At 33.4% G+C, this 116,157-nt stretch overlaps 14 protein-coding genes across 18 annotated transcripts; 6 read left to right on the top strand and 8 right to left on the bottom strand.

The window, feature by feature from the left end:
• Nucleotides 1–211: 211 nt before the first annotated feature.
• On the bottom strand, nt 212–30,150 carry LOC130644412 (glutathione S-transferase D2-like). 3 transcript variants are annotated; one of them, XM_057450005.1, is made up of 5 exons: nt 11,852–11,927; nt 5,879–5,958; nt 4,437–4,552; nt 2,591–2,710; nt 999–1,724 (listed from the first exon to the last, which is right to left on the bottom strand). In XM_057450005.1, the coding sequence occupies exons 1-5, from the start codon at nt 11,910–11,912 to the stop codon at nt 1,421–1,423; spliced, it is 681 nt and encodes a 226-aa protein (XP_057305988.1). In that variant the 5' UTR covers nt 11,913–11,927; the 3' UTR covers nt 999–1,420. The 3 variants fall into 3 exon arrangements, with proteins under 3 accessions (XP_057305990.1, XP_057305988.1, XP_057305989.1); XM_057450006.1 differs by lacking the exon at nt 11,852–11,927 and adding an exon at nt 30,141–30,150 and having other exon boundaries at nt 1,002–1,724; nt 5,879–5,960; XM_057450007.1 differs by lacking the exon at nt 2,591–2,710 and having other exon boundaries at nt 212–1,724.
• On the top strand, nt 12,095–16,889 carry LOC130644403 (rho GTPase-activating protein gacU-like). Its single transcript, XM_057449992.1, has 3 exons — nt 12,095–12,237; nt 13,064–13,162; nt 14,995–16,889. The coding sequence occupies exons 1-3, from the start codon at nt 12,157–12,159 to the stop codon at nt 16,591–16,593; spliced, it is 1,779 nt and encodes a 592-aa protein (XP_057305975.1). The 5' UTR covers nt 12,095–12,156; the 3' UTR covers nt 16,594–16,889.
• LOC130644404 (monocarboxylate transporter 10-like) lies at nt 18,437–23,169 on the bottom strand. Of its 2 annotated transcripts, XM_057449994.1 has the most exons (5): nt 23,077–23,169; nt 21,972–22,117; nt 20,619–21,370; nt 19,648–20,023; nt 18,437–18,766 (listed from the first exon to the last, which is right to left on the bottom strand). In XM_057449994.1, the coding sequence occupies exons 2-5, from the start codon at nt 22,105–22,107 to the stop codon at nt 18,486–18,488; spliced, it is 1,545 nt and encodes a 514-aa protein (XP_057305977.1). In that variant the 5' UTR covers nt 22,108–22,117; nt 23,077–23,169; the 3' UTR covers nt 18,437–18,485. The 2 variants fall into 2 exon arrangements, with proteins under 2 accessions (XP_057305977.1, XP_057305978.1); XM_057449995.1 differs by lacking the exon at nt 23,077–23,169 and having other exon boundaries at nt 21,972–22,131.
• On the bottom strand, nt 25,779–26,913 carry LOC130644411 (homeobox protein 12-like). The gene has a single exon (XM_057450004.1). The coding sequence runs from the start codon at nt 26,770–26,772 to the stop codon at nt 25,909–25,911; it is 864 nt and encodes a 287-aa protein (XP_057305987.1). The 5' UTR covers nt 26,773–26,913; the 3' UTR covers nt 25,779–25,908.
• On the top strand, nt 26,993–30,534 carry LOC130644414 (60S ribosomal protein L24-like). Its single transcript, XM_057450010.1, has 5 exons — nt 26,993–27,131; nt 27,318–27,393; nt 28,340–28,587; nt 29,965–30,016; nt 30,399–30,534. The coding sequence occupies exons 1-5, from the start codon at nt 27,127–27,129 to the stop codon at nt 30,486–30,488; spliced, it is 471 nt and encodes a 156-aa protein (XP_057305993.1). The 5' UTR covers nt 26,993–27,126; the 3' UTR covers nt 30,489–30,534.
• A 2,200-nt stretch (nt 30,535–32,734) lies between these two features.
• Nucleotides 32,735–40,488, bottom strand: LOC130644402 (baculoviral IAP repeat-containing protein 3-like). Its single transcript, XM_057449991.1, has 4 exons — nt 40,180–40,488; nt 36,897–37,374; nt 36,009–36,215; nt 32,735–35,654 (listed from the first exon to the last, which is right to left on the bottom strand). The coding sequence occupies exons 2-4, from the start codon at nt 37,367–37,369 to the stop codon at nt 34,064–34,066; spliced, it is 2,271 nt and encodes a 756-aa protein (XP_057305974.1). The 5' UTR covers nt 37,370–37,374; nt 40,180–40,488; the 3' UTR covers nt 32,735–34,063.
• A 1,769-nt stretch (nt 40,489–42,257) lies between these two features.
• Nucleotides 42,258–43,630, top strand: LOC130645925 (uncharacterized). Its single transcript, XM_057452051.1, has 3 exons — nt 42,258–42,604; nt 42,740–42,848; nt 43,307–43,630. The coding sequence occupies exons 1-3, from the start codon at nt 42,348–42,350 to the stop codon at nt 43,613–43,615; spliced, it is 675 nt and encodes a 224-aa protein (XP_057308034.1). The 5' UTR covers nt 42,258–42,347; the 3' UTR covers nt 43,616–43,630.
• A 4,821-nt stretch (nt 43,631–48,451) lies between these two features.
• On the top strand, nt 48,452–53,702 carry LOC130644410 (probable alpha-ketoglutarate-dependent hypophosphite dioxygenase). Its single transcript, XM_057450003.1, has 5 exons — nt 48,452–48,782; nt 50,139–50,230; nt 50,815–50,974; nt 51,571–51,733; nt 52,136–53,702. The coding sequence occupies exons 1-5, from the start codon at nt 48,690–48,692 to the stop codon at nt 52,570–52,572; spliced, it is 945 nt and encodes a 314-aa protein (XP_057305986.1). The 5' UTR covers nt 48,452–48,689; the 3' UTR covers nt 52,573–53,702.
• Nucleotides 53,703–55,235: 1,533 nt separating this feature from the next.
• Nucleotides 55,236–56,911, top strand: LOC130644413 (uncharacterized). The gene is made up of 5 exons (XM_057450008.1): nt 55,236–55,354; nt 55,747–55,991; nt 56,104–56,201; nt 56,437–56,486; nt 56,728–56,911. Exons 2-5 carry the CDS (start codon nt 55,754–55,756, stop codon nt 56,891–56,893), a joined length of 552 nt encoding a protein of 183 aa, XP_057305991.1. The 5' UTR covers nt 55,236–55,354; nt 55,747–55,753; the 3' UTR covers nt 56,894–56,911.
• Nucleotides 56,912–57,586: 675 nt separating this feature from the next.
• Nucleotides 57,587–63,528, bottom strand: LOC130644405 (uncharacterized). 2 transcript variants are annotated; one of them, XM_057449997.1, is made up of 15 exons: nt 63,169–63,528; nt 62,828–62,872; nt 62,626–62,657; nt 62,476–62,542; nt 61,860–62,194; nt 61,592–61,674; nt 60,869–61,112; nt 60,579–60,610; nt 60,384–60,458; nt 60,199–60,237; nt 59,834–59,953; nt 59,492–59,621; nt 58,867–58,946; nt 58,716–58,786; nt 57,587–58,008 (listed from the first exon to the last, which is right to left on the bottom strand). In XM_057449997.1, exons 1-15 carry the CDS (start codon nt 63,189–63,191, stop codon nt 57,927–57,929), a joined length of 1,458 nt encoding a protein of 485 aa, XP_057305980.1. In that variant the 5' UTR covers nt 63,192–63,528; the 3' UTR covers nt 57,587–57,926. The 2 variants fall into 2 exon arrangements, with proteins under 2 accessions (XP_057305980.1, XP_057305979.1); XM_057449996.1 differs by having other exon boundaries at nt 62,626–62,654; nt 62,822–62,872; nt 63,169–63,526.
• Nucleotides 63,529–63,834: 306 nt separating this feature from the next.
• On the bottom strand, nt 63,835–69,306 carry LOC130644409 (centrosomal protein 43-like). The gene is made up of 13 exons (XM_057450002.1): nt 69,187–69,306; nt 68,975–69,028; nt 68,651–68,702; nt 68,239–68,327; nt 67,977–68,075; nt 67,796–67,828; nt 67,634–67,719; nt 67,393–67,521; nt 66,402–66,538; nt 66,263–66,328; nt 66,011–66,101; nt 65,177–65,255; nt 63,835–64,637 (listed from the first exon to the last, which is right to left on the bottom strand). The coding sequence occupies exons 1-13, from the start codon at nt 69,265–69,267 to the stop codon at nt 64,551–64,553; spliced, it is 1,083 nt and encodes a 360-aa protein (XP_057305985.1). The 5' UTR covers nt 69,268–69,306; the 3' UTR covers nt 63,835–64,550.
• Nucleotides 69,307–69,755: 449 nt separating this feature from the next.
• Nucleotides 69,756–76,126, bottom strand: LOC130644408 (zinc finger protein 845-like). The gene is made up of 4 exons (XM_057450000.1): nt 75,500–76,126; nt 74,832–74,990; nt 71,466–71,652; nt 69,756–71,327 (listed from the first exon to the last, which is right to left on the bottom strand). The coding sequence occupies exons 1-4, from the start codon at nt 75,563–75,565 to the stop codon at nt 70,429–70,431; spliced, it is 1,311 nt and encodes a 436-aa protein (XP_057305983.1). The 5' UTR covers nt 75,566–76,126; the 3' UTR covers nt 69,756–70,428.
• Nucleotides 76,127–93,314: 17,188 nt separating this feature from the next.
• LOC130645924 (adenosine receptor A3-like) lies at nt 93,315–94,298 on the top strand. The gene has a single exon (XM_057452050.1). It carries the CDS (start codon nt 93,315–93,317, stop codon nt 94,296–94,298), a length of 984 nt encoding a protein of 327 aa, XP_057308033.1.
• Nucleotides 94,299–101,883: 7,585 nt separating this feature from the next.
• Nucleotides 101,884–114,144, bottom strand: LOC130644406 (glycerol-3-phosphate acyltransferase 3-like). The gene is made up of 15 exons (XM_057449998.1): nt 113,890–114,144; nt 113,079–113,130; nt 112,883–113,004; nt 111,677–111,719; nt 111,362–111,416; nt 111,215–111,280; nt 108,137–108,211; nt 107,956–108,045; nt 107,566–107,659; nt 107,115–107,230; nt 106,791–106,846; nt 105,637–105,722; nt 105,312–105,440; nt 103,876–103,955; nt 101,884–102,297 (listed from the first exon to the last, which is right to left on the bottom strand). The coding sequence occupies exons 1-15, from the start codon at nt 114,127–114,129 to the stop codon at nt 102,210–102,212; spliced, it is 1,392 nt and encodes a 463-aa protein (XP_057305981.1). The 5' UTR covers nt 114,130–114,144; the 3' UTR covers nt 101,884–102,209.
• Between the last annotated feature and the right edge of the window lie 2,013 nt (nt 114,145–116,157).

Below are 116,157 nucleotides of genomic sequence, written 5' to 3'. Positions count from 1 at the left end.
GCAGTGGCGAGTAAAATTCAACAACTAGTGGCAAGTTTGTTTTAGAAAAAGATAGAACCTAATTACCTGGTTGTACATATTCTTGCGTTGGGGTTAGTTTCAATATTATGATTATGCGGCTTCCAATCAGATTCACCAATGTGTTTACCACCTAACTGTGACATGTTTAATTCATATTTGTTTTTGTTATTTTGTCTAGTAGAGTGTAGGTGTATTACATCACATATCTCAACCCATTGCTTATATAAAGTATACATTTGATTTATTTCAACCTAGTTGCTCAAGGGCAAAATTTGATTTTAGACTTAAAGATGCATATATAAACTTTAAAAGTAATTTCCTTGATTACCCATGGTAGTATATGTTTATAGTTGTTTATGTTTAAAAATATATTTTGAAGAACAGTTTTGTAGTTTACTTGATGGATTGTCAAGGTATAAGCCTCAGTTGCCTAAAGGGAAATAAAATGATGTTAACAAGTCTTTTTAAATATCTTAAAAAGTTCCTTTCGTTCTCAAGATATTCACATTTAAAGAATTTCAAATTTAATTGTGCTACATAATTTATGATGTCATATTTACGTTATAGCAAATTTTGACATTTTCTGTCATCAGTAATTTTCTACCAGTTAAGGGATGTGAGTTAGGGTTAAATGTAAATTGACTAAGATAAACTTTTTTGCCAAAATGACACTTGTTTGCTTGTCCTAGGCCTCTTAATTTTTTGCCAATGACCCAATAACTTCGGAATATGCAACTTGGTATGCAATAAAATTTTGTGGGCAAGCTTATATAAGCCCTATATGCTTACTCACAAAATTTCATTGCAAACCCTTAAGTTGTAACCAGAATCATAGTCAAAATCCTTAGCAACTTGGTTGTTTATAAAAAGTGTATTTGTAGTTTAACATTTTCTCTCGTTTGTTTAGTTATGAACTAACAGAAAAGCTAAAAATGCAATTCAAAACACAAAAAGAAAAACAACAAAAATATCAAGAGCATTTTTTTTTATACAACTATTATAAGAACATTATTATATTAAAATTTTATTATAACTATTTCATATACTCTTTAAGATATCTCTACATACAAATTTATATACAATTTTACACAAATATATACTATAAACATTCAGGGGTAAATTGCTTGGTATTTATCCATTAATTTTTTTTATATATATAGTAAGTTTCACAATCAATGTATTTGCTTATTAGGTAATAATATAAAAACAATTTTTAGCAACAGAACATAATATAAGCACACTATATTTCTTAAATAAACACACACTTAGCTTGGTTATGGTACACTGAAAAGTTAAGTTATTCATTAGACTCTTGTATGTTTCTCTAAGGAGTCAGTTATATCTCACTTAGATAAGACTTTTAATCTTGTAAAACCTATCTGAAGAAAAGAACAAACATTTATGGCATTGCAACTATAACTTTTTGACTCATTTCATGAAACCACTTCTCAGTTTTTGGCCATTTTGAAAAATCAAATTTGAATCTTTCCAACTCCATAAGAATATTGCAAATGTAAAAATCTGCAATTGTTTCAGCGTCTCCATGCACGTATTTCTTTTTTGTGAAATATTGTTTTTCTAATGTGTCTAAATGGTCTGTTATATTCTTTTTCCCATGTTGTATGAGCAACTGGTTGTCATTTCCTGGTAATTTATAGAAAGGTTCACTTTGTTGTGGACGTACAAAGTTAGTAATTGCAGATCTAAAACGTAAAGCTTGACAGTAAGTTCCATCACATTAAAAATCACATTACATTTTGGTTTTACATGAAATTTAACATGACTGTCGAACAGGTGTAAAAAAAAAAAAATAGAAATAATTTAAATCCCCTACAAAACCAGACAAACCAGAATGTTATATTACATAAGCCATGGTAAAGCTAGACTTAATGTAATTTTAAGAAGATGGTGGCTGGAGAAGGTAGGATGATGAGTGGGATGGTGGGTGAAGAATGTGGGATAGTGGGATGAGGGTGAAGAAGGTGGGATGGTGACAAAGAAGATGGGATGGTGATGAAGGTGACGAAGAATGTGTGAAGGTGACGAAAAGGGTGGGATGGTAACAAAGAGGGTGGGATTGTGGGTGAAGAGAGGGTGGGATGGTGGGTGAAGAGAGGGTGGGATGGTGGGTGAAGAGAGGGTGGGATGGTGGGTGAAGAGAGGGTGGGATGGTGGGTGAAGAGAGGGTGGGATGGTGGGTGAAGAGAGGGTGGGATGGTGGGTGAAGAGAGGGTGGGATGGTGAGTGAAGAGAGGGTGGGATGGTGAGTGAAGAGAGGGTGTGATGGTGGGTGAAGAGGGTGGGATGGTGGGTCAAGAAGGTGGGATGTTGGGTAAAGAAGGTGGGATGTTGGGTAAAGAAGGTGGGATGTTGGGTGAAGTTGGGTGAAGAAGGTCTTTCTTAAAAGTTGTTATAGACACTATGTTAATTTTCTTTGTATTAATTTTGTGATCGTTAATTTTGTGCCTCATTAATTTCATGGAATAAGGGAGCTTGCATTTCAACGTTTGCTTACTTTCACAACCAAAACATTTCAAAAATTACAAGATCAAAATTACAATGATATCACCTGTAAAATGGTCCACCAGTCCAGTAAAGAATAGAATTTATTTTTGCCTTTTCATCAGCATTTTGCCCATGATACAAATTATTTCCAAACTTTTGTGTAAGATAAAGCAATACTGCAACTCTAAATATTTAAAGAAGCTTACTATTGTATGGCCAAAACAAATAAGGTAGCAACTTTATGTTCATATAAGCTTTTTGGGCATTTAGAGTATGTCTAATCAGATAAAGTGTCCTTCTTGTAAAATAAGCTTTAAATTCATTTTTAGAATTACTTATTCTGACTCACGCATGGAATTTCCTTATAAACTGCGTCAAAACATATTCAACCTTTTCAAGTTATATGGTAAAGGAATATATTAAAAAAGGTCAAGTATTTTCCAATATTGATTCTGAAAATTTAGGAAAATAATTATTATTACATATCCAACATGTTTTCACTATTTAAATAATTTTGTACAATTTTATGTATAATGGGCTGTGCATCATAAATAAAGAGTTCAATGACAGTTTATGTAACAAGGACCATTAGTCGGAAGCAAATAAACTGTAACTGAAGTACAATAACTGAAGTACAATAACTAAAACAGCCATTATTTTTTATTACTTACATGAAATAATCAAGTAAGATCTGCTAAAACACCTGCAGTGCTGCAATTCAAAGTTTTAAGAAATAAACAGATAAAACTACAGAGACAGCATAATAACTAAAACATGTAACCATCAGTCTCTGCAGAACTACCACAGAACCAGCAGAGAACCACCAGTCTCCGTAGAACGACCAGAGAATCAGCAGTGAACCAGCAGTACTATCACAGAACCACCAATGAATAAATATTTGGCGCTGTAGCTTAGTAGTTACAACTACCATACTTTGTGCGGGAGATCGGGGTTGGATTCCTCTTGGCTGCGTTTAATGTGGGCATGTGAAATGTTACCATGGTCCCAGGTTAACCCAAGCCATGTGAGGGAAATTGGGAAGACAGGACAATGTGTAGGCCGTTGGATGTAGCATGAAGTTGTCTGGTAGAGCGTGGACCTAAAAAGGACTCCCCATCTAACCCATGACCTTTCCAGGAAATAATAGACAGGGTATATTCCTTGATATTTGTGAGGCTAGCCATGTAAAACAGCACATCATCATCTATTTCCAATAAACTCCCGCGCCAAAGTCAGCGCAACAAAGCAAATTAAAACACAGCAATTGAAGACCCCACTTTTCACTGGCTATTTTGAGTCCCTCGTACATGAACTTGTAAAAATGAATTTTAAAAACAACTCCCAGAGTGGTTATAAACTTCATTCTACGTAAAAAAATCATTAAAATACAAAAAGTCATCTTCTTTATTCATTTCCTAAAAATTCACGATTTAAATTAGCAAGAAAAGTGTTGTTTGGCTGGGGGGTAATGTATTTTAGATACTCGTTAAAGTAAACACTTCACACTCTTCTGAATTCCATGTTCTAGCTAGCTCTGTTGGTTTGTTATTTACTGCGTTGAAGAAACAGAATGACTTGATTTTTTAATTCCGGAACAATATAATTTGGATGTTATTTCACCAAATATAGTGTATACTACTAAGTTATTCTCGGAAATTCCTGGAAATAAGGCACAGGATAGGTAATTCTACAGAAATTTTGCAGTTTTTCTTTTTATTAAGGCATGTAGTGTTGTGTATTTATAGGAATCGCTATTCTGATGATTGACGGGTCAAATATTGTTTTGTCTCATCAACATTTTCTGTTGGCTCGCTTTTCAATTACCAAATTATGAACATCTCGAAACCCTGGTTACTTTATTTAGATACAGGAAGCTTGCTTATAAAGCACAGAAATATAAAAATACTCACGTTCCCCAAATTTTAACATCTTCATCAAGCAAAAATGGTAATATTTTTGCTGGATTCATTAGCGTGTGCTGTGTATCGCCTGGTTTAAATATAACAATGTCAACTGGAGATTTTGTCTAAAAATATGATTGCATTAGGTTAATTTATGATTGAGTGGAAAACCCATTTTAAGATGGTATTCTATAGCCAGACATGATCCTAACAAATTTAAACATGTTCATGTTTTAGAAGGTAAAATATTTTGTAATGTTAAAAAACCTTTAAATTTTTTCAACAATTGTTTATACTATTTACAAATCCACTTTGGTGTAAGACCAATAAATCCATCCAGATGATGTAAGCAATAACCCGTCAATACACAATTTTTTTCAAAAATTTGTTTGGCTGTTGCCTCTATTGTGTAGAGCTTGAATTGGTGACCAAGAAAAGGTATGGGATCATGGTCTTTCGATGAACGGTTAAAGGGATGTCGAGGTTTAAACAGGCAATAAACATAAAAGTGCAATGCAATGGCTTCGTTAATTAAAAACAATGCTGATGAAGATGGAGACATCAAAGTCAGTGAATTCAAACACTGGGGGCAGAATATGCCATATATTTTGTAAGATTTAATCTTAACAACAATGATAGTTGTATCTTTTATTTCATGTACAGTTATAGTTTTATGTTTAGTAGGTCAATTTAATATGCAAAAAAAGAAAATGATTTCCAAATCCTGATTTGCGATCCACTAATTTGAATGCTGTATTAGTTAGGATACCACACATGTAGCAGCCTTCACATTTTTGAAACACTTGTTTCAGCAAAGGATTGCCAAAGTATAGTACCATAATCTAAAAAATATACTTTAGTAGGCTTTGGCATTATCCTCAACACTATTTTAGGTTTAAAAAAATTACAAGACAAGCCCTAGTGAACATTGTACATAAAAGTTGCACAATGGCAACCACCACTAAATAAATTCCTTTATTTGTGTTTTTCCCTTGCATCGTATCCTATTATTAACCATAGTCACTTTTTAAACTATGGACTTACTACTAGGCCAAGGTTTCTTGTTAAAAATCATCACAAATTTCACATAGGATCAAGCAAATATATACACAGTCTTTTTTCTGTTTTAGTCACAATAAAAGAAAATAATACAACAATGTTTTTGTATTCTTCGTTGGTATTTTGTATTCTTTGTGGGTCAACATAAATATTACAGAATTATGGAGCGATTGGGTTTATATTTCTAGAATTTTTTTTAAAGTGAATCTTTTGTAATTGCTCACACTCAAAAAGATGTGCAAATAATGGAACCCCAGCAAATAACATCAACATTCTGACAGTCCTTGAACTTTAAAAAAATTAAGTAAACAAACATGTCATTAGTAAACCGTGAAAGTTATAAAAATTGAATCCCTCTGTATCGCAAAATATACAGTTTAGTTTCTACTTACCAAGATGATGTACAGCCATGGTAATTTACTGTCCACATCATATTCCTTAACATAAAGCTTTGCCATTGTTTTGTACTTACCTAAAATGTGAAAATTCTAATGCATCAAGGAACCTTATTTCACACAACAAGAATAGCACCTTTAGAAAAATAACATTTCCATATTTCAATCGTAACAAATTCAATTTTGTTACAATCATCCAAAAAAACTATTGTGTCCCCACCTGTCTGTTCAGCAGGTATAACATTCCATCACAAAAAGAAAAGTATTCAGTATAATTACTTTATTCTGGTTGGAAAAAGGAGTTAGGGACCGTCTCCACAATCATTTCACATTTTCTAAATGTGAAATGATGGTACAAATCTATATCAATATGATTCAAAATATACAGCTGATTCCTTAACAAGTGGAAAACTTGCTTTCCAAAGTTTTTTTGTGTGCACTGTTTCCATTTCCCCACCAATTCTGTTTTTTATTTCACTTTATTTCTAACTTTTGAAATAAAAATCTTTGCTTTCACATTTAAATTGCTCAAATTTTTCATATTCCTTATATGTATGATGCTTTACATCATTAAGAAATATTTTGTTTAATTTGTTAGTAAGTTTTGCAATCCCATCTTTCACTTATAAATCTTAAAAAACAACTTGTAAGCAGGCCTATCAATAAGGGGAGAGCAATTGCTCTTGCTCACGCAAAGGCTCGCCCAATTCTGAGAAATGAGAAACTAGCTCAGCCAATATATAATTGCTCCTCCAATTCCTCTGGCTGAGCAATATCACTTCATCTCACATGGAAATCAATGTTCTCTTTCCAGGCCTGGTCAGGAAAATTTACCCCTGCAAGCGCTAAATCACTCATGTAAATTAATCTGCGTGAGCGAACCATGTGCGATCACAAAAAATTGTGCAAATTAGTTTGCATGAGTGGTCAATGAAACAAAAAGTTACGAAATGCACATGCTTGATCTGAAAATTAAACTAATTAAACTAAAAATAATCCAGTTGTCGCTGATCAAAAATATCAACGAAAATACTCAATCGAGAGCCCTTAAAATTAGAATTTTTTTACATCGGCAATAAAACAACCTGAGATTTATTTCAACTGATTTGCGTTGGCATTGTGTCGGCAATATTTTTTTGTAGTGAAATTGTTCAGCTGGTAATATCTTTCGTCATTCACCTTTTATTAGGGCTAGACCTCTCATAGATTCGATGCACTGATCTCTTAAGACGATGACAAATGGAAATGGAGAGCAAGTCTTTTTGACATACCTTCTGGATGGTGACATCATTCAGTAAGAGACACATCATTCAGTAAGAGACAGAGTAGGCTGATAACATATGAGCCAGGTGGTTGTAAGACACAGATAGATTACTTCCTGGTTAGAAAGTCAGACAAGAAAGTGGTGAAGGACGTGAAAGTTATATCGGGGGAAGAGTGTGTTTCCCAGCATAGGTTGCTGGTTTGTGATATTATCTTGAAGAGTGTTAAAGAAGCCAAGGGAAAGTACAGGCCCCGCCGAAAAGTCTGGAAGCTGAAGGAAGAGATTGTAGCAAGACAATTTAGTGCAAAAGTTCAGCAGTTAGCCTACAATAGTCAATGTGATAGTGACAATGTTGAAAGTACTTGGACTACTTTGAAGAATTGTCTTCTAGAAGCTTCTGATGATACCTGTGGGTGGACGAAAGGACCAGCTAGACATAGACAGACCTGGTGGTGGAATAATCAGGTTGACCAGTGTATAAAGGAAAAGAGGAAACTTTGGAAAGAGTGGAAGTCAGATGGTAGTAAAAATATTTACTTAGAAGCTAAGCGTCGCGCTCGTACAGCAGTGTAAAAGGCAAAATCAGAAGCAGAGAGAAACAGATTTCCAGATGTGTTAAGAAGGGAAGACCAGCGTATGAAGAAGACTTATCAAAATGTCGTAGGTGAGAAGTGTATACGTAATGATGAAGGTGTTTTGGCTAGCACAGAGGAGGAGAAAAGGGTAGCTTGGAAGAATCATTATCAGAGGTTGCTTAACACTGAGTTTGATTGGGACGAGGATAATTTGTCTGATGATAATTTGTAGAAGGGCCAGCTATGCAGATCAAGGCAGAATGGGTAGTGGAGGCTATTAGGAAATTGAAGATTGGCAAGGCTGCAAGAGTATCAGGTATTGTTGCAGAGATGGTAAAAGCATCTGGATATATTGGAGTTGAGCTTATTACAAGTCTTGCTAACCAGATTATAAAGGATGGTGCTATTCCGAGTGAGTGGCAGTCGAGTGTAATAGTGAATTGTTTCAAGGGCAAGGGTGATGCATTAGAAAGGGGTAACTATAGAGGTTTGAAGTTGGTTGATCAAGTAATGAAAGTTATTGAAAGAGTGATTGATAAGTTACTTAGAGAAAGAATTGATATAGATAAGATGCAATTTGGTTTTGTTCCAGGGCGTGGTACTACAGATGCAATATTTTTACTCAGACAGCTTCAGGAAAAGTATTTAGGAAAGAGAAAAAATCTCTATTTTGCCTTTGTAGATTTAGAGAAAGCTTTTGATAGAGTGCCACGTAAAGTTATTTGGTGGGCTATGAGAAAATTAGGCGTGGATGAGTGGCTAGTTACGATGGTACAGTCTATGTACAGCAATGCTAGAAGTCGTGTCAGGATTAATGATTCACTTAGTGATGAATTTAGTGTAAATGTTGGTGTACATCAGGGTTCTGTACTTAGTCCTTTGTTGTTTATTCTAGTCTTAGAAGCGTTGCCGATGGAGTTCAGAACAGGTTGTCCATGGGAGTTATTGTATGCAGATGATTTGGTTCTCATAGCAGAGTCGATGGAAGAATTAGTTAAAAAGTTTGAGAAGTGGAAGAAAGGACTAGAAGAGAAAGGGCTAAAGGTAAACACAGCAAAGTCTAAAGTCATGATTAGTAGCATTGCAGCCAAGTGTGACCTTGTAGTTGGAAAGTGGCCTTGTGGAGTTTGCAGGAAAGGGGTTGGTAGTAACTCAATTTTTTGTCAGACTTGCAAGCATTGGGTACATAAGAAGTGCAGTAGTATTAGTGGAAGGTTAAGAGCTGAGATACAGTTTGTATGCAAGCGTTGCAAAGGTGAGATTATAGAGAATGAAGTATTTCCAGCTTTAATGATGTACAACAGTGGCTCGTTAGAGATAGTTGAGAACTTCTGTTACTTAGGTGATATGTTGGGCAGTGAAGGGGGTGTTGGAAGAAGTGTTACTTGCAGGATAGGTTCTGCTTGGAAAAAGTTCAGAGAGTTACTATCTTTGTTGACTAGCAGAGTCCTGTCAATTGAGGTAAAAGGTAGGTTGTATGAGGCCTGTGTAAGAAGTGTTATGTTGTACGGTAGTGAGACATGGGCAGTGAAGCAGGAAGATCCTGACCGTTTAGAAAGGAATGATATGAGAATGGTTAGGTGGATGTTTAACGCCAGTCTGAGAGACAGAAAGAGTTCAGATGAGCTAAGAAGCAGGCTAAGTCTCCATAGAATTAAAGATGTTATCCAGATAAGAAGAATGAACTGGCTGGGGCACTTGGAAAGAATGGAGGAGGATAATTGGGTAAGAAAGTGTAGAGACTTGATAGTTCCTGGGGCAAAGCCCAGAGGCAGACCGAGAAAGACTTGGCAGGAGGTTATAAGGACAGACTTGATACAGAGGAAGTTGATGTTAGATCTAACACAGTCTAGACCAGATTGGAAGAGGGTCATTAATATACCCCGTCCAACCCATGCTAGCATGGAAAACAGACGTTAAGCCGAGAATGATGATGATGATGATGATGATGGTGAACTTCGTGAGGTTAATAGTTCACTACCAACTGGCTTTTTATGTTTCTAGATGAGCTTATTAGGTTAGGGCATCATCAGGTTGTATATTGCAGAAGCCGCCAGTGACATTAAAAATGCTTGTCACAGGCACAGTTTAACATGAAGTAAAACTGCAGAGTTTTCGCAGAACATCTCTCCTCATAAAACCGAGGGTAGGGCTGACTTATTGCCTGCTGTGTTGTGTGGGAGAAAGTACTTCTGGACCTTTCCTTAATACAATATACAATTTTTTTGATTATTATTACAAATCGAATAGCACCACAGTATTTCTGTAGCCTGAATTATTTTAGTTAGTGATAAGGCTGGATTTGAAATATTTGTGTTTGCTGTCTGGATTGAAATAAATTTTTTTAGGTCACTGTTACACAATTTTTTTTCTGCAGATGCAGGAATGCCAGCCTTAAAACGAAACCCAATAAAAATGATTTTTGGAAAATGTATTAACCACAAGTGCAAAGTTGAACGTGATGATGTTTTGGCAGATTTGCTATAATTTTAAAACTTTATTTAACATGTTTTTTCTTTGGTATTACATCACGAGAAGATTCGTCCGAAAGCTGTATTAAGGTACAGGGCAAGCCTTCCGTCTTTCGTTCGAGTCTCAGTGAATGCACCAGCCGAGCATAAGAGTGTCAGCATGAAGGAAAGGGGCCGACCTTAAAACATGAGGTCTCTTTACCTCATGTTTTTTATAATAACCTGATCGTTCTTCATAAGCTTTAGCAGATTCTCTTAAAATGTTCTAAATAAGTTTAACTATAAAATTATAAATATCTGCATTTTTTTCACGAAAGATCGCTGTACACCGTTTAAAAACAGTAAAAACAGGATCATATAAAGGTAAAAAATTGCCATAGATTGTTGAAAAACACAAAAATGGGATTGTAGAAAGCAAAAAGTTTGTTAAAGATTGTTTAGAAACAGTCAAAATAGGATCGTTGAAAGCAAAAATAACGCCTTATATTAAAAACTATAAATACACAATTTTGGTAATCCTTTCAAAAAAACGAACCTGTGTAAATTTTTGGGACATCTATGGAAGGAAGAAAAGAAAGACTACAAATTTTTTTTAGTAATAAAGTTATTATATACGTTTTGCTTTTCTAATTCCTTTGGGAAAACAATTTATGTCAGAATTCGTTTTGTGATTTGTTTTAAATTTTGTTTCTAGATTTGTTTTAAAAAGTTTAGGATGAGCAAAATAACTTGTGTAAATTCTACTGTGCGCTAAACATAGCAAACCATCATTGTGCTAATAAGTTCTCTTGGTATTTTATTTTGTGTATTTCATTCGTTTTATGTTTACTTTTAAAAAACTTCTTTGAAGCTAGTATTTGGTGAAGAGAGGTCTTTTCCTTTGTTTTTTTTTTCTCACAGAAATATTGATTGAGCTTTTAAACCATTATTGAGTGTAGAGTCTTCTGATTTATTTATATTTGAATTCAGTGACAAGTGGTTATAGCTCTCGTACTCTGTGCGGGAGATCGGGGTTTGATTCCTCTTGACGGCGATTCAACATGGGCGAGTGAATGTCACCATAGCCCCGGGTTAACCCAAGCCATGTGAGGGAATATTGGTAAGATGGCACATTGTGTGGGCCGTTGGATGTTGCCGGGAGTTGTCTAGTAGAGCGCGGGCTCTAATTGGGTCTGCGTAGCTCAAAATGAGCATTAAATACTCTAGGACTCTCCATCTACGCCATGGCCCCTCCTGGAAATAATAGACAGGGTATATCCCTCGATATTTGTGAGGCTAGCCATGTAAAATATGCACATCTATCTATCTATCTACTTTGCTTCACCTAGAGCACTTTTCTTTTTTTTTTTGCCATGCAAATGTCAGAGAAAAAAGAGCTTTCCACTGATCTATCTATTTATCTCTTATTAAGTCTGCAATGACCAGTTGGTTTTACAAGTTTATGTGATGATAAAACAAAGAGTGATTTGCTGTAAAAACTATTTTAGCCTAATTAATAGCCCAATAAGGAGATATATATATATAGGATAAGAGCTAAATCTAGCAGTAGTGGCCACCCTTATATTGGAGAGTGAGGGTAGGCCAAAGAATTATGTACTGGCCCTTTCTAAGTAGCTACAAATAAAGAGAGAAAGATTAGCCTGCTAAGAGTGTTACCTACGGTGTAAATTATAGATACAGAACTTCTGCTCGTGGCCAATGCGCAGTAGTTGCCAAAACATAACACTGTCTCGTTAGAAATTGTATATTTAGGAAATTCATTTCAAAGCTAACTGGGCAGGCAAGACCGTCATTGAGATCAAGTTGGGAGTAATACTAAACGTCACTTATTTAACTAATGTATATTTTAGTATAGCGGTCGAGCTTTGCGCAAGCAGAAAGTTAGAGGCCGTACGTAATACAAACAACAAATTATTGAGCAAATTCGTGTTGTCGTCGTTGGTCGTCGTAAAACGAGAAACGAAAATGAAAGAACTTTTTTGCGCTTCCGATAAAAAATTAAGTCAACCAGAAGTGGCTGGTATTCTGGACACTGCAATAAATAAGGTAGAAATAAATTCTTGAATAATACATTAGTTTTCCTAACGTAAATATTTTACCACAAATTTAAGTTTATGTTTTAACCCTGAATTTTTTTTATCATAAGTGTATTTTTTTTTTAATTCAAGGCGGTAACTTTGTTTTAAGTTGGTTGTCGGTTTATTCTTTTAAACAGTCGGCATCTTTTATAATTTGCAATCCAATAGAAAAAAGAAATGTTTTAAATAACTGATAGGTTATAACCGTTTAGAATACAGTAGAGCTTTGGTCGAGTACAAAGCCTGCGGTATGATTAACTAGACTTTTAAAAAGTGCCGTCTCTTTTAAGTGAACTTGCGAAGATTCCTTTTACTCATAAGTGAAATTTTAACAACTTTTTTCCTCTATTAGATTTTATTCGTAATAATATTGAAACGAATTCCCATAAAAAGGGAATTATTATTATAAATTCTTCCTAACATAACCATCATATCAGAGGAGAGAAGAAGCATAAAATCCTGTTCTTTTTAAAGCAACTTCTATGTGAGTCTAACATACTTCTTTATAAGCAGTTTCTCTAATTGTAGCAATTGCTCGTTTTTGTTATATTTGATGAATGTGGAATATAAACGACCTAACCTTATGCTTGCCCCAGTGCTATAGGAAGTGGGAGAAAAGAGAGGGAAGAAATACAATATGTCTCATTCATAAAAAACGATCTCAGATTGTGTAGTAGTGGTGTTTCATTATTCCTCTCTTATTGACATTATAATTGACTCGATATATATTTTCCCTGGCCATGATAAAAAGAATTTACTCCTTCTTTCGATTTTAATTACAATTTGTTTCTTAGAGTGGTGAAAGAATGTTTCGTGTGAGGTGGAAAGATACGTGGGAATACGAAGATTTGTTGAAGGATTACAAATCCAAAATTCAAGAGTATTGGAAAAAGGTATGTTTCTTTTGCTTAATGAGAATAATTTTCAGCTTGGTCAGCCAGAGCTTATAAAGTAGTTTTATATTTTGACGGAGTCTAAATATACGCCTAAATATGGAAAACCTAATAACCCCTAGGGAAGGATGAGGTTGAATGATTTACATTTAGAACCTATTTTTGTTTGCCAGGCCTTAATCTGAATGCCATAATATAATGATATGACAACCTCAGATTGTCATAAGTCCTCACTGAGAATAATCTTAATAAATTATCTTTACTAGAGTAGTAACCTAAAACTTTTTCAAAACCTGCGGTATACAGCAAACTCGTCTCCAGATTTCTTTCCCAAGATGGGCGTTGTTATCCCTATTTTGCTTTCAATTCAAGTTGCTGCTTAAAAAATTCACTAAAATATCTACGTCGGATCGGATTCTGTTTTTTTACAACAAATCAATATATCACTGGGGGAGAGATTGATATTGACAAATCAAAGATTTGAAACAAAGGTTCTTGCATGGTTTTATTATTGACAAGATTACTTGAAGAATTTGAATTTTTGATATATATTTCCTGTTACTCTTTGAATCATCTTTTGTCTACTAGTATCAACTTTTTTTTGTCATTAACTTTCGCAACCTCAATCCCAGGACCTGTTGTCTCTTTTTACATATGAGAGACAAAAAGCCCTGGGATACAAGGTTGTAATTATCGTACTAATTTTTGGAAGATACACCACAATTTCCCATTGATTTTTTTATCTTTAAAAACCAAGTTAGCCTTCACAAGTCAAAACAGCATTAGTTTCACTAGTTGAAAAAGTAAACAAATAAATCCCGAATTTCTAAAACAAGTTGAAATAAAATACAAAGCTCTGGTGCCACTGGCCCGTTTCATGATTCATGAACCAGTTGCATAATATAAACTGCATTTCAACAAAAATAGAAATATAAAAAGAAAAATAATACTCGATCTGCGCTTAACAACCTAGCCGTAGAATGTAGATATAAATATATAATTAACTTAACTATAAAGCGGTACCCATCAAGAATGGAAAAAAGTCATTTTGAAGGTGGCAAAATAAAATAAATACCGCGCTAAACTGTTAGATAGAGCGTTAATTTATGCAGAAATAATTACAGACAAAAGCGGTGTTTTAGATGTTTTAGAGACTTATCGCCGTAGGTAAAAACTTTGATTAAATCGGAACCGCTTAAATTTAGCTGCCGGCATCCCACTTAAAAAAAGAATTTTTTCATATCGTTTGTCAAAAGTAACAATTATGATGTGAATAAATTTGAACATTTCTAATTAAAGTAAAGCACTGAAATAAATCTTACTCATCCGCGTAATAAATTTGGTAATGGGATTGTGTGGCTAATAACGTTTGATAAAAACAATGTGAGCTGAGAAAGAGGAAATTATGAGCCGAAGTTGGCATAAGAATTAGTGCATTAAAAAAAATTTTTTGTCCAATGCTTAGACTTATGTCTCCTTTATTTACGTATGTTAAAATGGTAGCATTGCTGCGTAGTAAATGAGACGTAGAAACAACCTCCTTGTAAGTGTTAGACACTTATTGTGTTATTTATTTTTTATTTATAACACACCTTTGATTGGAATAAAGATGTAAAAAAATTCAAAAGTCATCATTGTGCCAATTACTTGTTGCATGCTTATGTTTACATGACGGCATGGTGGCTAGGTTGTTAGAAATATTTCTGTGATTGTAAATCAAAACGAAAGTACACAGACATCCATATTAGAAAGCGACGCTGTGAACTCTGAGTGACAATTTAAGATCATTTAATTAATATGAATTTAACACTGTTTTTTATTTTATATTCTAGTGCGAAAAGTGTTATGAGTATTTACCCAAGTCTAATCCATCTGAGAAGCCGTCACCGTTCAGTATCGATCAAATGAGTCGAACAACAATGTTAGATCGTACTGGCAAGAGTATCACGAAAGTTAACCGTTTAAAACGTCGAACAACACACAAACTGGAAAATATTGTTTCAAAATTAAAGAAATCGAGACAAGAGGATTATAAAGATCCCAATAACAACAACAGCAACGAGGACAACAACAACAAAAAAGACAATGTCAACAACAACAACAATGACAAAAACATTGAGAACAACAATAAAAACGATAACACAAGCACCACCAGCAACAACAACAATGACAATAACAGCAGTGGTAAACATGACAACAGCAATTTCAGCAATCCATTTAGTGAGACTACGCCAAAAATAAGCAAAATTTGGTCCCCATACTTAAACCAGCCTAGACAACCCAACGTACAATGCCATCAAGATAGACACCTCCATGAGAGGCACTGTCCGTCTTTAACTGATAGAAGAGAATGTGAGACCAGCAAAGAATTCTGTTATAAAAGGCACCTTAAAAAAGATATGCAATATTTTAAACGAAGTGTGTTTGATTCAACATCCGTGGTTAAACACACTAAAAATGTCGATTCGATATACCTCAACAACAAGAGAAGAAATACAGGTGTGGAACACAAAGAGTATGCGCAAATTATAAATGAGAGTAATTCTCAATATCGGCATGATGTTGATGATTGGCATGACGAGAAATCAAGTTTCGTCACACAACTTGAAGAAAAGGATCATATGAACTATTTGAATACGTTAACAATGGCCTCCACTTATAAGAAGGAAGACAAGCAAACAGAGAGAGAGGGTAGCGACAACGACAGCAGTGGTGGAGAGTCATCAAGTAGCGGAAATAAATCCAATTATGGTGAGTCTGTAAACATGACCTTAACGCTGGAAAGTTATAAGGCAAATAAGAACAAAATTAAACTATCGGATAATTTGGAATCAGATAAAATTGCTGAAACAAAATGTGAAAAATGTAATAAAAGATTTTATCGCCGCAGTCAGCTCTTACGCCATTTATCTAACCATGTAGTTCACGAATGTCATAAATGCCACGCAGTTTTCTACTGCGTGCGAAAGTTTAAGCGGCATCTGTCTACACACGAGAGTTTTCCTTGTGAGTTCTGCGATGAAGAGTTCTACGATGCGTCTGCTTGGTATCAACACAGAGCAAAACACACAATGATGGAGTGTTCAAGTTGCGATATGGTGTTTTACAACAAGTCATCGCTACTTAAGCACCGTATAACACATTCAGAATATTTGTGCCCTGTTTGTTATCATGGATTCAAAGACATGAACATCTGGTTACCCCACCGCGCCTACCATGGACGAACGTACGGCAATACGATCAATTCTCCGTTGCTGAGGTGTACGGAATGCAAAAGAACATTTTCTACTCAGGACATTTTCTTAAAACACAAGTGCATCTATCCATCAAGGGATCAACTAACTGTCCGTGACAGCAAAGTGAGCCCGCTAAGTAAGCAAGACATTTCGGATTTAATTGGTGTAGATCAAACATCCAATTTCAAGGCATGATGGGTTCGATATTAACGTTGAGTTAGAGAGAATAAGTTTGCTAACTGAAAGAATTTTACCTGAAAAAAAAGCTCTGCTTCCATCGTACCTAGACCAACCTGATGCTTCTTTTTTTGGACGAGAACGCACACATTTCCAACTACGAGGACAATTCAATCTTGTGTCAATTTTCTCATCTAATATTTATATCATATTTCATTTTAGTTTTGTTATTAATGGCTAATTTATTGTGTAACATAAAAAATTGTAATATAATTTTAAAATTAAACAAAGTGTTGTTAACACACTTTTCAAGAGCACGAATAATTTAAAAGTTCTAATGTTTATGCCCGTGGAAGTATCACCGGTCAATACTTGTTTCATCCGAAGATCAGCATTTTAGGAAGCCCTAGAAGGCACTGGTGACTAAATTGCCTGGAGGAGAAATAACATCTTTTTGTCGGTTGACGCAAACAATCGTAGCTGAAAATAATCACATGCTAACAATCTTAAATAATTAGGAAAATTAAAAGATGTATTTTGAAAGTTCTCCGCAGTGTTATGTGATTAAGAAACCATAATAAAGAATCATGTTTTAGACGTGCTCCAGATGGGAAACGAATTGTTTGATCTTTTTTAAAAGGTGCTTTGATAGAAGAGGAGAGTTTACGAATACTTTTTGTTAGATAATCGCAATGCAAGATGGCTCAAGCTGGATTCCCACCGGCATCTAGTCTACCCTACAAGTAAATACAAATCTTTAACAAACTAACTGCTCACAATATTCACAAACCAATTTTCCCAGCTTGGTGTCTTTTTAAACAAAAACATGAAACTCATATATAATCAATCTAAGTTTTTTAGCCATACAACTTAACTAACCTGTTTATACACTCAGTGTTAAGTTTATTATTTAACCGTGAGAAACATTATCTATAAATCATAACAAACACAAATTATTTTCCTCACTAAAATTCCGCTATGCAACGCCGGCAAAAACGACAATCGACGAACTAGACTATATTCCCAATGTCCCGCCCCCCTAATTGCCGATTTCGGCGGCCCTGATTGAGTTTGCTCTTTTACCTTATTTTGTTACATTCAAAATTATACTAAGTGTACTAATTCTTGCTCTCATCAGCACACTTTCATTTTTCTTCTGATCAATAATCGGGTCAATGTTGGAAAGTGCAGTTAGAACATTTTCGACGTTAGTTACTCGGCTAACACGCATCTACCAAAGAAGAACTTTGCCTGAATACTGACTCGTGAGAATTGGCCAGTTGTTCTAGGAATAGACAAAATACTATGATTCTTCGTAGGTAGGAAATAAAATTTGTAATTTTCCATGTACGAAAATAGAGCCAACGATGTTGTATACATTTTCATTAGATGTTTTTTTGAGACTCTTCAAAGTAACTATTCCTTTTATTGCACTAAATAAACAGAGTTTATACAATCAAAGTTGATTTCCGTAGGAATAGCTTAGATATCCTACCTGTTATTTCGTAATTTAAACAGAGTTATTAGTTTTGCTAACAGATTTAGGATTCTTAAGAGCATTATATTACTGAGAAAAAAATAAAAGTTTTTAAGCCATCAGCCTGCTTCTTTTTTAATGTGTAAATTGTTGAAATTAGAGCGGAATTGTTGCTGTACTTTTGTTGTTGTTGTTGTTGTTGTTGTTATTGTTGTTATTGTTGTTGTTTTCACACCCGGGCACTTAGCGGGACATGCATCTGTATTTTGGAACACTTTGGGGCACGTTCATAATATTTAAGGCTGAAACAGCGTAGTTTAGGCTAATTAACTGTAGTTGCTGTTCTTGTTGTTGGATGTTTAAGAAAATTAAAAATGAGCAAAATTTTCTACGAATTTTCAAATACGTGTATAAACACACTAAGAAAAGACTGCTACAAATATCTAGGTTGTTCGCGATATGATAAACTTCTCGTAAAAGCTGTAAAAGTGACGATGTTGTTAGCCACCAAGCTTTCTCCAGTACAACCATTGTTCATCATATTGTTCTCTGTTTGTATTCTTGCCGTACAAGAATTTATTTGAACGCCCAACGATGGTGTTGGAACTTCTTCGTATAGCTTTATTAGTGTAGTTATAAGAGCTCCAACAAAACATACTGAAGCGGATATAAGAAAGGCTATTTTATAACCATGCAGTAAACCAGATAGCTTGCCTAAAATGAATAAAGTAAGATGTTCTACAAAGTAAATTTAATTTTTGGAAAAGTGCCTCTCCTCACCAATGAATACTAAAGTAGTGCATAAATTGGACGTTAGGTATGTTGTTAATATGATATTTCCGCTAAATTAAAAATTTATTTCATGCTTTGAAGATAAATTTTATGACTAGCAACTTTGCCAAAAATTTTGACTCCACCTGTTGATGACGTCACAAGTTATAAGATATTGCTTAAAACCATCATAGTAAACACGGAAATGCTATAAATTCTGATCCAATAATCATATGAGCATAAAATTTTAACAAGATGTTTATGTTATATGTTATTAATTTTCTAATTTAAACAGCTAACTTTTGCCATATGTCGAATCCGTTTTCTTTGAATTTTACAATTCTAATCCGATATAGAAAACGTATCAGGTTTTCAGGATTTGCCAATACTTACTTATCTACTTTTATGTGCAAAACACAAAACAGAATGTCGAAATATTGCTCATAACGTTCTCAATTGCGATTTCAAGAGGTAATGCCTAATTGTACAACAACTGATGACGTCATAAAACAACTGACGTCAACAACAATACTTATGATAATTTATTCACTTTGTCTTATACTACATAACTATAACTTTGTCAGAAGTTATAAACTGCGAGCACTCCCCCCTACTTCTTTATACTTTCAAAGCCAAAAAAGCCCACGCCAAATATGGTTAATACGATTTAATATCTTTTTGCTGATGCTTGACGTTAAAATATATAGTCAATCAGATTGTCATAGTTGGTTTTAGTTATCTTGCCTCAGCCATGCTTTTCATGTACACCAAGGACTGTTGCAAATTACGAAAATAATATTTTTTCCTACAAAAATTGTGTTTACCTGCAACTACTGGACCTGCCATTATTGGTACAGACATTATGGCAAATAAATTTCCTAACGCTATGCTAACTTGTGTTCTGCAATGTATCACATCAACGATAACTGCAGCGAGTTGGCCAACAAAACAACCTTCGCATATTCCAAACACAACAGCGTATAAACAGAACATCCAGTATTCTGTCGCAAAAGCAACGATTAAGTGGGAAAATGCCATGCAATACATAGATATAAGAAAGAGTGTTTTTCTTCCCAAGAGATGTTGTAAGTCCAATATCAAACCAGACATTACTTTCATGATCGTTGCAGTTATGGCTAATATACCAACAAGAAATTGTGCTTGATTAGTAGGTACTCCATTTAAGGTAGCATGCTCAATCTGAAATTAGAAAAACATTTTCTAAAATCATATGAATTATGAAATAACAAGTCGCCGATGAGAGATGTGGCTCTAACGAGTAAACTTTAAAAATTCCGCATCTGACAACTGAAAAGTTTTTGAGAGCTTTCGTTATCGACTTTTTTTTTAATTTGACTTTCATCTAGCGTGACCTTGAAGAAATATCTTTCTCTATTATTACTAGGAAGGTTTGTTTTCTAAGTCAGACTTATTGATAATAGCTTGAGATAACATGTACAATCTTGGTTTTGATAAAAAAAGAAGCTTTACATGGCATGGCTTATCAGACGAAGAAGTTTTATGTATATCAAAAAGGATTATTAAATGTGTAGCGGACTTTCGTGAAGGAAGATTCTTGCAAGATGTATTTTAATTTATATCCCAACTGTACAATAGGGATCCTAAGCTCAATTGAATGTAGAAGTTATCGTTAATATATATTCTTATAATTCGAGTGGGACCCACAGTTTATTTCAGATCTACATTTAGTATTTATAAAAACAAATGTGTTTGACGCAAAGCAAAGGACTCTTCGTCCAGGAAACATAAACACTAGAACAAAAATTGTACCTACCAGAAAAACAAAAGGAATGAAATATCCAAATAGAAAAGTTGAGATTCCAATTACAAAGATTACGTAGGCTCGGTTTGTCCAAATCTCTTTGTTAAATATTTCTTTACAGGCAGATTTTTTTATACGAAGGAAAGATAATCCTTTCTTTGAATTTTGATCAGAACCATTATACAGCATTGTGTTTTCATGATCACTAGTAATAATTTGATTGTGGCAGCTAACACCGCCATTACTGTTTCTGTTGGTACCATCTTGATTTTCATGAGAATTGTTGTTATTATTCTGTAGTAAATCTTCTGATGTTTGAAAAAAGAAATTGCTGACTTCTTCTTCATTTTTCTTTATAAATGGAAGCGAGAAAAGAAATAACAATGGAAGTACTGCGCATGCTCGAAATGCCCATCTAAAGCTATGTTTTGTTAACAAATAATTTAACAGAGGACCTAAAATTAGTGTACCAACACCTGTCCCGCTAGTTGCAATTCCATTTGCTAATGATAATTTGTCATAAAAGTTTTGTTGCAATAACACTAACGATGCGTGGTTAGCAAATCCAGCACCTGCTCCCCAAAAGAGGCTGTATGATAACGGTAGCCAATGAATACTTGAAGCAAATGACGATAATAATAAAGCAAAAACGCATATAACTGTGGAGGTGATGATGAGAGATCTAAACCCGATTCTTGTCGTGATAAGGCTTGAGAATGGACTTACAAAGAATGTTATACCCATGGCGAGCGAGCCAATCCATGCTGAAAGGAAAAACATACATGTTAAAATGGATTAATATCTCTGACATCAAAATCATAACACGCGTCAGTCACATATAACAGAAAGCAAAAAAATAAGCTCTAAGGGAGAGATTTCGTTCATCATACTCCTTCCTAGTGGATAAAAATTCTCGAAATAAAAGTCCATTACGTCCCGTAGTTTTGCAGACCTTGTAAAATTTTTTTCGCATGGAATGTTTTCCCATTACTCTAGAACAAACCTTGTTCCTAGGTTTTTTACCTTTTCTTACAATAGGAAAAAAAGCGTCTTAATGAAAAAATGCAAACACAACCTCTGAGTTACAAAATGGTCATGGGTACGATGTAGTTTATTACAACTCAACAAAGTGGATATATAACTGAGTTTTGTTTCTCCACTTACTAGCAGAAAATAATTCGTCCTGTGACCAAGCTAAGAAAGATTATTAGCCCTGAGGGTGAAGTTAACATTTAAGAATCCCTAGAAGAGCTTGCGTTTCCTTGGACAGTGCATGAAGATATGCCAGTGATAAAAAACTTTACTGAAATGTATCTGATTACTTCTTGCTGTCCGTTGTTTTATATTTGAAAAATATTTGTTTACCTGTTTCTGCTGGTTCTTGTTTAAAGGCTTTTAATAAGTTATGAAAGATTAATCCAAAGTTGTTGTGAATTCCGAACACAGTAAGTTGTATCAAAAAAGAAGCGAAGCAAATAAACCATTTTTTTGACACGAGCATCGCATGAAGCCTAAACAAGAAGTAAACTATTTGACGTCATATTTCACATGTCGATACAAACAAATAAGTTCTTTAGTAAAACGAATTTACACTTCCTAAGGTATAAGTAAATGTAATAACAATTTTATTACGCGGAACATGTTAACCTCTGTTTCAAATTCAACTTGTAAGTCTTACGTTGGTTAAATCACTCCCTGTTTCATTCTGATTTGAGCTAAAATAAAAACGTCCTTATCCCAGTTATGTTTTTCTTGCTTTGTAAAAATCAAATCTGTTGAATTTTTTAAGAAAAATTTTACGCTAGCATATCCTGTTATGATTATTATCAAATGTAATTATGAAAGTAATTTCACACCAATACTTGTTTTCACAAAACCCTACAGTTGGTATGTAGAAACAAGGTTGCAGTATATTGCTACTGTGAAAGAATCCTGCTTTTGCAACTAAGCCTGTTGGGCTTATGTATTTTCTTATTTTAAGAGTTAGTCATCCTCAATCCCAGGGCCTGTAACGTTGTTTGATATACGGATAAATTAAAAACACGCTACAGGCGCTGGGATCGAGGTTGATAAGGTGTAGGCATTCCTGAAGCTTAATGTTCTTAAATTTAGAGTTGTGATATGTTCGCAAGAAATACATTGTGAAAGTGTAGAAGGCAAAAAAACACACGCTAATTTAGGATTGTTTAAGAATCGATTAAAATGTAACAGAACTAACCATAGATACAGCACAAAGGGATTGTGATTGTGTAAGAACCTTGGTGTTGATATTTGGCTTATTTTTTAGGTTACTTTGCGCATTAACTTTAAAATTTCATCTCACAAAATACTCAAAATATTTGATATTTTACAAAAACATACGGGGAAAAAAATGGCTGTTTTATAAGAAATTGTTAATAAAAATAAAATTAATAAAAGTATAGTCTGTGTTTGTGTACAAACCATGTCAACCATATGCTAGATAATTTACCTGCTTCATGAAAACTTTCTCCCAACTGTCCAACAGCATTTCTCACACATCGATGGAACGTTATATATACAAATATAATGAAAGAAAAATTAATTTTTTAAAGAACCATAAGAATACTGTGAAGTTTCTTTAATAATTCATAGGTATAAGTATACCTTTTGTTTGACATATTATTTCAAAACATTTGGTTTGATAAAAAAAGAGATTCATCGAATGATGTAGGATTTACTTATTTATACAACATTTCTTAGTTTTTATCGAGATATTAAATTTATACCCAGTCAAGGCTCAATAATTCTTGATACAGCATAAAGTGGGCCTGCGGTGTTTTAAAAAATACAGCACTATGGTTTTGTTAGAACCAGGAAATTTAGACTAAGGAGAACTAACGATTGATAATAAGATGTGCTTAAAATGTTCATTGTAGCGTGAATATGAACTGTGTAAGTTTTTATATTTGTGTGCTTTGAACCAAAGATATTAAGATATTTAAGGCCAAAGCAGTACTACGGTTCCTGCCATGGCAGTGTCGATGAGGCCTTTCTGTTCGGTAAATTACTAACTTGTGTGACGTAATTCCGCGGGGATGTGAACAAACGCACTCTGAATGAACGAAGCGAGAGAATGCTGAACACAAAAAACTGTGTCTCCTGTGATTGTCTGAAAGTAATTTTATTCATCATGTCTTAAAATAAATATCTTTCGCAGAATATAAATGTTTAAATTTTTTAATTATAAAAAACATATATGTAAGTTTTCGTTAGTTTTTGGTAACTTTTTTTCCATTGAGTAAAAAGGAAAGTCATTTTTTAATTTATTAGAAATGTGTTTTTATTAGAAATATTTAATCTGTAACAAACAAATGAAACATTTTCAAAAAGCCACCTCAGCTTTTAGAAAATGTTTTAAAAACATTCGGTTTTAAAAACACAGTGCAGTGGACACTTTTGTAACACTCTTCGTGTGAAACTCTTTTAATTTTTTCAACATGAACCAGATCCCAGTCCCAGAGCTCTTTGTCTCTTTTTCATATCGGAACGGCGCGACAAACATTCGTCTTTAGGTATGTGTCGCTTTGAGTAAGGCCGTTCGTTTGTAGTTTGTGTGTTTTTCCAAAACTGAGTAAAATTGAAAATCAAATGTTGTTGTCCACGAGAAGTTAAGCTCTGAATTTTTTACGTTGTGTTTCAAGACGTAAATGTTTCTATAAACTTTAAAATTGAAAGGATCATCTACTTTGTTTCTTTATGTACTTTCCTTCTTCCTGTTTCCGGGTTATTCTTACTCCTGCAATTATTTTGTTGCAAGGAATAAACATCCTCTTTACCAGGGCATTTTGTCTTTTTAATCACTTAATATTGGCCGCTCCGTGATAACAACTCAGGCTTAGGTGGAAAGAGAACCTGAGGATAGGGGTGAATTCTATAAAACCTTTTTTGAGAAGAGACAAATATTCAAGAAACTTTCGCGGCTTGGAAGCTTCTCGTTGATTTTAATTTCGCGGTTTTATTGGTCAAAATTGCCTTTAACAGTATTTTAATTTCGTGTATTAGGCAAATATGTGTATTTCGCGGTATTGTTATTTCGCGACTCAAAAAGGAAAGTGGTCTTCCACTTAAAGAAAATTAACGAGATCGGCTTTTAGATTAAGAGAAAACCTCGTTTATTTAATGAAAATTCTTTGTGATCTGAAGATGCTCTGACACAGATCAGGAACAAAATTTATGAAATTTAGTTTGTTACCTATTGCCTTAAACCCAAGAAAATAAAGTAGACGGTGCAACGATAAGTTAAGAAATTGACATGCTATTTTATAAAACCTTTTTTAAGAAGAGGCAAATATTCACAAAACTTTCGCGGCTTGGAAGCTTCGCGGTAATTTTTGTTAATGCAACGAAGAATTACCACAATGTAGTTATTTTGCAAAATAATCGATGTCATTGGTGAACAGGAACTACGTACGTACCTTAAGCAAAAAAGTACTTAAATGGACGGTACCGGTACTTTAAGTGTTGTGAAGATTAAAGTGCCGTTTTTTGTATATATGCTTGGAGTGCCGGATTTTTTTAAAGGAGATTGGTAGATTAAGATTATCGATACGGTTGATTAAGATTATTGGTTTTTTTGTCGAAGATACGTTTGATTAGAATACCGCTTTTTGTAAGAGACGGTAGAGTTAGAGTGCCGTAATTTTTCTTAAGATACGGTAGATTTAAAGTGCCATTTTTTTGTAAGAGATAGTGTAGTGGTAGCGTTTTCGAGTCCCCAATCCAGCGCACCTTTAATGTAGTGTTGTAAGTCCATTTGGGTGCCATCTACTGACTGCCACTTGGGTTGTTTGGCAGGCAAGAGAATTAGAGCAATGCAGCAATGTAACATTGTTACAGTCGGAGGGAAGGAATGGTTGTTAAAGGACGTTAAAACTCTCTGTTACTTACTTACTTAGAGTGCCAGTTTGTAAGAGATGGCAGACTTAGAGTACCGTTTTTTTCGTAAGAGACGGTAGAGTTAAAGTGCTATTTTTTTTTGCAGAAGATACTTTGAGTGTTGCTTTTCTGTAGAAGAACCAAAGTGGCATGCTCAAAAATAGAGGCATCACCTTTGGCCCTATTAAGTCCTACCATTAAAGAAAGGTTTTCATTAATTTTATGGGTATTACAGGCATGTGTTAAGATACAAAAAGCTAAAACCAAAATAGTATATTTTTGTTTATATATATATATATTATTAACTAATTTCTTCTTACATATTAATTACGGGTTAACATATAAAATAATTAGATTTATTTATATAAATATTCATATACATTAAATATACATACATCAGAAAGGTTTAAGTGATTGTATTTTGGCTCAATTTTCCTTCTAATTTTTTAATGTTCTCATTTATCTTCATCACAACAGCTTTTCTGGCACTCCTTATTTTTTCTTCTCCGTTCGCCAAAATATTATCCAATTCTAGGAGACATTTCATTAACATCTCCTCACAGAATAAGTAATTTTTATTTCGAACATTATCAACAAAATCATCAACTTTTGCCTCCAGCTCTTTTACTTTTGTTTTGATTTCTTCAATATGGTGTAGCTTTTTATTTATGTCTTCAATCTCTGTATTTTTCAACACTTTTTCATGGGCATTAACCTCATTTACATCAGTTCTTTGTTCATTATAATGAATATTACTGTCAATATTGTTATTATTTTCTTTATCACTATCAGCACTTAAGTCTTCAGTTTTCTTTATTTCCAAATCTTTATTTTCTTCTTCTTCTTCGTTTGTTTTACCTTCTAGGGTGATTTCATTTGTTTCATTTGCATCACTATTGTCCCTGTTATAATCATCACTTTTATTTAAAATCTTTGTGTTTTCATTTTCATTGAAGTCCTTGTTATTTGATACATCATCGCCACTTATAAACTCTTGATCTGTTACAAGAAAATCTCTAGGTTGATTTATTAAATTGTTTTTATATTCTTTCATGCCATTACAGTTACCACAATGACATCTTTGTTGAGGCTGACGAAACTCCTCATCCATGTCAAAAAAACCATTAATTGGTAAATCTTTAGCACTAAAAGTTCTTCTATTAGGTTGATATCGTCTCCTCCTAGTGGAAGGAAAAACATTTCCTTGGAAAAAGTTGTCAAATCCACTACGATACTTAAACATATCAGAATTCCGAAATAATGAATCCATTTTAAATTAAATCTCTTTTCGTTTTGTTCTTTTAATTTTCATCTGTTTTTTATCGGCTATAGCTAACATTTATATATGTTTATCCGATTTCTCCAGGAAAATCCAGAATGTTCGGACCGAATTGGAAACGTTCTCGTGTGTTCCAGGGCCATGGCCGCACCTGACAAATCACAAAGTCAAGCAAAGCTAATCTGGGCTGCTATACATGTTGGACCACTCCTTTTGTTTTGAAAATGTTTGTTCTGTAAAATATATACCAAACCGAATGAGATTTTACGTCACTCACCCAATATGGTTTCTTTTTAAAATTCCGCAGGCAAATTCAACGCAGTGGATAAGTAGAGCAAAGCCACAATGAAGTAAGTTTATCCTAGCCTATATTGCTAATCAGTCAGTAATTCAACAAAATTACACTATCCTTGAAATATTCCAAGCCTCTTTGTCGATATTCTCATTGTATTTCCCCATAGTAGATGTGTCTTAACTGTAATTTATATATGCTATAACTCAGCATTAAACTTTTCTTCACCTCTTGAATGTTATAGGCTCGAGCTCTGCAACTTCAGTGGATATAAAATATATCCTGGCCACGGAAAGCGCTTCATCAGAATTGATGGCAAGGTAATGTGTTATCCTTAAAAGTAGCTAATAGAAATCTTGGAACCTGGCAAACCTGTTTGCTACACAACCTTATGGATTTGACAATAAGCCATCTCTTAAAACAACTTTAAAAAAATGACACAAACATATCGGGTGTTTGCGCAGAGTCAAGCAAAAAAGAATAAGCTGAAACGTTCCATCTTAATAATTTATGTCACAATTCCGTGATGTGTTAATTCCATTTATTCCAATGCGACATCAACTTGAATTGTTTTAGTGGATGTCGTGTTACAATGATGTATAGCTGGTTATGAAGTAAACATGATCGTTCAGCGCTATTGCAGAATTAATTGACTTTACTTTTTTGTAAAAAATGTTTTTGTTGGATGCTGCCGGAAGTTGTCTAGTAGAGAGCACGGGCCCTAATTGGATCTGCGTAGCTCAAAATGAGCATTAAATACTCTAGGTCTCTCCATCTAAGCCATGGCCCCTCCTGGAAATAATAGACCGATCACTCAAAATTTGTGAGGCTAGCCATGTAAAATATGCATATCTGTCTATCTTCAAGCATGCAGTTTTTATTCTTTTTCCAATATAAATGATTTTTTAAATCAAAATTAAAATTTAACAATATTTTCCTGCACTGACATAAGACAACAGTGTAAATTGTGTGAAGCTATATTTTTATAAATTTAAAATGATTGTTACATGCAACTGCTGTAGATTGTGTCTGCTTCTTACAAAAACATGCAATTAAAGAGGCCTATAGGAGAAGAAATAGAAATACACATCTTTTTTTATAAGAAACCAACCTCAAATCGTTGTTTTTAAAACTAAAGCTGAGTTAAGTTTGCCATAAGAAAAGAATATTTCAGGATATGAATTCACTAACAATTTCCTCTATAGATAACAATATTATTTTTTAGCTAGTATGGACACAACTTATATACCTATTTTTTTATTATAGCTTTTCAATTTCTTGAATAAAAAAAGTGAGCGATCGTTTTTGATGAAACGAAACCCTCGTAAAATTTCTTGGACCGTATTATACAGAAAGAAACACAAGAAAGGCACACAGGAAGAAGTTTCTAAAAAAAGAACAAGAAGAAATGTTAAATTTCAACGTGCTATTCAAGGTGCATCATTAGAAGCTATTATGGCAAAAAGAAATCAAAAACCTGAAGTAAGGGAAGCACAGAGAAACCAGGCTATAAAGTAAGTAAAAATATGCTCCCTTTTAGTTTTTATTGGCCGTAGATAATAAATATGTCGTATCAATACAATTAACATCCATCCCAATATTTTATCAGATGTTTTCTATTTAAGCCTATTTAAAGAGCATTACATTCAACAGTCACTGTAATAATTTATTTCAACAGGATTGAAGTTGTGTTTTTACAGCCAGCTCTATTATTTGCTGATAGCACTCCTAATAAAGCAATAAAAAAATAAATCATGACAATGCTTTCTGAAAAAATTTTGAGATATAAAGTCTACCACAATTAAAAAACCGTCTGATCCTGCTAACTAAGCAAGCAGAACAAGTGACTACAATCTCTTATTACGGAGTGTGTCTGTGTGTGTATTTTCCTTTGATGTGGTCGAAAAAGGTATGTTAATAGCACTATTTTAACGTCAATATCTTATATTAAGTTAATGAAGCCATTAAAGTGCACCTAAAACTTTGAGGCCAAATAACTTGGAAACGAGATAGTGATGCCATTTTTTTTCATTGCGAGGTTAACTAGGGAACACCTGGGACCAATTTAGGTAATTTTCCTAAACCTGTGACCCCAAATCAGTTTTGGAATGGATGGGTTGATGACGTCATCAAAAAACCTTTAAACCCCAATATCTCTGCAACCGTTTGTCAAAGATACATAATGCTATACATTTTCTTGATCAGCGTTTTAAGATCTATACAAAGGTAACAGGTGTACAAATTTCCAAAAAAAAATTTTGTATGCAAGGGTTCTTTGCTGACGTCATCAACCCATTTTTAAACCCTTATCTCCTTAGGCGTTTGTCGAAAACATTTGATCCTATAGATTATTTTAATCGGCATTTTAAGCTCTACACAATGGAGGCAACAAGAAAACAAGGTTCTATTATTATTTTTGTGGATGCGTTGCTAACATTGTCAAAATTCAAATGACTTATCCACTACTCATGTATAATACTGCTTCTTAAAACCGTTTGGTGTGATACAGTGTATTGCTTGAGAATTTGTTTAGGAGAATTGATGTTTAATAATTTTTTTTATTTAATTTGAAAAGTAACATTGCTATGTAATTTTTGCTAAGAAATAAAATTTATAAAACATAAATTAACTGTTGAGATTATATTATGGCTATTGTAAAAAAGAAGCAGTAAAAAACTATGGTACAAGAACAGAAAACATAATTTTTGGATAATTCTCACAAGGCTAAACAATAACTAAACTTAAAATAACGTCATATGGACAAGTTGTTTTATAACTTCAATATTCCCAAATACATACCATTTCCCAATTATCCACGAAGTTATGATTTTATTGATCTGTTTGTGTGTGGAGGTATTGCATGTAACTGTTAAACTTTCCTTATATTGCAGAGCTGCAAAAGATAAAGCTAAAGCTAAGAAAGCAGAAAAAAGATCTGTTAAGGTAAGTCTTCAAACAAAAACAGTTCAGAGGTTAGGAGAGTTTTGTGGGAGCTTTGAACTGTTTACATGATCTGCAAAAAAAAGGTGAATTTCACTAGGTCTGGAAAACCCAATGTAAACAAACTTAAACTCAGGAGAATTTACTGTCACTGCATAATTGCAGTAATCATATGGCCGGAACAAAATATCAATAATAAATTACTTTTTTTTGAAAAAAAACAATCAGATTTTCAGAGTTTATTATTACTAAATGTTTATTAAAATTTTCAGAATCTTCTGAAATGTGGAATGGTTTTAAATGTGTCAAAATAAAGTTGTGGCTAACCATGCGTACAAAATCGAGGTTAACCATTTATCATTTTTTGTTTTCATATTTTATTTAGAAAGCTGCACCAGCCGGCAAGAAGCAACCAATGCAAAAAGCGGCGAAAAACGTTGGAAAGGGTGTTGGAAGAGTTGGTGGTAAAAGATGATTTTCTGTATTATCTTAATGTAAATACAAAAATCCTGCGAATAAAATCGTTTTGATTTTTTTTGCAGACGTAGCATGTCAATATGATATGGAACTTTAAATGATTTCAGGGAAAAAAATTTAACTCAACTTGGAAGTAATGCTGATACTATGAAATGTTTGCCCATTAAATTTTTTTGTCATGTTATTGGACCAAGTCGCAATTGTCTCTCTTCTACATACTGCCTCCCATGTCTTTTAGGAATTAAACAGAGACGGATTTCACGAAACCGCTTAGACTTCACCCCTATTTCTTTTTTTCCTTTCTACTTTTGGAGACTTGGAGAATTCCCATTTTTACAATAAAAAATGCGATTTTTAATTACTTGCGAAACAAAAGTGAAACTACCTCCAGGATGGCAACTCCCGTTCAAAAAAAGTAAATTCCACACTTGTGGGAATTTCAAAAGTTTGTAGTAGTGGCTAAAGTGAACTGAATAATTTTTAAATGAGTACGCGAGCGGGAAGTGTTAGATTTTCCCGATTTGTGACTTTACTTCGCGGAATATTCCCACGAACGATTTTTTACATGAAATTACATATAAAGGGGGATTTTCACGAAGCGAATTGAGCGGCGAATTGTATCTGAGCATGCACAGTTTTGTTTATTTTGATTTTGCATCGAAATATTCGCTTCGCTGAAAAGTAGAAACAGTTCCTACTTTCTCGCGGCTAAAGATTTCGCTGCTAGTTTTTGACCAATCAGAACGCGGTTAACTAATGTAAACAATGACTTTGACGCCTAATTTATTTTGTCATGAAAATTAAAAAGCGAATTCGCCATCGAATTCGCCGTTCAATTCGCTTCGTGAAAATCCTTCTTAATTCTCCCCTCCAACTAAAAAGGCCAAAATCAAGATGTACCATCAGTGGAGAGAAGTCACTGCAAAAGAGGAAGAGACGATGGCTTTTTATGACGATCTAAAAAATGCATCAAAATATGCAATGTTTGCATAAAGACATGGTCTATCGCTTAAATTTTATGCCCCAATTTTCGCATTTTCTTTCCTCGAAGGTTTTTGCGACTAAACAACTTTCCCAATAAAAGCCACGACTTTTCATTGTTATTAAAATCTATTCAAGGACATTATTTGCGAAATAGCTCTTAATCGAATATTTCCGAATAATGTAAAACAACAAGTTAACAGCCCCTAACTTTCAGGATACATGGAATCGTTAATTTTGTCAATTTCGAAGCTTATAATTCATAGAATGCTTATTATCGTGTCTAATTATTCCTGATCCTTTTTAAATTTCACAAAAAAGGGAACGAATGTCATTCCAGCAAGACTCTTATAAACGATCCTGTAACTCGGACATCTTAACTGAAATTATAAAGTGTACGTCATGGCGAGTTAAACCACAATAGAGCTACCAGAAACATCAAGAATGTCTAAAAAAAGTGCAGTTGCCCTGGATACGAGGTCGAAAAAATATGAATCAGGGACAGAGTGATTACCCTTTCTTTCTCAAAAAGATAGACTTTCCCAAGCGGAATCAACCTTGGCACAAGGGACAAAATGGGAGTGATGAATTCTGGCTTAGCAGGTTTACAAAATGCATTTTTGTTGACAACAAGAAATAAAAACACAAAGGAACAAACCTTTTTTGACGCTCGTCGTTGTCCAAATCCTTCGAATAAAAATCGTCGAGAGGCCGAGCGATTTTTTATATGGTGATTGAACAAAGATGTCTTAAATCATGTCTTTTATCTCGTCAAAAGTTATAGGTGCAAACATGACTGAAAGAGTGGGAAAAAACAATGCAAACATATTTTATCCGGAACTTTCCGAAAATTTTGGTGTTTATATATTACTAACGAAAAAAGTGGAGCAAAAAAGTAAGAGACCCTGTTTCTTATTTGTTGGCTGTTACTTGATTAAACCACACACGTTTGTTTGCTCTTTTTAGATTGGTGTACTAATTGGCATCAATGTAGAAAAGTTCGGAAACTCTTGCTGTTTTTGTAATTCCTGTTGCTTTTTTCATTTACTCACTTCAGGTTTAGCTGTTGCTTAAATGCAACCTCGTCCCGAGGGTCTTGTGGGCCCTGAGCCGTTATCAACTTTAAAATGGCCTGGAAACGAGGTTGGCTTAAATGTTACTCCGCTTTTTAAAAACATTTCAACCCCATGTATTTTGTTAGCCAAACTTGTATAACCATTTCGTGGCGCTAAAATTTAAAACACACACAACTCCGCAATAACATAATTATACAGGAGAATATCTTTAATTAAAATACTTATGTACACGGTAAAATGAAGATAATCAAGCAACTTCATTCCCGGGTTATTTTTTTAAAAACAACCTGAAAACGAGATTTTAATTTATCATAACTATTTATACAATACTAATCTCTAAAAACAATAAACCTTTCTCGAATTTCGATGATTTATTTATGCAGCGGCGGCACATCAAATAAAATAAATTCGACAAAGATTTATTACGTACTTAACATTAACATTATTATCTTATATCTGAAGGCTGGCTAATCGAGCAATGCTTTTAAATCCGTTTTGTGAATGACCGACTTGGCAACCAGCCCTAGTCAATTTTTTGATTTAGCACAGGAGCAGATTGAACTCCAATCTTATAATTATCTCTCCTGTATGATATCATTCATACATAAACATTATTACATGCTTTATCCGTCCTTCGCGGTAAAGCCTTAAGCTTTTTACGTTTAAGGTTTAATCACTAGAATGTGTTTCTCACAGAAATAATATTTAAACACATAAAAATGCAAAAGTTGGCCAGGTAAGAGATTCGCACCACATATATATAAAACTGTATGTTGGTAATTTTTTTTTGATCTGAACGTCACCCTTTTTACTGGTATCATGTGATGTGAACGCAACTTTATCTTTTTACTGGTCTCGTGTGATGTAAACGCAACTTTATCTTTTCATACTGGTATCATGTGATGTGAACGCAACTTTATCTTTTTACTGGTCTCGTGTGATGTAAACGCAACTTTATCTTTTCATACTGGTATCATGTGATGTGAACGCAACTTTATCTTTTTACTGGTCTCGTGTGATGTAAACGCAACTTTATCTTTTCATACTGGTATCATGTGATGTGAACGCAACTTTATCTTTTTACTGGTCTCGTGTGATGTAAACGCAACTTTATCTTTTCATACTGGTATCATGTGATGTGAACGCAACTTTATCTTTTTATTGGTCTCGTGCGATGTAAACGCAACTTTATCTTTTCGACTGATAACGCAAGTTAGTCGCTTTGACTGATCTTACGCACCTTAATTGTGTTAAACGCTACTTGATCGTTTTTTGTCTGTTACGATTTTCACTCGATGCTCATGACTAACGTGTTTTAAATGGAAAGTGCCGTAACTACTCACTAATTAAGATAATCACCCATAGGTATTCATTTTTTCTTGGCTTGAAATTTAATTAATATACCACCTTTCCTTTGAAGAACACAAGTACACCTAATGGCGTAATGTACGTAAAGTACACGTAATTAAACACATCTAATGACATGTCAACTACACCCAATGGCGAATTATTACAATTAATTGCCAAAAAAATACGTCCTCACGGTATCCTCAATCGGCAACCGGCATATTGGACAATCCTTCACACCAAGTGCGCATGACTGACAAACAACAAGATGTCCACAGGGTACAAACGTTACTTCCACATCAGCGTCAAAACAAATGGTGCATATCTTACAGTTTTTTGCATTCGCCTCTTCGTTGACTTCTTTTCTCTTTGCTCGATCATATATCATACTTTTGCCTTCTTCACTCGGATCGGTTGTAAGGTTTTTTCCAAACGGTGTTCCTTCTAGATGTCCGTGCTGTTGGAAATACATCACTGCCTGCGCTAAATCATCTGGCGTTTTGAAAGGTTTTGGGGAATACTCAGTGTAACATTTAATAGTTTTTAACACGTCCTCTCTTTTAAAACCCATATCGAGTAGGCTGTCTAGACTACTTTGAGAAACACTTGTCAATGTAGGTTCATTTCTATTGTCAATTTGTCTAATATGACGTGATGAGTTTGGAGAAGAGCTTGGACTGTTTAACGAAGACGGCACGGACATGGCGTTTTTTGTAACCTGGTTTACTAGTGAAGGAGCGCTATTGTGCCGCACATGCGATGATGTATCAATAGATTGTTCATTTGCCTGGGACTCTAACGGACTTGACATTTGGTGATGAAGCGGAATCCTATTTCTGGACATTTGTTGAGACGGATGTAAAGCATACGTCGATGGAACTAATTGATTATTTGTAAGGTCGTAAGGCCTGAAATTGGGACGTACCATTTGCCACTGCGGTTGCGGCATATGTGGTATGGATGGGTGGCGTAGTTCTTGAGAGTACTTATTTTGGTATTGTGAGAGAGATTGTACGGGTGAATTATTAACATGTTGTTCATTGTGGTACCCATTCATTGGTCTAACATGTCCATTACTCGGGTAATTCTGTTCATTATAGCTTGGTTTGTAAGGGTATCCATTTTGTATTCCATTCCATGTATATTCAGCATATTCTGGTCGAAATGGAAAGTGTCCATTGGGTTGAGCCGGATATCTAGGATCTGGAGGTGATGTGCTCACTGGTTGAGTTTCTACGTACTGATTTTGATAGGCCATACCGTTAATAATACGCAAATGCTTAATAACAAGCGGGCAAGCGGGAGAATATCGTAAGTGTTCTGACCATGCTTTATCTCCTTCCTCAAATTGACGAAGTGAAACATCACACTTGTAACACCGCACACCATCACCTTTCCCGACGTAAAAAAAGCCGGCTTCCGCTAATTCAACCGGTTGCACAGCAGCATTTCTTGGGTAGGTGATAAAGGTGCCAAGACGTTTGGCTTTATCTGACAGATCCATTGCAGGTATAGCTAATGTTACCGGCGGTTGCAGAGGATATTGAGGGGCCATTTGAGTTAGTTGAGAATGTCTTTCCATAGGATTAGGCTCAAATGATCTTTCAGTGTGGTTTTGTTGATCTGGTGATATATTCGGTGCACTTTCTTGCGAAGTTATATTTAACATTTGCATTTCTGGTATAAATTCATGCTCGCCATCGCTGGCTACATTACCACAAGGCTTTCCATGAATAAACGCACAATTTGCAGAAATTGACCTGAAACAGAATATACACAGTGTCTATGCAACAGCAGCAATGTTTATATCACTTTACGAAGGTTATGCAACCCCAACCTATACAAAATTGACTTCTGCAAAACACCAAGTCATAAGGCTAAACACAAACAGTGCATGAAAATAGTTTTGCAAATTTTAGTCTTCTAATTTATTTTAGCCCTTCTAAGTATCTTTTCTGTTCTTTAGAAGGTTCTTTAGAAAGGAGAGGGAGATAGAACGGAAAATAAAATTGGTAAAGTTTTTATTGCTATCATGAAAGATATTTTAGGAACTGTTTATGGTGGCCCTTAATCGATGCTTAATGGTATGTTTACATAACGCATGAAAAACGTACTGGTGTCTCTTTACAGCATCTTGATCTGATGTCTCCCAGTCGTCCACTACTACACCACAACAAAAACAAGCCATGCCTTTGGAGTCGTTCAAATAAAAGAATCCAGCAGAGGCTAGCAGCTCAGGTGATGGCCAATGTTTGTTGATAGGACAAACAGCAAAACTTTGGAATCTGTCTACTTCAAAACGCATGTACTTGTGAGCAAGACTAAAATATGAAGTTCATACAGTTACATCTTAGTTTTTATAGTGGTTTTAACGCATGGAAAATTAAAACTTCTTTTACAAAGGCTTACAGCATAAAGGTTCAGAGCGACAGCATGCATTTTTCCTGACAAAGCTACAAAAAAATCTAAGTTTGACACAACAAAATTTCATAAATGTTGAGAGAAAATGCTTTAAAACAATGTCCTTCAACATAAACTGCACAATTCTGCTCCATAGAGGATTTTTAGAAGTTTCTTTTGAGTTAAGGGAAATGTGTTCACGAGGTATCCCAAGATGGTCAACCAAAACGAAAAGTTGCACAAACAACAGTCATTTTTTTCATTCTTTGTGATTCCATAGATTCAATTCTCTAGATTTTGTTGATTGATATATGTTAGCTAAATCTAGTGGTGGTTCGTCCCATGAATAGATGGCCGAGTGGTCTAAGGTGTCAGCCCAAGAAAAACTGTCACTTCAAACTGGGAAGTTTGAAGTGTGTGGGTTTGAATCCCACTTTGTCCGAAAATTTAGTTAACATTTCGGAAGAAGAACAAGTCGATATTCAAAAGAAATTCCACTGTGACCTTTAACATTTTTTCATCAATTTATTCCACGCTTTTGCCCCTGTTTTTATTCATGCCACACATCTACTGCAGTTAAAGAATTATATATAATGTTTTACCTGGGTTGATTCATTTCTGCCGTATTATCATCCTTAGGTTTATCTGGTGAGTTGATAGCATAATTTTTTTTGTCCTCGATACTAGTAGTGCTTTGTGCAACAAGATTTCTGCGCACAACTCCATGTTCTGGATCCCAGTCATATAGTAGTGATTCACGTTCAAAATCATCCAAAGATTTGTAAAATCTTGATTCATCCCTTTGATTTGAGGAAGGAGAAACATCTTTTAAACGTTTTACTAAAAATGCACATTGTTTATTTAGAGCTTCATGACGCTTCAAGGGATCATCTCCTTCACGCCAATCAGAAACTGTTATGCCACAACGAAAACAAAAAACTGTGTCGTTAAGGCCAGTATATACAAAACCAGCTTCTGCCAATTCTTTGATATACACTGGTGTTTCTGGAGGCCACCTTTTTTCATTATAACAGTTTAGCCGGTCTCTGTAATTTTCATAGTTCTTATGTTCCATTTTCTCTAAAAAAATATTGAAATTCTATGTTAAAGGGAAAACAGGAAAATTTTCGGATAATTAGTTTTGGTTAGGTTGGTTTACTTTTAACGTTTTATCACATTCGTCATCTTTTGTTGTCCATTGATTCCTTGCTTTAGCTATGTAAATTTAAACCTTAGATGATGGAAAAAGTGATTTCAAATAAAACATGCAAAAATATGGAGGACATTATTCCTGTGATTATGAATTGCTTAAAGGGAGGCCCTATTAGTGTAGTTTTTCAATTATTTGTCATTTTATCACAGTTTGTGATTTGACCATCCATGATTTGCTAACCCAACTGTCCTATGAAAAACGTCTTTTTTTGTAGGTCTGTAATACCATTCACTTTTAAATTCAAAGAAATAATTGCTACTGTGCTGATTGACTTAATATCAATAATATTTATATGGATATAAATAAGTAACTAGTTTTATATACAAAAATAACACAAAAATACTTAATTTCTAAGTGATAACTCATGTCTAAAATTCTAAATTTATATTTAAAATGGTGAAACATTATTTTATTTTGATAAAGATACTTAATTTAAAATATGATAAATAAAATTACTCTTAGACAAGGCACAGTTTAGCATTCTCCTGCTTTGTTCATTCAGAATGCGTTTGTTTACATCCCTGTGGACTCACGTCACACAAGTTAACATTTTACCGAACAGAAAGTCCTAATCACCACCTTTATGGCGACGACAATCTCGAGAACCAAAGCTCACAAATACAAAAAATTTACACTGTTAATATTCACACTATAACAAACATTTTAAGCACAACTTGTTATCATTTTAAAGTTGAAAGAAATTTCATCATAATGTTAATTGTGGTATTGTTTGAGCTACTCATTGCGACTGAAAAATAATTACACTCCTTTTTCAGTAAGTTACAGAAATACTGTGGTGCCATTCGATTCGTAATAATAATAATTGAAAAATTGTATATTGTATTAAAAAGAAGTCCGGAAGTTCTCTCTCCCACAAGACACAGCAGGCAATAAGTCATCCCTGCCCTTGGTTTTGTGAAAATAGATATTCTGTGAAGACTCTATAAATTGAGTCTCCTGGACAGTTTCACCATGCTTCATGGTGAACTGTGCCGGTGACAAGCATTTTTGAAGCATGTCACAGGCGACTTCTGTGATATACAACTTAATGATCCTCTGACCTTCGGTTCATAAATAACAAGTGCACAACGTACACCATCGGGAAGGTAGGTCAATTTGTTCTCCATTTCCATTTGCAATCTCTTAGGAGATCAATACATCAAATTATGTGAGGTCTAGCCCCAATATAAAGTGAATAATGAAATTTTTTGCCAGCTGAAATATTTTACTGCAAAAAAAATTGCAGATGCGATGCCGACGCAAATCAGTTCAAATGTATCCAACGTCGGCAGTCAACATAAAAAAATTCTAATTTTAAGGGCTGACTAATTATTTTCAATAGAAGCCCACTGAAAATCGTGTCTGCTAACAGGTGGATAACATTAGTAGTACCAGAAGAAAATTTTGAGGCTAGTTTGGCATCAACACTGACAAAAAATGAATTAAATGTGTTTGTAATTTCTTTTGGCTGACATGTTTCTGTACCATCATTTTAGACTACTCGTTTTATTGAGGTAGTATTGACTTATTAGGAACCAGTTTTTCAAGGTTTTTAAGTTGTTTTGGTCGTTTTTGAAAATCCTGCAAAACGTCATTATATAGTAAACATCATTATATATGTTTTTGAGTCGGTTTTGGAGTCTTATTACCTGGTTCCTTTTTTGTTTAAAAGCTTTCCAGTCTAGAATAGATTTTGTTTTGATGCTTTCCGTTTTAAAAAGTATTTTTTTGGATAGCTATTATTAATTCATCAGTGACCCAAGCCTCAACACAGCCAGAAAATCTATGTGTTTTAGAAGGCGGATGTTTGTCATTTAAGGTCATTAGGTCCTTTAGAAAAGCCTTTTTTACTGAAGTTTTTGTGGCTTCAAACCTTGATAGTTTTAGGTTCAAATAGCTACTGAATTACATGTATTACATGGTTGCCGCATATATTACCTTATACATCAGTACCTTTAGTAGCCTCTCAGTCTGAGGTTTAAAGCCACTTGTTTTGTAGCACAATTATATATAAAACAGTTAGGGAAAACTATTAAGTATGATGTAACAGTATTATGGACTACACCTCCTAATTATAGGTGTCAATGATACCCTACTTAATCATCAAATCACTTTATTTAAACCAGTAAGAGCAAAACATAATGATGTTGGACTTTATTATAGAGCTTAAAAAATTGGTTAACAAGTCTTATATTTTTTAAAAAGATCTCAATATAATTACATTTGAAGAATTTCAAATTTAATTATGCGGCATAAATTATGATGTCTTATTTATAGCTAAGTGATAGCCAATTTCATCAGTAATTTTTAGACCTGTAAAGGGATATGCATTCAAACTTTAAAATGACACTCTTTTGCTTGTCCCAGGTCTCCTAATTTTTTTCCAATGATCCAAGTACTTGATCTGCAGCTGGTTTGCAATAAAATTTTCTGGGTAAGCATTTATAGGCCCTATGTTTACTCGCAAAATTGCAAACCAACATGATTTTATACCTAAACCACCACAAGTGTGCAGCGTGATTGGCTAGCTAGCTAATAATAATAGCTCTTAATAAATCAGCTATAGCTAGATTTCTCACTTTTGTCTACTACCTAATATCTAGCTAGCTACTTTTCGTCCAGAAGTAGCACGAAAACCTATGTATTTCAAAGACAGTATATAGTATACTTACTATTTTCTTTCCAACGAAAACGAAAAACAAAACTCCCTGCGCTCGCTACCAGTTCTTTACTTTTTTAGTCGTTGTTTTCTTTTTTTTTTTTGTAGACTACACCGACATTCATTAATGCGCACGTTATATCCAGCTGACCAACGGTCGCTGTAGTTTCCTTACGCTCTTCTTCGGAGGGTGTTTTATTCTGACTATTGTGTTGCCAAGTTCCGTGTGTGATCACCTTTTACACTTTTAATCCTAGTGACACCCCTTAACCTGTCTGCGTTGTTTGACAAAAGAGAGAATATTTACGTCAAGAAATGTCGAAACAAGTTTAAATTCTGCAACACTGAAGAATTAAAGTAACAATAACACAAAATAAACCTCATTAAATATGCATAAAGGGTTTTTTCGGGGGGATTTTATTAATTGTGAATGGCGAATTCGGCGGCGAATTAGCTGCAAAATATCTTCTTGATTTTGATATGAAGATCAAACAAGAAGCCCTGCGGCTTTAAGATTTCCGTCATTACCCTGAAAGATTTTGAAATTTAAAGTAGACCTTGAAAACGGAGAATTATGGGGTAAACAAATCACGAGTATCACGATTCTCAACTATTTTTGTAACTAACCTGCAATGTTAAAATACAACTCAATAAATAAAAAATAAAATTTTTACATAGCTATATAAAGTATTCTAAAATAACAGTTAAAACTTCAACTGGATATTTTTAAAGTGATCAGGAAAATTCGGGAAATTCCAGAATACAAATCTTGCTATGTAGAAACTTGACGATTTGATTATAATAACTTCTGAACGAGCTTAATTTGAATGATGAAGTAGTTCATTGTTCATTAATTCAGCAATAAATACATATTAACATTTGAATATTTCAGTATTTAGGCCTTCAAAATTTACTCTCTTGTTGAAAATTTTTTGAAAATGCTGATGGTGCATGGTGTGATAACAGCTGATCTGAAAAAGTAAGTACATTTTAAAAATAAGAAACAAGAATACAATTTTACCATAAACTGCATTAAAACCAGGTTGTTTAAATATTGTCTCTTTAACCTCTCTTTGCCTCTTTGATTTAAAAAGGGAATTTAATACAAAGATACAAATCCATGCGATGTGATGCACAGGTATATTCCATGACATTATAAAAAATCAAGTCATTTCTATAAAATCTTAGAAAAATATTTTGTGATACTTTGAGTTGATCTCAGGAAAGATTCTCAACCAAATTAGGCACAAGAAGAACTGATAATTAGTCAGTAACAGAATAGTTAGCCGTTTTCAATGGCACCATAGCTTGGGGAGATGACACACTATGTGGGCTGTTGGATGCTACAGGGAGTTGTCTGGTAGAGGGGGATCCGCATAGCTCAAAATGAGCATTAAGTACTCTAGGACTCCCTATCTAAGCTATGGCCTTTCCTGGAAATAATAGACAGGATTTGTAAGGCTAGCCATATAAAATATACAGACATTCTATTTATCTATGCAGAATAATTATATATACGGTGCGTACAGTATAATTAGCCGCTTAAACAGCTACTTATACAGCTTTCTTCGTTATCGATCTCCCCATAGCCATCTATATTTATATAGATCAACATAAAGTTGTGCTTCAATTAAAACCAAGAAAAAGAACAAGAAACGATTTTGCAAAAAAAGATATAATTTTTAACGGCTACTTATACTAGGCCTAGCATCTAGCTAATTATCCTGCATCAGCTAACTGTATATTGTTACAGGTTAATTATCAGTTCACCGACTGCTCAGTGCAAGCAACAATAAACTTGTCACGTTTCGACAACTTTTCTGCAAAAATATAAAAAAAATCCTGTGCGAATATTTATATCTTTTTATCTGATAGAAGTAGTCCCACAAAGTGTCATTTGGAAGTTATTTAAGGAGTTGAGTGTCCAGTCATGGAAGAACTATGCAAGACAGGATAAAGGTTTTTTGTTGCTTATTCTTTAAGGAAAAAAGGCACTCTAATCAAAGCACTATTTTGCGTAGCTAGCAAGTAAGTAATTCGGAGTGTATATTCTGCCGGTACCGGCGGAAATAGTAACACGCGTTAGTCGGACGGTACCGGCTGGTTAAGGAAGAAAATTATTCTGCCGGCAGTAAATTTCCCGCCAAATCGCGTACTTAACATCATTCAGACATAATCGTAATGGCGGATGATGTTGATGGTGCATTTACTGTTGGTGAAAAGTTTGCGAGCTATAAGGATTTATGTAATAAATTAGAACGTTTTAAAGCATCACACTTCGTAGATTTATGGATTAGAGATTCTCGGACAATAAAAGCTTCTCAAGGGAGAGTAAAGAAAACACTAAATCCTGAGTTAAAATATTATGAGCTAAAACTGTCTTGTGTTCATGGTGGTCGTAAATTTCACTCAGAAAGTTCAGGAAAACGCTCCTCGCAGTAAGTAGATATCAATAAGTTATTTATTTCTAGCTTTTTATTGAAAATAATTTCTGCATAGTATTAGTTTAGCAAGCTCTGTTCCTCTGTGTTCACCTAGCCTAGCTAGCTACTGTTCTTTTTTCTTTATTGCAGAACACTGAAGAATAACTGCCCATTTAGTATCAAGATTAGGGCATCTGCAGATGGCCAAACTTTAGAAGTAAAAGATATAGTTGATAAACATAATCATGAACTCAACCAGGTAACTGCTAGCTACACACAGTGGTACAATTTTTATGATAAACATCATTTACCTTTATGACGTTTCGCCACCCTGTTGTGGCGTATTTCAGAGATTAAACATTGCTGTACACTGACAATTACATATAAATGACTACTATATAATAAATACAATAAAATATTGAAACCTAATAATATAATAATAATAATATAATAGTAACAATAATAAAGTGTTCAGTCATATATAACTTAAGACGTAAAAATAATGTACAAAGTCAACTTAAAAATTGTTATGTTCGAAGGTATAGTTTAACGGAAAAACGGCATGGCTCTTGCCTTGCAGTTGCGGGTTCAATTCCTGCTGCCTTCATTTATTATCTGTATATACATAATAAAATTAAAAGTAATCTTTTTAATATAAATTTGATTTTTAATGTTAATGTTATAATGTAATACATTTAAATGGTATATTTTTCATAGAAGTTGTTCAACCACTTGCCAAAACAAAGGCGTCTCACAGACCAAAGCAAGGAAAAGGCTAAGTACCTGCTCTCGATGAATGTCAACAAAAAGTTATTGCAGCAGGAACTCTCGAGAGAATGTGGGAAAGTTGTAACACTCCGAGATATTTCCAACATCGCTGCAGAAAACAAAAGAGAAAAAACTCGTAACGACCTAAACTCAGTTGTAGATATTTTAACAAATAAATACGGTTGGTTTTACTTATTTATCAACTCTGTATTATGGGGCAGTTATTGTCTTCTTTGTTTCTCTTTTGGGTTTTTTTAGCCTTCATGCTTCTATTTTGAAAGAGAATTTCTAAAAATACAGAGGTTTAACTCTTGACTTACCAATTGATACTGTAAACATGATTGCAATAAAATTTTCACTTTGTAAACAATTTGTAAATCTACTGTAGGTTGCACTGTTAGCATTCATGCTGATGAAGAAAAAAATTTGATTGGGATTTTCTTTCAAGATGATTTGACGAAAGTGTAGACGAAGATGCGTTTCGAAGGATGGTCGAACAGGATCTTCCAAATTGCATAAGTGACGAATCATTCGATATAAAACTAATTAGGAGATTTTGCCTAAAAGAAACTTATGGTAAGCTGTGCAAATACATAAAAGATGCAGTTGAATCACGGAAAGAAAGTTTGTGTGGAAATTGTAAAGCAGAGTTGGTCGAACCACGCTCTTGTACAAGGTGCTTAGTCAGATACCACGACATTTGTTTTAATAGCACAGATGGAAATATTTGCTTTAGTTGTGAGAAATTTTTGAAAAAACGTAAGTTTTTTTACAAAAGTTTATAATACAGAAATCTATAATTATTTTGTCATTACATTCTCAAAATAATGTTACCATATTCCATTAGGAAAAGAGGAGATGAAAAAGCAATTGAAGAAGGTATATAGCCGGCATCATATTTTTTTGCCACTTAACTCGCTTTAATTTTTTATTATCAGTCACTTCTGCTTCTTAGAACAACGTGAAAAAAAAGAACTAGAAAGGTGGTTTTGTCATTGGCGGCTGCTGTTAAGAAAAATGGCACATGACGGAAGTTTGATGGATATTGTGCAAGAGTCAAGTGATCCTGATAACAATAAATTACTTGCGATTTGTAAGTACGAAGGGAAAAAGTACGCCCACGCGCTGGAAGAATTATTCAACACATTTCCGAAATTCGAAAAGGAGTATAAGTTATATGCCAATGATGAAACTGAACCAAAGGAAAAAATTTTACATTTTGTCCATCACGGTTATAAGGAGAGCTTTGACATTGGTAAAACTACCTGTGCTAGATTAGAACATATTGTTATGCGACTCGTCAATGCGTATAAGTCATGAACCGGTAACACGACTGATGTATTTTTATTTTTGTTCTAATTAACTTACTTGTGTTGGTTCAAGAACTTTCATTTTGTAAAAATTCAGAAAGTTTGGTATATGGAGATCTTTATCTTTATATACTGCAATTTTAATAGTACAGTTTTTAGTAGTGTTTGGTACACTTTACACGTTTTTTTTGTCTCCGTCATGTCGTGGAATAAAACCGGAGTTTTGTTTGCTTTGAGTTTTTTTGTATTTTTGCCACGATTATGTACTATATTTACTTTTTGCAAAATAATAGCTTTTTGGTGTATTTATCGTGATTTCCGTTATTACTGCCGGCAGACTAATATTTCTCTTTATTCTGCCGGTAGTTGATTACTGCCGGCAGAATTAATAGCCCCCTTTATTCTGCCGGTAGTTACTGCCGGCAGACTATCTCTCTTTATTCTGCCGGTAGTTGGTGTTACTGCCGGCAGAATAAACACCCCTACTTATTCTGCCGGTACCGGCAGAATATCCACGTCCTAAGTAATTTCATAAAGGGGTATGTCAGCACCAATCAAAAGGAGATCCAAGTCAGCACCAAAAATTGAGATAGCAAGCTAGCCAGCACACCTTTCTCACTTAGCTATATATAAAATAATTCTTACCTTAGGAACTACATGAATTTAAAAAAATAGTGCTTAGCTCCACATCAACAAAGCTACTACGACCAAACCAAAGAGACCCACAAGGAGCGACCAACAAAATGTAAGCACTTTTAGTCATGGCCGCACACGGAATGTTCTGGCCACATTCTCTGTTCAAATTGGTCATTTAATTGACAGAGATTAAATTAAAGCATCTTCATTGGCTTTCGCGAAAAATGGAATTTTCCGAGCGTTTATCCTGGACAAAAACTTAACAGCGTCCGGGCTCTGTGCTGTCTCTATCTATGATCCATCTTCATCCAATCAGGCGATTTTAAAGATTCCACCCTACATAGCGGCGACGGAAATCAATTATGTTTTTTTTTTTACTTTACCCAAATTAAATTTTCGCATGTGTTGTATTATTTCGTCAATAGATTACAAATATTCTAAGTTAGATAAATTTCATTGAGGGTGTAGACATCGAAAAAACAAATTATTTTACAACAAAACAAATGTTCCCATTCTAGATCATTGCTAAAGAACTGGGTATTCTTAATGTATGTCAGCTAAACATTTTTCAAGTCCTTATTTTCATGTATAAGATTAAAAATTTAATAGCGCCAAATATATTTATTACATTATTTAAGAAAGTTCAACATAAATATCCAACTAGATTTTCAGGTAATAATTTCCTTTGGCCAAAAATTTCTTTTGGCGAAAAAAAAAATCTAACTCCAGCGTTAATAAATATTACTTTCCTTCTCAGTGTTAGAGACCACGGGAATCTAGGATTACATTCCAAAACTAAAAAACTAATTTTTTGAATACAGGAGTGAATTATGCTCAAAATCACTTGATCAAAGAGTACTCCCAAATTTAAAATTTTGATTATTTTATCCTTTATTAATCATTATTATGTTTAAGTTTCGTAAAGTTATGATGAAAAATAATTGGTTGTCAAGTTATCGCAAATTTGATAATTTTTGACTTTTTAAATTTTGGTACAATAAAAAAAATGTGTCTTTAAAAAGCGATGAAGAAAACAGTAGCCAGGAGAACCAGCATTTTTATTACGACCAGGAAATCGCAATAGTTAAGGTGGGAAAAATTACACTGGGTCTGAATACTGACCGCGCTTTTCGATTAGTTAATTCTATTGTTCTTTGCTCACGTGGTCAATATCGGGAAACCTTGTTTTGAGCGCAAATGGCCTCACTATATTGGCCTCGATATAATTAAGTTTTTGAATTATTTAAGAAGGTAAAATACGACCTCGCCAACTTTGTGCTCATCGGTTGATTGTAAATCGGGTTTTCTATGGGGTAGATTTTAATTTTATAGGCATTTGCTTCGACATTGTTCGCGTCTAAGCTTTCGTTTGAAAGAAACTGAATTTGATGTTCTTGGAAAAAGCGTAGTAGGGTAGAAGACAAGTTAAATTCCAGTAAAAAAATTTTTTTTTTGACAATTTAACGACATGCAAAAGTAGGTAAACAAGGAAAAATTTTAAGACTATTTTTATTTTGTATTACTCAACCTCGTCCCCAGGCCCATTTTTCTCTTTTTGAGAATCTCGGACGGCGAGAAGAAATGACCCTGGGTCACACTGGTCAGTTCTGCTATCTGATTCGTTTCTCAAGTTTCGGTTATGAAGATAAATTAATTTATGCGTAAAAAATTGAATAATAACAGAAAAACAATAATGGCGGCCAAATTTATGTGCGAAAGGGACGCTGCAATGTTAATGTTCTGCTGGACTGAATTTATTTTTGTGAAAAATAAAATATTTGGCATTGTTAGTATAGCTTTACGTGCAAACAAAAATAAATATCTTTTAGTTGTACTTTCAGAGACTGTTAAAGTAAGCTTCTTTTTTTTGCAGTGCAGTTGAGGAGGTAGCTACTAGACTAGAAAGCTAGTTATGCTAGCTTTTGTGCACAGGGTGTAATAAAAAACACAATGAAGGTTTCTTTGAAGACATGTTTAACAGCTATCTAGCTAGCTCAAATACAACACAAGGTATATACAAGTATACATAACTAATCCTATTTCTCAAGAACAGACCTACTTTTTTACTTTAGCTAATATTCTTTCTAAAGGAGGCAGAACACATGAACAAAAAAATAAAATCATATGGTGTTGAATCGGTTGAAAAGGTTAAAAGACTGGATTAAGAAGTTCATACCATTTAATTAGCCAAATAGTTATACGCTTAACTAATCTGTACTACCTTCTAATTAGTCTGTATTGTCTTAATTAATAGGTTACAGACTAAATAACAATCGGTTACAGATTAAATAACAATCGATTACAGATTAAACAACAATTTTCTCTGACTGCATGAAATGCAACATGCTATGTTTTATGACTTTTAATCTCTTAAAGCAACAAACATAAAATTATTGAAAAAAGTCAATTGGTTTGACCGTAGTGGCCATTTAGTTGTAAATGAGTTTCCAGGGAGTCGTTTCATGAAAACCGAAAGTGCAATATGATGAAAAAGAAAGATGAAAAAGAAAGATATTGAGTTAAAAACGTAGCTACATGCGGTCCGCATGCAATTCTTAACAAAATGATCAAATTTTTGAATAAATTAAAAATCAGCACGAATCGTGCTAATTTTAACCACCCTGGCCTAGGATGTGTCATTTCTTCGCGCCGGATATCAAAAAAGAGAAAATTTGCCCTGGGAACGAGGCTGGTCTTGTTTATAACCACATGTCGTTAATCGTTAACACGCCTTCTCTTTTATATTTGGTCACATGTGCTTAAATTAAAAGGCTACCTTACATTTTACTTTCATTATCGTGCGTTAGGCCAATTATCACAAGTAAGAAATGGTAAGCGACGAAATTTTGCTGCTTAAACCTAACACTCATTTTTTACTATGCAGGTGATTGAATAAAAGTGTTCAATTAGCTGCTTTTTAGCCAATCAAAACATTTTATTCTATTGCAGCAAATGTGCCGCTTTTTCACAAAATTTTGAAACAAGAATTTTGAATGAAAAAGTGACAAAAAACACAGCCAACAAAAATAATTTTGCAGAAAATTCTATCAACATATAGAGGACCCAAAGTTTACCAAAACAGAGTGAAAAAAATATTTTAAAAGGTCAAAAGATGATCAAAAACGTTTGGATCTATCCGTAAAGGACCTGCCTCGTTTTTTAGACAAAATTCGCGCAAAAGATAATAAACAAAATATTCAACTCCTTTATAGTCGGATTAAAACGCCCGGGTCGGAATTAAAGAACGGCAAAAAAAAGTTCTGTTTGAACCTTGCAATACAAACAAAGCGACTGTTTATTTTCATGGATATTATATTACAGTTTTTTTTATTAAAATCATTTCGCAGATAAGTTGATCCCATGCTACAAAGCTTTAAAGAAACAAGATGCAGAGACATTCGATTAAATTGTTTCTAAGAAGATTTACGCTTTCTCAAAGAAGAAGTTTGAAATATTTAACAAGTAATCAAGTGGACCAGGTAACCAAGTTCATTTTTCTTTTGTCTCGATTGTCCATAAAGTTCTGATATTTTAGTAATACACACTTTCAAAACAAAAACAAAAACACCCAATGCTTAGACAAACTCCTTATTTTGGAGAAATTAGAGAAAAAAATTCGATATTAAGAATACAATAAAGTTGAATTACAAATCGGACTGAGAAAGGCTCATAAAATGAGAACAGCAGTTCCTCGGGTTGGACTTTATTGGTTCTTATAAAAAAAGCATGTAGATATATAATAACATTTGTAGTTAAATATGTACTTATATTTGTTAAGGTTCGCACATTAGCCTTTGTCAACAACCCAAAAGAATATCAGTTTACGTAGAAATATTATCTATCAACGCAACAGACGTACTCTGAATGAGATTGGGGAGATAAATCACATGGCTGTAAATGACTCTCTAAAGCCCTTATCGCAAAGCTTTACGCGTGGAGCAGTTATACACTTTTTGTATGAATATCAACCTCAGACGGGCTTATGTCACTTCTGTATGTCAATGTCGTATGTCAATGACGTCATGAAAGGGTGGGATTGAAAAAAATAGGAAAATGATCGTTTTGACCAAAATTTGCCTAAAAAAGTAAATTGATTTTTTTTCTTTCAACAAAAATTGTTGCAGCAAAGAACAAATGTGACACCTCGTCCGATTTCTGCTTCATTTGCTTTCCATATTCTTTGTTTCTATCTTCTGCTTGAGAATCTGTTAAGAGCATTCCCAAATTCATAACATGTTTCCCAATTTCATGATTTAAGTAGTTAAAAAACCATATAGCCAATAAAAGTCATGAAATTGGCATTCCTTGAAATATCAATCAGTTAAATGTTTGTTATTCTCGCGATAACGGAACAAAATTTCTCTTTTAATCAGGGATCTGGTATCTCGTTGGCATAGTAGTGAAATTTTCATTAAAAAGATAGTATTCCAAATACAATGATAATTTCCTGGTAGTTGTGAGTTTCGAAATGACACATCTTTTTCCTTTTGTTCACTACGACGTAATAAGTATGCCAATTTAAATTAGATTATACTATTTAAAACTCAAACGTCATTACGCAAAATCAATCTCTATATTTGCGGAGCTTGACAATTTAAGTTGGACAATTGTAATTTAGCGCGATATTTCTATTTCAATGAGCACGTTGGTTCGGATTGAATCTACTTTGCGTGATATAATCCAAAAATTTGAATTTTCACAACAATTAAAAAGACCAAAAAATCGACCCTAAACGACTTAGTGTCCTAGGTGCTTGCAAATTTTTTATTTTGAGGGGTACTATTCCAGGAAAGTAACTCATTGATCACGACCATATTGTGTGATATTTATTTCAGTACAATAATGACGGTTACGTGGTTGCGAACTCCTTGCTTAATAAGGAAGAAATCACCGAAGCGAGGAAGGCGCTGGAACAACTAATAGATAGGTATGGCTTTTTCTTATTTGTGGTGTCTGAATAAAATACCGATTTCCACCCTAACATTGCGTTTTTTTATTCACATTTTCCTTGGAAACAGGGAAGAAGAGAAAGTCCCGGATTTATGTGAATGTCTTATTGTGAATGAACTTAAATAGCTACCACAATTAAATAACTTCAACAGTCACATACTTGTATGTTTTACGCCAAAATAACAATCAAAAATAGACCACAAACTAACTTTACATTAAACTTTTCTTGACATTGAACAAGGTCTAAATTGAAATATTAACTGGTCATTAATGACTTCATGTGCCGGGTGATTGTTAATGCTAGGATACTAGGTAACTAAGAACATCCGACATTTAAGAAACGTTCACAAATTTTGCAAAATAGAAGGATCCCTTGTCCCCAGGGTTTTTTGCTTTTTAGATATGAGAGAAAACATCTCTCTCATATCAAACAGGCAAAAGACACTGGGGACGAGGGTGAATAAAAGGTTACATAAATAGTTGTAATTCTAAGATCATTCAAGCTGACTTACTTAGGGTACATTAGTGTAGAATTTTATACCAAAAAAAATCTTACTTTAGATCAAGAAGCACGGCGAGGTCTGACGAGATATATGAACTACAAGATGATCACAACAGTGAACATCCAAAAGTTGAAAGAATAAAGTTTCCGTCCGAACAACATCCTGTTTTTAAAAAACTGCTAAATCATCCTAAGTTACTCAACGCTGTAGAAGATTTGGTAATTATTATTTTCGTTGTTTCGAAACCATTTTTCTGAATGAAAATTACGACCCCTTAGTGCAACTTTATTTCGCAGATTCACATACAACAAATCAAGTTTTCATGCTAAAGAATGGCAAATACATCTAAAATAATTGAAAAACATCGCTGACCTCAATTTGTGATCGCGCACTTCTGCCAAATTCCTTGGAAAATTATTCCGCGTAAATTTCTTTTCTAAGGGCACCGCAAATGCTTGATACTGTTGTCTTTGTTTCGAAAATGGTTGATTTAGCGTCCGCACAAAATAATGTCCTCAAAGCGCTACTTCGGTGTAAAATCAAAGACAAGAGGGAGGATTCTTGTTTTTGATAGTTGGAAAAGTCGAATAATTAAAAACATTTCTTTGTCTCATAACTGCGTATTAAGGTGACAAGAATAATTTATTTTTAGAAAAAATATTAGTCTCTCTCCTTAAGCAAGCACCCACAATCAAAGTTTTCACGGGCGCTGTCCATAAGTGACGGTTCTAGTACCGGTTAGGTTTGACTCGTTTACCGTAATTTTTATACATGTAATCATAAGAAGGTAAATTTAAAAAAAAAATTCTTTTAGATCGGACCGTCCTTTCGTTACATGCCACAGGATAAACTGAATGTAAAACCAGCTGGTCATGGAGGCGCCATTCGATGGCATCAAGACTGGGCGTTTTTTCCACATACAAACGACAGTGTACTAACAGCTAGTGTATTGCTTTATGACTCCATCAGAGAAAATGGTAAGTATAACCATCATGAGTGAATCGAAAATTGAAATGTAAGCTAACATTCAGTATACCAAAATCCTAAGTGACAAAACAGTCCACGCTACTGTCAGATAAAGCATTTTGACTTTGCCTTCTTCTCTAGCTAAATAACTTAAAATTTCAAATCCTTACAACTACTTCCCAACGACTTGTTAGGTATTTTATATTAGAAAGGAACAGGTTCCTGCGGGTTCCTTCTAAATATTAAAAGACTAACAAGTCCCGGGGACGAGGTTGAAGTCCCCAGTTTGCAAAACTTTGGCGAATGTGATATATAGAGAAACCGTTTTCCTGAGTACTTGTGTGTCAAGATATTTTGTCTGGTAATGTCTTGCTGTGACCCTTATTTTGTTAAACGGTCTCTCAAATATCTAGGTTGTTTACAAGTAATACCCAAGTCTCATAAAGGACCTATCATATCACATTTCCACGATGGAAAATTTGTATCAACTATCACTGAAACGAACTTTCAAACAGAAGATTCAGTTTACCTGGAAGCGCCAGCAGGAAGTGTCACTCTACATCACGTACGAATTATCCACGGCTCAGCGAGAAATACATCAACTTTGCCCAGAAGCGTGGTTTGTTTTATATATAACGCTATGGATGCATGGCCGCTATTAGGTGTAGCTGGTTCAGATTTTAAAAACACGGGTCCCGTTGATTTCGATATGTTTGATAAAACTCGATTACGAGGGGAGAAGTGCATAACACCAAGATTAGAAAAGGTGCCGGTACACTTACCTGTTCCGTTTGATTACCCGTCGACAGTGTTCGATATGCAGTTCGAAGTGGAGGAGCCTCAAGCATGAGAGCTGTAAACACGTAACAACAAATATTTCCTCTCAGTATTCAAATTAATAGAGAGACGGACAATACAAAATGACGGTAATTTTCCCATCTATTCTAATTCAACCTCTTTTCCTCCCTCTCCCCTAACAATATCCACCTTTCCCTTTTTGTTAGACTATCAGTAAAATTGTGAAGCACAAGTACACATAAATAATTTATTTCCTTAGAAAGAATTCTATTCAGCTATTGCTTTCTCCCCAGAACGTATCAAATTAAGGAAAAAAATAATCCTCTCCATTTATTACCTCCCTTCCTGACCTTTAATTAGGTTATTAAGAGCACTTACCCGATTTTTAGACATTAAAAGACCTTAATTACTACAGAGTTAATTTTGAATACCGTATTTTCTCCAGTTGGCTCCTCTTTTTAGCACCTCCTCTTTTGTCTTTTTCCGTATAAAATGCTAAGAAAATTTAAACATAAAATTGATGCAAATAGTGCAAATAAGTAACCTCTCACAATTAACTCTCAATTAACCTCTCACAATTAACTCTCAAGTAACCTCTGACAATTTTATGTTGGGATTTTTTTAAATAATTTTATGTGCGTCCCCGTTTAAAAAGCAAACTTTCGAGAAAAATTAATAAGTACCCGGGTGCTTAATAGAAAAAACTATGCAAGAAGAATTTAAAGAGAAAAAAGCCTCCTTGAACTGTGTAATTTTTACTTGTACAAATACATTTTTTACAAATCGTTGTCAAATGACTGGAACAGTGATTATTTATCTATTCTTGGGGTGCCCTAAAGTCCAGTATGCCAATTCTCCTTTAAAGAGTGTGGAAATAATATTTTTTTTAAATAACAAATTGTGATCTCACGCAGTTCAGTGTAGCGCATTTTCCCTCCATCCTAGCAGATCAGGATATTAGTTAGAAATTTGCTTTACCGTTTTTTTGCTTTGTAATAGCGTTAATTTGCAATGCAATGTGAAAAAGGGCGGACATTGGATGTTAGTAAAAGAAAACCACACATGATCCTATGCAGTTTTAAATTTCAACAAACCCGTATCACGGGTAGTCTTGGTTACCATTTTGGAAAAGGTATATCTTAAGATCTTGTGACTTGTACACAATCTAGAATAGGTCTCGTAAAAGCAGAGTTAATTTCCTACAAGATCAACCCGGTGCGAAACTTGGGAAATACTTTTTTCTCGAGAATGCATGACTTTCCTTTCCGGGAGTGTTCAATTAAAATAACATTTTCCAGCACACCATCAGAGTGTAATATTTCAACAGGTTTGGGGGAGTCTTAATAGTTGAGGGGGGGGAGGAGAGCGGAAAAATACCAGAATTTTAATAAGCGGGGGGTGGGGGGGGGGAGGCGTCTAAATCAAATGGGGGAAGGGGGAGGAAAAAATAAAATTAAAAATGTATTCATTACGTTGTTAGTTAGCCATAAGCTGTTGCTCGCGCTTTCTGCACTGTCCTTTTAATTTTGAATGCAAGTCGATGTCATTCACTTGGATATCTCCAGTTATTCCACCACCAATACTAACGAAAATATAACCGTAAATTTTGGTATAGATATAAATTTTCTCAAAAATTAATAAGCGGGAGAGGGGGTCCTAATAAGCATTGGAGGGGTTGCAAAAAAGTTTTAAAAATCTGATGTTTCTGAAACAGCAATCGAAATAAATCGAATAGCAGGTTAAACAGATCCGGTGGTAACAGGGGGTTGAAGCAGCTCTACCTCCCCTCTACTTCCTACTTTTCTTGCGAGGTGGTGATTCGAAACAGCAAGTCCTTTATAATTAACTATACAGTATTTCCGTGATATACTGAAGTTAAGGGGTCTATTTAAACTACAACTTTGTACATTAAGTTTTATTCCAATTGGTTACTTTGGGTTCACTCATTTCCTCTGTTGGATGTGCTGCATTTCTCCTTGCCGTCTGAGTTTGTCAGAAAAAGAAAAAAGGCCCTGGGGACGAGATTGGAAGTTAGCTAAGGTTGCGTATTTTGGTTTAAAAATTAAAAATTTAAGTTAAGCCTATTTGTGAACATTAATTCGACAATTTTTTTCTTCCACGATCTTTTTCTTTCCGTACTTTCCAATGACCTGTAAAGCCTCTGTGAAATGTCTTAACTCAAAACAAACAGCTTTTAGACAGAAGTTGTTGGTTGATCCTGCTAAAAAATACTACGATGAATTATTTGAAAACAAAAGTTTAGCTGCATTTTTTGTTTATGGCATAACAAATCCATTTCGGTTAGTACTTAACGCCACAAACATGACAGACAGAAAAGACATATTTGACAATTTAAGGCGAGAGAATTTCACATTGCAAAACTGGTAGTATCTGCTCAACGCTTTGAATAAATGCTTAACTCGCAATGGAAATAATAAACCTTTTTGAATCAAGCTAAACAACCATACAGCTACAGGAGATTGGTCTTTGCATCTTTTTGAAAAATTAAAAAGCAAAAAATTGATCTCACAGCTTCATTAAGATTTGGCATTGTAAATTGTTATATAAGCTTTCTGACAAGTTAATTGACGAGCAGTAATTGTAGCTAATTGCTTCATAAATTATGCACAAACTTTCATTGCTAATGATTGGTTAGTATATTCAAACAATTCACTGTGTTTAATGAAGCGGTAAAAAAGTCGCAGCAAGAACCTGTTTCTATCACAACATGCAAGGCTTGCATTGAAGTTAAAAAAATTGCTAATTTGGCGTGAAAATTAAATTAGCAAAGATTTTCACAAAATTATTTTGTGTACAGACGTGTGTATATTTCCGTAAGTAATTTTAATATCTTTTACTTGGTAGGCGATAGAGTGGGAAAGGGTGAAGAACTCTTAAATTTTGTTCTGCATGTAGCATGCAGAAAGTGTTATCAGTTTACATATTTCTTGCTATTCTGCATATTTTGGTAGCTAAAATTTCTCAACTTTACGAAAATAGGGTGTTGTTTGAAAAACAATATTGAAATTAAGAATAACCGTATAAGGAAGAAAAAGAATGTATAAGTATTCTGTTCTAATGTAATCAACTCGTGACATGAAAATGTGCCGGACCATTCATCTTACTAATCAGTAAACGCAGCATACGTGCTGCACATTTGAGTTGTTATAAAATAACGTCTGAATGGTCGATGTTAAGGTTGGAATGATGTTTCTCTCTCTTTCAGAAGCACAATGATCGTTCACTCGATCTTAGCAGCAGTGCTACTCGCGCTTACATCAGCTATACCTGTACCAGAGCCTTACCCATATCCGTATCCTAACCCATACGCTTTTCCAAATCCTGACCCTGCACCAAATCCGTATCCTGATCCGCAAGGATGTTGCATGCCATCACCAGCTTGTAGTAATCCATGTCCACAACCATTCCAGAAAGGTCCCAGACAACCTGTCGTGTACGCTCCGCTACCAGGTAATACGATTATTTTCACTTGCTTAAAAAACTTTTGGATATTCACAGCAAGTACGTTCTACCAATAGCGTTTACAGGTGTGTTTCATTAATCGCCAAATTTTCTTTTCCAGGTGAGATCGTGTTCAAGTTATTACAAAACTGGGATACAGAGTTATTAGATTCTTCTTCGTCAATGTTCCAAATCTTAGAAGGAAACATCAGATCGGCTGTAAGTTCTATATACTACACTGCGTGCTTTCAGCGGAAAAACATTCGCAGAATTAATTAAATTTGATAAATCTGACTTTTTTATGGAAATACGGAAACGCAAATGCTCGGTTTCCATCATATGGTTTTAAAAATTGCAAATTTTTATTATCTTAACAAAGCTTGTTAAAATTTTATTCGTCGTTGAGAGCTTTCTCTGGAGATTATCAATAAAGACGCCATCTTTATTTTTTTAGGTGCAAGCAGTGGTGGGGCCAACAGCGCAAGTAACTAATGTATATTTCAGGTTAGTTGCGTAATTATAAACAAAAGTACATCAAAAGTATTTTCGCAGCACAATAACAACTTTGCATTGGGTATTTGATCTAGAAGCATGGGAAAATAGGGTGAACATTCACCAAGTCGAGCCATTTTAGCGGTCTCCTGGACTAAAATTTTAGTAATAATTCGGGGCCCACATAAATAATTTATAAAAAATGAACAATTGTGAAGATTTTTTCGAACAACTAATGCTATAATATTTTTAGGGAAGGATACGTTCCTGGCAATCCTCCTAGCAGGCCAAAAACAGTAGCACATATGATGGTGAACGGAGGTTCAGATGCTGCTTCCATCTTGGAACATTCCGTCACCCCAGATGGATCACTTGGTGATGGGTTAAAGGTCTACAAGGACTCGTTTAATGCTTATTAAACATTAAGCAAAAAGGTATATATTTTGTTTTTATCTGAAAATGTCCACCACAATGTCCACGGAGTCACTACTGAAACATTTACTACTCAAAAAGTTAAAAAATAACATGATTTTTCTACGTTTTTATATAATGAAGATGCAGGTTTGACAGGTTATTTATTTTTGTTGTGCTGGAAAGCTGATAAGATGAAATTCAGTTCCAGTTCCTTCACGTATTTAGATCAAGAGGAATTCACACAACCAATGTTCTTCTTTGTCCTTTGTTTTAATAGATATCTACATGTAATTTTTTTTTTAGATAATACGAAAAGAAAAGCTGGAAATATACACTTGTAAATATTCGGAAAACCAAATTCCTCAGAAAAAACAAAACCGAAGAAAAACAACACATTCCAAATGAACAAATCGTCCATCGAATCAATTTTTAAAATGAAGCTTACGTTTTAGAAATATCTTCAGAAACACCGATAGATCTTTTAGAAAGGTCAAGCAATTTACTAGCACATACATTCACTTAGTTCCCAATATTTTTTGAGTTCGTGTGACCATGAATTAATAGCCTAAAAAATATATTGATTATTATCACGGCGCATGCTCGGAGACGGGAGTGAAAGTTTTGTGTTCGCAAGTTAAATTTTACCCAGTGTTTGTGACTTTTCCTCCGTCTCTGACTCTCGAAATATTTTGAAGAGATTTTATATACATTATTTTTTATGTTTGTTCATAAGTTGAAAATTTTTAACTGTATATTTTTTACAACTAATATATGCATTTATACAAAACAGTCAAGATAAAAAAATCGCTTGTTCATGCAATTCTCTCCAATGTTTATTGAATGCTTAGTGTAAATTTTGTCAGCAACGATAAATTTTCGGTATTATGACCAGGAAACCTCCTCAGATTTTCTGCACTCTCCATAAGCAGACATCACACACGTTTTGATACTACGACGATAAATTTGTACCGGACTTCTTTATAAAAAGAAGGACAAGTAACGCGCAAACCGTTTTACAAGTGAGTCTCACAACTAACGTTACGTATTCTCCAGCAGCTGAACTTGTAGAGAACGTTCATGATTCAGTCGTGTTGTACAAGCAGCCAACAATTCCGAACATCTAAAAACAAAATGCTTTTCTTATGACTCAGTTTTTATTTATGTTGATCAAAGCTAGCGAAACCGAATCACCCTTGCGGTTTGGATGAAAACCTTACAGTATATAGTACTTAGGAAACTAAAGAGGTTGGTATTTAGCACGAAAGTGGCAGAGAACTCTCAATTTGGTATGTTATAATTAAAATTATAAAACACGGTGTTTATTTCATGTTTCGCTAACACAACGAAATCAACTTCGCAAGTTTTCGCAAAAATTAATTCCCGCGAATTTTTACTTATTTTTTCCTCTCTTTCTCCTTGGTATGTGAATTTTAACTTCAACAGTTTTTGTTTTATGTCATATATAAAAGTCCTAAACAACATTAAAAAATTAGTAAAAGCATCAACTCTCACGAAATATTAGGACGGTGTACCTTGCAAATATTAGTTGTCGCAAAAGAAAAAAAAATCTGAAAATTTCTCACGAAAATTAATTCTCTTCAGGTATGCTGTTGAGACGCACTCTATATAAAATTTTGCGCATTGTGAAGTCATAATATTTCCTGCCGTGCGTTGAAACATTTTGCTGTTTCAAACTTCACTTCACCACTCTTTGACTTCACCAAACAGAAATATCGCAGCTTTCAATCCATGATATCTTTATATCAAAAATAGCTACTATATTGTGAAATTTTAATGTTGCAACAACTAAAGAGGAAAAACACTCACCTCGCTTGTTCACTGACTTCTGTTTTAACAGTTTTCATGAGAACTTCGGACGTAGATGCCAAATTTTCGATCTAAAAAGATATTACTTATTCGGAAGAGGGGACTGAGCTAAGCTAAAAAAGTAACACAAACAAAGTAATATTCCACTTACGTTGGGTTCATACTTTCTAGTAAGCGAATAAATTTCCGACAAAAGTCTTTTGCTTTCATCGAGTGCGTCCAACACTTTTTCTACAAGAGAAGAACTGAGGATTTAAATTTTTGACACAACTGACTATTGACACAAAAAACATAAAGGGTGGATTATTATGTCTTCTAATTATGTTTAAAATACTTTAAGTGAAGAAAATTTCACGGAAAAAACGATAACATTCAAAACTTTTGTTTTAAATTTTCCAAGCAAAAGCCATTATAAGAATATACCAAATGTTCAAAGAGTGAATTTTTTTAAATAAGCTTACATTGACATTAATTATCCCTCAGTCATCATTTGGGGCATGATTTGGAATTTCTTGTGGTAGGTTTTTAACGCATTATGGCACATAACCCAAAAGTTCCGCTCATGAGGTAATAAAAATTCCAAATAGTAAATAACTTAAGAGTAAATGAATCCCCAGTAAACAAGTGGGAAAAATCACGGTCATAATGCTTTGAAAGGCTTGGAAGGTCACGTGACTGACACTTTCAAATCAAATCAAATGGTTAAGAACATAAAATCACCATAGGCTGTAAATCTCTTGTTAAAAATTAACGCAAAAACATGAAACTTATTTTACCTTCGTTCTCAGGTTTAATGATATTGTTCGTGGGCAGATAATGAGTCGTGTCCATCAATGCTTCTGCTAATCGAGAAGATTTTAAAATCATCTTTGATAATTTATTGCTTAATGGTTTCGACCTTTCCATCTGTAAAAAATAAAATATAACAACATCTTAATCATTCTATCGAAAGAACACATGCTGATATAGTGTTCTACTTCAGCCATGTATCAATCTTAAATAAACAAAATAGCAAATAACGCGCATGCGCATATCTAAATATTCAGACACATCAAGCAGCCCAAGCTCTATTTAAACAGTATTAAGAACTCAACAGCACACAAGAGATGCACAGTTACCTGCATGTCGAGTAGTTGATCAATAGACATTTCTAACTTCATTGTGTTAACCGCCGATGTCAACGCTTCAATTTCTTTCTCAATTTTACGGTTGATTCCCCATAGTCCATAAATTTCTGCCTAAAACACAAACATAAAGTAAGAGCCAAGAAAAACATCCACCGTGTTTATCGTGTCCTCAAATTTCGATTACCAAAGAAAAAAAAAACGTTTTATCATTATCCAGTTCAACAAAACAACGAGTGCAGTCATAGGAGACCGCTCGTAAGGTTTCTCTATCCTCAACATAACATAACTATACACCATCAAACAAGTTAAATGTTTTAGTTAACAATAAATAAATATTGTAAATAAATAAATGTCACCTTTGCTTTTTCTTCTTGTTTATCAAACGTTTGTTTTGCCTACAACGAGAATTTACATCATGGAAAGTGGTCACTCAGCCCAAATACAGTGGGACCACAATAAGCCGACATTGGTATCAAGTATATTATAGACGAATAGTATATCTAGTACATTAAAACTGATGAAACACCATCATTTCACATACCTTCATGTGAAGATAAGTCATTTGAAGAAGTCTTGCGTATTGTAAGTCCAACGTCAATCCATCAATTTCGTTATGCTGTGAAGAGAAAGTATGTTATTGCACTTTTTTATATGAAATTTTTGAAGCTACAAAATTTCATTGTTAGATATAATCTGGTTACAAAAAGAAGAAATGAGCAAACCCAAGTACTCTTACCCTGACTTCTCGGATTGATTCTTTCCCAGTTTCTAAAAGGAACGTGTAGTTATAAACCCAAAAATTCACAATTTAATCCAACCTACATTCACAGAAAAAAACTATATAGAAAACCAAACTTGCAACACCTATTGTATTTATGAAGTTTTTCCTGATTTTTTTTTAAGATTGGTGGATCGCTAAAGTTTCCAGAGAAATATTTGTTTACAAAAAAAATTTTTTTGCAGCGCTTAGACTTTCCAAAGAAATATTTGTTTACAAAAATTTTTTTTTTCGCGCCCTCACCCTACCTTTTCTTTTTCCATCTTTCTTTGACTTCTTTTTTAACATGGGTTCCTTTATGGCAGGCTCTTTTGTTTGAAAACGAGTCTGATCTAATATGCTGCCATCGGCATGTTGTCCTTCATACATTGACGTCATCAAGAAGGGCGTGGACGTTACTCTTGACTTCTTTTGCGCCCCTGCTGAAGTCTGTACATTGGGATGAGGTGTTATAGCACTAATCTCCAATGACTTTGACTTTACATCTTCTGCCTAAGGTACAGTAGACACTTTTTATTGATTTGATATCTCTTTAATAATACCCGAATTATGTCTTTCTGTCTCTGCGCGGACCACCCGCTGAGTTAGAAAACGATGTTACGGAAACACGAATATCAAATGCGATATACTTTTATCCACTTTGTTGCGACGAGTAAGTATGAAGGACGGGCAACCCGTGGATTTTTCCACGGGCAACGACCAGTCAATATCGTAATACCCGTATACATCTGTTTGTCATGCAAAATGGTAATCGCAGTAGCGATACACACGAAATGCGGTAAAAAAGAACGGGCGAAACCGTAGATTTTTTCATGGGCCACCGATTAGTTTTTAATAAATATCTGATATCTCAAGGGAATTTGAGAAAACAAATCAATATGACATTTTAACAATTTTTAATCTTAGTAAAGCTGACCGCTCTTCCCCTTAGATGTTTCTTTAATTGTCAAGCATATGGTAGCAAGCAGCACCTTTTTACTTGACTGTTGTTTATATCGAGACTGTACAGGTACGAACTTCTTCTTTTTTTTCTTGCCAGCTCCAGTGGATAAATCTGAAAACAAAATAAAAATCAGTTCAAGTTCGAGAATAAGACAGGCGAAACTGGAGACATGTTAACAATACCAAGATTATAAAATGTATGAATATTTTTTTGACTGTTAAAACAATGCATTCCCCTCAAAAAAATTGAGTAGCTTGTTTTGGCGCACCTTATAATTAATATGAGAGAATTATTACCTTTAACGTTACTAATGTTGTTCTCATCAAATGATAATGATTTCTTGGATTGTTTTGTCCGAATTGATTCGTTATTTGGAACGGTTCCATCTCTTTCCTGTATTGGGGAATGACATACAACTCTAGCTGGTGATTGCGCAGTAAAAGATCTTGTTTCCACTTCACCGCTTTCATGTAAATTATCTGGATTTGTCTCGACAACCACAACTTCTTGTGTTAAACGAGGTAATCTGGGTTTTGGAGTGTTGTGTCGACTTTCGTGTTCGACATCGGAAAGAGAAAGTTCTGTGAAAGATTTAGGTCGACTAGCTGGTCTTGATTTTGTTGGAGTAATTCTGAAAAAGTAAAATTATTGTATCTGATACACGAATTGATATAAGATATAATTTCAATGCTGCTAAAAACAACATATGAACAAAAGAAATAAAAAAACATGGCGACCTAAAAAAGCAAAATAATGTTTCAAGTTAAAGTATTAGTTGGCCACAGGAGATTTGCAGAAGGTATGCACACACTCTAATTTGGAATAATTTCAGGCTTAATTTTTTCTAATAACATCAAAAACTCCTTTTCCATCAACACACAGTGCACTAAAGAATGTGAGTAGCTATCATACTGTCTAGGTGTATCTTTGTTGTCTTCATTATGGAAAGGTGACTTAATGCCTTGGGATATCACATGACCTAAACACGAAAAAGTGGTGCATAAGCTTATTTGAATACATATTTTTCTTGGATACAAGATAAGTTTGAAAGAAACTACTCACCATTCGATGTTAACGTTGTGTCAATTTCACTAAATGAAAAATTATATTACATACAACTGCACACAGATCAGATTTGTAACATTAATTTCTTCTTAGTTTTTATAATAACAATATTTATCTTATTAAGTGTGTGATTTCGTCACGTGACATGCGAGTATTGATTACACTAGTATATAAATACGGACATGCGCATTACCTCAAAGTGTCGTTTGTAGTCTTAGAAAGGATTCCTTGTGATAGTGGAGTCCTAAAAATTAGATAAATAGTTTAAAACGTGTACGAGTAAAATTCGAGAATAAAGAAAACAAAGTCACAGTCCAAGCTAATAGAACCATCTTCTACACTGACACTGATAGTTCCTGATGCGTCTCCACTACTGATAGTGAAAACAAAAATCTCCACTACAGATGGTGAAAACAAAAATTCATGAGTCTTAACAATATTAGTGTAAAACAATTATACCTAAAATAAACACCTTCGTAGCACAAATCAGTGCAGGATCTAATTATGACTCTTTAACAGAGCAATAAACTGTACACTAACCTGGGTGTGGTGTTCTTGTACATTTCATGGGGAAGAATTGACGTATTGATTTATTTATTGAAACTAAAAACATACATTAGAGTTAACACTCAAGATGCTTTAAAACAAAAAGATATGAAAATATTCTACCATACCAACATTGTGATATAATCATCTAACGTGCTACTGCATAGGTGTTTAATATTATTTAGAAAACTGTGTACAAAGTTGTTTGTAACCACGTGCGGAATATGTGCACGTTTACGGTCTTGTATAAATTTTAAATTAGTTCAGCAAAAACATCGTATTGTACGGACGCGTGTTTTTCTATGATTCAAGCAATAGGACAAAATTTACTGCAGTGTGAAAGTATCAAACAAAGCATCACAAAGCCACAATTATTTTTACATTTTTTTTTATTTAATTTTGTAATGGTTTTTTCTACCAACGATGTCTTGTATGGGAAATTGCTTATGAATGCCTGGTTTTTGATTAGACTACTTGTAACCAGATGTAATTTCCACAAAGTGTAGACTGTAACGTAGAACCGCAAAATCACTTGTACTGAAGCAAAAACACACATAACACAGAGAGAAAGGAATGTAAAGAATTCCCCAAATTTACCGAAACATAACACAAAACAACTCCAGTCAATCCACAGAGAATAAAGAAGACTTACAGACAGTGTAAAAACACCTTAATGCTTTCTTTAAAACAAGAATATGGAAAATATGACAGTGTGTATGGACCATACTTTGACAAATCAATACTATGCAATATCTTTAAGTTAGAACAAATACAAAACAACTCCAGTTAATCCACAGAGAATAGTAAAGACTTTGTAAAATGTAGAATGTTTTTATCAGCAAAAAACATGACATGTTAAACTTTACATAATAAATAAAACTAATGCACACTGACACTTGTGGACAAATGATTTATACAGTTGCGTAGAGTACTAAATTTGAAATTGTTTTGTTAGATACTTTAAATAGATGTTGCTTACACATTACAGACAATGTAACAACACCTTAATGCTTTCTTTAAAACAATGTAAGAAATATGACAGTGTGTATGGACCATTGTTTTTGACAAACCAATACTACACAACTTCCTTAAGTAAAGATAAGAAATTAAAATAAAATTCATCACTCCAAATAATATATATTTGTAAAATTTGATTTTAATTATACTATTACCCACACCAAAAATTAGATTTTTCACAATTATTCTGAAATAATCTTCCACTGATTTTTTATCTTGAGTGATTCTCAACTTTCAAGGTTATACTTTTGAAACATAAAAGCAAATTAATTTTGTTAAAGTTTATATACTGAATTCTACTTAAACATGCACACAATGGTAATATATTAAACAAAATAATATCTTTCTTCCATTTTTCCTCAGTACAACTCAGCATCCTCACCATAGTCGAATCCTACACCACTGATCTGCGAAACAGTTTGATCGGTTGTTAACACTTCGTCACCCTAAAATTCACACATAGTGAAATTGGTTGTCTAAGGTCGGACATAGAGCTTAGGTAAGAAGAGATCAAAAAGAAACCTCTTCAGTGGAAAAAACGTTTTTCCATTGGAAAAAAATTCTGTTTTTATTACAAAACTTATTAGCATTAGCTACAAATGATTTGAAAATTTTATTTGTGATTTTCTGTGCAATTTAGTTGCCATGCATTGTTTTGTGAACACGTCATTTAATTGAACTTCAATGCCATGTTAAATTCCTTTGAGAGTTTACTACTATCTTCCAGGCTTTAATGCATTTGTTTAAGTGTACCCTTTCTATTTCCAAAGAATGTTAGTCATGTATAGGTAATTAACTGAACTGGTCAATTTTTTATTCTCAAGGAAAATGCTTCTGTTTTAACTCCACACCGAAAAGGAAAAATGATAAATGTGTTTACAGTTTAACAATTGTTATTCGATATAGAGAGTTGAGAAGGAATACAAATTAAGACAGTATTTAAATGGCTTTGTCTTTGTGCATAACCTAAATCTCAAAAACTCACCTTGCTTCCAGCAAAACTTCCTATTGATATATCATCTTCAATTTCTTCTGTAATACTCAAACCATCACTTTTTTGTGAACTAACAAGTAAAAATGAATATTGGTATAAACAATACAGAGAGGTAAAGACAACCACAATACGTAAACACGATGGAAAGAAATACATACACAGGATAACGTAAACAAAAATGAATGTTTTTTACTTCTTGGATCTTTGTATAACCCTATTTTTATTTTATCCGAAATCAGGAAAAAACGAATTTTCACTTTTTACCTTGGACGTAAAGTGTGCCAAGTTTTATTCAATTTGGACAGATCTGGACCGAATTGGGCTAATATTTTATTATAGGTGAAATTCATAGAATTTAGTATCCATCGTGCCTTAAACAATGAAAAAACTGTTTTTCTATAGGAACAACCGTGCACATGTGAGCTATATTGGTATAAGTAATCCTGCATATTAACTTCCTAAGTGTTGCAAAAAACAACCAACAGGTCTATTATATTCATTAAAGTCTTCCACACACCCTTGTGGATATATATATGCAAGGAGGACATATGCCTTGCCCTCGTGGTATGTTGCAAGGAGGTAGTATCCTCGCCTCGTCTACTACATGTGCTAGAGAGATAGCTTCGGATAAATAGCACAGTCAGTGGGGCAATCGCCCGGCAAGCGAGAGGTTGTGGGCTTAAGTCCCACTCAATATATCTTCTTTGCAGCACTTGGGAAGTTAATGTGCAGAAATATCACTGTTATTTTATATTCTATATTCTCATTTTTGATTTATAACTTACCACTCATGATTTCTTATAAATAATGAAGATGATTACTTACCTTGACGGGTTAAAATCATCATCATAATTGAAATCAGAATCCTTTAACGAACTTTTCTTTTCTTTGTAACTTGTATCTTCTTTTGGTATTTCTTAGCAAGAAAATTAAAAAAAAAACATCAATTTGCTAAAGTATGTGTAAACCAAATTGGAATAAAAAATATTTTCTTACTTCACTTGTTTAGAGAAATAATACTGAAATATGAAATTATGATAGAGCAAACAAAGAAACTGTCACACGTAAAGTTCTCACCAAATCCTAGTTCACTAATCTTTTGATCAATTTTCATTAAATCATCCCATTCTGGTGACGTCACATCTATAACGTGCACACCTTTCATAAAATCTTAACAACACAGTGTAAAAAAATAAGATTGTGTAAACAAACTTACCTAAAGGTGATTGTGTAAGTGAAGCATTTTTACCAAGTCCACCAAGAGGTGGTGCATTTTTTAAGGAGCCAAGACCAGTAACTTGTGGTGGTAATGTTGATTTCTCATCTTTCTTATGATTGTCGCTTGATAACCAACTATGAAATGTATTACATATTATTTTTACAAAAACTTATTTTAAAATGACAGTGAGATGAAAATATATTGAAATAAGAAAAGAACGTATTTTGTTTTGGTTTGTATAATCATATAAGTGACAGGTCGATATGGAGTGGTATTGCTTGTCCTCAAGAAAGACGCACACAGTAACAAATTTCAAAAACATTTGAAATGATTTTATATTTTAGGCAAAGGCAATTTAATTAGTCGCTCTATGGGCACCAAAGATAATTTTTTCTGGTCGGTTGGTTACCAAAATGAAAATAAGTATAAAGACAATGGAAAAAAAGTGCATGGAAAAAAATATTGTACTCACGTTACCGACAAACAAATAAAAAGTCATTTAATCAATATTTTTTTTATGTTATTTTTTTGAAAAATAGGGCCGGTCTGGACTGTGGAACAAATAATTAACTTCCCTTCGCCTTATTCATACAATACATTAATGGATGAAAAATATTTTATAGGATAGAAACAATAACAATGTCAAGTTTTATTGATAAAGTAACCGGGGTTAATTTATAGGGATTTTTGAATTATACATAAATGTTTCTTTGTTTAGACTGAAATGCTTCAAATTTTTTTTTGTCAAAGAAGTAGTGAATTATATTATTGTACAAAACATTAAGCTAAAATTTTTATTCTTTGTTTCTAACTTAAACGGTCAACAAATACAATAATATCCAATTAACCTGCACTGAAAAAATCACCCTTTGTCATTGCTTAGACATCAGGCAATATTTAAAATTAAAGAATGTTTATTCAAATTACATCGTTACATCCCCTCTTACGGCTAAAAAAACAAGGAAAACCCTAAATGCAATAATGATACCTGGGTTTTGTATTTTTTTTACTATTGGTATTGTGTGATAAAGGAGAGACACCAAGTTCTTTTAGGAGCTCATCTTCATTATCAAAGTCATCATCATCATCATTGTTTGTAAGTAAGGTTGGCTTTTTTCTGTAGTACAAATAAAAAAAATGATTTGGCATACATTCTACCTTACATTCTACACATTAAAAACATCCTTTGAGTACATTCTTCTGACAGAATTAACACAACATGCACTTACTCTGGCGTGGTGACTTTATTTTTATTAATGTCAACATTTTTGGAAGGTTTTGGGTCTGCAATACGTTGAGGAATTTTGCTACCAATCTATAAATAAGTAAGCAAAATACAAAAAAAATTATAAAGTGTTCTTTTATGCATTAAATTGGAAGAAAAAACTTACTTTTGGAAAAGGAGGGGATACTCTTCCTTCGCCCTAAAATAAAAAATAAAAATTTATATACTTTTAATTGATAAAACATTATTGACAAAACATGAACTGACAAAAACTCTGCAATGGCACATGTAATATTAATCAAAAAAGGACTGATGTAAATAAACTTGAATATACACAATTCAATTACCTTTCGTTTCATGATATCAACTAGTACAGGTACGTTTGATGACATGTTGGTCAGATTCATATCATTAATTAGGTTTTCCCTGGAGGATGATTTTCCAGCCTGCATAAAATGATTCGTTTATAAAAATATCAACAAAGTTAATGGATTATGGATATTTTTGATCAGCTGTGTGCAACCATAGTGCACCAAAGCATAAACACATAATTTAAATAACAGAAAATCAAAACATAAATCTTTGGCGCAAGTATCAGACTGCACTTACAAAATCACTTTCAGGATCCAGCACTGCTAAGGTAAAATCCAAGTTAAAAAACTGAAGAAATTCTCTCACAATACTGAAAGCTTCTTGTCCTATGAAAATAATGTAAAATAAAATAATTTAATAACAAAACATGTTACAGAAAATCTTTCAACTTTCTCCAAGGTTTATTGTCAACACTTTTCTAGAATATTCATATATACATATATTCATATACCAAAGTTAAATTCACGTAAGAAATTTAGTTCTTAAGTCAAGAAAAATTATTCTTTACAAGACATGTAAGCAAATGTGTGAAATTATTTGTCTATTCTTGCATTTCATTCTGTAGGCAAATCAAATCATTAAGAAAGAAGTTTTAAATTTTTACACACAGGACTAACTTTCGTTTGTTTTAAGTACAAGACTAACTTACCATCCTTTGTTTCTAGAAAGTTCTTCAATGGTTTGTTCGATATACTTTTTTTCTATAAATAAATACATAAATCCTAAAATAGAATTTCAAGTTAAAGCTTACAAATAATTGTATTTTCTTCAACTGTGAATCTTGAATAGAAAAATGTTATCTGTGGACGGGATAGAAATTAGGTTTAAAATCACTGTTTTCTTAAAAAAATGTATTAAAGCTTTACCACAGAGAACTAATGTTCCACATGATATTTTTATCAAAATTTTTTCGCCTTCTCCATTTGCCATTTTTTTACAACTAAAAGTTATAAAAACTAAGAGCTACACAAACCTGTAAGATATCCTGTTCTTCTAACGCCAGAAAAACATTTGCTCGTAATTCAGCCTAAATTGACAACTTTGTGTATACATATTGTGCACATTAGGATCGTGTTTGTGCTTGCAGGGTGTAAAGTAAAACTACACTCCATTGTTTTCCTCAAAGCACACAGCAGATAAAATGAAATGAATGTTTATTTCTCGTTCGAAACGAAAACAACATACCCTAATTTTGTTCAATACTCCATTCGTTTCAAGCGTTTGTGCTACAAGATCTCTTAATTCTGTATCTTCTTCTACAGACATTTTGGTTTATCAATATTCTACTAAAATGTTTTTAAAATATGGCGGTATTGAAACGTCCATGCAAGTAATATAAGAAAAAAATGTAGTCATTGCCTCTTAGTACCAACAAAAAAAGCAAGCAAAAACTGTACAACACTAAGAAAAATACATGGTAAGGAACACATAACATCTTATACACTGTCTTATTGAAAGGAGAGAATACATGGTGAAATGTTTCTTTAAAAACATTCAAAAATTTTCTTTACAAACTTTTCTGTCGTAATGTATCCTATATTTAGAAAGAATTTAAACGCAACAAAAGTTGATACTATAGTCATATACTAAAGTAAACTATATACTTAAGTTGATTACATACTAAGTTAAAAATAACATCATGTATGAAATAATAACTTGCGACCTTTTATTTCTTTTCATTTGGCAACCGATTTAAAATAAGCTGATAGCAGCTTATTCTACTTATTTTACTTATTCTTCTTTATCATGTAAATATCGACCAAGCTAATAACTTTCAATCGATTTAAAGCACCAATTACACATTAGTATTCTAAAAAAACTGTACCTTGATACAGTCCTCTGAGCCATGACAGCATTCAGCTATTGTTGTTATGAATGCGGTCAAAGTTGACTTTGACAACAGAAAAGTTTTTAGACAGCAGAACAATATAAGCACTAACTCTCCCCAACTTATTAATCTATTGCTAGCTAATTTTTAAAAACGAATAACTCAGTGGATAGGGAAGTTAAAAATTATAAATATATAAATAAGCATAAATTAGAGCTTTTGTGGTTTTTGACAATTCAGCAGGCTGTTGCTACATAAAAATAAGCCATGTGCATAACAACACCACAAGAAAAAATAAAATTCCTTACAAAGCATCCTAAGTTTCACTGAAGCAAATTTTTCTCAACTGAATACTTTTGGTATCTTGCCATAGTGTTTTTTAACATCATTAGAAACTTTACTTTTTGCCATCAAATCTTTACTAAACAACGGTAAAACTTTGTTGTCAAAGTTTTCATTAATTCTAATTAATTAATTTCGCCAATACCCCAGTTTGGGATTTAAATGGAATAGTATATAAACTATTTACCATTTTTAAAACTTTTTTCAAGTGTTTGGCTTTTACACAATAGCAAGGATTCACTAACAAGTTGTGTTACTTAAGGAAAGGTTATTTGTTTTTCATTCTTTTTTTGAGAGGAAAAAACATAAAAATCAGTCTCTAATGGCAATCTATTATTTACTGCATCCTTCTTTATGTTGCAATCTGAATCCTTCTTTATGTTCCATGCATGTTTTAGAGACACTACTTTTTCTTTCTCATCAGTTTCATGTTTTCTTTTCAGATGTGACTGAAGACTACTTAACCGAGAAAACGTTTTCTCACAGCAATGGCAATTATGTGGTTTTCTTCCAGTATGGATTGACGTGTGTCTGAATAAAGCAGATTTGTCAGCAAAAGCACGATTACAAACCTTGCACACAAATGGTTTTTGACCAGTGTGTACATTCATATGAATTGTAAAGGTTGATTTTTGATGAAATTGCTTGTGACAAACATTGCATGAGAAATGCCGAATATTTTTATGCACCGCTTCAACATGTCGTTGTAGATGACCACTTCTTTGAAATGATTTTGAGCAGACATCACATTTAAATTGTCGTAAACCTGAATGAATTAATTTGTGTTTTGTTAGAGATGATTTCTCTGTGAAAGATTTATCACATTCATTGCATGACCAAGGGCGTGTATTGCTGTGAATTAAATAATGCACTTTAAGATGTCCTAATCGTTGAAATTGCTTATTGCACACATTACAAGTTCTTTTGGAATGACTATCAACATGTTTTCTTTGGGCTTTCATACTTTTAAAATTAGCATCACAAATAGTACATTTATACAGTAATTTTTTAACAGGAGCTTTGGTGTCTTCTTTACTAATAAGAGATGCTATGTTATAGTTTGTTTTTGTTCTTTGTTTTTTGTTTTTTATCAGACATTGGCTTACTCCATAAAGTTCTTCCATATTTACAGCAGAGTCCAAGTTGGGATTGGTATCTACAAAAGGAATGTAAAATGTATTTCAGTTGCAATACAGGATAAAAAATACCAACATATAGATCAGCACCCACTGAATATAGAGGTTTAAGTTACAAAGTATATGCATCAAGAAATGGAATTATTTAAATTATATACCACTTTGAATGTCGTTTGCATTTGGATGTTGGTTAACACTGTGTTCCTTCATCTTTGTTGTTGGAACGTGATTTTGAGGCGAAGTTGTTGAGCTGCTTGATACATCATCATTGAATGTTGTTTCATCATGTAATTCTTTATCATTATCCACATTGTCGAAAAATTCATGCACACCATCCTCAAATCCCTAAAAGAGCAGGTGAACAAAAAATCTACTATAAAAGACACTTTCCATGTGAAGTAATGCTCTTGTGTTGAAAACAATTGAAATACAGTCCACATTTTTGTTGGTAAAAAATATAATTAGCAAACATTGTAGTCCAAGAAGAATGCGATAGTGAACAAAATTAATTTAATTACATCCACAATAATCTTAATAAACTTTTGTAAACATAAAAAATCTATAGAACATTATCAACAGAAAATATTTTTAACACGGTTGCAAATAGTATGTTCATAGCTAATAGAATAGGAATCAATGAAATTGACTTTATTATGCATAGGGTTAACAGTCTTGGTCATGAATGGCATGCGATCGCACGCGCACGCCTCCGCACACGCCATGTGAAATTCGGGCGTGCTCTTTATCACACGCCTCGTTCTACTTCGTACACACGCCAAGCAGAACTGAGCTATTTTAGAGTAATCCCTTACCCAAACTTTACCCAATACATAATTGTTCTTCCGCGTTAAAATGTATCTCTAAAATGTATTTCTATTAAATACCCACCTTCATTAAAATTGCTGACGTGAGATACATTTCAAATGTTTTGAGTCGGCATTGCGTCGACAATATTTGTTTTGTTTTTCAGCTGACAAAAAATTTATTCATTACCCTTGTATTGATCTCCTTAAGACGATGACAAATGGAAATTCTATTTACGAACCGAAGGTCAGGGCATTATTAAGTTGAATATCGCAAAAGTCGCCGGTGACATACTTCAAAAATGCTTGTCACAGGCACAGTTTAATGCAAAGCAGAACTGTACAGGAAACTCAATTGAGAGTCTTCGCAGAACATTTCTTCTCACAAAACCGAGGGCAGGGCTTACTTATTGCCTGCTGTGTCGTGTGGGAGAGGAAACTTCTGGACTTCTTTTAATACGATATACATTCTTGTCGATCATTATTACGAGTCGAAAGGCACCGCAATTTTTCTGCTGCTTGAATAATTTTAGTTAGTGACATGTTTATTTTCTTTTTTCTTTCTTTTCTTTTTTTTTCGTGAGTTGAATTAATAAATTTATTTGATCCATCAGTTTCGAATGAAATAAACCACCCGTCGATCAAAGATCAAATAACCTTTTTGTGTGACGTGAAAAAAACAGGTGAGAAAAATGCAGCATAACATGTTTACTTCAATCAAGCAAAAGACGTTCTAATTGAACGTTCAATCGAACGAACGACGTTCTAAGTATCCACGGGGGAGCGTTCATCTTTATTTAAAAATCACAGTAAAATTAGGTACATGCGACATTCATTGAAAGATGGCCTCTGCTTCAAAAAAAACAAAAAATATTTCCAGAGAAGTATCTACATTCTTATCTTGGAAAAAAGAAAGTATTATGTGAAGTGATGGAGAGAAAGAAGAAATTTTAAACAGCGCAGTCGATTCATACATGCAGAAGAGGAGGTTTGTCAGCATGGAGACACCTGTTCTAGTAACAGGTATGGATCACGATACACGCAACAGCGACAACGAAGAGAGTAACGAGAGTAGTGATAGTTATGAAACAGACAGCGATGTATAAATAATCTTTAAGTTCGTTAAAAATATATACCAAAACTTTGTATATTTATAGAGACAACAGCACGTGGGTTTCGTTTTAAGAGTTGTTTAAATAACACTTGCATCCATTAAATCCATGATAAAATGTCTATTCCGCCTGTAAATGCATATTTGCAGGCTTGCTTCATCCGTGCTCCGTCAGCGTTCACCTCCGCATTAGTTAAGAACCGCATGGCTGGATTTCTTGGTAAGACCTGGTTACCAATGACGAAGGGGCCAGGCAAAAGAGATTTATGTCTACGTAGTTCTTTTAACTAAGTCAGGAGTCGGTGAATTAGCTAGGATGGGGAGGTTGGCTATGAATAGACTTGCTTATGGATTAAAAGGGCCAGGATTATTAAATAATTCTTAGATCTAAAAGTAATCTGTTAACGGAGGTACTCGGTTCTTCCCGTACCTCACGTAATTTAGGTACACGATAGGGCGTAGGAACGCGATCGAGTACCTCAAAATGAGAAGCCTGCATTTACTACTTGGTTGTTTGGGGTCTGGATCAAAGTTGGTTATTCATTTTTCACATGCTTCATTCAATATGGCAGGTTGTTGTGAACATGGTTTGTAAACATTTTGTTGCTGAAATAAATAAGTCAACAAACGAAAAAGAAGCAAATAAAAAGTAAAAAACAATGCTTCAAAAACTCCGCGCTGCCGCTCTCCTGAATGTAATAATTGCATGCCAAAATCATAGGCTAGGCGTGCGATACTGATCGCACGCCTGTATTAGTGTAGGCGTACGTACAACCGCACGCGGGTGCAAATATTCATGACCAAGACTGGGTTAAATAATAAATGAAAGAAACTGCACGTACATAATTCGTATAATTTTGTATCCAAAACTTTGCATCATTATATTAAATCTTTTGTATCATTTTTATTTATTATACAATCTTTTTCGTATCATCAAAATTACAAAAGTCGTATAAAATTCGCATAATTTAAATTAAAGTTTTATGTAATTTGTATAATAAATAATAAATTTTGCTTTGTAATACAAAGTTTATATTAATTGCACTATTACTGCATTTTATTCAAAAAAAATAACAAAGTCCGTTTGGCTACATCAAAATGCAATCATGCAGAGATTTAAACAACACTGTATTTGGTCTAAAATCATTTAATTAAAATAATTAACTTCATTTATTTTTCATATGTTTTTCTTTATTATAAAAGACTTTGTTTAAGTTACTATTATTTTTATAAAAAATTTAAATAAATTTTATATGAAATGAAGTACTCATATGGATTTCGTTTAACGATTCAAAGTAGTTCCTAGTGTTGGTATAATGATATAAAAAAACATACGAACATTTAAATATGGTCCCTTTAACTTTTTTTATAAACTATTTTGGATTAAAATTTTAAGGGTTTAACTTTTTTTCTAAAGATTAATAGTCTGATCCCTGCTTTATACCCTTTAAATGGTTTTTAGCAAGTCAATTTATAAATTTAAAATTTTGTGAAAACAACAAACTTCATGACACTTTAGTCAAGCACCTTTATGCAAATGTGGCATCTTCCACACATACACTTTGCACTTGACTATACACACCACACATAAGAGAGAAATAAAAACTCACATTACAGTCATTTGGATCTGTGGTTGGTGGGTGTACAAGAAGACTTTTGTGGGCATATTCTGTCCAAAACTGTTCAATAATATTTTCAAAATATGCCAAGTCAGATTCCAATTCCCATGTTATTTTTACCCACTTAACTTTGTAATATCTTTCATTATTCTAAATAAAAATTTTTGCTGTAATTTGGAGAGTGATAAAATATATAAAAACAGGTAGAGAATTTCGAAAATAAAATTTGGATATTCTATTTAAGATTCTAAACTTTAACTACTTGAAATCCGAATACTAGTTTACATTCAAGGGGACATTCAAAAAACTATTTGTAGCTTCAACAAGGAGCACTGCACAAAATCTGTGATTGGTTTTTTCAAATGTACATAATAGTACTAGAAAATGCATTGACTCCTGTCACCTGTGTATATACAGGTTTTTCATATGAAAATATATTCTCTATTAAACTTAAAATGGTAGAGGGTGGTCTCTTTATTAAACTTAAAATAGTTTTGATTGGTCAAAAAAAATAGTATTTAGTAATTATTGAGGCTGTAAGAAGGTTTTATTCTAATTGCTGTTAATAATATGTTTTCTCAATTTTACTGTATTTGTTGTAAGTAAAAAAACATTAAGTTCCTTGCACAGGATAGCAAACATAATGTTACATAACATACCTTTGTCAATGTTGTATCAAGAATTTTTTCAATTTCTGGAGGGTTATAAATATTACATTCCTGCATCACTTTATCGGAAGTCTTTTACACAATTACTTTGCCTCTTGTGGCAATTGCTTGTGTACTTTTTTACTACTATGTAATGTCCTTCTAAAAGAAAAAAAAAATGATTTTCCCACAAAATTAAAAAATCAGTTTCTGCAAAGCTTTCTTAGCCTCCTATTACACAAAAAATCTTTATCAAGTATATTATTTAGAGAAGCTTGAGTCTTGAAAGGGCTGTCAGGATGCTGTATTACTTAGGTGTGAGATGAAATTCACCAAATGCATGGCTTTATGCGTCTGCTTTTTTCAGATAGAGAATGTTTTTATATCACATAGTAATTTCTCACATTTATGCTTATCGTCATAAAAATCATTGTTTGATGATTTTGTTTAAAATCCAACCCATCAAGCCAGCTTGCCAAGTTTGTTTTGAAAAAATCTGATCCTTATAGGTGGGATCCTGTTAATATAAACCAAGGTTACTTGTTAGCTATCCTGAATTTTCATAGACACAATTTATTTTTATAAAGATTACTTACAGACAGCTCAAAGATAAAAAGACCTTAAATCGATTGAACAAATTTACACAATGCTGCATTATGAATTAAGCCATTTTCCTTTTTAAATAATATGAATTTCTACACAATTTACTAGAACCAGAGTTGGAGTTGCATTAGATCTTCATGCAGATTTTCTTCTAGTGATTTGCAGGGCCAGCAAAACACTTTGATAGAGACAACTTTGATATGACAAAAATGATACCAATTGTTGATCTTGGACTTTATACTGGCTCCTGCACAGCAAGAATAGATTCAAATTTAAAAAAAAGCATTATGTTAATTCAAATTATAGCGTCAAAAAGAAATTGTATTTTGAACCTATAATATAAAAACAACAACATTCCACAATCTGGAGAGGCAAGAAGAGTTATGTTTTCTAAAAGACTAGGAGAGGGCTGTTTTTTAAAAAACTGTTCAAGACGGTGGTTGAAACCCTGATATTTATATTATTATAACCTGTTATTAATATAAAAGTGGTAGATTAATGGTTATAGCTCTCGTATTCAGTGCGGGAGACCGGGGTTCGATTCCTCTTGACGGCGATTCAACATGGGCAAGTGAATGTTACCATAGCCCCGGGTTAACCCAAGCCATGTGAGGGAAATTGGGAAGATGGCTCCATGTGTGGGCCGTTAGATGTTGCAGGGAGTTGTCTAGTAGTGCGCGGCCCCTAATTGGGCCTGCGTAGCTCAAAATGAGCATTAAATACTCTAGGACTCTCCATCTAAGCCATGGGCTCTCCTGGAAATAATAGACAGTGTATATCCCTCGATATTAGTAAGGCTAGCCATGTAAAATATGCACATCTATCTATCTACCTAAACATGATGATACACATGGGGATCAAGATATATGTGACCAACGTTTGAGTTAATAAATTTACCTACTGAACATAAAATTCACAGTTCAATATTAATTTTATTTTTGTTGTTTTACATGTTTCTGTATCATTGTACATGTAAAACAAAAGTTAGAACATTTTTTTTTCATCATCATTCATCGAACTTATACTTAAATTTATATTTACCTAATTTGAATACGTTTTTGTATGACGAGAGGTAGGAAATTCAGTACATGCAAGTTAGTACCCGGTTCCCTTCCATCAGTTTTTACAAATAAGCCAATCACTGTTGAGTGATTATCAACTGAAAGGAAGAATGAATCACATCAAGGTAATTGAGATTACTAGTTGTTAGCACGCGGAAAATCCACGGGTTCACCCGTCCTTTTTATACCGCATTGCGTGCTTCTCGCTATTTCGCAGCTAAGCTACCATTTTGGGTGACATACAGACAGACAGACAGACGTATACGGGTATTATAATATAGATTGTGGTAATTTTCCCCTGCATAGGTTTATACGTTTACACGAAATTGGAAGCTATTGTGAAAGTAGCATGGGGACGAAAATGCCTTCTACATATGTTTAGTTCCTTATTTTCACTGATACTTTGTACATATTTAGCTGTTTTCCACAGACCAGTACCAAAAAAGAAAGCTGATGGTTAAGTTAGAAGATTCCATATTCGTTATTCAAAAGCCACAAAGAGATTTACAGCCTTAAAAGTTAGGTGATAAATCATATTACCTTATGCAATGTATCCTTAAAGCTATATATTTACTTTTCAGCAGTAGGTTCTGAAAGGCGCTCCAAGGTTGAAGCAGACTGCAGAAAAGTCAAGCAGAGAAACAACCATCGTACTTTCTACAAAATATCCCTGGTTTGAATAGTATTTAAAATTGTATATATAATGTTAATCCAATTATTATTATTCCCTCAATGCCCATGTGATGTTAATTTCGGGTACTGGTTCACCATGTTTTTATCCAACATAAACTCCATTCAGCTCAGGAAACACGTCTCTTATTTTATTGACAACACAACTAGGTATGAGACGAACTCCTCTCCCTATCCTATTATGCACCCACCAAGTAAATTGTCTCTAACTTGTGCACCTATAAATTCTGAAAATAAAAAATAGTACTTGTATTTACTTTAGATATTTAATTCTGTAATTATGTTAAAAGAATGAAGATATTTACTTGTCGGTCACATTTTCTTGTCGTGGTAAATGACTCGCATGAATGAATGAATGAAATAAACATATATTTCAGTTTACTAGGAGATAAATACATTATTGATTAAAAATTATGCCTTAGTAAACCCCGGAAACTGCCAAAGTTAGCAGAGCTCGAAGTTCCGTGGACATACAAAACACACAACTTACACAGACAACACTACAAAACATGACAGACAAGCAAAAAAATGTGAAAATATTGCAATTGCAAATCCCAAGAAAAAAAGTGGTGTTAACTACCAATGCAGTACATAAAACCTCTATCAAAAGTATGATGTTCTGTAAAAAAGAGTAAGATTTTCACACTAGCAGAACCGCAATACTGACATGTGCATATGACTCGCATATTGAAACTCACCAATCAAATTGAAAACATTTGTGGCTTCTAACTCTCAACAGCAAAAACACTCCGCTTTGCTCGGCATTTGCTTACATTTTCCATGTTGCTCAAATTTTTTTTGCATCACAACTGCTCAGTACATATTGCAATTGAATGATAATTTCTCAACCGAGGTTAGTATTCATTTTCAAAGTTTCCTGATATTTTCATTATTTACTTAGCTATATATTTAAGTTATATATATAAGATAATCAATCAATCTATCTACAGTACTGTGAAAAGGTACCTTAACATCGAGGATTACGTACCGTGCGCGGCACGATTGATATGCGATATCTTTTTTTGCTCCTAAATTCCTATCGCGTGAAGCCTTATCGCACTTCCTCGATAGGCAGTCTTGATACATCGCGATGTGCGATGTGTTAAAAGTAATTAAATACCTGTTCTTATTAAATTGTAGCGCAAAAAAAAGAAATAAATTAAACAATAATCTTGAAAGAAATAATTATATTATACTGTTCTCAAATCACAGTGTAAAGAAAAAAACATAAGGGATCGTCTCAAAATGTTCATACTTAATTCGTATAATTTGTATCAAAAACTTTGTATACATTTATTAAATCTTTCGTATAATTTTATTTTTAATACAAACTTTTTCGTACCATCAAAATTTTAAAGTTCGTATAAAGTTTGTATCATTTAAAATAAAGTTTGTTTGTACATTTGTATTCGTATGAGAAGTTGCTTATAAGAAATTCGTTTTTTATAATTGGACTATTATCTATAGCCTTTATATTCAAATTTATTTAACAATTATAAAGTTTATTTCGTTATATGAAGTTTGTTTATTTTATTTTGACTTATTAGGTTTTTATATTTAAATATTTTTTACAAATGACAAAATTCGTTTCATAAACAAGTATTATTCACGCTTATTACGCATCTTATTATAAGAAAAACTTTCAAAATAAACTCACTGTGTTTTGTTATAAAAAAAACTAAACTTTACTTTATGAAAATTAAATAATAAGTTTAAATAATATTGCTTGCGCTAGAATTAAATAATAAGTTCAATTCTTCAATACAGTGTCTACAACGGAGAAGGGTGCTATGACAAGCATTTTTTTCATGTATTATTGCATCATGTACGCAATTAATATTTTTTGTTGCGAAGGGAAAAATAATAATAATTTGCCTCACTAAAAATTTTTTGGATAAATTTGTTCTCTTGTTTTGAATTATTAAAATAACTAGCTGTCAAGGTGAAAAGACAAAAATACTTGCATGCTCAAAAACATGTTTTTTATAAATGCAGCAAGAATATTTCTTGTGCTGTTTTGAAAGTTATACAGCAAGAATTATTTTTGCGCTGTTCCAAAATGTATACAGCAAGTCATTCTCCTCCCACTTAAAATAAAAGAAAAAACAAGAAAAATAATTTTTATAAAAATTTTTAGTGTGCTTTTAATATTATTTGCAGTCTTATATGAAAATTAAAATCTAAGTGCAAAATCCTTTTACAGACTATAGTTTAGTTGACAATATTTAAAGTCTTTTGCAGCATTAAAATTATATATTTGAAATTAATAACGGAGGAGGGTGTTATGACAAGCGTATTCTACCTTGTTTTTATTATGTTTCCTATATGGATCGCCGAAGTCATGCAGTATTACATTTTAGCTAGCGTAATTTCTATTTTTTAAAAAAGCAAAGAAATTAAATACTTTTTTGTAAAAGTACATTCTAATTTTGAAAGTTGCTTTTTATCATAAGATCCACAAATCAAAGAATTGCTTGTATAGTTTCGTCATAATTTTCTTAGAAATTAATAATGTTAAATAAAGCCTCTCGCGGAAGGCTTGGAGTTCTTTCAAGTTAAAAGATTGCATAAAAGCGACGTTTTTGCAATAAAATAAGATCGCATTTTGAAAAGTTTAAGAACGAAGAACGGCAATAGAAAAGCTTTTTTAGATTGCATTTTAAAAGTTTAAGAACAAAGAACGGCGATAGAAAGGCTTTTTTAGATCGCATTTTAAAAGTTTAAGAACGAAAACTGGTGATAGAAATGTTTTTTAGATCGCATTTAAAAAACTTAAGAACGAAGAAGGGCTATAAAAAGCTTTTTTAGATTGCATTTTAAGAATCTTAAGAATTATTCAAGGCTTGAAATGTCGATTTCACAAAAAAAAAGAATATATAATTCTTATATGAAAATGTGTGTAAACTAACAACGTTATACGCCTCCAGATAAACTCAAAAAGCGAAAAAAATATTTAATATACTTTTTATTAATGAATAAGTCAGAAACATTGTGGTTCCATGTAATATTGCAATCAAAATGACCAACAATGATTATATTTATTAAACAATATATTTCGGAAATTTATTCCATCTTCAGGTCTAAAATATAAAAAACATATTCAGTAAAAACTGTTAAAAACATTAAAATAATAAAGTTTTTTTATCATACATATCATACATAGCATCATACACTGTACACAAATCAGAAAAAAGCTGATGGTAATTAAATCGTAATTACCCACGTCATAATTAAAATTTAATCACCAGCGGCCTGAATCTATATTCATCCTTTGTATTCAAAGATGGTTTCAATTGATTGATGAAAAGAGCCTCTAAAGTCATTAAATGATACGTTGATTTTGAGTTTGAGCACAAGATCGTTACGTCATCAATCGACAATTCACGTTCACATTCTTTCCAATGATCCGCAACGCCATTTCGTCGATGTTCTTTGAAACGACATATCAAATGACGGCTTGTTTGACCGACATAGCAAGACGAACATCTTGGACATGAAAATTTATATACTACGCCACTTTTCAAAGATTTTTCGACTGTTGGCTTTAGTAATGGTAGACAGCTTTTCAGTTTATTCAGCGTGAATATAATTCTGCACGGAGCTTTGATGTTGTTAAGCGTTCGTTTGAAATTATCCGAAACTTTACCACGATATTGAATAAATAACAATTTTTCTTCTGTTTCCTCTTCTTCTTTTTCTTTTTCTTTTCCGTCCTGATCAGTTTGTGGAATCGGCTTTTTAATGATTTTTCTCAATGTGTCTGAAATAATGGGGTCGTAGAATTCAGCGGGATATTGGTTGTTATCTAGAATTCCTTTAGCCTTTTTCAGACTTTCATGAAATGTTTCCCAACTGCTACAAGCTCTATAGACTCTATGTACAAGTCCAGACACAACCGATCTCTTGCATTGTTTTGGTGCAAGGGCGTGGAAATTTAGTGTTAAACCAGTGTCAGTTGGTTTTGTATACCACTTTGAGACAAGGTTTCCGTGTGTTCTTTTTATAGACATGTCTAGAAATGCAATTTCTCCATTGTTTTCACGCTCGATAGTAAACTTTAGTGATGGGTGAATATTATTAATCTCATTCAACTTTTCCTGGATCTTATCTTTGTTGATATTTCTGATAATATCGTCCATATATCTCGCGAATAAATCTGCATCTCCCTTGATAATATCGTCAAATTTACTGAGCCAACCATTAGCAAGCATTGGAGCTGGTGGGCTCCCCATTGCCAATCCATCGACTTGTTGGTAATATCCATCATGAGTCGACATAACTACATTGCTACTACATAGTAAGGTTAATTTATGAAAAGTTTCTCGATCTACTGGAGGTTTTTCGTATTTTCCAGAATATAAAAGACTGGTACAATCATAAATTGCTTCGTTCAGTGGTACATTTGTATATAGGGATGTGACGTCAAAACTCACAAGTTCCTCATTTTCTGCAAGTTGGAGATGTGTAATTAGATCGGATATTTGTTTCGTGGAAGAATTGATGTTGCATTCATCTACTACTGACAGCCACTTTGCTACCTGGTTTGCTAGTTTGTAATATGGAGAACCTGGCATCGATAAAACTGGTCTCATTGGTGTGTTATTTTTGTGTACTTTAGCAAGTCCGTAGATTCTAGGTGGTTGACTTCCTATTGGCTTTAGTTTATCATAAAGCTGTTCACTGATTTTTCCCTTCACTTTTAACTCTTTCAGGACAGATGTAATTCTTTCTTCTTCTTTGAACAGTTTTCATGTCCAAGATGTTCGTCTTGCTATGTCGGTCAAACAAGCCGTCATTTGATATGTTGTTTCAAAGAACATCGACGAAATGGCCCGGTTGCGGATCATTGGAAAGAATGCGAACGTGAATTGTTGATTGATGACGTAACGATCTTGTGCTCAAACTCAAAATCAACGTATCATTTAATGACTTTAGAGGCTCTTTTCATCAATCAATTGAAACCATCTTTGAATACAAAGGATGAATATAGATTCAGGCCGCTGGTGATTAAATTTTAATTATGACGTGGGTAATTACGATTTAATTACCATCAGCTTTTTTTTGATTTGTGTACAGTGTATGATGCTATGTATGATATGTATGATAAAAAAACTTTATTATTTTAATGTTTTTAACAGTTTTTACTGAATATGTTTTTTATATTTTAGACCTGAAGATGGAATAAATTTCCGAAATATATTGTTTAATAAATATAATCATTGTTGGTCATTTTGATTGCAATACTTTTTATTACTTTGGTTGAAAAAAAAGTATTATAAAAAGTATTATAAAGCAATTTACGTCATCGAGTAATACTACGCGATAGATCATTGTGATAGACATCCTGATAGACGCGATTATGATTCACTTTTATCGAGACAAAAATATGCTCAAAAAGCTATCGCGTATAATTCACATCGTGCATGATAGAAGATTGCGATGTTAAGATACCTTTTTACAGTACTGTATCTATCTATACACAGTGAAACTGAATTTATTGAGAGGGTCTGAAAGTACAGATGATTTACCTTTCATGGCAGCAAAGAATTGATGCCAGTAAAGAGATGCTTTAGGGATCGTCTCAAAATGTTGTATGTTTTTTTCGTATAATTATACGAACACTACGAAGTACTTCGTTTTGTGAAACGAATGTCATACAAAGTGCTTCGTTTAAAATCAAAAACTTTTTTAATATATGATACGAACTTAAACGAAGTTTTTCTATCGTAAAAAATGAAATGATACGAACTTTGAACAAAGTAAATTGCTACACGATCTTGAAAGGAACTTCAAAAGTGTAATTCATCATCATCATCATCATTCTCGGCTTAACGTCCGTTTTCCATGCTAGCATGGGTTGGACGGGGTATATTAATGACCCTCTTCCAATCTGATCTAGACTGTGTTAGATCTAAACTCAACTTCCTCTCTATCAAGTCTGTCCTTATAACCTCCTGCCAAGTCTTTCTCGGTCTGCCTCTGGGCTTTGCCCCAGGAACTATCAAGTCTCTACACTTTCTTACCCAATTATCCTCCTCCATTCTTTCCAAGTGCCCCAGCTAATTCAATCTTCTTATCTGGATAACATCTTTAATTCTACGGAGACTTAGCCTGCTTCTTAGCTCATCTGAACTCTTTCTGTCTCTCAGACTGGCATTACACATCCACCTAACCATTCTCATATCATTCCTTTCTAAACGGTCAAGATCTTCCTGCTTCACTGCCCATGTCTCACTACCGTACAACATAACACTTCTTACACAGGCCTCATACAACCTACCTTTTACCTCAATTGACAGGACTCTGCTAGTCAATAAAGGAAGTAAATCTCTAAACTTTTTCCAAGCAGAACCTATCCTGCAAGTAACACTTCTTCCAACACCCCCTTTACTGCCCAACATATCACCTAAGTAACAGAAGTTCTTAACTATCTCTAACGAGCCACTGTTGTACATCATTAAAGCTGGAAATACTTCATTCTCTATAATCTCACCTTTGCAACGCTTGCATACAAACTGTATGTCAGCTCTTAACCTTCCACTAATACTACTGCACTTCTTATGTACCCAATGCTTGCAAGTCTGACAAAAAATTGAGTTACTACCAACCCCTTTCCTGCAAACTCCACAAGGCCACTTTCCAACTACAAGGTCACACTTGGCTGCAATGCTACTTATCATGACTTTAGACTTTGCTGTGTTTACCTTCAGCCCTTTCTCTTCTAGTCCTTTCTTCCACTTCTCAAACTTTTCAACTAATTCTTCCATCGACTCTGCTATGAGAACCAAATCATCTGCATACAATAACTCCCATGGACAACCTGTTCTGAACTCCATCGACAGCGCTTCTAAGACTAGAATAAACAACAAAGGACTAAGTACAGAACCCTGATGTACACCAACGTAATTGCGCATAATAATTTCAATACGAAACCAGAAACAAAAGAATTAAACATTTTTTTTTAAAAGACGAAAAGAAATGATACGAACTTTAAACGAAACCAGAAATAAAAAAAGTAAAATATACGAGGTTGACTTCTTTGAAAAGACTAGTAAAATTGCATATTCATAGGTTCAATCTACACAATCTACGGCGATCTTTTCGCTTTATACGATCCCGTTTTCATGATTTTTAAACGATCTACGGCGATCTTTTCATTTTCTACAATCCGGTTTTCATGATTTTTAAACGATTTACGATGATTTTTCCGTTTTCTACGATCCTGTTTTCATGATTTTTAAACAATCTACGGCGATCTTTCCGTTTTCTAGGATCCAGTTATCATGATTTTTAAACGATCTACGGCGATCTTTTCGTTTTCTACGATCCCGATTTCATGATTTTTAAACGATCTACGGCGATCTTTTCGTTTTCTACGATCCGTTTTCATGATTTTTAAACAATCTACGGCGATCTTTTCGCTTTCTATGATCCCGTTTTCATAATTTTTAAACGATCTACGGCGATCTTTTCGCTTTTTACGATCTTGTTTTCATGATTTTTAAATGATCTACAGAGATGCTTTCTACGATGCTGCGGAGACGATCCCTAAAGACCTTAGATAATAAATCCAATTAAAATAAACAAAGTTCGTATAACGAAACGAACTTTATATTTGTTGAAAAAATTTCAATATAAAACTATAGATAATAGTCCAATTATAATAAACAAACTTCGTAGAAGCAAATTCTTATACGAACTTCTTTAAAAATGATACAAACTACATACAAACTTTATTTTAAATGATACAAACTTTATACGAACTTGTAATTTTGGTGATACAGAAAAGTTCGTATTTAAAATAAAATGACACGAAAGATTTAATAAATCGATACGAAATTTTTTATACGAATTATACGAACTACGTACAATACAGTCCAGATGTAAGCGTACGCGTACGCTCAACTTGCAAAAATAATTGCTTTCATTAAAAAAAAACAATAGGATAGCGAGTTCCTTTCAAATTGCGCGAAAATAATTGCTTCATGTTAAAAACAAAAGCATAGCAAGAAACATTGTATAAAAACAATACTCTGCGCGAGAATAAATTAAACGCGAAGGCCATTGAATTTTTATTTTTTTTAACAACGAAACTAATTATAGTAACGCGATTTTAATCTCGATTTATTTAAAAAACACAAGCTCTTTTAAAAAACAACAAATCCAATGATCTACATATTTAAAAAAAAACTAATGCTACTTTTAAAACTTTTAGTAATATTTCTTTATCGTCGAAACATATTTTTTAACATGCAAAACTTTTAAAAGTTCTTTTTATAAAAAGCAACGTTTAGCAACGCAAACAAAAAACCCTACGTTCGGGACTTTTCCCTTCGCGATAAGATTTCGAAAACAAATTAAATTTTAATACCGAAGAAAGAAAAAATCTAAAAATATAACTTTTGACATTTTATAGTATCACGCTACATTTTATTGTTAAAAACATTGTCTTTGTTTTTTCTAGCGCGCAACAGCTCTATCTCTTAAAAGATTTAAACAATGCATCTCGCTGTCTGTTTAGTTTTCGCCAAATCTTTTATTTTATAAAACTATCAAACAATGGCTCGCCGTGTCACATTGATAGAGTTGATAACATTTTAAATACTTAAAAAACTATCTAACGAAGCTTTCCTAACATCGTTCTTCGTTCTTTAACTTTCTAAAAAATCATTTCTATTGCTGCTCTTCTATCGCCGTTTTTCGTTTTTAAACTTTTAAAATGCGATCTAAAACAACATTTCTATCGCCGTTTTTCGTTTTTAAACTTTTAAAATGCGATCTAAAAAAGCTTTTCTATAGCGGTTTTTCGTTTTTAAACTTTCAAAAGGCGATCTAAAAAAACATTTCTATCGCCGTTTTTCGTTTTTAGACTTTTAAAATGCGATCTAAAAAACATTTCTATCGCCGTTTTTCGTTTTTAAACTTTTAAAATGCGATCTAAAAAAGCTTTTCTATCAAAATTAAAGTTTCAATCTTTGTTATAATATAATAATTTCTATCGCTTAAAAGCTTTATTTAACCCGCGCAAACAACAATGCCTTCACGCTAGTTTATTTAGTTTCCACGCAAAACTTTTGTTTAATAAAAATATTAAACAAGGGCTCTTCGTGTCATTGATAGAGTTGATAACATATGCAATATGCTATTGGGAATAGTTATGTTAACAGTTACGCGCAGTTATAATAAGCTATTTTTCTTCAATAATCTTTTGTTTATTACGTGCAAGTTAATGACTTACAAGACTCACAAGATAATTAACAAGAACAAAAGACAAACAACTACCGCCTCCGAGAAAAAGGTGTGAAACTTGAGCATACGCGTACGCTTACATCTGGACTGTACTGTACGCACATTTGAGACGGTCCCTTAGCTTTACCTTTTTCTGCTTCTTAAATTCACAAATTAGATGGGTATTTTGTTTACAATGTAGCTAGTGGTTCAAACTGACGATGAAGATAGATACATTCTCAGGCACATTAAAACATCATATTTTGGGTACTGTTGAATTGACCCGACCAGTTTTTGGACACAGTAGAGTGAAAATCGTAGCTAGCTAGGTAGCCCGTAGAACACGTGTCTTATTTAGCATTTATATACAGCTTGTAGCAGTGGCTAAATTTTAAAAATGTTTATAATTATGAAGAACCAGAAAAATCGTATTTAACCATATTATTAGTTAGCTATAGCTGCTAATTTCATTGGATGAGATGTTTAGCCAGTTAGCAAGCTGTAGCTATCTAAATATGGTTGAGTAGTTTCAATTTCTTAAACATATACATGGTGTATATATGAATTTTTGGCCTTTTGATTTTCCAAGAAAAGTTTCAATTTTAAGTTTTATTAAGAGGTAAATTCTAAAAATTTTATTGTTCTAAGATTGGGCATATACGTCCATAGATTGGTCAGTCCAGTCTTAAGACAGGCCACCCATTTGTCACTGTCAGAAGATTGGCCTGGCCAGTCTTAAGACGGGCGCGTTCCAAGATTGGGCAGAACATCCCCAATAAAAGAGCTGCAGTAATGATTTTGCTAATATTTACTTTTTTTGAGAAATCAGGGAAAAACTTTTTCTACCTCCTAATTTAGATGCATGATACAGCTTATGTAGAAGATCTCTAAATTAAGCTATACTAGCTATTCCACACCCAAAAATGAAGTTTTAACAATGCTGTTAAACTAGGCTTATTAAAAAGAGCTCAATAAGACAAAAAATGAGGGGTCACTCAAGTCTCTACAATAAACGGTTCAAAAGTTATGTATGTTTGAATATCTCGGAAATTGGCTAAAATTTGACAATTGGGTATATAAATTATGGCTAGATAAATTAGCAATAGTCGCACCATTTTAATAGTGCTATTTTAGGGGAAATATGTGTATAATGAAATTGTCATTACTCGGAGTTTGTTTATGTTAGAGATTTAAAATTTTGTGCATAGTCAGATATATTATCAAGGTTACTGAAAATTATATTACTTTTCAAAATGGCTGCCATCCCTAGCAACAAGGCCATGTACCATAGCAACAAAAAAGGCACATTTAAAGTGGATTATGTCAATTTTCTGTGGAAAAAGTGATTGTTTTAGTTAAATTTGATTATTTTGTTTAATGTTTTTAAAAAAAATTAGAACAGTGAAAATTTCAGTTCCTCAGACCAAATAGAGGTGTGATGTCATCACTGGTGTAGCAAGAATTTTTTTAAAAAAAACATACAAGTGTTGTATATGGTTAGAAAGAGAATCTTGAGTGGAATAAAAAATAAATAAGAATCATGTTTAAAATGCATTCATTCAGAAATATGATATTTCAATTTTTTTCTGCGCGAAACAAACATTAAAATAAGGTATTGATCAATGGAAAATAGCTGAAAATCGGATTAATCAGTATTTCCATGTTAGCTATATACCGCCGCAGGAAAACAAAACCGCATTGCAATAGCTATATTGGTTTAGGAAATATAACGCAAGGAAGTTGAGATAAATTTCGAATTTTTTTAATGACGTCAATGGAATGTTTGTGTCCCGTGGAATGGCTAGCTATACAGCTTAATTAAGAGGATTTCCCTGACTGTTAACAGGTTTCAGGTGGTTTAACTAACTTCAAACATACAGTACCTTGTAAAATAACAATATGTGACTAAATGCAATTTTATAACCCTTTTACCTTTGTTTTCCCTAAAGAAAACAGTTGGTTTAGTGGCTTAAATGGTTTAAAAAAGAGAGCTTGCATAAAATTTTCATTTTTCGTTCCGCGCCATATTTTTGTTTTGAAGTATTTGCCTTGCTAGCCCAACAGCCTCGACTTGTGCTGTGTCAGCAAATTATTTAAAGACGACAAAGCTGATCGTTTTCCAACAGTTTTGGTAAGTCGTCCACGTGTTACTTTCTGAATATGAAGGAGATATAGTATTCAACATGCGTTAGACCTATGTACGTTACCAAGCCTTCTGGAGATAATGATGTGCTATTCTCCATAAAGCACATTGTAGTGAGGCTCATCAATGCCTGTTGTCGAGTGTAGCAAGCCGTTTTTTTCTTTGTAGTACAATGTAGTAAAGCGTAATTTTTCGTAGCGATGTGTAGCAGTACGTTATTTTCTGTAGCAGGCCGTAGTAGAACGTATGTCTTTGTAGTAGCGTATTTCTCTGTAGCAGAGTGTAGTAGTGTGTAGTAGAGCGTAGTAGAGCGTATTTCTCTGTAGCAGAGTGTAGTAGCCTGTACTAGCTTGTAGTAGAGTGTAGTAGCCTGTAGTAGAGCGTAGTAGAATGTATTTCTCTGTAGTAAGCGTATTTCTCTGTAGTAGAGTGTAGTAGCTTGTAGTAGAGTGTAGTAGCCTGTTGTAGAGCGTAGTTGAATGTATTTCTCTGTAGTAAAGCGTATTTCTCTGTAGCAGTGTAGCCTGTAGTAGAGTGTGGCACGGCGTCTTTTTCTAGTGCTGCGCAACATAGGCATCCACATTTAGAATGTGACTAAAAAGCCAATTACAATTCATCACTATACAAACTCTATTTACAAGAAAAATAATTATTCACAGAGCACTATGGTTAAGAAACGCGGGGGCTTACAGCAGTTAAGCTTAATACAAATAGTTTCAAAAAATATTCTAACTTTTCAGTTAAAGTGAACTGGGGAAAACGGCGTTCAAATGACTACCATCACCATAATGGTCTCGCACTATATACAAACGAAAAATTATCTGGACATCTTCCCACAAAGAGATTCTTATCTGTACATCAATTGTAGTTGGTAAACAAGGCATGATGGCCGATTCGCCAGCGGTCATCATAATATCAGAGACAAAGAAACAAATTTAGCAGACACGTCTAAATATTCATTTTCAATTTCACATCTTATGTTTTACTGCGCTTACCCAACGAGACATGATCCGTTTGTTTGAGCCTTAAAGAATACATTACAAGCAATGTATGTGCTAAATACCATGAGTGTTCACTATTACGCTTGTATTTATACATCAATCGTCAATTCCTCACAAGTTACTTTGGGGATATTAATTTTGCTCTTGATTGTCGAATTTCTAGTTGTGCTTTTTTGGGAAAAACAGTTGAAACTTCGGAACTTTTAAGCTGGATCTGGAACAATCGGTTTGTAATGTCATCCATACTTCATACTTTTCAGGAGCAGAATTCGCTACTTTAAAAATTGCTCTACCGTGTTTGGTATTTGCGAAAACACCACAAAAGTCTTCATAGAAAAAAAAAAATGAAGCCTTTTCAATGGGCTACTACACTCTACTACAAGCTACTACACTCTACTACAGAGAAATACGCTTTACTACAGAGAAATACATTCTACTACGCTCTACTACAGGCTACTACACTCTACTACAAGCTGCTACAGGATACTACAGAGAAATACGCTTTACTACAGAGAAATACGCTCTACTACACTCTACTACAGGCTACTACACTCTACTACAAAGAAATACGTTTTACTACGGCCTGCTACAGAAAATAACGTACTGCTACACATCGCTACGAAAAATTACGCTTTACTACATTGTACTACAAGGAATGAAAGGGCTTGCTACACTCGACAACAGACATTGATGAGCCTCACTACAATGTGCTTTATGGAGAATAGCACATCGTTATCTCCACAAGGCTTGGGAACGTACATAGGTCTACACATGTTGAATACTATATCTCCTTCATATTCAGGAAGTAATACGTGGACGACTTACCAAAGTTTTTCTTCCCGGGCGCAACTGGAGAAACCACGCTCTGCGGCACAAACGCTGGCTGTGTAAAAAATGAACACTGTGAGCATGCGTACGTTGCCTGCATTTACGTTTGCGTGGGCTTGAAGAACTAACGAACGTGTCAAATATTTTGAGATGCAAAAGTAAATTTATTTTTCTGTTAAGGCTGTTTTCCTCTCTTTAACGGAAAGTAAATATTTGTGAATATTTGGAGGAATACTGCTTGCGTTATATAATTTACGAATGTTAAATGCTTCCCAAAAATAAACTACAATATAATGAATAAGTTCTTCAAGTCAAACGAAAGTGAGTTTTCTTCCCTTAGATTTCATTTTACTCAACCTTGGAAACGTTAACAAACGATAAAATAAGTACACATAATAAAGTTGTTCTTATCCACTATGTAAATAAAAATCACGTGCTATACAAATTAAAAATTACCCACACAAAATTTACACATTAAATTTTAATAAAGTGTCTATTTAGTTGAATCCCTTCTTGGGGCCATTATATGCTTGGGAGCAATAGAATGGTTCGATGATTTTCACAACTAATTCACTAATTAGTATGCATTTTTACAAAGGGCTAAAATTAAATTCGTATTTTCTTTTATTTAGTATGTAAACAAAGCAACCTCGTCCCAAGGACTTTTTAGGCTTTTCGTTGAAATATAAAAGGCCTAACAAGTCCTGGGGATCGAGATTGTAAACAAAAGTATAAACATAACCCTAACTGTACATATTAATGCGTTCATCATCGATTATTTTGCTAAAAGGATATTGCGTTTTTCATTTTGGCATGTGAGTTCCCTTACCCGGAAAAGAACTCGACCACAAAGTCTTCAGTTGTCAGTATTCTTTAAAAATGGTGTTTTACTTAGCAGTTATACGCGCTTAGTTGGTGTAGCGACAACAAAAAAAATTCCTCTAGCCCCAGGACTCATAAAATTGTTTACATGTGAATGAAGCATTCGCGTCTAATCCTCACGTCAGCCTGAGTGAAAGGTTACCAAACTGTTTCGATATGTTTCGTCTAAAATAGAGGCTTAAAGGCAATCTTCATGGGACGATTTTTACGACGATCGTCATCAATACTCGAATTTGATTGGTCGCGATTTTCGTCATGACGAAAAGTTGAATTGGTTTTTACTTTTCGTCACAAAAATCGTCGCGAATATCGTCCAGTGGAGATTCGGCTTTAGATGGCGTAAAACGCTTATCACAACTACATAAGAAAACTGGAATAAATTTTAACAATTGATAAATGAAATCCTATTGAAGGTTTCAAATATTTTGTCACTAGAAATGTTCAAAAAGAAGAGAACGCAAGGAGTGGGGAATGTAACGATCGATTGCACCATGATTAATTGTAGCAATTTTGGTGTTGTAGTTGCTCCATATGGTACTTGCAACATTTTGATACGTCACAAAATAACGACATACAGTATCCACTGACACGTATCAGCAGCCAGGCAATAACAAGAAAATGTCTGACGATTGTGATTTTAAGTTTTCTGTATTATAATTTTGGTTTTCTTTTTCTCTCGGTATTTTCTTTTAATTTAGGACAGTAAACTCCCTTTTATGATGTAAAATGGGAAGACTCGTTTGTTATTTTAAATTCAAAAATATAATTTCATCCAATTTGTACGTCACTTAATCGTGGGGACAGCACATCAGAAATTAAAAAGGGTTTTAATCCCCATTAGTCAAGATAACAATTCCTGTATTCACCCTCGTCCCGAGGCTTTTTTGTCTTTTTCAAATGAGAGAAGACGTCATCTCTCATATTATAAAGGCAAAAAACCTGGAGACGAGGACCAAAATAGTCAATGCATTCAACGTTAAATGTCATCCATTAACCGACCCAAAAACTAAGCCGATCTCCAGGGGTTTTTTCCCATTTACTTTTACCAAGGTTAACAAAGTTGTTTGTTTTATTAATTGGGTCTAAATGTAAAAATACTTTTGTTTTTAATAAAAACACTAATTAATTTTCTATTTTCCGGAAATTACTTGACCCCAACTTATTTATATTTTGAAAATTCATAACTTGATTTTATTTTAAATCATAGTCATAAGTAACTTGTCTGAAGAACAGAGCTTATAAAACACGACTTTTGGTAGAGAGATTACTGCTTCTAAGAAATAATTACACAAAACGAAAAGTGGAAAGATAATTGCACTAAGACGAAGAAACAGTGTAGTATTTCTAGACAGTATTTTTATCTCAGATTTTAGAGTTTTAAAAGAGGTTTAATGGCTACCAGAAATGTAACTTGTACCACTCCGTACACAGATTTAATTTATCTCTCACAGCTTCAGTTGCTAATTTTAATCGTTACAAACGTAATAATCGCTGTATGGATTCTAGTCGTCAACATTTTCGTCATCTATGGAATCATCAAAACAAAACAGCTTCATAACAAATCCTTTCGACTCATATTTTACTTGAGCATATCAGATTGTTGCATGGCTATTATTCCACAATCATTTCTTACTTTCATACTCGCGCATGACGTCATACTATGCCAAGTTGCATACGCTTCGTCGTTTACCGCATCAGTGTTTACTCATACTTCTCTTTACATTACTTGTGGTATCGCATTTGATCGGTATTTACGCATGCGCTATTTACAAAATTATGATCACGTGGTTGGCAACCGTAGATTCCGCGTACTTCTTTTCGTTATTTTGTTGTTGGCTATGCTCCCAGGGTTTCTTTATGTAGTTGGGATATACTTCGATGCCGTGAACATTGCAGACAGAATTGGAATCGTCTTAGACATACTTGTTGGATCAAGCACGTTTGTTATTTACCTGCGGACCCTACGAGCTGTTCGAAGCCACAGAAGAAACTCAAGTTTCCGAAATGTATTTGTGTCTGTTGATAAAATCATGACCAAGGTTGTTAAAAGAATTCTTTTGGCTATCATTTTCATATTTGTACCATATATGGTATTCTTTCTGTTATATGTAATTTTAATTGGTTACTTGGAGGGTCGGATAAGAAGCTGGCTTTTGTTCTGCATGGTACTTAGTTATATCTTCACGTACGCTAACTCGTTAATCAATGCTATCATCTTTATTTTTGCAAATAAAAAATTGACCGGTCTTTTAGACACCCTTCTTCGTAGCGACAAAAGTAATGCTAGCTCCACTACTTCGACAAAGACCATGAGCGATATGAGACATAAAACAAAAAGTAATAATACAAAAATGAGTGAAGAGCTACCAACTTAAGTGTCAGACCACTTGGTCAATCATTGGATAAGTTGACAAGTAAACACTGGGGTAAAAAAAAAACGTTTAACTAAATCATTCATGAAGCACATGACGCCAATTATAATAATAGACATTAGTATTTTAGAAAGCTCTTTTGTATTTAAGTTTGATAAGAATGTTTTTTTATCGGTAAATAATTTATTCTGGCTCATGCAATAAAATGTCCAATTTGGGTCTTACAGGAACTTTATGTCTAGACTCCCTGAGTAAGATATTTTTGCCTCATACTTGTTTCAAGGGCCAACGACTTTCCAATAAAAATATTTTTTACTTTTTTCAACCCTAGATCTTATTAAGATAGGTGTAGGAGATGGGAATGGGTTTTTTTTTCGCTTATAAAGTTATTCTGATGATTTTCTGATATTCTGATTCAGATTGAGAGCTGGCACCTCCTTCTTTTTCTGTTTAAAATAATACTGGTGTATAATGCTGTTTAAACAAGTCAACCTAGCACCATATTAAATACCGGCCTTAATTGACAATGGACTAAAATAAGTTCGTTGAAAATGATAGAACATTGTTTATTATTTTACTTATTTTTAACTACAAAAAAAATTAATCATTTTGATCTTAAAATACGCCCCCAAATTAAATACACGCCAAACTGAGTAAGAATTTACTTCTCGACAAAAATTAATTAAATAATTGCCTCATTAAATAAGAAATATACTATAGTTCTCTATCAAAAGAAAATTTCATAACATTGATATCGCAGAGGTTTCATATAACGCATCATCATTAGTATTTTATAAAACTCGACGATGCTTAAATGTTCACCCGTCTATATGGAATTAAGAGACGCAAGATTAAAAACCGTTAATCTGTACCATTGGAGTTACGAACAGATAGATAGATGTGCATATTTTACATGGCTAGCCTCACAAATATCGAGGGATATACCCTGTCTATTATTTCCAGGAGGGGCCATGCCGTAGTTGGAGAGTCCTAGAGTATTTAATGCTCATTTTGAGCTACGCAGACCCAATTAGAGCCCGCGCTCTACTAGACACTTCCCGGCAACATCCAACGGCCCACACAGTGTGCCATCTTCCCAATTTCCCTCACATGGCTTGGGTTAACCCGGGGCTATGGTAACATTCACTCGCCCATGTTGAATCGCCGTCAAGAGGAATCGAACCCCGGTCTCCCGCACAGAGTACGAGAGCTATAACCATTAATCTACGGCGCCACAAACAAGAAATTTTATGATTGGTATAAGAGGTGTGTAAAATTATACATTATTTAACTTTTTTATTTCATAAGATCGGCATGGCTATAATTATTTCTAACAACGAATTTTCCAAAACTGTGCTCCCGTTATATAACAAGAAATACGAAAAGCTTTGTGTAGGGTACCGACATCAATAACTTTCTTTGTTTTGTTGTGAAAAATATTGTTAGAATAGGAAGGACGAAAACAACATTAACCTTGTCACAATGCCAACACAACAACACTATAATAACAGCCTTATATAAGCTTAATCAGGTCAATAAGAAAACATTTCCAGTTTAAAATTTGGAAGTAATTTTTGAGCTTAAAAGTACTCTAAAACAAACACAACACTAATTTCAGTTGTTTCCAAAATTTACGAAGAAGAGGTGGATTAACAATAATCACAATGTTATCCCTGTTAGGTGTTTTGTATTTAACCGTCACCCGAACAAGGCTTTGTTTAGGTCATGTCTGCTAAAAGAATCCCAGTGAACAAGGTTGTGAAAAAGGATAATGATATATTTTGTAATATCTTGTAATAAGTTTTTAAACTAACCACCTAACAATACATCACCACTTGATAAGTTCTGGTGATAATTGAAATGTTTTTTGAACAGTTTTTTATTAAAAAATGTATATATAATAAAGCCCCCTTTTTATCGTGGAGGTTATCTTATTTATGTTAACCTTGAAGGAGATCCTGCTCATTAACCAAGATAAACCCCTCTCAATAGAACCAATACTTCATTACCATTGGGACTATTCTAGCATGAAATTATTTGTATTATAGTAAACCCACCCTTGGTGGTGTCTATAGTCATTTTCAACCTTGTCCCCAGGACTATATGCTTCTCAACGGCGCTGGCCATAGGTGCTGGGATCAAGCTTGTAGTCATTTTGACAATTTTGTTCCAGATTAACTAGACTAGTAATAATATTAATTTCATTCTAGGAAAAATGAAGACAATTGTGTTATTAACTTTGGTATTGATGGGTTGTTTTGTCCTCATTGAAGGAAGATCTATGGCTAGTAAGAAAGTTTTTTTTGTTATTTTTACTACTGTTATTATAGTTTTTCTTATCATTTAAACACATTATATTTTTCAGAAAGTGAAAATCAGATACCATGCTTAATTGATCCTTGTCGCGTGACTCTTGCGGAAAAGGGGAGGAGTGTGTTTCAAATTTCCTTACATGCACTGCAACCTGCGAAAGTGAGTACTATACTTTGTATCCAGATTATTATTTTACTTTGGGTTCTAAAAAAGATTCATAAAATTTAAAAGCGCTAAAATCTAAAGGTACAATATGTTTGTCTAGAAAAGGAATGCAGTACATGTGCAACCGTGATGTGTGATTTCAATCAGTTGTGTGTGGATACTCATTGCGATGCTGTGTGTCTGCAAGCGGTAAGTACTTCGCGTGTGGGTGTGTAGATGTGTGTGTGTGTGTGTGTGTGTGCGATCATGTGTTAAGGAGGTTTTTTAAATGGGGGTTTCATGTGAAACTCTTTGTCTATCTTGAATGCAAGTTTTTTCCTTTGGACACATAGTTGAAGCTCTAAAAAGTTGTCATCTCGCCGTACTTGTCAATAAGCATTCGCTCACTATTTTCTTTCTTTATTTTCTTTTTTCTTTTCTTTTTTATAGATTTAAAGCAACTAACTTGGTTTGACTTCGTGTAGATAATGTAATGTTAGAATCGCTTATGAAAAGTGTGTGTGTGTCAAACTTCTTTTTTTTCGTTGGCAGTAGCCGTAATTTGAAACAGCAACACCACGGTTAAATTTATTTATTTATCAATGGGCTAACAATTGCTAAAAAACATGATCCTTTAGCGAAAAATCAAGTATGGTGGCATGTATTTTAAAACAAGGCAGGGGAAGCTTTGCACTTGGTAACTTTACAGAATGAAATTTTATTCGGTTAGTTTCAAGGACGTAAAACTGGCCAACTGTTGCTGACATCACATAACAGTTTTCCCTAAATATTGGTACCTTCTTAGGCACCGACGTGAATAGGTTGTGTAATACAAGCGCGCTAGAAGAATGATTTGCAGATTTTAAACGCGGTACACCTGGGTTACGCATATGAGGACAATTTAAAAGCTTATCTGCTGCGAACTATTGATCACTTGACGCCTTCAGCAATATTCAAAAAGTTGCAAAAAAATTGCTTGATATGGGCAAAAGTACCGTAGGCGGCGCGTAATTCGGTCTGGGGAGAAGGTCCTAAGCTTCCTACAAATCTTATTTAAATTGTCAGTCACAATGAATTTGAGATTCACATTTTTTACAAAACATCGACGATTTTTATAGATAACATTATCATTTTAAAGAAAACAATCGTTATAAATCAAAAATACCAAATAGGAAACATTAGATTCATGTATTAAGACTTATTACCACGGTAAAGAGGTGATTTCAGAGAAGTGACGATTCTTAAGTCACCTACAATCTTGGCAAAATTTAGCAGACAAAGGCATCAGTGTTCTACAAATATAGTCAAACGCACTTAACAGCCAATAAGTACAATAGAAGATTTTCAGTTTCGTCTCCTTCTCTTTTTCCATCGTGCTGGTATATATATATATATTCCTTAGCTGACATTGCGCAACCTGTATGGAGAGTTGTCAGTCGGTCACTTCCTATCTGACAACCCACATCAATGACCAATGAACTTTATTAAGACACAGAATTTGATGTTGATGAAGGAAGAAATGCCTTCAACTATTTGATGAATAGCATAAACTTGTGCTACACTCAACGCTTTATAAAAACATCTGACTGTTAGGTTAAAAACAATAAGTTTTTTTTAGAACAACAGAGAAACAAGAATAATGCCCACCCTGGTTTGAGATGTGGTATTCCTATATATATAAACATTATACATGCCAAATTATGTAATAGAAATTTGCTAATCGCGAAAATAAATACTCACAAATTTTAATGAAGCTATTAATTCGCGAAATCAAAAAAAAAATGAAATAGCGATTAAATTCTTAACCGATGTTGGTATCGTGTTTATATTTAGCTGTGGAACACACAGCTTTAGTTTCGGCCGAAAGCTCAAACAAAATCCTGATCTTCTGGGATTTAAGAGAAGATATGCGTATCTCAGACGCGGTTAGTAAAATTGACGTTTAATCTGCCATTTTAAAAGCTGCATAGCTCAGGTTTGAAAAAGATCTCTTTTTGTCTTGTAAATGCTGCGTATGTTTTCTATACTATCACACCTATGTAAATCTTAGTAAAATGTTTTTTATTATTTTGGCCTACACAGACCAGCTACCGTAGTCAGTGTCAGTTAGATGGCAATTTAATATTTCTCTCAAGTTTCCATTTAGTTTGGTATAAGTCTATTTTGGGCTAGCCATTGTTACTTCTTGTGTTGTTTTTTACCAACCTTAAGCTAGCCACAAAGTAGTAGGGAGGCATATATAGCTTTTGTATTAATAATCCTGCAAATTTTAGCTATGATGCTTTTTTCATACATCATAATTTATTGTGTTTGCATCAACATAGCAATAGAATAAAATATTTTATCCTAGTGATATAAATGAGCTTCGATGTTTACGTTTTGACGGAATTTCCACGCTTGTGCATGATCGAAGTATAATAATCGCTTCTATTGCACTTTTGATGAAGAAGAAACAAAGAAAAAACAATCCAAACGATCTATTTGGACAAGGTCATGGTTACAACGTAGGAAGGTCGATGGAGCCTTTCACAATTTCTTTCTCCTCGATATCAAATGTTACTTTCTTCTCAACTCTATCAATTTATTCTGTTAACTTCTTTTTTGACTCTTTCTGTTGGTATTCTTTCCGCTCTCGTATGAAAGCAGTACGGAGAGCATGAAAGTTCTTATCAAGAAAAGCTTCGGTATATTTTCCATTAAAAACTTTTTTTAGGTGTTGACCTCCGCTTTCTCTTCTTTATTCCGAAAATTGACTTCGGAAGACCACAGTGATTTGTTTTCGTTTTAAAATTTAATAAGTTCATTTTTTTCTTCTTCCGAAAGTTTTTGCTTCGCTTGATCTTGCGCCATGTTGAAGTCTTATGTAGTTTAGTTCGAAGTCTCGTCAATTTGTTGTGATTGAAAAACGTTTGTTTTGATTTGTGTTGAGTTTTTAAATGAATTTGATTGGTTAAAATAAAAATTTTTTTCCTGATCCTTATTTGCAACATGAAAATTTTGTGCAGCAACAAAAATTTGAGCGAAAAATGTTGCAGAATGAGGATATTTGATGTGGGGACACAGTGAAACATTTTTATGCGATTGCAACAAAACAATTTTTTGTGGCAATCGCATGAAAATGTTTCACTGTGTCCCCGTAGCTTTAATATGTCGATTTTGTAATGTATGACTTCTCCATGTTTTTCTGACTACGTCTTTTCAATGCTTTTCCATAAAATCAGCGTTGTCGTTTCAAGAGCATTCATAAATTGAATCTGCTAATTATATATATATATATATATATATATATATGAAATTTATATGGCCAATTATACAGTAACAGCTGTCATATTTGTTGTGATGAAAGCAAAGTCTGAATTTAGACGGTTAATTAGCCGGTATATATGAGTTTAAAAATAAATATCTTTCACGCGCAGTCGTTTCTTGTTCTTTTCTTGTTTTTATTGAAGCATAACATGCTATGGAACTAGGTAGATGACTATTGGAATATCGATATCGAAGAAAAGTACAGAAATTTAAGCAGATCAGATCTCTACCGTATAATTAGCCATACAAGCAGCTCTTTTTTACTGCATGTATCGTATAATTATCCTGTAATGGCTAACTAAAGTTAAAGGCTAATTATCAGTTCACCCTGAGAGGTCAAGTTATGGTTAAAAAGTATCTAGTAGCATTTTTTCACTGATGTATAATGTAAATTATAATCTGCATGCAAAAACTAGATTTTAATTTTAAGATCAAATTAAGATGCCTTCACTGAAAATTAAAGTTTGTAACAGGCTGGTTGGTCTACGGCTTATCGCATGCTTATTTTGCCTGTCGATTTGTGCAAAAGATCTTGGGAACATATACAACACCACATCACAATGGAACTAGTCTGAAATTGCTCAGATTTGTAGAAATTTTTTGCAGACCATGTCTCAAAGTGTGTTCTATTGGACTAGCCTTCAACCCATAAAACAACGGTTGACATCCCAGATATCTTTAGATTTTCGCCCATGATATATCTCCCTGTCATCCTTTTACAGGCGTCCTTGGCACAAAATAACAATTCGGCTACCAGTTTAAATAAAATATGCATATTATTATTGAGCTCACTGCTCAGTGACTAAACAGGAGGGTTCTACAATTTAGCCACCCTGTTTAATTTTTCCTCTGTAAAACAAGCACCAAGCATTAGTTATGCTACCTAAATTGCAAAGTCAACCTTTTGTTGCCTTAATGAATTTCTTATCTTTAATGCTTTAAGTGTTTTCTCAATGCTGTATATATTTTATTGACATAAACTAGCTCTTATGCAGGGATGTTGTGTTATTAAAACATGCTTTTACTGGTACAACTTTTAACTGAAAAGTAATAAACACGATTTTTAATAATTAGTCTAGCATCACCTGTTGCAAAGGCTAGGCAAGCGAGGCTCAAGTTTTTATTGGTTTGCAATGCGTTAATGATTAGAAATAGGTTTTGTGTATCCTCAGTAACAAAAAAACCCAGCTCCGTCATAACATTGGTTCCACAGCTTCATAGCTGTACAACTATCTTGTTTCACGTTAGTATACACTTTTGAACTCTCTTTAACCGACTAACCCCGAGTTCGCGCCATTTTAACTCGTTTAATCAAAAAAATCATGAGCAAGCCTTGCGTAAGGAATTCACATGGTAGATCTAAGATTGCGAAGATAGTAATGGATAGAAATAATTATAAGTGGCGATAAAGTTTTATTTACAAAAGTCATTTTTTTTTGTAAACGGAACAAAATTATATGTATATCAAATATAGCAGTGATGTGATGACACAAACGAGCGGACATTACTTTAACTAATTAAAATGCGGTTCCAACTTTATTTCGTTAAAAACTCAAATAATAGAAATTGAATTTATAAATATCTAGAATATCATTAATAGTAGTTTTTATTTGTGTACATTTGCAAGAATAATATTAATCTGAAAATTAATTCATTATCCTAATTTGAACGCCCATCGATGGAGGCTTAACCTTATATAAAAAAAACATTGTTGTTCCCAGACTCCTACTGAATTCGTTATTTATGAATAATCTCTAAATCGCAAGATGAACAGGGACGAGGTTGTTAAGGTTGTATTTAGGAACACACAAAAAAATCAACCATGTAAAGCTCTCTTCGTGTATGCAAAATAAAAAATATTAGAACTGGATAACATAGTAGCCTATCACTCACTGTAAAATTTCACCATAAATTATTTAAATTGTTTTTTTTCCTTGTAAAAATATCGGGAAATTAAAAATGTTGCTATACTGTCGTATACTGTTATGTAAACACCAAAGATTTTAGACACGACCGAAGCAACAACCAATGTCACGTGACTGAATTGTTTTGAAGATAAACTCTCCCTTCCACCATTCATTGATGCACAAAACAACAATTTAACGTGATCTCAAGTTATTGATGGATGGTAGTGGATCCCAGGTTCATCATTTACTCAGTTTTCAATCGGGTGGCAAACTCCTGTTGTCGTTGTTCTTTGAGACGATCAGGCGCTGCAGCTCTTTTTAAACCACCATCCCTACAAACAAAGTGACGCTGTTTTGACAACAATAGACCTATTCCCATATTTATTTTCATTCCGAAAAATATACATACTAATATACCGAATAACACGAAAACGAGATTGGTTATGAGTAAATTTTTCGTTTGCAGCGAAGTAATGCAAGAAGAAACTGGACCGTTCTACTGATTCGTTAATTTTTTTTGGTGTTGAATGAACTAGGTATTACTGGCTTCAAAATTGGTGATGTTGCTGATACATATCCTGTAACTCCAGTTATTGGGTGTACCTTATTTTTCAAACAATATCTGTAAAAATAATATTAGCCAGGCTTACTGACTGTGCTTTTGAAATAATAATTGACCAATTGTTAGGGGTGTCTTGCCGCGTTTATTTGTTTCCAAGTGACACAAGGGTTGTTTTGGAAGTTTTTGAAACATTTCACGCTTTGTGATTTTAGAATAGGATACTAATTTGACTTTATTTTCATGGTGGGGCAAGTTAGACTTTTAACTTTCCTCTTGGTTAGTTTTGTCACATTAAGCCTCTGACCTAGATTGTATTTAGTAAAAAAATTATTCAAAATTCCAAAATAAGGTTGACATTGAATTCAAAGGGCGACTATCTTGGTACTTTTTCAGGGAATTGAAATTTTCACTGATTTTGTTCGTTCAAAACAAATTTTTCCTTGAATCACTTAACAAAGCAATTTATAAATTGTTCCTTAAAAAAAAAAAAAATAGTTACTCGAACGGTTTTACCGTATTGCCAATAAAGAAAAAAATTATACAATTGTAAAATTTTGTCCTACAATGCTTTTCATGTCACACTTAAACTTTAATTTTCAAGATTTTATGTATAAGCGAAAAAACAAAATGCAAAAGGAACTAGTTTTTAAGAACATTGAGACAAAGATTTGGCCAAAAATTAACACGTTTACAGCAGAAACTCGTATGTTCTTGTAAAAAAAATCATTTGTCAAGCATATTTAATATTCAACATCATTGGTTTTTAGGGAAGGGAGAGCTCAAAATGAAATTTCCAATATATTGTTTCCGGGTGGCAGGTTACATAGCCACTTGCTGTTTTGCTTATTAGCTATGCTGACTGGCTAATAGTAAGCTAGTTTCATTTTTTAAACTGGCCAGTGTAATATGAAGTGCCACCGAGCGTTAGTAAAGCGTACATTAAGTTATAGTTTTAAATTTACTAGAAAACAGTGAAAGTGTATTTACACTGTTCTAAAAACGTGGTTAGTTTTTAAGTATGTGAACAACCAGCATCTTGGAAATTGGTCATAACCAACTTTTTTTCATCTTATTCTGCAACTTCATATAAGTATTTCACGGAACGTAAATAGATATGGAAACAGGTCTATTTGCAAAAACAGCAACAACAAAAAATGCAGGAAGTTGTAAAAAAACTATTATCTTGAGATTAGTATTAGCCTATATAAAACTACAAAGAAAATTCCTGCTATTCATTTCTCTCTAATCAAAATTCTTAACTATTTAAAGAAACTATGTTTTTATGATGCATTCATGTTCTTTAGCTATAGATGACAATAGAAAAGGTAACAGAAAAAAATCTTCATACCATACAAGATCTACAAGTCCTCCCTGACGAGCTATATCTTTCTTAACACGATTCGCAAATTGTATAGAGGATTCTCCTTCCTATAACAACAAAACGTTAGTACAAACACCGCTTTAAAGTGAGAACAAAACTATAAAATTAGAAAAAGCAGCAATAAAGAACGAATCATTTTTTATTTGGTTTCGTATTTACGCCTGAAAGTTTTTTTTTAGGCCTGAAATTATGAAAAGTTTGTACGTTGATTGAAACTCGCAGTAATGACGTAAAGTGTGACAATAGTCATGAGACAAGAAGAGCTGAAGTACATCTTGAACATTTATCTCCTTGCCCGTGATTTAAAGGTGAGAGTGAGAGTGAGTATGTCTCACAGAACTGATCAAGCAGAACATATGAAGCAGCAAACAAGAAGCCCTGGGGGCTCTAAGAATTTCCGCGCGCTACCAAAATTTTTGATGAAAACCTGCTAATTCGTTGTGTTATTGTGCCAAACATTCGAAGGGGTTCGGTGCATGAACCTCTGAAGATAAAGCACACCTTACAACAAACGCAAACAAATCGAAACGTGTCATTAAACTCACATTTTAAAAGAAATTGCTAACAAAAAATACGGCCTATCATTCATGGTTGAAAGTCTTGCGATTGAAACGTTTATGGTCTTAAACGGCATTAGTTGACAAAAAATCAAAATTTTGATGTGACCATCATTTTCAGCATACTTTTTTATTAACTGTGTCAATTTTTGTCGAAAATAAAGCAGTTTTAATTTTTGGATAAATTTTGTCCTGAAATGACATTTAGGTGACAAAAAATCAAACTTTTGTACCATCATCATTTTCAGCATACTTTATTTGTTAACTGTGCCAGATTTAGCCGAAAATGAAGTGGTTTTAATTTTTGGACCAATTTTGGCCTAAAATAGCATTTAGGTGACAAAAATCAAAATTTTGATGTCACCATTATGTTCAGCATACTTTTTTTGTTAACTTTGCCAATTTTTGTTGAAAATGAAGTAGTTTTAATTTTTGGACCAATTTTGGCCTAAAATGACATTTAGGTGACAAAAATCAAAATTATTATGTCACCATTATGTTCAGCATACTCTTTTTGTTAACTGTGCCAAATTTTGTCGAAAACAAATACCAATTTTGGCCTGAAACGTCAATACGAGACTTCCCAGTAGTTAAGGAGCTTGGGTACGAAGTTTACATCTGTGACTGAGCAAAGTGAAATCCCATGGTCGATTTTTTCTCAAAAAATGCTCCGAAAGAAAACAACGACGGTTTTAAAGAATTTCCTACGCCTTCGGGCGCGGAAATTCAATTAGTTTCTCGCCTCATCTCACTTCAAGTCCCCTGCCAGAACAATCAAACACTATCCTTGTCAATTTTTCGTTTTAGTGCAAACTCACAAGAGTATACTGCAAGAAAAATTATTACCTTAATTTGAGTGGGAGGAAGATACCATATATCACAAACAATTGCCCAACTAGTTAACATGTTCAGTAAATAGACAGCCATAGGTTCTTTCATGGAATTCCAAAACGCGTTTCCAAAAGTTGAATCGTACTAAAAAGTAGGGGAAAATTAAAACATTTTTATGAATGGTATGGTCAATTGAATAAAGGTCAAAAGAAAAAGAAAAATACATGATGGGAACTTGATGAAAAATGAGAATGTTCACCTTCTCAAGTTAAACATTTCTTTATTCAACTCTGCGACTGACTCTACACTAAATCTCTGAAAGGTAATAAACGTGACGAACCTTGATAGCTACTGGATAAATTATTCCACCAACTTCAAAACTTCCTTTCTTAAACATCATTACCGATGTATTGTTTATACAAGTACCTAGAAGAAACACAAAACACTAAAAACGCGCCATCTTAGAAGTGCTATCGCATTTAGAGACACCACTTTAAAGAACATTTAAGCCAGGGGCTTAATTTACTGGCAAAGAAGTGAATTGAGCCCCGGGACGAAGTTGAACACTTGTAATATTTTTGAATTAGTGTACTTATCTTCAAAACTTTTTTGTTGCGCATTGATTTAAGCTAACTGGGAGATACAGGCAATACACATGTATAATATCCCTTGCCTGATTGCATAAATGTTGGTTGGAAAAATAATGAATAATGAAAATTTACCACTGGTGTTTGAATGTGACTAGGACAAGAAACTGTGGTTTAATTTCCATTGTGGGCTCTTGGATATATATCGAAAATTCTACCAGCTAAACTACCGATCTTCAAACAAAATTGTATGACTTTATTAAAATTATATATTCACCCAGTAAATTATATCTAATGAAGCCTTTTTGAAAACTCTGTGCAGCAAAAAACAATTAATTGTATATCCTTTTAATTTAGTCTGTGGGTACATACTCTGTAATTAGTCTTTATCAACTAATTAATTTGGTTACCGAATAATAACTACAAAGAAAATATAAATCATCACTGATTAATTATTATTAATTAAACGTTCTCTCCATCAGTTGTTGTTTGCTACTTGCAGCTCTTATTCTCTCATGTGTGGTGTATACATGTTCATGACACTAGTTATGTGTAGTAGTTACATATCTTATATATTATATTTAAATATATATCTTTATATAGACATGCTTAAGGCATCAGGAATAAATGCTTCTGTTTTCACAGCCCACTTTACTCGTTCTGCTTCCATCTCCAAGGCTAAGGCTATAAGTTATCTATCGAAGATGTTTTAAAACGAGGTCATTGTTGGCAAAATCATGACAAGGTAATTGAAAGCCATGCCAATTCTTTTCAACAAAGAACAGGTTGAGGATGAACTGAGGATTTTGTCTGTACAAGTTTGTAAAAGCTTCACTTTAATTCATAAAATCCAAATACACTGCTGTCATTGCACTGCTTTATGTAATTATGGAATTGGAAAACCTACCTTCTGGAAAAATTAATATTGGATTTTTCTCTGGATCTTCAACATGTTCTTTCATCCTAAACGAAATTAAAAAACATCATTAAAAATGCTGCTAAATTATTCACATATATCAACAAAAGGTTGATCAACAAATCACTTGGATTAAGAGATGAGAAGATTGTGACTTTGTGCCAATGCAGACACAAGAGGAAAATGAAGGGTACTCAAGTGAGCGTTCCTTTTTTATATAAAAAAAACTTAATTAACATAAACAAATATAAAATAAAAAAGGCAATGCTATCACATGAGTTCAACATAGAGTCAAAAAATATGATTTTTTTTTACCTTTTTACGACCAGTAACCTGTCTTTCATTTCACCACGTTCAAAAAAAATATGATCTTGTGCCTTTAGCAAAGCTTTCTGAACAGTACCCATGATTCCTCCTTGCATTTGTCCAATCTAAAATATATTATGGTGAACATGGTAAACACTTTTTACAAGAGAATACTTATTTAGAAGTGTGTTTTGGTGAACAACACGGCTTCTAGATTGGAATTCTTGAATAAACAACTAGTTTATAAATGCTGGAAAAAATTTTAAAGAATTATTTGCAGGATTTGTAGACGGGTCCCCTTACAGGGAACCAGTTTTGTAATTTGCTTTCTGGTGTGAGCTATTCTTCCTGAAATACTGAAGGAACTCTACAGGGACGTGTATAACTCATGCTCTAAGAAAACTCATTAAAGAGATGAGAAAAATGACAAAAAGGTTAAAAAAAACTTATAAAGTCCTACCAATGCATAATTTCGACCACATGCTAATAAAATAGCATCAATTGGCGAAGTGTGATTAGCAACACATATACCTCCACCCTTTGCCATGTTTTCTCTGAAAGAAAAGAAAAGTGTTGCTCGAAACATATACAAGCTAGCCACCATATTACAACACAAATATGCCGTTTTTTTCATCGATTAAATATAGAAAGGTATGAATTATGCATATACAGTTAATATTTACTTGAATTAATGATGTATTTACCAAACGCAGAAATTTAACACCGTGATAACGAATTTTGTATGTCCTAATCAGTGGTCTTATGTTTATATATTATATTGTATGTTCGGTTAAAAATGGTTTCGTTAAGCCTTAGCAGGAATTAAATAAAAAAAAATTTACTTTCATACTTATTATGGAATCGAACTACTGCAGAGAATCCTCTGGCGACAATTCGAAATGACAACAACGTTGTCCATTTGCACAACCACTTGCGAAGACTAAACAAATAAATAAAATTAGGTAAACAATCAATTGCGATGCAAATCGCGTTTTAGAACTGCTTATTGGGCAGTTTTTCTTTGTACTTACGATTTATCAGGTATGAGAGGAAGAATGGACATGGATGATAACAACATTGTCAACCCGATGATAGTTAATGTCAACCTGCAATAAAAATATACCATAAAAAATGTTGTAACAAAAAAAACAAATGTTTTCACAAATTTTCAACACATTCCTCATGTACACATTGATTCAAATTTCATATCATGCACTTTTTGTAGAGCTCACGGAAGATATGTCTACCATTTTTAAAATAGCAGTGAATATTCAGTTGAACAGTTCATTAAAGTGGAACTCTGATTTATAGTTAACCATTTAATACGTGGAACCCAGTTGTCGCATGGATTTACTTTAAACAAATACTTACCAATACTCTTTCGAGTTCAGGCTTTAAATAAGAAAAAATAAAGGGCTTCAAGTTGTATATGTTAGGAAAAATTAACCTAAGCGCAATTATGCAGTTTTGTTGGTGACAAATAAATAAATAAATAAATTAAAGTTATTGCTTAAACTTTAATTTTTCGCGCATTTCTAATTATTTAGTGCCATCATGATTTTTTAAAAGAAATAAGGTCACTCTTTCAATCAAGCTTTAGAAAAAATATTGTTTGAATTGTGACAAATTCAATGTGACTTTTTTGTTAAAAACATGTTCTATACATTTTTGGAAAGTAGCATGGTCAAGGAATAAAATGAAAATTCTGTTCGAATTTTTTTTGGACACCTGTACATTTTACAAAACAAAAAGGGGAAAGACACCAAAATGGAAAAATGCTAATAAAACAAGAACTATATGTAATAAAGACCAAATTTCAAACAAATATCCAGCATAATAAAAAACAAAACATTAAATATAAAAAACTTTTTTGCAAAGTTTCATTGCTCAGTGACGTCATAATGATAACTTTCAGACCAGAATACAATTTTCAGTAAAATTAGTAAGAAAATCAAAATGTGTTAAAACCTTCCAGCAGTTAAAAACGAAAGGAAGAAAGTTAGTAGCTGATTTATTAGCTGTAAATTATAAGTTTACTAAATTTCCTGTCCAATGGAAGAGATACAACCGTAAGTGGAAAAATATTTGCTCCTCAAGAAAAAAATTTTGACCAAATATTCAGCTGGTAAATATTGTTTGGAAAGTTCCAATGATAGCATCATTGTAAAGATATATAATTTACAGACCAGGTTTGAAAAAGTATGTTCAAAATATGTAATCAATTTAAAACTTTTTGACAAAATTTTATTGAATTTTGTCAATTAAACATTCTCAGCAGTTCTTTTAACGATGTCATCTTAATAATCATTCGCATCAGTTGCAATGTGTTCCTTCATGTTAGCAATCTCATAGTCTTCGCATTTGCACATTTCTGCACATTTTAGATCACCACACTTTTTACACATCCATCTTTTTTATTTACATTCCTGAAAAGTCTCAAAGTATTTTGATTTTTCTAACACATTTTACGGACTAAAATTGGAAATTCTGTTTTGTATATTACTAATATGACGCCACTGAACAATAAAACTTTGAACAGATTTTCTATTACTAAGTTAGATATTTGGTCAACATTTGGTCTTAACTGCATTCATGGTTCTTGAGGTATTGGGATTTTTTTGTTTCAGGGTCTTTTCTATTCTGGTCTGTAAAATGTATATATTTTCGAAAAAATATTGGACAACAGAGTTTTCATTTTACTCCAAACATTGTATTTTCAAAAATGTATAGGACTTCCTTCAACAAAAAAGTTGCACAGATTTAAGGTCGCAGTAACCCTTTTTTAGCTGTCCAAATAGCTGAATTATTTACTGTGTTTTATTTATACCAATTTTTTAATATTTCCTAAAAATATAGGCCTTAATACATAATAAAATGATTTTAATTTAACAGAAATTTCTATATAAAAATGTATCACAAAACAAGAAAAAAGTCAGCTTCTACGAGCTCAAACTTTTTACGATCTTGTATTTTTTATCAGCTTCTGTTTTTAAATGAACCTTGGGTTAATCCTGTTAAAACAGTGTGCAGAGTTTTTTTGTTCATTGATATTTTTTTAACAACAGGCTTTTGTTTATTTCAAAAGATTTTTTGTTAGCATCCCCTGCTGCATCGAACGCTGTTAAAAAAAAATATTCCGAATAAAGAGATTTCCGCACACTGCACGGCTGCATGGTTCACCAAACATGTCTGAAAATTTTAAATTAAAACGAAAATCCTATCAAAAGATAAAGCTCTTTCAGTGTAGCATAATGACGATTGTCTTAAATTTCTACATAATGCGCCATCTTTGTTGTTATTAAGGTTTCTCTTTAATAATTACGTCACTTCTTTCTGTACAATTTCACAAGCATGTGGACTAAAGCTATATCTGGCAGAAATAATTAATTATTCATGAATTTTAATTTTAAGAGGAATTTTTTAGGCTGAATATTTTTGGTGAAAGATAATAGTATTATAGCTATAAAATTGTGACAAGTGTTGTGACAAATGGATAGTCTGAAAATAACCTTTTGTAACTAATTACGTAAAAAAAAAAAACGCGATTTTTGAAAGGGTTACGGCCACCTTAAACCCATTATAAAAACAAAACGAAATAATAAGCACAACATTGTAAAATCCTGCTTTGATAGTTTTATAACAATATAATAGTTTTTTAAGGCCGACTGGACGAAGTTAAAAGTCAGCAGTGCCTTTTTTTGCATGGAAATTTTGTTTCGTTTTGTCTCATAAAGAGCAAAACAGCTTTAGAATTCTGAACAGTTTTACTATCTATTTTTTACAAAGTATATAAAAAGAGAAAAAAGACGTTGGACCCTTGGAAAAGTGCTTTCTCATGTTTTTAACTTTCTTGCAATTAAAACTTCCATGACAGGCCAGAATAATTTACATTTTGCCAAACTATCCCTAACAATGGCAAAGTTTTGCTAATTCGAAGTTTGTTAAACTCAATTTGACATTTTTGATTTTTCTCTACTACTTTGCTTAATGTACATTTGAAAGCAAACTGCTGCAGTAAAGATGTTTAACTGCATTAAAACTTTACAAAAAAATAAAACATAGAATGCATCAGAAATATTTTTTTCTTTCAATTTTAGTATTACTCTTACCTTACAGGCAAAAAAATGCAATATCGAACCACAAAACCAAGCATCCATATTATGGTAAGCCGCATACTGAAATAAAGTTACAGAAATGTAGTGTACAGTAAAAATGATAAAAGCAGTTTTCTTGAGATTTATTTGTACACATGTTACCTGATAAACTGATAATTCAAATTTGTTCGTGTTAATAAGTTCCAAGATGGCAGTTCTGAAAACAGAAAAAAGAAAAATGAGAAAGAATTTAAAATCTGACAAAAAAATATTTAACAATTGTGTAAATAAAAGCGAATTTTATATCATAATATTGCGATGTTTATAAGATGCTAAAAGGGATCACTTCTTTTCTTATTCAGGATTTTTTTAGTATTTTTAGAACCTAATAGATAGAAAATGCATTTCTCATAAAAACAAATCTTGCTAATGGATGTTCTAAAGCATATAACTACTTTTTTATTTTGATCTCCATACCTGCTGCATCAAAGCGGTTTGTAACTTCATCTTCAATTATAGACTAGTGAATAAAAGATATTACTTAGACTCTCCCTTTACACTGTCTAAGTTAATTTATCAAATGTAAATGACATGGAAATATAACAGTGCAACAATCTGGTTTTGATGAGCTCATTTCAAGCTCATCAAAACCAGATTGTTGCACTGTAATAAATTTTGTTGTGATGACATGGAGTTTTTTATATTAGGGTTACATTTACACATGTTTAATAGCTTTTTACACATTTCGAGAGCAATGAAAATCTTGCCCCCAAAATAACTATAATAAAGCCATAATTTTCAGAATTTTAAAACAACCAAAGGGGTGACTTCATAAAATTTATGATTTACATATATTACCATCTCAAAGTGAAAGCTATTTATTTTTTTCACTTTGCTGCTTGTCAAGTTATGTATTGGCTCAACAAAAATACACAGCAGTCCCTTTCTCAATTACAAACACAAGAACCTGGAAAGAGAATTCATGAATTAAATTCCGTATACAATGGAAGTTTGTATGTTGTAGTTGTGGAATGGGTTCATTTTGTTTTTGCCATTACAATTATCTTTATTAAATAAAAGAATAAAATCCAGGTTAATATCATTTTGATTATAAGGCTTCGGTCATAAAATTATACCAATACAAGCATAATATGTATATTCTTCATAATTTTTCTGAAGAAAGTTCTGATGCATGTATAGGGCAAAAAATCACATTGATTACTTTAGGCGAGAATTTAGGTGTCTTTATAAATTTTAGCATTATGCTATCAATATATATGACAACTACAAAAAACTAAATCCTAAAACCCCAGGGCTCATCAGAATGTTTTTAACAAGGGCAATGTCAAATTTCCAGGAGTTTCAAAAACATGCATCTTTCAGGAAGTTTTTTAAATATATAAATGAATTTGGCTTGATAATGGCTGCCTGCAACCCAAACGTCATTAAAAAAAATATTTACAGTTGTCTTATGGTTGTTTTATTCATTACTCATAATAATTTTCTGTGTGTAGACACGTGCATGCACACCCACCTTCCCTGAAATAGCCTAGGAATATTTTTTTTAAATCTTTTTCATAAACTATTATATAAAAATAGTTGTTATACATTAAAGGTAATCAAAATATTTATATCTGTCATACAAAAGTCCTAAATGTTCATTTATACACAAAAAACACTCACCGAAATACCTAATGTTGCAAACTCACAAACATCAGATAAACGAAATTGCTTTTGCAAAGTATCAAAAGACATATTTCGAGGAACAGGAGATTTTGGAGTTTCTGGGTTGTGGTCAATTATACCTAAAAAATTTAAGGATAGTGAATATATCAATAGTACAGATATAAATAAATTACTTGTTTACCATGTAACTTACCACTGGCAGCTTCATTTAAAACATTATTTTCACGAATTCGTTGATAACCAAACTAAAATTTAAAGATGCTGATAATCACATGGAAACTTGTTGAGGATGGCCTTGAAATCTTGCTCATCATTGTCAGTTGCATGTCAAGTCTAAGTTAATATCTCTGCTATGTACTGTGAGAGACTTGCTTGAAAGTGGTTAAAAATGTACAATTTTTATTCCAATACCAATTTGAGCATTTTGAAAGCTTGAAGTTTGAAAATTATCTGAGGGAATTTTTATTTGACATCAAAGAAGATTTTCTCATCATCATCATCATCATTCTCGGCTTAACGTCTGTTTTCCATGCTAGCATGGGTTGGATGCGGTCAATAATATTGGGTATATTAATGACCCTCTTCCAATCTGATCTAGACTGTGTTAGATCTCAACTCAACTTCCTCTGTATAAGTCTCTCCTTATAACCCCCTGCCAAGTCTTTCTTGGTCTGCCTCTGGGCTTTGCCCCAGGAACTATTAAGTCTCTACACTTTCTTACCCAATTATCCCCCTCCATTCTTTCCAAGTGCCCCAGCCAATTCAATCTTCTTATCTGGATAACATCTTTAATTCTACGGATACTTAGCCTGCTTCTTAGCTCATCTGAAATCTTTTTGTCTCTCAGACTGGCGTTACACATCCACCTAACCATTCTCATATCATTCCTTTCTAAACGGTCAAGATCTTCCTGCTTCACTGCCCATGTCTCACTATTGTACAACATAACACTTCTTACACAGGCCTCATACAACCTACCTGTATTTAAAATAAATATCACATACCTCAAATATTCTTAAAAGCAAATTTACGTATCTTTCTCGTACACCAAGTGATATATTGAAAGCTGCAGGAACGATAACAAGGATAAAGATTACAACACAATATAAAAATACCAGATAAAAGATAGTTATCCACTCCATTTTATAACATGACGTAACATATATCAATTTTAATCTAAAGAGAACAAGACAAATGAAGGTGAAGTTAGTATGTTTATATCCTGTCTCATATTTTTGTGGCATTTTCTCTGGATATATGCAGTAACATCACTTTTAACTAATTTTACAATGTAAAAACATGCTAACAAAATATGCTTGTGTGCAAAATAAGCCTTATATTGCACACATGACTATTATATTTTTATGTATAGAAAAAAGACACAATCAAGTTCATAGTACAGTAAAGTTTTTCATGTAACATAAAGCTTTTTGGAGAATATCACCTCTGCAAGCACTGAATCATACATTATATTAAAATTACTTTAGATCCCCTTTAAATAGGACATTCAATAACAATAGAACAAATAGGGCCTGAATAAGGTGTAATGGAGATTGATTTAAAAATGAAGAAACTAATTTAGTCAACAAAAAAATTAAGAGGCATGGGAGGAGCAAAGTCATTTTGGCAAAAAAATTTATGTTAATCAATTCACCATTATGCATTGATAGAGTTTAAATGCACATCCCTACAGGTCTAAAATTACAAATGACACAGAATGTCAAAATTTGTCATTACTTAAATGACATCATAATTTATGCAGCATAATTAAATCTGAAATTCTTAAAATGTGAATATTTTGAGAATGAAAAGAGCTTTTTAAAAAATTTAAAAAGACTTGTTAACCAACTTTTTAAGCTCTATAATATATAAGTCCAACAACATTTTATACCTCGTGTCCTCTTCAAACACTAATTCACCTTTAAGCTTAAATCAAAAAAAAGATTTTATAAAAAATTTCATTCTAATTTGATGTATGTATATTTTAGTTTGTTACATCAAGAAAGCTGCCTTCGTCTCATCTGTCACTTTAAAACGTGTACAGGAGACTTAATTGTTGGAGTCTTCGCAGAACATCTCTCCTCACAAAACCAAGGGCAGACTTATTGCCTGCTGTGTTGTGTGGGAGAAAGAACTTCTGGACTTCTTTTTAATACGATATACAATTTTTTTCAATTATTATTACTAATCAAATGGTACCACAGTATTTCTGTAGCCTGAATGATTTTAGATAGTGATAATGATTAACTTACTGAAAATCGTATGTACTTATTTTGTAGTCGCAATGACTGGGAGTAGCTCAAACAAATCCAAAATTATTGTTCTTTAAAAATTTCACAACAAAATTACGTCGGTAATTTTTTGCCAACACAACTACGATTTTTTCGTATTTTACGTCGGCAGTGCCAAATGCTAACGCTAATTTTAAGAGCTGAGACTGGTGGTTATACATACCTGTTTTAGTGCATGTTTTGCTATAGAAAATGAGATGGCAAAGCAGATTAAGAATGTCCATACAGTACTGTGAAAAGGTTTGTTAACATCGTGTTCGTGTAACGAGCGTGGTGCATACGAACCACGATAAAATCGTGGTGTTTATATATAACAAATATTCGAACATTTTATCGTGGTCACCACGCTAATATTATTATCTCCACGAAGGATCGTGTGTACCACGATTATTTTCGCGAGCTGCACGATTTTTTATAGCCAGTGTAATTTAATTTTTTTTCTTTTCAAAAAAGTCTTTCATTAAAGTTAATTTGTTTGTTTCAGGTTTTATCAAGTTGAAAAAGCATATTCGTAGTTTTTGCTTGGTGTATACTTTTTCGTCATGGACGCGATTGTATTTTTACGAAATGTCATTTGTCTAGAAAACTTAAATTTGTCTGCAATATGTTTTTTAAGATCGCATTTTAAAAGTTTATAAACGAAAAGCGGCGATAGAAATGTTTTTTAACGGCATTTTAAAAGTTTATAAACGAAAAGCGGCAATAGAAATGTTTTTTAAGATCGCATTTTAAAAGTTTATAAACGAAAAGCAGTGATAGAAATGTTTTTTAAGATCGCATTTTAAAAGTTTATAAACGAAAAGCAGCGATAGAAATGTTTTTTAAGATTGCATTTTAAAAGTTCATAAACGAAAAGTGGCGATAGAAATGTTTTTTTAGATCGCATTTTAAAAGTTCATAAACAAAAAGCGGCAATAGAAATGTTTTTTTACATCGCATTTTAAAAGTTTATAAACGAAAAGCGGCGATAGAAATGTTTTT

This window comes from Hydractinia symbiolongicarpus, chromosome 5 (genome assembly GCF_029227915.1).
Source record: "Hydractinia symbiolongicarpus strain clone_291-10 chromosome 5, HSymV2.1, whole genome shotgun sequence".
NCBI classification, from domain to species: domain Eukaryota; kingdom Metazoa; phylum Cnidaria; class Hydrozoa; order Anthoathecata; family Hydractiniidae; genus Hydractinia; species Hydractinia symbiolongicarpus.
This window is presented reverse-complemented; position numbering and strand designations above follow the sequence as displayed.

Bases quoted from the DNA above. Each gene is read 5' to 3' on its own strand.
- LOC130644413 (XM_057450008.1), top strand. From the start codon at position 55,754: ATGATCGTTCACTCGATCTTAGCAGCAGTGCTACTCGCGCTTACATCA. The intron at 55,992-56,103 runs GTAATACGATTA...TTTCTTTTCCAG, and splicing joins CGTGTACGCTCCGCTACCAG to GTGAGATCGTGTTCAAGTTA. The intron at 56,202-56,436 runs GTAAGTTCTATA...TTATTTTTTTAG, and splicing joins AAGGAAACATCAGATCGGCT to GTGCAAGCAGTGGTGGGGCC.
- LOC130645925 (XM_057452051.1), top strand. From the start codon at position 42,348: ATGGCGGATGATGTTGATGGTGCATTTACTGTTGGTGAAAAGTTTGCG. The intron at 42,605-42,739 runs GTAAGTAGATAT...TCTTTATTGCAG, and splicing joins TCAGGAAAACGCTCCTCGCA to AACACTGAAGAATAACTGCC. The intron at 42,849-43,306 runs GTAACTGCTAGC...TATTTTTCATAG, and splicing joins ATAATCATGAACTCAACCAG to AAGTTGTTCAACCACTTGCC.
- LOC130644411 (XM_057450004.1), bottom strand. From the start codon at position 26,772: ATGGATTCATTATTTCGGAATTCTGATATGTTTAAGTATCGTAGTGGA.
- LOC130644410 (XM_057450003.1), top strand. From the start codon at position 48,690: ATGCAGAGACATTCGATTAAATTGTTTCTAAGAAGATTTACGCTTTCT. The intron at 50,231-50,814 runs GTATGGCTTTTT...ATCTTACTTTAG, and splicing joins CTGGAACAACTAATAGATAG to ATCAAGAAGCACGGCGAGGT. The intron at 50,975-51,570 runs GTAATTATTATT...AAATTCTTTTAG, and splicing joins TCAACGCTGTAGAAGATTTG to ATCGGACCGTCCTTTCGTTA.
- LOC130644408 (XM_057450000.1), bottom strand. From the start codon at position 75,565: ATGCAGGAATGTAATATTTATAACCCTCCAGAAATTGAAAAAATTCTT. The intron at 74,991-75,499 runs GTATGTTATGTA...ATTTTTATTTAG, and splicing joins TTGATACAACATTGACAAAG to AATAATGAAAGATATTACAA. The intron at 71,328-71,465 runs GTATATAATTTA...TTCCTTTTGTAG, and splicing joins TGCAAACGACATTCAAAGTG to ATACCAATCCCAACTTGGAC.
- LOC130644403 (XM_057449992.1), top strand. From the start codon at position 12,157: ATGAAAGAACTTTTTTGCGCTTCCGATAAAAAATTAAGTCAACCAGAA. The intron at 12,238-13,063 runs GTAGAAATAAAT...TTTGTTTCTTAG, and splicing joins TGGACACTGCAATAAATAAG to AGTGGTGAAAGAATGTTTCG. The intron at 13,163-14,994 runs GTATGTTTCTTT...TTTATATTCTAG, and splicing joins TTCAAGAGTATTGGAAAAAG to TGCGAAAAGTGTTATGAGTA.
- LOC130644406 (XM_057449998.1), bottom strand. From the start codon at position 114,129: ATGCCACAAAAATATGAGACAGGATATAAACATACTAACTTCACCTTC. The intron at 105,723-106,790 runs GTAGGTTTTCCA...TGTTTCTTCTAG, and splicing joins AATATTAATTTTTCCAGAAG to GTACTTGTATAAACAATACA. The intron at 102,298-103,875 runs GTATGAAGATTT...CTTTGTTTGTAG, and splicing joins GGACTTGTAGATCTTGTATG to GGATGGTGGTTTAAAAAGAG.
- LOC130644402 (XM_057449991.1), bottom strand. From the start codon at position 37,369: ATGGAACATAAGAACTATGAAAATTACAGAGACCGGCTAAACTGTTAT. The intron at 36,216-36,896 runs GTAAAACATTAT...TTCATATTTTAG, and splicing joins GCAGAAATGAATCAACCCAG to TCTTGCTCACAAGTACATGC. The intron at 35,655-36,008 runs GTACGTTTTTCA...ATTCTGTTTCAG, and splicing joins GATGCTGTAAAGAGACACCA to GTCAATTTCTGCAAATTGTG.
- LOC130644405 (XM_057449996.1), bottom strand. From the start codon at position 63,191: ATGTACAAGAACACCACACCCAG. The intron at 60,611-60,868 runs GTAGGGTGAGGG...CGTTCCTTTTAG, and splicing joins GAAAGATGGAAAAAGAAAAG to AAACTGGGAAAGAATCAATC. The intron at 58,947-59,491 runs GTAAAATAAGTT...CTTCTCTTGTAG, and splicing joins CATTAAACCTGAGAACGAAG to AAAAAGTGTTGGACGCACTC.
- LOC130644412 (XM_057450005.1), bottom strand. From the start codon at position 11,912: ATGTTTTGGCAACTACTGCGCATTGGCCACGAGCAGAAGTTCTGTATC. The intron at 4,553-5,878 runs GTAAGTAGAAAC...TCATATTTTTAG, and splicing joins CATGGCTGTACATCATCTTG to ACAAAATCTCCAGTTGACAT. The intron at 1,725-2,590 runs GTGATATCATTG...TTTACGTTTTAG, and splicing joins ACTGGTGGACCATTTTACAG to ATCTGCAATTACTAACTTTG.
- LOC130644414 (XM_057450010.1), top strand. The intron at 27,394-28,339 runs GTAATGTGTTAT...TTTTTATTATAG, and splicing joins TCATCAGAATTGATGGCAAG to CTTTTCAATTTCTTGAATAA. The intron at 30,017-30,398 runs GTAAGTCTTCAA...TATTTTATTTAG, and splicing joins CAGAAAAAAGATCTGTTAAG to AAAGCTGCACCAGCCGGCAA.
- LOC130644409 (XM_057450002.1), bottom strand. From the start codon at position 69,267: ATGTCTGTAGAAGAAGATACAGAATTAAGAGATCTTGTAGCACAAACG. The intron at 67,522-67,633 runs GTAAGTGCATGT...TTTGTACTACAG, and splicing joins AATAAAGTCACCACGCCAGA to AAAAAAGCCAACCTTACTTA. The intron at 64,638-65,176 runs GTGAGTTTTTGA...TGTGAATTTTAG, and splicing joins GAAGTTTTGCTGGAAGCAAG to GGTGACGAAGTGTTAACAAC.
- LOC130644404 (XM_057449994.1), bottom strand. From the start codon at position 22,107: ATGCTCGTGTCAAAAAAATGGTTTATTTGCTTCGCTTCTTTTTTGATA. The intron at 21,371-21,971 runs GTAAACAAATAT...TTTTCCTTTCAG, and splicing joins ACAAGAACCAGCAGAAACAG to CATGGATTGGCTCGCTCGCC. The intron at 20,024-20,618 runs GTAGGTACAATT...TTCTAATTTCAG, and splicing joins TCATTCCTTTTGTTTTTCTG to ATTGAGCATGCTACCTTAAA.
- LOC130645924 (XM_057452050.1), top strand. From the start codon at position 93,315: ATGGCTACCAGAAATGTAACTTGTACCACTCCGTACACAGATTTAATT.